Genomic DNA, 124,178 nt, shown 5'->3' with positions numbered 1-124,178 from the left:
ACTGGATTTGTCCAAGCAAGAACTGGCTCGATTTAGTCCGTTGCGTACCCATGCACGACGTGTCATGCCTGTCCTCAAACTGATACGACGTAAAGACAATCAGTGGCGACGCGTTCCAGTATAAAAAAGGCCTGTGACCAAGTCGGGGGTATCAGTGTTTTTGGTGCTCCTGAAGACTCAAAGATGTCACCCTCCAGAAAACCCAAGGAAAGAAAAGGAAAGGACTACCACCACGTTTAGTCAAACATGGGGACATGTTATCTCTCCTGTCCAAAGCTTCTCCACCTCTACGAAAAAAACTCATTCAATCGGCCTCCAAAGAGGTCATTGATACCGTGTGCGAATGTTGTTTGAACGTCTTGAAAGGCACGATCCCTTTGTCCTAACACCAGAAACAATGCTTAGGCAAACATCGTCACGTTCTTCGCCAAATGGTTCAAAAGAAAATTCCCATTCGTCAAAAGAAGAAGATGTTGGTCCAACGTGGAGGCATTTTACCCCTCTTGTTAGGCCCCATACTAAAAGGAGTCTTGGGAACCATGTTGGGAGGACTGGTGGGAGCAAGATAAAAAGGCCCTCGGAAGTCCCAAGATCTCAGAATTGACCCCTGACAACCCCATGGAAGGACGAAAACTAGCTTTAGTGCCTTACATACGATGGATGGAATACCATCGGTGGCAAGAACAACGCACCCCGCATTTACCTCCCAATCCCCATTTGAGCGAGATGTCCCAGTTACAACACGAATTGCAGTCCTTAATGGATCGCCAAATTTGTCCGAAACAGAAAAATCGCAAAAGTACGGTCAACTCTTGCAACGACTGCAACTCTTTCACCAGAAAGCTTTAGACGAAACAGCTCTACCCACTTTGAAAGATTTTAAGACCTTGTTGAAAAGTCCAGCACCATCACCAGTACCAGTACCAGTACCAGTACCATCACTACCAGTGACCAAGACAGAAAAAGGAGAAGAAGAAGAAGGGTTTCAAACTCCACCAGAAAAATTACGCAAGTTAACAACACCACCTACCTCCAGAATTGGATGGATTAAAAAGATGATGGCCACCCCTTCTTCATCACAAGAGAAAAAGAAAGTGAAGACAGAAGTGAAGACAGAAGTGAAACAAGAACCGATATCCCCCGCTCAGACATCCTCCTCTTCAACACCTATTGCTGGTCGCACACGCAAAGCATTGCAATCCAAGAAAATACCCCAAGAGAAAAAGAGTAGCATCCTCCAAGAGTGGGTGCCTTATTAACACACCAACCAACACAAAAAAATGGAAAAAGTCTTAGCCAGCATTTACTACGATCCCTCCCATCCTGCAGGTTACGCAGGAGATCAAAAATTGTATCGTGCTGCCAAAACTCGACTGAAAAGTCTCCGTTTACCTCAAGTGCAACGATGGTTACAAGAACAAGCTACCTACACTTTACACAAACCCATTCGACGCAAGTTTGCCAGAAGTCGCACCCGAGTGGAAGGCATCGATCATCAATGGCAAGCCGATTTAGCCGATGTCTCTCATTTGGCCAGCTACAATCGTGGCTACAAATATTTGTTTTGTGTCATCGACGTCTTTTCCAAATTTGCCTGGGTCGTGCCCTTGACTTCCAAATCGAGCAGCGAGTTAGTGCGAGCCCTGCAACGGGTGTTGAAACAAAGCGGTCGTCACCCTCTTCGATGGCAAACGGACAAAGGCACCGAATTTCTGAACCAAGCTTTCCAAAAAGAATTAAAGAAACGTGACATTCATTTTTTTACCACCGAGAATCCCGAAACCAAAGCCAGCATCGTGGAACGTTTTCAACGCACATTGAAAGAACGCATGTGGAAATATTTTACGCATCACCACACTCTGAAGTACATCGACATCTTACCGCACCTGGTGCAAGCGTACAACCAATCTTACCATCGAAGCATCGGACGTGCCCCGCAAGACGTGACTCCCGACAACGAAGTGTTGGTGCTTGAGCGATTGTTTGGTACGTCCCCGACGAGGGCTGTCCCCAAGAAAAGTGGAGACTTGGCCGTAGGAGACTGGGTGCGCATTGGCAAAACCAAACGCACTTTCGACAAAGGTTACTTACCCAACTGGACGACCGAATTGTTTCGTGTCACTGGACGAGTGCATGGCCGTCATCCTGCCGTCTATAAATTGGAAGACATGAACGGAGAAGTGCTCAAAGGAACGTTTTATTTGCCCGAGTTACAACGTGTCACCAAAAAAGAAGACGACGTGTACGATATCGAAAGCATTCTCGAACGCAGAACCCGTAAAGTGGGCAAACGACGTGTCAAAGAAGTCACAGTACGTTGGAAAGGATATCCACCCAGTTTTGATTCTTGGATCGACGCTTCGCAAGTCATCGACTATAAAAAGAAGTGACCATCATGCCCTTTCACACAGACGCAGCTACGTGGACCACTCCTTCACCTAGTTCTTCTGTACAAGATTTACAAAAACAACCCTTGTGGGTGTGGTGTGGAGAACGTGTGCCTAAAACGCAAATCGTCTTTTTCTGCCAAATCTTCGTAGTGTATTGTGTCATCGGGGCAGCCATTGCCAATTTGAGTTTGCAACAAAGAGACAAACAATTGTGGACCATTTTATTGTGCAGTTGCATCGGTTACCTGCTTCCCAATCCCTCCCTGAAATTCTCCTCGAACGGGAACCACGGGAACCTTGTGTCCAGTGCCAGTGTCAGTGCCAGTCACCAGTCCAACCACAACCAGAACCCCATTTTGAGCGGAGACACGCCTCTGACGTCCAGTAATAACCCCTCGGAGAGCCACAGAACTCTGGAATTATGAGTCACCAAAACCAATTTTACTTAACCTTACCCAGTGACAGTTCCATGCAAGTGTTTCCCAACAACACGTTGTGCTGTTACACGGCCAAATTACCTCAAGCCATCCCCTTAGATCACGAAGCCCATTGGGAAGTGGCTTTAGTGGAAATCATTCACCCGACCCAAGTCCTCAATGTCCTTCCCAATAAAAATACATTTGATGTGGAAGTTTATGACGAGCAAGTGCAACAGGAGTTGGATAAGAATGTCAAATATGACAATAAAACCCCTCCCACAAAAACTCAAAAGTACACCACCTATCACTTGTTCATTCCCCCAGGCTATTATTTTAGTGGTCAACATTTGGTCAGCACCATAGCCACCAGGTTTAATGCCGTGTTTTTGAGAGCTTTGGAGCTTGCCAGAAAAAGTGTCACCCTGGAATACCACAAAGCAGCTCATCGCTTCCTGCTGAAATTTTTTCCTGAGGGGGATAAAATCCTGTCTTTCTTGTTTTGTTCTGAATTGTTTGACATGTTGGGCGGAGACATGAACATGAGAATGACCATGATGAAGAAAAAGGAATTACCCATCGTTTACGACAACGAGTCTTTTGCCAAGTTATTTCGTACCCCAGTAGAACTGAACCAAGGACTGAATTTGATGTTTGTGTACTCTGATGTGGTGGAGTACAACGTGGTGGGACACACCTCCGTACCGTTACTGCGTGTCATTCCTTTCAAAGTGGATTCTGCCACGGTCGCTGACGAGGAAGGTGGAAACACTTACCACGTCCACCGCGAATTTGTCCATCCTCATTATTTACCCGTCAACAAGTCTTATTTGGACACGGTCAACATTGCTATAAAAGGAGATCTGGGACAAAATATTACATTCACCAAAGGAAAAGTCACGGTGAAACTCCATTTTCGAAAACGGTTCTCTCACGACTCGTAAGTCATGTATCCAGTGTACCGAGGGGTTGCACGACAGCGAGGACACGGTTTAGGAGATATGTTAAAATCGGCCTTTCGTTCGGTGGCCCCAGTCTTGAAACCAATGGTGACACGCGGATTGCACGCCTTGAAAGATGCGGCACTGACGCAAGGCAAAGAATTTCTCCAAAATGTCATCATCGACAAACAAAACCCTAAAGAAGCCTTCATGAGGGCAGGTAAAAATGTCTTGCTGCAAACGGGCAAAGACCTTTTGGGCCGCCGAGACACACCTATAAATGCCCTGCACGCTACCGAATCAGGCATTCAGCAAGGACAAGGCAGAAAGAGACGACGAAGAAAACACCCTTTCACCAGACTTCAAGCTAGAAAGGCCAAGAAAAGAAGAACCGTTCGAGACTTAGACGTTTTCGATTATTAAAGTATTGAGACACGGAAAAATGATGCACCGGGAGTCTTGCGCTTGTTCCAAGACCTAACTGGACCTGTTTGCCATGCCACCCACCATGATGACGATGCAAGAATCCCAATGGGTGGAATTTCATCCCGTCTTCTCTTTGACGGAATCAGCTCCCATCGAGTTTGAAATCAAAGGACAGCCCGAAGATTACATCGATCTAAATAGCAGTTACCTGTATTTGAAAGTCAAAGTGAGCAAAACGGACAACAGCAATCCTGGAGCCAATGATAGGGTAGCTCCTGTTAACAATTTCATGCATTCCTTGTTCAGTGAAGTGGACTTGTACTTGAATAACAAACTGGTCAGCAGCAGCATGGATACTTACCCATATCGTGCCTACCTGGAAAATCTCTTGACGTACGGGAAAGAAGCCAAAAATACTCATCTGGATGCTTGCGTGGTATGGAAACCTGACACGGCAGGTGTAGGCACGTTTAACGACACAGCCCTGACAGAAGATGACAATCCTCACAATGTGGGGTTTAACACACGTAGAAATAAAATTCTGCAAGGGCGAAGTTTAGAACTGATGGATCGTTTGCATTTGGACATGTGGTTACAAGAAAAGTATTTGCTGAACGGGATGGATATCCGCCTGAGACTGAATCGTAGCACTGCTGCTTTCCATTTGATGGCCCATAACAACGAATACAAAACTGTTATCCAAGAAGCCAGGCCCTACGTACGACGTGTGGAAGTGTTACCCAAAGTGGGAAACGACGTCAGTCAGACGTTGAGTAGAACGACCGCCAAGTATCCGATACGACGCGTGGAAGTGAAAACGTTCACCATTCCTGCTGGACAGCGATCCATGATCGAAGATCATCTGTTCCAAGGACAGTTATCCAAACGTTTGATCCTTGGTATCGTCAAGAATTCAGCCTTCAACGGAGCCTACAACGAAAATCCTTTTGAGTTTCAACATTTCAAAGTGTCCAAGATTGAAGTCAGTCGTGATGGCAAGACCTTGTGTACCCGACCTTTCGAGCCTAACTTTGCCCAGAACAATTACTTGAGATCGTACTTGTCCCTGTACGAAGCTACCGGACAGTTACGAACCAACACCAGTCACGGCATTACGTACGACGATTATGTAGGAGGCTATGCTTTGTGGGCTTTTGATTTCACTCCAGACCAAGGCAGCGACGAGGGACATTTCCACCCTATAAAATCCGGCCAAATTCGTGTGGAAATTCAGTTTGCGAGTGCACTGGAAGCAGGGAACACAGTGAACGTCATCCTGTATGCAGAATTTGATAATACGATAGAAATCAACAGTTTGAGAGAAGTCATTCTAGATTATTAGAAGCCATGGAAGACTGTTATCCCTCTTTACCTAGTGGAGAAACTTTAGACATGGAATGTGCGGAGATGGTGGAAGAAGTGATCATGATGAAGTCAAGATGGCCAGAACAAGAAGCCCATTTAGTCTCCTGTTTTGCCAAACACTTGGTCGAAAAAATGACGGAATTGATCAAGAAAAATTGCTATGGATGTCAAAACGATCATCCCAGTCTAATTCAACACGATAAATGCCTGATGCTGAGTCAAGAAGAAAAATTGGACGAGTATCTGGACGAAGCTTGGAGTCTCATCTCGGACGAAGACGTGTTGCACCAGTGGTATAAAGACTTGCGTGAACATTCTTGTCCACCATTAACCACTCAAGAGATCGATCGTATCGAAGCTCTCCTGAATCAGAGTGAGGAGACGAAACGAAGAAACGGTTATTCGTCAGACATTTTCAAGCAAAAAGTCAGGATCGAATAGACGACTTATTATTACCTGTGAAGAAGAAAAAAACAACACACAAATGGATACCTGGCAACTTTATTACCTTTTGAACCACAGTTCGTATTCGGCTTCTTGGAATCCTGTCGTCTGTGCTAAAGATGAACTCCCTCATCGCAAACCTCAAGACCATCTAGCTTATGTGATCAACACGGACGACAGTCATCTCCCAGGAACCCACTGGGTAGCCGTTTACTTTCCTCAAGAAGGATGTGTGGAATATTTCGATTCGTACGGATTGCCCCCTTTGGAAGACGATATCATCGACTTTATGAGAAGAAATGCTCAAACCACCCGATTCAATAATGTGAAATTACAAGGCACAGATTCCTTGGTGTGTGGACAATATTGCGTGTATTTTCTGCATCATCGCAGCCTGGGCTATTCCTTAGAACATTTAGTGACTCATTTTCATCCTCGTTCTTCTTCTAGAAACGATGTGAAAGTAGATCGATGGTTTTGTGACCATTATGCTTATCTTTTGTCTCAAGCTAGGAAACGTAGTGTCCATCAATGGCCTAATGACTTCCAACAGTGGAAATCACAATTTCATTCACAACGTTGTCAGCCCTGTTTAAGGTAGACTGTGAATTGAAAAAATGTTTGTCATTTGAAGAAAAAAATGTTTGATGTTATAATGTTGGATTATTGTTAAAAAATGTTAGAGTTGTTGTTGTTTAGTGTTAAGTGATTTTTGAATAAAAAATGTTGTGTTTTGAAAAAAATGCCTTTGTGGTTTGTTTGGCTATAAGAATGTTTGATTCATTCTCTTTAATTTCTTACTATCCCTCTCATGTCACTCACTGAACGTTGCGGCTCGAAAACCGTGTGGGGGATCTTTTCCTTCACGTCCGCACTTTGACTTTAAGAACCGGGTTGTTTCCAGTCTAACCATCCATTGTCGACTCATCCTCCTACGAAGATGTGCTCCAAACTAGCTAAGCTAAACGAAGCCTACGTGAATTTGCATAGGGTCAGACACAGTCTGATACCGAAGCCAGAAGAAATAGAGAATGTGAGAATGTTAAAAGTTACTGAAGACCTGATAGAAGAGCTCTTCAGAGAAGAGATGAACAGGGAGAAAGAAGAATGGACAGAGAAGTACAGACTTCAGAGACAGCAGCAACAGCAGCAACAGCAACAACAACAACAACAACAACAACAGCAGCAACAACCTGAACCTGACAGAGGCTTTGTCGATTGCCGTATCGACACCAAAGAGTTCTTCTTCTCTTTCCGAAGAAGCAGACCTATCGCCAGAAAGTCTATCCTCAGAGGATATCGCATACTTAGAAACTAAAAGATTGCCATAGCAAACAAAAAAACAAAAAAAACAGCCCTTTTCAGGGCTACCCCAATACTCTAGAAAAGAAATAACCATCAATTTGCCAATGTGTGTAGGTAGAGTAGTGTGAATATAAACACTAACTCTTTTTTAAATAAATGTGAGGGTATGTGTTTGTGTATAAGATTGTGTGTTTGTAAGTGCTCACGTACGTTGGTGTGGATAGTAGATTAAAATGATGTCTTTTTTGGTGTTTGAGGTGTAGATTTGGGGTTAGATTGGATTTCTTTGCGTATGTGAATAGTCTATTGAAGTAATTAATGAAACTTTTTTAGAATAGGAATGGGTAGCATAAAAAGTGAGTGAGTGTTTCTTTTAGGTCCGCGCGTTGTTGTTTTTGGTCATGATCTAGGTAAGATCAATTTTATGTTTTTAGGGGATGTTTTCCATCACGTCCGCGCTTTCAGTATAAATTGAAACTCGCTCGGCAGTCTAGCTACCCTTGTTGATTGATCAACACCACCAGAAGAATGAACACCAGAATTGTGAAACTGCTAGAACTCCAAATGCACCTGGAATAAGCCAGGCGCATAGTAAATGAACTATCCGCAGAAGCAATAGTAGAAGAGGCAAGAATAAAGAAGGAAGAGGAGGAGAGAAGAGAGATGGAAGAGGAGGAAAAGAAAATAGGAGAGAGGATGACTTAGAAGATACCAGAGACAGAGGATTGGGGCGCTGAAGCCAATCATCCCGCCTCTGCACTCCCAAGAAGAAAGGTGAAAGGAGACTGGGGAAGAAGATGCGTGTGTGGCGCCAGGCCAGGAAGGTGCCATCATTAGATAGGTGCATCTGGAGTTCAAAAAAAACCAACAGCCCTTTTCAGGGCTACCCAATACTCTAGAAAAGAAATAACTATACATTTGCCAATGTGTGTGTGTAGGTAGAATAGTGTGAATATAAACACTAACTCTTTTTTTAATAATGCGAGTGTATGTGTTTGTGTGTTAGTGATTGCATTTGTAACTGCTCACGTAAGTTTGTGTGAATAGTAGATTATGAGTTTCTTTATTGTTTCTTAGCGTATGTGGAGAGTATAGTTTGGGTTTTATTATATGAAATGAGAAAAGTGGGGATGTTTTCCTTCACGTCCGCGCGTTGTTTGGTCATGATCTAGGTAAGATCAATTTTATGTTTTAGGGGGATGTTTTCCTTCACGTCCGCGCTTTCACTATGAGAACCCACAAAGTTTGATGTTGGAACCATTCTAAGGAATAACTGAGACAAAATGACTCAAGTATCAGTTCTTTTTAATCTATTGAGAGACATCTATTTTTGGATAATGGATGTAGAATATGTTGTAGGAAGAATAGAATAGGAATAGAGGCATGGAGATATGAAAGACTTTGTAACCAGTCAAGTTCAAGGCCTAAAGACAGCAAGGGATATCATAGCAGGGATGATTGAAGAAGAAGTCAATAAGTCAAGAGGCTTCATTAACCCACCTTACTTCAGAGTGGGAAGTTTGAAGGAAGTACTGGATCATGTCATCAAAGTCCGGTGCTTCCTAGACAAAATATTGTACTGGACAGAGTGGAGGAATGTAAAATGGGGGTTGGAAAAGGTGAAGAAAGGGGAAGATATGATGAGAAAAGTAATGGAGGAAGAAGTAGAGAAGATTAAAGAGAAATGGAGGGAAGAAAGAAAAGATGTGGAAAACAAAAAGAAAAAGGAAGAGTTTGAGCGGCTTAACAACAATTGGATGAAAATCCAAGAGAAGTTCCGAGCCATGGGTCACCCGGACTGGATGCCGGAAACAGAAAAGAAGAAGAAAGGAATGATGGAAAAAATAAAAGGATGGTGGAAGAAGTTAAGGAGTTAGAAGAAGAAGAAGAAAAAAAACCAAAGGCCCTTTTCAGGGCCACCCATATTTCTCGAAAAGAGAATGACTTTCCATTGCCTACCCCCTTTTTTAAATTTAAAAAAAAAATCCCATGTTCAATTCCCCTTGAGGCTAGAGTTGCCCACGATTTTTTCCCATGTTAAATTCCCCTTGAGGCTAGGTTTGCCCACGATTTTTTCCCATGTTAAATTTCCATTGAGGCTAGGTTTGCCCAGGGGTCTCTGTAATGCTAATTTCCATTGAGGCTAGGGTGCCCCTATTCACTACTAGCGTATCCAAGTAAGTATTCCATTATATGTTGTAACTTGTGTTACAACCTGACCAATACAGCGTACCCAAGTAAGTATTTCATGGTATGTTGTAACTTGTGTTACAATCTTACAATACAGCGTATCCATGAAAGTATTCCATGATATGTTGCAATTTGTGTTACAATTTTACAATACAGCGTAACCAAGTAAGTATTCCCTGATATGTTGTAATTTTTGTTACAATCTGACCAACACAGTGTGCCCAAATATGTATTCCATGATATGCTGTAGTTTATCTTAAAATCAGCTCAACACATTATATCCTAAAATGTATTCCATCATAGATCGTAATTTGTCTAACAATTTGACAATACAATGTACCTTGAAATTTATTCAAGCATAGGTTGTAACTGAGTACTACTGTAAATACACCTTTCTTCGAATTTGCCAATAGCAAGGTTTGTGTTACATTTCATACCAGGAACATATGACTTTGCATTTCATACCGAAGTCAGTATATCCATTTCATACCCAAGTCAATATATTCATTTGATACCGGAGTCAATATATCTATTTGATACCCAAGACAATATATCCATTTCATACCGGAGTAAATATATCCATTTCATACCGAAGTCAATATATCTATCTCAAACCGGAGTCAACATATGTATTTCATACCGAAGTCAATACATCCATTTTATACAGAGTTAATGTATGCATTTCATACCGGAGTCAATATATGCATTTCATACCGAAGTCAATACATGAATTTAATATATGCCGATGTACATTTAGTGCCACTATTGCAACCATATATTTTTCCCTCTTTAATTACATAATACGTGATGTGTTTTTGTACTTTTCAATAAGGGAAGGGTTTTAGAAAATGACATTCATAGAGGAAGTGAACTTTTAATAAACATATTACTTTGATTTTGCAAATCTAAATTAGACCGTGCATACAATTAATAAGCAGATTTAGGAATAAGTAAAAGAGTGATTTAGCCAACGAGAAGTGCTTCAATTCTATTGCAGAAAATGTTAAAAAATCTTTGATAAGAATAAACAATGTCTAAATAATAAAGTAAGACAAGTATATCGAGACTGCAATTAAAAGCTGGGTAACTGTATGATGTATGTATGAAGCCTGTGGATACTGCAGTCAGAACATGGGTATTTGTATGATGTACGTGAAAAGCCTACGAAGACTGCAGTTGGAACATAGGTATTTGTATGATGTACGTGAAAAGCCTACGAAGACTGCAGTCGGAACATGGGTATTTGCATGATGTACGTGAAAGCCTACGAAGACTGCAGTCGGAACATGGGTATTTGTATGATGTACGCGAAAAGCCTCCGAAGACTGCAGTCGGAACATGGGTATTTGTATGATGTACGTGAAAAGCCTACGAAGACTGCAGTCGGAACATGTGTATTTGTATGATTTACGTGAAAAGCCTACGAAGACTGCAATCAGAACATGGGTATTTGTATTATGTATGGAACGAACTAAGCAGTATTGACTATTGGCGTTGCGTTTGAAAGACAACTGAGGGCACAGGTGTCATGTGTGGAATTTTGTTTTGTACACCTGCATCCTAAAGTTCAAATATTGTCGTTTAAATCATTGCTTTGCAGGTGCAAGTATATCTGCATCACACATGTCGGTTAGATAAAACACCTCAACATTGTATCAACACTTGTATTTACAACATGTCCTACATATCAGTCAGATAAAATAACTCAAAACTGTGTCAACACTTGTATTTACATTTTGTCCAAAGTCTGTTTAGCCCAGATTACACACACACATAAAACGTGCGTCATTTGGACCAGAATCGATTGGAGTGGAAATTACCAATTTTTTAAACAAAACAGTCTTATACCGACAAATGTATTCAGTCATTAAAATAATGAAGTGGATGTGTGTACTATGTGTGTGCGCGTACGTGTGTGTGTGTGTGTGTGTGTGTGAGAGAGAGAGAGAGAGAGAGAGAGATGATGATATTCTTTTATTCCTCCATTTTCTGAAGATTTTAAGACAAAAAAGAAATGCATTTAAATACCTAGAATCACAAAAATAGTAGATTCGTTACTTATTGAATTATTTCTAATAGCAAACGAATAAATAAATTAAAATCATTACTAATCTAGATAGAGATATATTTACGATAGAACATTTGAAAATGTATCCTCACAACAAAAATAGTTTCCTACTCGCTTTGCAATCCAGTGCAAGTATTTCTTTCCTTATATTTTGAGTGAGTTCTCTATTGAATCGAATATATAATATCCATTATCTTAATGAAATACTTGGTAGATAGTCTGATCATATTTATCCATGCCTCAAATTCTAAACGTTCTGATATATCATTTAAACCACCAAGTAGTATAATCAGTATAACATCATCGATCTGATCACAGAAATCACGGTAAATCACTGGAGACATATACGAAAATAGACTTTCCATCAAGTGGTTTCTGTCGTCTGAGGTTAAGGCACAATTCATCGAAATGTGCAAAATACGGTCATGACTCATTTTGCCACATAGGGGACACAGTCCAGGTCTTGCTTGCATTCCTCCAATACGAATTAATGTCCCATATTCCATTTTTCTGCTTGACTCAGTGTAAGCTATTTTCCATAGACGATGCATTTTTAATCCTGGATTAATTTTTAAAAATCTACCAAATCCCTCTGATGGATTTCTGATACTCATTTCATGTTTTCTCTCCTCTAATATCTGTATTCTTGTCCCAATTAAGTTTTTCCATGTTATTTTGTCTGGAAATTTTCCAGTGAAAATAAAGTCGTTGAGATAGTCTTCTAAATCATACTTTTTTTAGTACAGTATTTACATCATATATAAAAGAGTTGTAGCTATGTTGGGGGTCAAAAATAAAATTTCCAACAGCCCAGAGGAAAACCTTTTTAGCCGTTAAATTTGCTGATGTTCTACACATGCGACCAAGAAATACGAGTTTTTGCTTATCTATGCGAGCTTCCATTGATATCATCCCCAAGCACGATGTCGTAGATCCAATAGGCGATCTCTGAGGGAAACCTTGTACTCTCCGGGCGAAATATCGTTGTATTTTCTCCATTGATTCAATGCCCTGATATGACATATTAAACCAGAGTTCTGAGCCATACAAAGCAGATGGCAATATAACTCTTTTCCAGACTTTCACAGAGACTATAGGATTCATTCCATTTGCATTTAATCCAATTGAGTATAGTGAGTTTGTTACACGTTTAGCTTTATCGTAGGAATAGATTATACGATCATTAGTTTTCATTGATTGCGAAAAGGTAACTCCTGCATATTTCACTTTTTTTGCTCTAGGAATATTCTGTGATCCCAGAGTAATTCCATTTGATGAGTACACTTCCTTTCTTTTACTAAATATCATCCAATTACTCTTGTTAGAGTTATATTTCAATTTCCACTTCTGTGCATACTGATAAGCTGTATTCACGAGTATTTGCAATCCATTCAGCGTAGAGTTTAGTAGAGTAGTGTCGTCTGCCAAAAGCATGCCAGGTATGTTCATCTGATTCACTGTTATCCCGCAATTAGTCATTACTAGCTCATTCAATAGGTCATTTATGTACACGAGAAATAAAAAAGTCGACATTACACAACCTTGACCAACGCCTCTCCGTAATGGAAATGTGTTAGATATACATCCTCTACACGCTACACAGGCATTTGACTGTGTGTAGGAATGGGCGATTATTCTCCATATTTTTGCATTAATTCCTAATATTTTTAGTTTTTTAAATAGTCCACAATGCCACAGTCTATCGAATGCCTTTTTGTTATCCAGAAAAACAGTTTATACATTAGAGTTATGATTATTAAAGTACATCAAACATTCTTGAAGAGTAAAAGCAGCGGAGATAGATCCAGCCTCCTTACGAAATCCAAATTGATAAGGATGTGGAAAGCTTATTTTGTCTAAATACTTTTGAATTCTAGTCATCAATATTTTTTCAAACAATTTTCCCAGACAAGATGTCAATGTTATACCACGATAATTCACTGGATCCTTTTTATCTTTACCATTTTGTTTGTATATCGGTATAACCATCCCACATCTATATACATTAGGTAAATACTCATACTGGATCATGTAATTAAAAAGGGCAGTTAAATGTCTGATTAAATATTTTCCACCATACTTTTAGTGTTCATTCGATATGCAATCAATGCCTGGTGATTTTTTTGTTTTTAGAGACTTGATATGCTGCAACACTTCTTCCTCTGTAATATTATTACATTTTATGTTATCAGTCTCTAGTTTGCTTTGTTCGTACATATTCTTCATTCTGACACAATCATTATTGTTCCTCATTTGTTGTACCACTTAATTCAGAAAAATATAGTTTCCATAGATTGACACATTCATCCAAAGTATTAGATTCTACTCCTCGAAATGCAATATTACCAATGTCCGATTTATCTTTTCTATTTTCCCGTATGACTGCATATAATTCGTCTGTTCCCATTTCTGCACTCTTTTCTATCTCTTCAAATATGCACTCTTTATATACCTTTTTCTCTTTCCTATGTTTCTTTCTAAACTTTCTTTTCACGTCCTTGTATCTTCTTTTGATGCTACACTCTGTGCTTCTATTTTTTCCTGTTTTGATCCATTCTCCGCGCGCTTTTCTCATATTCTGATGTAAATTTTCAAGCCCACTTTTCTTCCAGTATGGTTTCAAGTGCGATTTGAATTCGGACTTTGGAATATATCGGTCTGATGCAGTTATTACACTCTTAGTTATCAATTCATTATACTTCTCTATATCTTCTACCTTTTTACACTCATAGGTGAAATTCAAGAATACACTAACATCAGATTTATACATGCTCATTTCTAATGGATTTGCCAAGTTCCATTTCATTCTTGGAGATACACGTCTTTTTATTTTCCTTCAGTATATCTTTTGCAAGTGCCACTGTAATAGGTAGGTGATCCGATATTGAGAAATCAATTTTGTCATTTACTATGTGTCTTTTTACAGCACCTCTAATTATTTCAGGTATTAATATATAATCAAGTGTGGACGTTCGTGACATGTCTTTTGATCTATACGTGATGTAATGTTCATGTGGTTTTATCACCAGCGTAGCAACTATGTTTCTCTGTTCTATTCTTTTTTTGAGAGCAAGATCTCTTCTTGATGGATTTTTACTCACAAGATCTGCATTCATGTCGCCTATAATTTTCAGCAGAATACCTATCATACACATCAAAAACATTTTCACAAAATTTGTCATATGCATCATCAGTTCTAGTTGTCGAGGGAAAGTCGGTTGCAATCAAAATTTAATGCTTCCAAGTCTCTCACTAAGATTTTCATCGCCATAATATTTGGGAACTCATTTTGTAAGGTGCTTACTTTGCATAGTGATGATCTATAAAATACAGCAACCCCGCCACTACCTCTATAGCATTGTTGTATCTCTTCAGTAGGTAGCGCAACTACTTTGAAATCATCATGTAATTTATCTAAATACGTTAGATTCTTTGTACAAAGCCAATGTTCAGTGATAACAAAAATATATCTGTGTCTGGTAACAATTCAATTAGTTTCTGCGTGCTAGACATTATACCACGTACATTCCATGTTGAAATAATGATCATAATTATAATTAAGAAGCAATTACTAGTCATATATATATGCTCATTAGGAATATATTTTGTAATTCTCATGCGTTTCATCAAGTAAGTAGCCTTCTCTCCATTTTCTGTTTGTTATCCATTCCCTACATTTTATTCCAGAACTCCAAAGTGATTCATTATTCATCATCAGTTCAAAATCTTTATCCAGTACATTTAGTCGAAATGTATATATATTTGGTCCATCCCAATGGGGTCGTTCCTTTATGAGGCGGACGAATGTTACTGTCACACCTTCCTCCTTGCACTGAGTTGAGATAGCCGTCCTTACTACATCTATATTTTTTCTCGATTTGACATTTGATAGCAGAATGCGTCTTATTTTGTTTCTTACAACTGGTTCAAACACATCCGGTTCTATATTCTTTTGATTGGGTCTGGTAATAATTGTCTCAATATGTCTATACGATGTATCTTCCTTTTTTGTCTCTCCTCGTCATTCGGAAGCATTCTTTGATCATTTGGTGATTAGTTGTGCCCTATTTGATCTTTATTTATGTTTTAATTTATATTTATGTTAGCTCTATCTTCATATCTTAATTTCTTTTGCTGATTGTAGGTTGATGTACTTGCATTGTGAGATGTTATTTCTGTGCGCTGATTATGATTCACATTTTCCGTTATGTTAGTCCGATCATTCCGTGAAAGTGGCGGGAAATCTTTCAATGTAAACATAGCGGGACCATTGCTAGGCAAATTTGCTGGAAGAGCTCTAGCAGGCTCTTTATGTATTTCTTTTTGTCCATGTACTACATTTTCTTGATCAATAGATGGAGAGATAACATGTCTACTCTCCTTGTATGCTGATAGTTCATGATTTCCATGATTTTCTTTCATTTGCAAGCCTACGTTTTTATCACTTCCTTTGTTAGACTAATTGAATAAAAGTTTGTGTCTTGTACAAATTGTTTCTAACTTTCCCTCAATACAGTTAATATTTTTCATGATCACATCTAGATGTTGATGTACATGAGAAGATAATTCTTTAATCTCATTTTCCCGGGTTGCCATTGTTGACATCTGGAAATACATTCCTCTATTATCATTGATTAGTTTTTCTTCCTTTAATTTCAGTTGTTCTATATGAGAGTTCGCCTCTTTGAGTTTCTTCGTAGTTTCCACTAAGTCTGACTTTAAGTTTAGGATCTCATTTTCTGTCAGTGTGATAATATCACCCAACTGGTTTTCCAATCTGGAGAATTTTTCTTCAAACTTATCATTCATTATCGCTATCTGCGCAAATATTGTTCTCATTCTATCAGCATCTTCATCAGTTCTTTGTAAGGCGCTATCATTGACCGGAGCTTTCGGACTTTGTGATATACAATCACTGCGAATGGAGTTTATACGCTGGGATGATCTTGTTTCAGAATTATGTTTCAATGCCCATTTAGATATACATGCTTTCATGTCACTGTAATTATTTTCTCCTTCAATGAAATGGAATATAATATAAATATCTTCGATAACTTATCCTCCACAGGAGCACTATTTGTTCGAGGTAAACGTTCTACTAATCGACCATCAGGACAATCATATCTCTTCCTTTTTGCTAGATCAAAGAGAGCTTGCCTAGAATCCCTGAGACCTTTAACATCAAGTGTTGATTTCAATCTTTTTTTGAAGTCACTTCTATTAAGAGTTCCAAATTTGGTTTTGATTGGCATGTATATGCCTTCATTAATTTCGTCTACATCTGAATCTTGTTCTGCTTGCGATGTCTGTGAAACAAATAGAGCATCATCATTAGTATCATCTTTGGTATCAGCATCAGTGACATTTTCAATGTTTCTCAGATTTCCCTTCGGTTTCCCCATATCATCCATCTCTGATAAGTTTAAATCCGGCCTTGAATTGGTGTTGTCCTCATTTTCATTATCGAACATGTCTTGAGCAACATCAAAACTATTTTGAGACTTTCTCTCAATGTCCACATCATCTATAATATCCTGCTGAGAGAGCATTTTTGTTCTTTTCTAATGAAAATCTCCCAAAACATTCAAGTATTTATTTATTTATTTATTTTGTTTTTATTTATTGTAGGTAGTATATTTTCATTTCAGCCATATTGTCAACTTTTATCTAACTTTCTCATGCAATATAGATTCTGAAAGAGCTCACACTCTTTAGATGAACATGAGTTAGCAGTTATCAAGAGAGCCTATACCAAGTCATGTGCTTAGCCCAGATTAGCTCTTACTTGCACTCACTAAACCCATTAAGGCTTAAACAAACCAAATATAGAACTGAACTATAAGTGAGCTATAAGTGACTTATAATTGTCCGTACTCCTGGTACTCCTGGTACAAATGGGTTCAATGAATATATGACTAAGAAATATTAAAAACACAAAATTAATACTTGAAAGAAAACTTCCAAAAATAGTAATTACACCACACCACAAGTGATCACTTCAAGAATATATCCACAACATGTATCAATGAATACATCACATTTTACCATCCAATTTGATGAAAAACTGGGAGCTCCAAAACACATGACTTGAAAGTGGAGTGGAAATTACCAATTTTTTAAACAAAACAGTCTTATACCGACAAATGTATTCAGTCATTAAAATAATGAAGTGGATGTGTGTACTATGTGTGTGCGCGTACGTGTGTGTGTGTGTGTGTGAGAGAGAGAGAGAGAGAGAGAGAGAGAGTGCAAAAAGGCCTAATGCATATAAAATAGAAGTTGATATTTAAGTTTATTACATACCGATTTGTTCTTACACGATTGATCTGGTAGGCCTACCATAAAGGTGTTTATTCCCCATTTCCGTATCACACACCAAGATAAGAACTGCTTGGATATTTTCTCTGACATCCGCACGTCGACGTTTTTAAATGCAGTGAATCGAACTGTCATAAATTCCAATTAGTTTCCAATTTCAGCAATACCGTAAAGCTACCAATAATTTTTTCATACTGAAAATCTAATATTACAAGTAGTATGTAAATTCGGTAATAAAGTTAAAAATAATTCATTGCGACCATAAAGTTAATATAGAGCATGCGCAACGTGACGAAGTTTCATCAGTTACTGTTCGACGATACGTACAGACAGGAGGCGTAAACGAGCAAGAGTAAGTACCTAATGAAGCATGCTACGGGAGCACACGTGGACATCATCGAAGTTAGAAAGGCGGGTAAATTATCCTTGGAAGAGGCCTACCAGTGATGAAAAGATCATGAAATCCATAAAGACAGGTTCAAATGATGCTAATGGTTGCCGCTCAAATTCTGTATCCCAACTGTATGGTGACGACGAGTCAATTGCAATTGTGGTGTCAAGCTTATCTCTAATGGTTTGTACTTTGTCACGGAAGAAATTTGCAAACATGTCCGGAAGGTCGACTGGAGAGAAGGTAGTTGGAAGTGGTGTACATTTGTTCCTTGACATTAGCTTGTTAGTAATCTCGAAGAGCTCTTTGCAGCTGGAACTTTCCATATTTTGAAATTGATATTTTCCGGGGGGGGGGGGGCGCCAGAATCTAACCTTGCCTAGGGCGCCAGATAGTCTGGCCGGGTCTGGCGCCGACCCTGATCTTAGTAGTGTAGTGGGCTGATTTCGCTGCATAGACTATATTTGTGACATTCTTCGTAGCGGCTTCATAGATTTGCTTATGAATAGTGAGTCTGGTGGAAAGCCAGAGCCTCTCAGCTTTACGGCGGTCTCTTTAAGCATTCCGAATCTGGTCCCTAACAATGCTATTCCATGGAGAACACTTTTGAATTGAAACTGTGGACTTGGTAGCTGGGGTATGTTTGTCGAGCAATGAACACAGGCGGTTGTCGAGTTGTTCTGCTGTAAGAGGTAAGCCAGTTGTTAGGTTCGCTTGGATGTCGTGCATTAGTTTGCTTCTATTTATCATACCGAGGTTTCTCTTAGTAGCAGATAAAGGTGGAGGGTTAGGGACTGATACGTCAAGATGGCATATAATGCAGAGGTGATCTGATGCAAGTTCGTGGGATACCAGGGAGGACCATAGAATGTTATCATCAAGTCTATGCAGAATCCAGTCTAAAATATGACCATGTTAATGGGTGGGTTGGTTAACTGAAAAGATTAATGGAATCTATGAGTTTTGATGTATTTCGGTTTCCGGGACAGTCAAAGTGAAAGTTGAAATCTTCAAGAATAGTCAGGTTGCCACCTATCGAATTTCCATACTCCAGGAGATTCGGAAACTGCTCCAAAAAGAGAGATTCAGTCAGCTTGTTTTTATTCTACTAGGACGAGGGCGGTATAAGCAGAAAAAAAATGGACTGACCGTTGATCCAGTGTGAGTGCGGTTTGGACTAGTTCAAACAGTGTGTGGTCCAAATTGAATGTTGTGGTGTGGTTAACACGTTTGATCATGGAGTTCTTTGTGATGACAGCAATTCCACTTCCGCGAGAGTGGCGGGGGAACGACTTGATGAAGTAACCAGTGGATGTTAGATCCGCGCACTTGGGCATATCACCTGGTGCTTTTGGCCATGTTTCTGTCAGGAAAAAGACGTCTATAATCTGGTCGTTGATAAATTTAACTATTTATGTGCGCTTTTCCGGTGGTCCTACTGATTGGGCATTGAATCATGCAATAAACAAAGGTAGCTCTTGGATAGTTGACACAAAGGTTGACGATTTAATAGGAATTTGAATTAGGTTATCTAAAGTAACGGTCGAATTTTTAAATTGTTGAGCCGGAAAGGGCATAAGGGAGATAACTAGAATTCCTCTTCCTGTTCTACTCCGGATAGCTTTGAAACAAATACTAGGAGCATCGCGTGGACAGGCCTTACTGACGAAGGGCAGCGCACGCACTTGTCTCAGGAGAGTGTGGTCAAAATCTACTATGACGAGCATCTGATTCGTCATCATTGCATGCGATGTCTTAGCGAAAAGACGTTGAAATGATTTTTAAATTATCTTCATATAGAATGAAGGATGTAGTAGAGATGGCTGAGGGTCTATCAGGCTACATGCGATACATGACCTACGTCGTAGTGGAAAATCGGGAAGATCTCGAGAAGTCCATCGTCAATGCGTTTCATCTCATCGTCGACATTAACGTAAGTCTCGCCCTGACTAAAGTCGTGGGCATATGACACGGTCTAGTCTTGCTCACGGTGGCTCACCTACGATACAGAACCCATGTTCAAGCACTGCATCTCCTGCATGCGTCAAGAACTCCTCCAGTTACTGCACAGATCCTCACACAAAAAGAATTGAAAACGTGGTTTTTGACATTTTTTGGATCTCGGATGGTTTTTATGTCCAAATTGCACAGTCAATTATCCAGGGGACTGAATAACTCATGGGAATGACTCCCCGGTGAACCTCAAACACAAAACCATGAAGGTACATCGTCGTCCTCACTCCATGGACAAACACATGAACGCTTGAATAACCGGTCATGCTAAACAAATGATTCATTTACAATCATACCCCTATCCTTCAGCGAGGATCCGACTTACCCTTACTTCAACGCATTATACACCCTACCATTCAGACAGAAGTACGAACTCATACCGCCATCCGACTGGGAGTTGCCCTCAACATTCATCTGGACAAGGAACACAAGATCATCAAGGTGTGGATCAGATGCAAATCCTTCGTCGTCAATCGCAGTGATGATTCTAGTCACATCGTCGACATCGCCTGATCGCTTATTCAGCTCCGTATCAAAGACTCTCAAACGTCAGGATCCACTTGGATCTTCGTCGGAGACAATTCCATCTCGTTTCAAACTTCCAACTTCGCACCGTTACGCGGAAGTCCCCCTCCCCAAATCTATCCTAACCACCAAAGCCTGCATCAATGTAAAAAATAACGATGACTATTGCCTCGTGTGAGCTATCCTCACCGCTCTACATCCTGCCGACAATGCCGATCGCGTCTCCAAATACAAGCCCTATTTTGGTACACTCCACATCCACCGACATCCCCTTTCTCGCAGCGGTCAAAGACGTTTCTAAACTAGAATTACTCAACGATGTACTCCCTCTCAACGTCTTTGGACTACAAGACAAAAAGGCTGAAGATAAACAGTTCGTTGTCTATCTCCTATTGATCTCCAAAACATCTTTACAATGCAGCATCAACTGACTGCATTACCAAAACCATTTCGTCTAAGTCAAGGACTTTAGCTGATTGTGTCTATCTCAGTACACCCAGCATAAAAGTCATGGGTATTTCTGCTGTCGCTGATTACAATGCTACTCTCAGTCCAAACGACTGCAAGAACATCTCTCGTAGGGATGCTGCCAAGAACTACAAGTCGTTTAGCTGCCACGTGAAGAAACACCACAGTTTGAACATCACTACAAAAAAATAAGTGCACACGTTTTACATCGTCTTTGACTCTGGAGCCATCTTTGAAAAAGTACAAGGCCTTCTTCAGATCAAGACCGTTCTTTCACTCAAGTAGAACATAAGCATATCCCCTGCGCTATCGGCTTTAAAACATGCTGCTCTGTCGATGAGCGTTTGTCATCACCCTACCAACAGCAACGAGGGGATGACTGCGTCGTCTGGCTCATTGAGCAACTCGTCACAGATTGGAAACGCATCAAAGATCTCCGAAAAATCGAACACATCTCACTCCACACACACCCCCCCAAAACAACGCCAACACTACCAACAACACAAAACAGAAAAGCAATGTACATCTGTGAGAAGTGCTTTCAACCTCATGATCCAAAAGTCAGAGATCACCCGACACTATCGAGGAGCTGCTCACGCCGATTGTAACCTACACTTCAAAGATCCAGACTTTCTTCCCGTCGTCGATCATAATCGACGAGGCTAAAATGGACACTTCATCATCGCAGCCTTCAGCCATCCACGTGTCAAAACACGTCTCTTCAAAGAAGGAACACAGATCAAACGCATTCCCAACAATTTCGAAAAGTAATTGTCGTTTTCGATTGGCTCCTTTCGTTTCATCGATCCGCTCCAGTTTATGGAGTCGTCGCTAGAATAACTTGCTCACACCTGCCCTCAATACGTGCATCTCGAAAAAGAATTTGGAGCTCGTGCTCTTCTCCTCCAAAGAAAAGGAGCTTATCTCTACGAGTACATCGACGTGTGGTCCAGATGACACCTCCTTACCCGCCATGAAGACCTTCTATTCTCACTAACATCTCTCACTTTTCACCGAGGACAAAATATGGAATGACCTCTAATGTCACACTCTGGGCGATTATCACGACCTCTACTTGAAAATGGATGTACTTATACTCATTGATCTCTTCAAACATTTTAGACACATAAGCCTCGCTCATTATCAACTCGATCCACTCGTATTTCTCATCACCTTGACTCTCCTGTGATGCCCTTCTCAAAATGAGTAAAGTACAACTTTAGGTCTTCCAAGACCCATACATGTTTATGTTCACCTAGAGCATGATTCGAGGAGTCATCAGCACCATCAGCCAAAAACACGCGTCATCAATAACAAATACACGCCCAACTAACATCCCATTCAACCTTCCACCAACATTCTCCACCGCGATACCAATAATCTATATGAATGGTCCATGTCACAGTCCCTTCTTATTGGAGATTTTCACTCGATTACTGGAGAACAATTCCTCCAAGAAAAACAAGAAGGATATCAGGATGACTCCTGGAGCTATTTTGTCGAAATCGCTCTAGACTATCCCACCCATCTCCATGAAGCTCATAACAATTATCCCTTCTGCTCATCGCACCCTCCATGCTTTCTCCCCAACAACTCCAAAAGAAAAATTTCTACAGCGGAGAGACCAAAGTAAAAAATACTAGTACCCAATCTCCATCACAAAACACACCACAAGATACACTATCGACTCATCGAACAAGCTCTTCAATATGGCCTAGTTTTTACACACATTCATCGAGCTCTCTAGTTTAAACAATCTCCATGGATGACATCCTGCGTCGACTTGAATTCACAACAACGCGCCAACACCAACAAAGACTTCGATAAAAATTTCTTTAAACTCATGAACAGCTTCTTCGGAGAAACAACAAACATGGAAAACATACGATGCAGAAAGAAACTCGAAATCGTCAATCACCCACGACGAAGAGATAAGCTCGTCGCCAATGATACCCTCGTCAGCATGAAAATCTTTGACAAGAACTCGTCGCCACCGAATCCAGAAAAACGTGTATCCCGCTCGATAAACACATCTACGTCGGTCCAGCCGTTCTCTCTCTCAAATGCTCATGCTCGAGTTTCTTTACGACTTCATCCGACAACACTATGGAGATAAAGCCAGACTACTCATGACCGATTTCGACTCATTCTCTACGAAATTCACACCGACGATGTCTGCTCAAGTCTCTATTAACATCCACATCTCTTCAATCTCAGCGATTATCCAAAAACAAGCCCACTTCACTGTCAAGACAATAAATAGACACTCTGAACGTTCAAAGATGAATCTTGTGGCATACCCATCACAGAATTCATAGAACTTCGATCCAACATGTACTGCATCACGCTCAAGGACGAGTCCATCCAGAAAAAGCCAAAGTTGTCCAAACAAACCGTCTTCAGTCACATTGCCACCGTCGATCATTATAGATAGTCCTTACTGGGACATCTCCAATACAACTCCATGAGATCGTTCCGATCACAACAACATCATCTCTCCACCCTACTCGTCAACAAAATAGGACTATGCCTTCGACGATAAACGATAATCCACCGAAGGTATTCACACACTCGCCCATGGATATTATCGCATGCAGTAAAAAATAAAGTGAGAACCAGAAACCCCTAAAGAAAAAGTGAGCCTGAAATCCCATTCCACAGAGGTAAACTTCTATGAGCCTCTAAGGAAAAGTGAGCCAGAAACCCCACAAGGAAAAAAGTGAACCAAAACCTCCACAACCCAGAAGTAGAATCCTATGAGGACCAGGCAGTCTAAGGAAAAGTGAAAAAGCAGCAGAGATTCACAAAGTGAGCCTGAACCCCTATAACACATTAGGGGAATTCTCTGAGACCATGCAGGTGTCCCAGAACCCCCAAGGAAAAAAATGAGCCAGAACCCCCATAACACAGTATTAGAATCCAACGAGAGTTCCCTCACCTAGACCACACAGTGGGCTAGGTGAGCCAGACCAACATTACCTTCTACTGCTGATAGTGTCCAACCCATATTTCTTCACAGAAATTTGTGAACTGATACGTATAAATATTAACAGTGTAAAATGATATTTGCATGTATTAGTTTATCTAGAATGTTGATAAATTGTTGCAGATATTGAACAGTACCAAAATATTGCTAATACAAGGTTTAAACTGATATTTTGGTTTGAAAACGACAATTACTGTTAACTACAATGGTCCAATAAAAGATATAGTCAGCAATATATCAATGCAAGAAAAAAATGTGACAAAGTGTTTTGATTCGAGTTCTATATTAACACTCTTATCAAACTCTGTAAACTGCTTTTTAGAAACTAAATCATTTCAGTGTAATTAATTGCAAAATTATACTTCGAATCAGCCATATTTTTGAATGTTTTGATTTTGCTTCGATTCAGACATTTAGTTGAATGCTTTGATTTTACTTCGAATCAGACGATTATTTGAATGTTTTGATTTAACTTCGATTCAGACACTTAGCTGAAGGTTTTGATTTTACTTCGAATCAGGTGCTTAGTTCAAAGTTTTGATTTTCACTAAACTGTCATTCTTTCCGTTTAAAATTCTTTTATTATAAGTTCGGTTACAAAAGCATGAAACAATATTGTTTAAAAAATCAAATATAAAATAAGACTTTTTAAAATTCGTACTACTGCTTATGTAGCCAACAGGAGTTTAAATTACTAAGTCATATTAGAACATATATGCTTATGAATGACCAAATTTATAAAAAGGTGACAAGCAAACATAAAGCAACAGAGTAAAGTAGCCTTGTTCTGACAGTAGCATTTACAGTCAATGTCAATGTGAAAATGATAAAGAAAGAAAAACCTAGACAAAATTACATCAAGCAATGATCTTTAGTCAGGTTTCTAATACCAAGTTAAGAAAGAAGACTAAATACTCTTTTATGCATGAAAAGGATTGAAAAAACATTAGTTCCTTTCAATCGTTCAATACACAAGATCCTACTTGTTTTTGTCCAAATTACCTGTTTATGTAATACTAGAAAGAAACACAACACGGACATCAGTGTTAAGGAAACATGATTTTTATTTACATAAAAACAAATTTAGTAATCACCCATTTTGGCCAAGAAATACAGCCGCAAGTGTTAAAATCTTACTTTCAAATTCACAAAAAATACATAAGCATTCAATTCTAGTCCCATTTTACTCAAAAGTACTGAACCTCTACACAAAGTGACTGCCTGAAATTGTTCATTTCTTCTGTACAATGTTTAAGGATGTGAAAAAGAAATGTAAAAAGAAATTCTTACAGATCAGGCAGAATTTATGAAAAATGACGACATTGTTCTGTATTTCTCTACATGGTCCTCTTTTCATATGGTGACAAAATGCTAGTTGTGTCTACAACAAATGAACTTAACACTTCAATTAATGCCATGACATCTGTAACATCTCTTAAAATCATAGGAAGTAAATAGGATATATATCCTGGGCTATACATGTCACACTATGACATGTGAAACATGTCTAATAAATCAGATGTATACCCTGGGTTATACATATCTCCCTATGACATATGAAACATGTCTAAATAAGTCAGATTTATACCCTGGGTTATACATGTCTCCCTATGACTTGTGTAACATCTCTAGTAAATTGGATGTATACTCTCAGTTATACATATCTCTCTCTGACATATGTGACATGTATTAAAATCATAGTATATCTGATGTATACACTAGGTTAAACATGTCTCTTTGTCATGTGTTATGCATTAAAATCATAGTATATCTGATGTATACACTGGGTTAAACATGTCTCTTTGCCATGTGTTATGTATTAAAATCATAGTAAATCTGATGAATACACTGAGTTAAACATGTCTCTTTGCCATGTGTTATGTATTAAAATCATAGTAAATCTGATGTATACACTGGGTTAAACATGTCTCTTTGCCATGTGTTATGTATTAAAATCATAGTAAATCCGATGAATACACTGGGTTAAACATGTCTCTTTGCCATGTGACATATATTCAAATCATAGTAAATCTGATGTAAAAACTGGGTTAAACATGTCTCTTTGACATGACATGTATTCAAATCATAGCAAATCTGATGCATAACCTGGGTTAAACATGTCTCCCTAAGACATAGCTAACATTTCTAGAAATTACAGGTAGTAGATATGATGTATACCTTGAGTTACTGATATGTCTGACATGTCTTAAAATCATAGTTCTTAAATCTGATTCATGACCTGTGTTACTGACATGTCTTAAAATCATAGTTCTTAAATCTGATTCATGCCCTGGGTTACTGACATGTCTTAAAATCATAGTTCTTAAATCTGATTCATGCCCTGGGTTACTGACATGTCTTAAAATCATAGTTCATAAATCCGATTCATGCCCTGGGTTACTGACATGTCTTAAAATCATAGCCCATCAATCTGATTCATGCCCTGCATTACTGACATGTCTTAAAATCATAGGCGATAAATCTGATTCATGCCCTGGGTTACTGACACGTCATAAAATCATAGGCCATAAATCGAATTCATGGCCTGCATTATAAGGTTTCCCTATGATATACCTAGCACGTCTTAAAATCATTCATCTGCAACAAGAGGTTACCGTAACCCCTATCATATACCTAGCATCTCTTAAAATCATTCCTCTGCAACAAGAGGTTACCATAATCAACTCTCAAGATGTTACAGTAGGTCAATATTTCAATGGCCCCTAAGTGGCTGCTGTAAATGTGGCCACATTTCAGTGACCCCTAAGGGATTTTACTGAATGAGTCCCAACTGAGTTACCCAAAGGAATGTTATACAAGGGGTCAACACTATTCTCATATTTTATATTCCATATGTAAGACAACAATGACTGAATTTTTTTAACAAATGCTGGTACTAATGACAACAGAGTTTACATTTACTAACCAATTATATTCATTGGGGTTGATGTAATTATACTCATTGGAGATGATTTTATTATATTCATTGGGGTTGATGCAATTATATTCATTGGGGTTGATGTAATTATATTCATTGGGGTTGATTTAATTATATATTTGTTGCAGTTGATTAATTATATTCATTGGTACTAATGTAATTATATTTATTGGAGTTATGTAATTATATTCATTGGAGTTAACTTAATTAAATCCATTGGAGTTGATTAATTATATTCATTGAAATTGATGTAATTATATTTTTTGGAGTTAATGTAATTATATTCATTGGAGTTGATTTAATGATATTCATTGGAGTTGATGTAATTATATGCATTGGAGTTGATTAATTATATTCATTGGAGTAAACATAATTATATTCATTGAAACTGATGTATTTATATTTATTGGAGTTGATTAGTTATATTCATTGGAGTTGATTTAATTATATTCACTGGAGTTGATTTAATTATATTTGTTGTAGTTGATTAATTATATTCATTGGAATTGATGTAATTATATTTGTTGTAGTTGATTAATTATATTCATTGGAATTGATGTATTTATATTCACTGGAGTTGATTTAATTATATTCATTGGAGTTGATTAATTATATTCATTTGCATTGATGTAATTATATTTATTGGAGATCTGTAATTATATTCAGTGGAATTGATTTAACTATATTCATTGAATTGTATTATATTTATTGGAGTTAATGTAATTATATTCATTTTGAGTTGATTAATTATATTCATTGGAGTTGATGTACTTATATTCATTGGAGTTGATTAATTATATTCATTGGAGTTGATGTACTTATATATATTGGAGTTGATTAATTATATTCACTGCAGTTGATTAATTATATTCATTGGAGTTGTATAATTATATTCATAGGAGTTGATTAATTATATTCATTGGAGTTGATTTAATTACCTTCGTTGAATGTGACATAAGTACCCATAAATAATAAAGTAATGATTTTGTTCAATTAAGGTTTCTCATCTATTTCAGAAGACAGAGCATCCCTGTCACATGACCAATTTGAAAGTTTGAGACACCAGAAAGAATTTGGAAGTTATGTCACTTCAAAACAACAGACAACAATTTCTGTATTCAAGATCGAATGATATAACTCATCTGATTATGAATATTTCTTGCTGAAAAATATGTAAATATTTCAAATTTGTGGACACCAATTCAAAATCCTTGGCATTTTACTTAACTAATTTCAAGCAACAAGAAGTACTGGGATATAGCTGATGATATTTACAAGACTTGAACTACAATGAAAGAATTCTGAGGTAAATTTCAGTTCAAAATATAAAATGCACTCTTTAAATGAATAGAAATATTGTGTTGTAAAATGCATACAGATCATTTTGAATTATTTATGTTGTCATTAAATACATAAAGATCATTTCGAATTATTGAGCTTGCCATTAAATGCATACAATTGATTATGAATAATTACCCTGTCATTCAATACATAAAAATCATTTTGAATTATTTACTTTGTCATAAAATGCATAAAGATAATTTTGAATTGACATAATTGTCAACTGTTAAAATCATTTGAGCAGTTTTTATTGCATCTGCTTAAGTGACCATACCTGATTAAATATTTTGCAAACTGACTTTTTAATAAAACATGTAAGATCAATGGTCAAACTTTTGAATAAAGCATGTAAGATTAACTGTCAAACTTCTGAATAAAGCATGTAAGATTAATTGTCAAACTTTTGAATAAAACATATAAGATCAATGGTCAAACATTGCACAAGACAGCCACAATGGTATAAAACAGTCACCCATGCAAGACAACCATCTGTATATCACAGCCACCTTTACAAGACATCAACCAGTATATCACAGTCACCTATACAATACAACCACAAATATATGGCAACCACCTTTAAAAGACAGTCACCTGTACAAGATAGTAGTATTTTGCAAGACCCAACCTATCATATTCAACATAAGATCAACATCTTTGAAACACCACATTGATTTATTTGTAAAAACATATACAAAACCCATTGAAATATCCCACAAACAATGATTCTTTTGTAGAAACATAAATAAAATCCATTTAAACGCTCAACAAATAATGATCTTTTTGTGGAAACAGATACAACACCCCTTTTCCAATCCACATATTTCCTTGCTACAATTGAGTGCAGTCTCCAGTCCTTGCTACAACTGAATGCTGTCTCCAGTCCTCGCTACAAGTGAGTGCTGTCTCCAGTCCTTGCCACAACTGAATGCTGTCTCCAGTCCTTGCTACAACTAAGTGCTGTATCCACAGTCCCTGCTACAACTGAGTACTGTCTCCACAGTCCTTGCTACAACTGATTACTGTCTCCACTGTCCTTGCCACAACTGAGTGCTAGTCTCTACAGTCCTTTCTACAAATGAGTGCTAGATTCTACAGTACTTTCTACAACTGAGTGTTATCTCAAACTTATGTTGTTAGATGGGGGGGTGGCACCAATGCTTGGAAAGTGGTGCTTTAGTTAACTGAATTCCCCATTCATTGTACTATTGCTAAGGCAAATGTATAGCCTACACATTTTTAGCTCTGGATTTCTTTTTTGTGTGTGTACATTTAGGAATAGTAACATGGAATGTAATTATTGCTATTTAAATGTGTTATAAATGTCTTCCTATGACACAAGTGATGTAATTACCACTATTTAAATGTGTTATACATGTCTCCCTATGACACAAGTGATGTAATTACTGCTATTTAAATGTGTTATAAATGTCTCCCTATGACACAAGTGATGTAATTACTGCTATTTAAATGTGTTATAAATGTCTCCCTATGACACAAGTGATGTAATTACTGCTATTTAAATGTGCTATAAATGTCTTCCTATGACACAAGTGATGTAATTACCACTATTTAAATGTGTTATACATGTCTTCCTATGACACAAGTGATGTAATTACTGCTATTTAAATGTGTTATAAATGTCTCCCTATGACACAAGTGATGTAATTACTGCTATTTAAATGTGTTATAAATGTCTCCCTATGACACAAGTGATGTAATTACTGCTATTTAAATGTGCTATAAATGTCTTCCTATGACACAAGTGATGTAATTACTGCTATTTAAATGTGTTATAAATGTCTCCCTATGACACAGTTAACGGCAATTAAAACCATTTCATCTGCCCTAAGAGGTTATTATAAACAGGTCCACATTTAAATAATGTACACTAGGGAAGTGTAATATCCAGCTCTTTCCATTTAGCTGATAGACAGGGAGATTTTCTTTCCCCTTTGTTATACCATTTGGGTTATACCTGACCTTTTGTTATGCCATTTGGCTTATACCTGACAGGTGACAAATATTTTGGTAATGCACCCCACACAATGACAAAATTATGCCAATGTACCCCAACAGGACAAATATCACAATAACAAATATCATGGTAATGTACCCCACAATGATAATTATGTGCGAATGCCTGATGTGAATGTGATTAATTCTCTGGTTATTTAAAAGTAATGAGGAAGGTGAATTTGATCAGTTTGTTAGACCAAACGGTGAAATATATCGAACAGAATCTCTCCATGACGAGATGAAAAATCTCGCGGATAAGTTTTCCAAGTACAAACACGCGGAAAATACTGACAAATTACTAACTAATTGCTTTACCGTTCCATCTGTTGCGGCTCATTTCGCTAGAGAAAGAAATTCATGGAAACCAACACGATTTGATTTACTCGAGGATGTACATGCAAGTTGCGTCGAATACGGACATGGCGGATTGTGGAATACCAAGTATAATTACAAAGATGTTATTTCGGTTGATATGGTTGCGTGTTATCCAGGAAGTTTTCTAGGATACGGAGATTGTAGAAACATAAATAAAATCCATTTAAACGCTCAACAAATAATGATCTTTTTGTGGAAACAGATACAACACCCCTTTTCCAATCCACATATTTCCTTGCTACAATTGAGTGCAGTCTCCAGTCCTTGCTACAACTGAGTGCTGTCTCCAGTCCTCGCTACATGTGAGTGCTGTCTCCAGTCCTTGCCACAACTGAGTGCTGTCTCCAGTCCTTGCTACAACTAAGTGCTGTATCCACAGTCCTTGCTACAACTGATTACTGTCTCCACTGTCCTTGCCACAACTGAGTGCTAGTCTCTACAGTCCTTTCTACAAGTGATGTAATTACCGCTATTTAGATGTGTTATACATGTCTCCCTATGACACAAGTGATGTAATTACTGCTATTTAAATGTGTTATAAATGTCTTCCTATGACACAAGTGATGTAATTACTGCTATTTAAATGTGTTATAAATGTCTTCCTATGACACAAGTGATGTAATTACCGCTATTTAAATGTGTTATAGATGTCTCCCTATGACACAGTTAATGGCAATTAAAACCATTTCATCTGCTCTAAGAGGTTATTATAAACAGGTCCACATTTAAATAATGTACACTAGGGAAGTGTAATATCCAGCTCTTTCCATTTAGCTGATAGACAGGGAGATTTTCTTTCCCCTTTGTTATACCATTTGGGTTATACCTGACCCTTTGTTATACCATTTGGGTCATACCTGACAGGTGACAAATATTATGGTAATGTACCCCACAATGACAAAATCATGCCAATGTACCCCAACAGGACAAATATCACAATAACAAATATCATGGTAATGTAGCCCACAAAGATAATTATCATGGCAATGTACCACACAATGACAAATGTCATAGTAATGTACCCCACAATGACAATGATGGTGATGTACCCCACAATAACCATTATTATAGTAAGGTACAACATAATAACAATTATCATGGCATTATTTATCCCACAATTACAATTATCATGGTAATGTATCCCACGATGATAATTTTCATGGTAGTATGTATCCCACAATGACAATTATCATGGTATTATGTATCCTACAATTACAATTATCATGGTATTATGTTTCCCACAATGTCAATTACCATGGTATTATGTATGTCACAATTACAATTATCATGGTAATGTATCCCACAATGCAATTATCATGGTAATGTCCTCACAATAACAAATATCATGGTTATATACCCAATAATGATATTTAGCATGGTAATGTACCCCAAAATGAAAATTATCATTGTAATGTATGCCACTATGGCAAGTATCATGTCAATGTAGCCCATAATTATATCCATAATAAAAACATTTTTTAAATAAATACCTGAGTACATCAAAAGGTATTTTTCTGAAAATCAACATCAGAAGTGAACTTGTTAAAATATAATTTCTTACAATATAATTCAGACATTTAAAGTTTAATTAATACAGAGCTTTAAAAAATGACTAATTCACCTTACAGCAAGTTCAACTATACTATAATGCAATGATGTTATCAAGAGCTAAACATTACATCAGGGAACATAATAAACTAAATTTACAAAATCGAACACATTGTTTTCTTGCTTTGAGTGATTCCTGACATTTTTTAACAAATCTGACATTACAGATAACGCTAAAACACCTATTCACAATACTGTCTATGTACACGTGGATTGCAAATTCTGCTTGTCATACACAAGCGGTTCCAAACAAAATGAGAAATAAAAATCTTTTTGCAGGAATGTAAATATTTGATACATTCAAGAAGTGGACAGTTAAAAAATCAGCAGATAAAACTTTGTGACCCTTATAAAAGAACTGATATTCTAACAAAAGTACTGAAAACACAATATTTTCCTATAAAAAGAAATATAAAAAATCATGCATAAACATATATTGCTTGACAATGTATTAACATCTACTGCTTGACAATGCATAAACATCAATCGATTGACTATGTTCAAACATCTACCACCTGACTATGCTGAAATATCTACTGCTTGACAATGCATTAATATCTACTGCTTGTCTATGCATTAACATCTATTATCTGACTATACAGAAACATTTACTTTCGTACTAAGCAGAAATATATTGCTCAATTTTACATGCAAAACGTAAAGCATGTAAAGCCAAAAACCAAAACAATACACGGAGCAAAATGATGGAAAAGAAAATGTATTTTGGTCCAAAATATATTATACTTGAAAAGCATTTAAAACTCTACATATGAAAAACGAAGAATGCCTTGTATGAAGAGATGATTACTTCAAAGTATTAAGCATGCCAATGAAAAAACAGGCTGTGTTTCATTGTTTCATCCATTCTTGTGGAGAAAATAAACCAAATATCTAGCTTCATCAGCTGGTTAAGTAAATCTGATTTGCATGCTGTTAATTGTTTACTAAAACATTTCTGGACCCATAAATAACATATTCAAATTATTGACAAGTTACTGTGAAATACAAGACCCCAAGAACAACTTACATAAAATAAAAGAAAACTCATTGTTGAAATTGCATGTAATATGATCAACTGTCAAATTTAACATCACATGCTAAGTAAATATTTTTTATAAAAAGGCGATAATTATCTCTGCAACAAAGTATAATTCAATGAACATACAAAATTACAAGACTAATTATGGTTCTTAAAAGAAAAATAAAATATGTTATGCAATAATTTACAAACCCACCTTACATACCATCCCACCTTACATACCAACCTACTTTACATCAGTCACTGAAAGTATCATACCAGCCTACCTTACATCAGCCATGGAAAGTATCACACCTACCCACTTTAGAACCAAGAAAGTGTCATACCAACCCACTTTACATCAGTCAATGAAAATGTCACAACAACCCAACCACTTTACATCAGTAACTTCAAGGAAAGTGTCATAACAACCCACTTTACATCAGTCAATGAAAGTGTCATAACATCCCACACTACATCAGTAACTTTAAGGAAAGTGTAATAACAACCCACTTTACATCAGTCAATGAAAGTGTTATATCAACACACCTTACAATAGTAACTTCAACTAATTCATTACAAGTAACAACATAACACCATCAACTCATTGTGCACTGCATAGTTATTGATTATTGTGACAAAATTAACAAGACAACACTGCATAGGGTTTAGATCTCTGTCTCAAAAGACCCAACACAGCACCATTAAACTTACTGCACATAGTTTTACATCACTGTGTCAAAAGACCCAACACAGCACTATTTTACTGCAGTTTAAGATCACTTTATCAAAAACAGAATTATTCTGAGGAAAAACTTTTCTTTTGATGACCTTAATGTTGCGTAGGTTTTCAAATGTTTTTGATTATCAACAGAAATTCAAAACTGACATATAACTAATAAACTACAATGAATTAGTCTTCTTAATTACATTGCTATTAGGACCGGATTACACTGTAACACTAGTATTAAGACTGGATTAGTTCCAATTACAATGTAACACTGGTATTAAGACTGGATTAGTTCCAATTACAATGTAACACTGGTATTAAGACTGGATTAGTTCCAATTACAATGTAACACTGGTATTAAGACTGGATTAGTTCCAATTACAATGTAACACTGGTATTCAGACTGGATTAGTTCCAATTACATTGTAACACTGGTATTCAGACTGGATTAGTTCCAATTACAATGTAACATTGCTATTCAGACTGAATTAGTTCCAATTACAATGTAACACTGGTATTCAGACTGGATTAGTTTCAATTACAATGTAACACTGGTATTCAGACTGGATTAGTTCCAATTACAATGTAACACTGGTATTCATACTAAATTAGTTCCAAAACAATGCAACATTCAAGTTGCTTCTGCTTTAAATGAAAAACATGTTGCCATTTTATTTCAAAATCATACAGGAATCAATAATTATTTCTAACAAAACATCACAGGATGTATTTGCAATGAAATAAAAATGACACCCAAAACAATAAAATACATACTGTCTTATCAATAAGCAATTAGTGTACCACCGTCAAAGTACTGGCTGATTTATCTCAAAAACTATACCATAGAAAACTGAATTCCATGCAAAACATTAACCTGCTTAGTAATTAATGTCTCTGAATAAAATCACTTGTTTTATCATTTTGAAGAATATAACCAAAATAATTCCAAAGAAAACAGATCATGTTAAATTTATGTCTTCCTCTGAATCTGATTAAGCATCTGCATCCAACAAAACAAATTCTGTTTCATCTAAGGTGCTTGTATCACTAGCAAAATTCTCTTCTGATTTTTCTCTTCCCTCTGATTTTTCCATTTCTTCAAAAATATCAGAAAGAAGCATCTCACTAGTTTGCACTTCTGCACTGTCATTCATGTCTGTGTTTGCAAAGGAATGCAGAGCTATCTGTTCTTGATCGTTGGAAGACTCTGAATTTAACTCCCCTGAATTTATCTCCCCTGAATCATGATTGGAATGCCCAACAGGCTGTCTAGCTTGATTTCCTACAGCCTCTGAATTTTCATGCAAGACAAAGAAACTTTCTTCTACAGCTGGTGGATAATTATCATTAATGAAGTTTGGATCTCTGGAACTAACAATTTTGTCTGTGTCTGTTTGCTCGTCTGTTTGTTCAACATCACTATCGAGTAAGTAATCCCTACACAACTCTAAGCCTAATCCTTTCCTCTGGGTGGGTCTCTCTGGAGGCATTGATGGATCTGACACTGAATCTTGTTTCACCCCATCCACATGCTCAAAGGATATGATAACATCAATATCTGCATCTTCAACAGGTGTGAGAACATCAATGTCTGTATTTTCAAAGGGTGTGGCAACATCAATACCTGCATGTTCAGAGCATGTGATAGAATCAATGTCTGTATTTTCAAAGGGTGTGGCAACAGTGGCAACATCAATACCTGCATGTTAAAAAGGTGTGATAACCAATATCTGTATGTTCAGAGGGTGTGATAGCATCAATGTATGCATGTTCTGAGGGTGTCATAACATCATCTGCATGTTCCATGGATGTGATAACATCAATATCTGCATGTTCCATGGGTGTGATAACATCAATGTCTGCATTTTCAAAAGGTGTAATAACATCAATATCTGCATGTTCAGAGGGTGTGATACATCAATATCTGCATTTTCAAAGGGTGTGATAACATCAATGTCTGCATGTTCAGAGGGTGTGATAACTTTAATATCTGTATTTTCAAAGGGTGTGATAATATCAATATCTGCATGTTTAAAGGGTGTGATAACATCAATGTCTGCATGTTCCATGATTGTGATAATATCAATATCTGCATGTTCAGAGGGTGTGACAACATCAATACCTGCATGTTCAGAGGGTGTGATAACATCAATATCTGCATGTTCCATGGTTGTGATAACATCAATATTTGCATGTTCAGAGGGTGTGATAACATCAATGTCTGCATGTTCAGAGGGTGTGATAACATCAATACCTGCATGTTCAAAAGGTGTGATAACATCGATATCTGCATGTTCAGAGGGTGTGATAACATCAATATCTGCATGTTCAGAGGGTGTGATAACATCAATGTATGCTTGTTCAGAGGGTGTGATAACATCAATGTCTGCATCTTCCATGGATGTGATAACATTAATATCTGCATGTTCAATGGGTGTGATAACATCAATGTCTTCATGTTCAGCAGGTGTAATAACATCAATGTCTGCATTTTCAAAGGGTGTAATAACATCCATATCTGCATGTTCAGTGGGTGTGATAACATCAATATCTGCATGTTCAGTGGTAGTGATAACATCAATACCTGCATGTTCAGAGGGTGTGATAACATCAATATATGCATGTTCCATGGGTGTGATTAGATCAATGTCTTCATGTTCAGCAGGTGTAATAACATCACTGTCTGCATTTTCAAAGGGTGTAATAACATCTATATCTGCATGTGCAGAGGGCGTGATAACATCAATATCTGCATTTCCAAAGGGTGTGATAAAATTAATATCTGCATTTTCAAAGGGTGTGATAACATCAATATCTGCATGTTCAGAGGGTGTGATAACATCAATATATGCATGTTCAGATGGTATGACAACATCAATATATGCATGTTCAGTGGGTGTAATAACATAAATGTCTTCATGTTCAAAGGGTGTGATAACATCAATGTCTGCATGTTCAAATGGTGTAATAACATCAATGTCTGCATGTTCCATGGTTGTGATAACAGCAATATCTGCATGTTCAGTGGGTGTGATAATATCAATGTCTACATGTTCAAAGGGTGTGATAACATCAATATCTGCATGTTCAGAGGGTGTGATAACATCAATGTCTGCATGTTCCATGGATGTGATAATATTAATATCTGCATGTTCCATGGGTGTGATAACATCAATGTCTTCATGTTCAGTGGGTGTGATAACGTCAATGTCTGCATGTTCAAAGGGTGTAATAACATCAATGTCTGCATGTTCAAAGTGTGTGATAGCATCAATGTCTAAATTTTCAAAGGGTGTGATAACATCAATACCTGCATGTTCAGATGGTGTGACAACATCAATATCTGCATGTCCCATGGAAGTGATAACATTGATATCTGCATGTTCCATGGGTGCAATAGCACCAATATCTGCAAAGAGAAAATTTCTTTAATGCTGACATTAAATGAGCTCACAAAACACACATATTACAACAGAGCATGAAACACAACCTAATGCAAAAGTTGACCAAGGTCTGATGGACAAACAGCTTGACAGATGGGTGGACAAATGGATGGACAGATGGAGTGACAGATGAATGGACAGATGAACAGATGGATGGACAGATAGTGAGACAGATGGGTGGACCAAATCACTGACAAATGGGTAGACTGATGGGTGGGGAGATGGTCAGATGGGATGAAAGATGGAAGGACAGATAGTGAGAGAGATGGGTGGACAAATTGACAGATGGGTAGAGAGATGGGTGGGGAGATGGACAGATGGGTGGAGTGTTGGTGTTGTGTACATTTTTCAGTACACGATAGGCTATACATGGTGGCCACTATTAATTGTGAAGGACGAAAACCCTGGAAAACCCTGGAAAGAACCACTGACCCAAAAAGAAGCTACTGGCATGCTTTCCCACATACCCACATTGGCTGAATCAAGACTCAAACCCATGCAGACAGAGGTGAGATGGCAGTGATCCATAATGGAGAGCGCTTTAGACTATTCGGCCACTCGGGGACCCCACAGATAGGTGGGGAGATGGACAGATGGAGAGACAGATGATGAAACAGATGGGTGGACAGACAGAGACAGATGGATAGACAGATGGTGAAACAGATGGGTGGACAGATGAAGACAGATGGATAGACAGATGGTGAAACAGATGGATGGACAGATGGGTGGACAGATGGTGAGATAAGAATAACACCATATGCTCCCACCGCTGTTGTAGGGCAAAAGTTTTTCAAATTAATTGTAAATCAGAATTATTTAAGTGTTTGGCATGTTAAAAAGCAAAACTAAATGGGAACAAGTGTCTTATCTAAACATTAATTTTTAAAACATGAATAACCAATGTGTTCCTGGCTGGACTCTTTAACCACTCTAATAAATGACAAATCTGTCAATAACATGTGTACTGAAGTAGAAGGTATAGTCCACTTATCTAGCCATTCAAGTACTGTCAATGCCTGAATTTACCTTCATTTATTCATTCATATCCTGTGATACTACAGTAAGAGGTACTGATAAATGTCACATGCGAGTTCTCTTATAGCTTGACTGCATACTTGGCTAAACAGCCAAATTATCAGTCAATCAAAATGCAAACTGGCTTAGCAGCCAAATTATCAGCCAATCAAAACACTAACTGGCTAATCAGCCATATTATCAGCCAATCAAAACACTAACTGGCTAATCAGCCATATTATCAGCCAATCAAAACACTAACTGGCTAATCAGCCATACTATCAGCCAATCAAAATACAAACATAAACATATTGACATAAGTGTCCTTTTAATTTACCAACTTATGAAATGACATTACATTGTCTTAAAAAATTTTATTGACTACAAACAACCACTGGAATATACAATATTGTGTTTACATCAAAACAATCCGGTCTTTGTATGCATTTAAAATGACAGAATATTTGTTATGATCACATTAGTAGACACTTGTAAACATAACTGAGCTAACCCTGTGACAATGATATCTGCTCTTTCAACTAACTATTCATGTATGAAAAACATTTAGCCCTTCAAACAGTTCTAAGCAAGTTATTCCCACCACTACCACAAAAAATTTCAAAACAAATCACCCTGTGATGTTGACCTTTGACACCTGGATCTTGCACCATGAACACTGGTGGATCTAAATACAAGTCTAATGCCTTTCAACAGCTACATGATACAAGCTTTTCAATCATTTACAAGCTGTCACTATAACCCTTTAAATTAAAAATCCTAAAATATGGAGGTACATCATCAGCTTATGGAGCTGAGGTCACATCCAAAAATATCTCAATGGATGGAAGTCAATATACTGTCCCTTGCTATAATGTGAGTATGGGTCATGGATTCCACTGGATCTTTCACAATGTGAGCATGATCTTAGATTCCATTGGGTCTTTTCACAATGTGCATAGAGTCATAGATTCCACTGGACCTTTCACAATATGTTTATGGTCATGGATTCCATTGGCTCTTTTCACAATGTGAGTTTGGACATGGATTCCATTGGGTCTTTTTACAATGTGAGTATGGACATGGATTCCATTCGGTCTTTTTACAATGTCAGTATGGGTTATGGATTCCACTGGATCTTTCACAATGTCAGTATAATCTTGGATTCCATTGGGGCTTTTCATAATGTGCATATAGTCACAGATTCCACTGGACCTTTCATAATGTGAGTAAGGTCTTGGATTCCATTGGCTCTTTTTACAATTTGTCCATGGTCATTGTTTCTAATGGGTCTTTCTACAATGTGACTATGGTCATTGTTTCCAATGGGTCTTTCCACAATGTGACTATGGGCATGGTTTCCACTGGGTCTTTTTACAATGTATATATGGTCTTTTTACAATATCATTATGACATGGATGTCATTGGCTCTTTTTACAATGAGTATATTCGTGGATTCTAACTGGTCTTTTTACAATGTGAGTATGTGTCATGGATTTCACTGGGTATTTTCACAATGTGAATATGGGTCATAGATTCCATTGGGTCTTTTCACAATGTGCATATAGTCATGGATTCCATTGGGTCTTTTCACAATATGTGTATGGTCATGGATTCCAATGGAGTTTTTCACAATGTGAGTGTGTGTCAATGGGTCTTTTCACAATGTGAGTATATTCATGGATTCTAACTGGTCTTTTTACAATGTCAGTATGTGTCATGGATTCCACTGGGTCTTTTCACAATGTGAGTATGGATCACAGATTCCACTGGGTCTTTTCACAATGTGAGTATGGGTCATAGATTCCACTGGCTCTTTTCACAATGTGTGTATGGTCATGGATTCCACTGGGTCTTTTCACAATGTGAGTATGGACATGGATTCCATTGGGTCTTTTTACAATGTCAGTATGGGTCATGGATTCCACTGGGTCTTTTCACAATGTGTGTATAGTCATGGATTCCAATGGGTCTTTTCACAATGTGCATATAATCATGGATTCTGTTGGGTCTTTTCACAATGTTAGTATGGTCATGGATTCCAATGGGTCTTTTCACAATGTGTGTATGATCAATTTTGATAATTAACTTCACTTATAAATATGTTCTTGGTTATAAGTAACAATTATGCTATGATTTCACTTTGTTAAATATTTAATGTTATATTTTTTAATACACAACCCAGATGGAACATCTCTTGGCATAAAGATACCTCCCTTAGCAAACATCACTTTTTATGGTTTTCAGTCATTGAAACATACATTATAATGAGGGAACAATACAAATGATAAAAGGTGAAATCATGATGAATAAGAAATAAATTCGCAACATCTGACACCAATACTAAATATTTATAAGATAAGAATTCTTTATTTCAGACAACACAGTCCATACAGATATAAAGTAAAAGTTTTGAAAACATAAAAGATAATTATGTTTTGTACCAAATACCAGATATTTTATATTCTTCCCTGGCAAGTTACAGGAAATTTTGAAAGTGATGGACAATTTAAATTCTAAGCCAGTGATCAAAAGTGAGACAAAAAATTCAAAATTTTAAAAGACTACTTACCTTTAGCAAAAGCAGGTCCAAAGTAAATGTATTCTGTATAATGTCCATTTTCTTCAGATATATTAGGCCCAGTAAGGATTTTTACACTTTGCTGCGATGTAAGGGGCTCAGTAAAGAGTATCATACTTTGCTGTGATGTAAGGGACCCTGTTAAAGGTATCATACTTTGTGTATCTTCACTGTAACTATGGTGACTGGTGTTGGTTGAAGTTGATGTTACAGGTGGTAAGAAACATTCCAGTGAGCTGAGACTCTGTCTGCAACCACAATATTGAAAAGAAAAGGTTTTCAGTACACTGAAACCAAGTGACTTAAAAAATAAGGAAGTGAAATATTTATATTATGGACAGAGGATTGAGTGATTTTCATTCCTGAATACTCTTTTCTATCATTCTATGCTAATTAAACTTTTCTATGAGGCTTATTGTCAGTCTGAACATGCATCATTTATTGGTGGCCATATTTAGAAAATTCTAAAAGTAACAGCATGGTCACGGAAACATTCTGCATGAAAAAGTATGTACAGTTTAAGCATCTCATGTAGTATGGCTTCATGATAAATTCCACTGATTCTAATAAGCCAGCCAGATTAAAATCAAACATACTTCCATAATTTTTGCTATTATTCCGCAAGTCCATATTTTAAGGTCACTTCCAAAAGACTTAGGTCAAATCATGAGAGCTGGCTTATCTGCCACTAAAATGAAAATTTTCTAATTAAAACCAAAATCCTCATGAACTGAAACATTTTTCTGGAATCTATTATTACCTTCTTTAATTTTAATAAACCTTATTCAATAAAGTGAAATGCCTACTGTCTGAGAAACAAAACAAACTTTCAGTCCCCAATAAAATATTTACACTAAAATGAACCCCATGAAACCAGCACATACTCCAAACATTGAAAGGTAGCAGTCATACATGCAGTGGTCAGTGGTCCACAAATATCCTGAGACCATAGGTGAAATTGACCAAAGCATGGCAAACACTGTGGATCAAATTGCAGTCTATGTAAGCAATCTGTAATCACGACATTTGACGACAGCTTTGAAAGTTAACCATAATATAATGCCAGGGGAGATTATCCTCATTTCCTGATCATCCTACTATACTCAGATTTATACATCTAAATAATACTCAATATATCTAAATAATATTCAATCAGCTTTAGAACTTAATAGTAGTGTAACTATCAACAGACAGAAGATCATATTAATTAACTTTATATAAAGCTCTAAATCAACAGAACATGTGATTAAAACTAATGGGAGATAACTCTAAAGAAAGCTCTACACAATATGCACAGATGGCAAGGTACAGTTTCATAAATTGGCCCCATGGCAAATTTCTTAACTTAAGGCTATGGTGTGACTATTTCAGCTATTATTGTTTACTATTTAAAGATATGGATATATTTGTGAACTAGGTGTTTCGTGCTTGTGTTGTTCTTGAAACTGATGTCAGGAAGGTACACCTTCCATAGCTACTCTGCAGTATGTTATTAGTAAAATACCAATAGTAGGCTAGGAAGAAGAGCTAGCCTCCCACAGCAGTAAACACATGGGTTTGGAGCAAGTAGAATATCTCAAAAACAGCTTGGATGACAACTATTTTCAACTGTATCAGCCTGTTTAGTAAACATTATTTTGCAGAAATGTCATCTAGGGTATGGGCTTGTGTTTGCACTGTGAGCATCACATGGTGTCAAAAATGACCTTCGGACATGAAAATTGCAGGTATAAATTTTGGATTGGGGTGAATAAACTTCTTCTGCTATGAACTGCTATTGACTCCTTTGGTCAAGTGGATAATATTCTTATACTTTGTTTTAATATAGGTATTTAAAAATAAGGACCTTTTTGACCTCAACTGAGTATTTAATTTGGGGTTTATACTCTCTGGTAGGAATGTTAAGAGACAATTAGATACTGTAGGGACTGGGGTTTCATACTCTCTGGTAGGAATGTTAAGAGACAATTAGGTACAGTATGGACTGGGGTTTCATACTCTGGTAGGAATGTTAAGAGACAATTAGATACTGTAGGGACTGGGGTTTCATACTCTGGTAGGAATGTTAAGAGACAATTAGGTACAGTAGGGACTGGGGTTTCATACTCTGGTAGGAATGTTAAGAGACAATTAGGTACAGTAGGGACTGGGGTTTCATACTCTGGTAGGAATGTTAAGAGACAATTAGGTACTGTAGGGACCAGGGTTTCATACTCTCTGGTAGCAATGTTATCAGACAATTATGTACTGTAGGGACTGGGGTATCATACTCTCTGGTAGGAATATTATGAGACAATTAGGTACAGTAGGGACTGGGGTATCATACTCTCTGGTAGGAATATTATGAGACAATTAGGTACAGTAGGGACTGGGGTATCATACTCTCTAGTAGGAATATTATGAGACAATTAGGTACAGTAGGGACTGGGGTATCATACTCTCTGGTAGGAATATTATGAGACAATTAGGTACAGTAGGGACTGGGGTATCATACTCTCTGGTAGGAATATTATGAGACAATTAGGTACTGTAGGGACTGGGGTATCATACTCTCTAGTAGGAATATTATGAGACAATTAGGTACAGTAGGGACTGGGGTGTCATACTCTCTAGTAGGAATATTATGAGACAATTAGGTACTGTAGGGACTGGGGTATCATACTCTCTGGTAGGAATATTGAGACAATTAGGTACTGTAGGGACTGGGGTATCATACTCTCTAGTAGGAATATTATGAGACAATTAGGTACTGTAGGGACTGGGGTATCATACTCTCCAGATCCCTCATGAATATACTTGCCCTACACCCAGTCTGACTACAGGGCAAGTAACAAATAAGTGGGTGGAGTGTCCAGCTGCTATCCTCCATGGAGGCCCATGCCCAAGCTTGACTGCTAGGACATTATGAGAAATACTGGTCGAGTGTCCAGTAGATAAGAGACAAGAAATCAATAATCTTTACTTACTGATCACTGTCCATCTGCTTGGTCATTGCTGGTGACAAAGATAGTGACCCTATACTACCAAGATCTTCCATGGGGATAACTTTTCCCTGGTCCAGTTTTCTGGGCGAGGTGAGATAATCAGGCAAATAAGTCAAACTCTCCTGCAGGTGTGCATACTTCAATTTCATGCTGGACCTGTTAAAGGACAAATAACACCATCATCAAAAAAGGAAGGACTATTCTGTCTGGGATAAAAAGATGTCCTCATATCTTTCTTTCCGTCGTCATCTTGCTAGCCTTGTAATGAAACAAACCCTTGCCTTAACCAAGTTCCAATGATTAACTCCTTAAGCAGTGGGTTAGAAGTGATTAATTCCTAAAGCAATGGTTACAAGTGATTGGTTAGAAGCGATTAACTTATTACGCATGGTAGAAGTGAACATTACCAAAATAGTTCTAATCCAGGTAATTTCATAATGATTGTAGTCTGATCATATTTATTACTATTACAAGTAATATTTAAAGTCATGTGCTCTCTCTCTCTCTCTCTCTCTCTCATTACAGGTCCTGAAATTATACATCTCCCTTGAAATTGGGCTGTTTTACATGCCTTTAGTTCAATACAACTGTTGGATATATTTCTGAAGGCCTGATGAGTGCAGCATTTAATAGTAGTAGTAGTAGCAGTAGTAGTAGTAGCAGCAGCAGCAGTAGTTGCAGCAGCAACAGTAGTAGTAGAAAAAGTCATAGTGTGTGTGTGATTTTATTTTTTTACTTAGCTTTAACAATTTTTCGATCATATCACTACGATCCCTGCAGTGTGGCAATTTATGGTGATGTCTAGCACTGGGACATCATGCTGCAGGCATGTAGCATGATGTCCCATCCAGACACATTATCCTGACACCAGGCCAACCAGTCCTAACACTAACCTCATAAAGCAGAGTGCCTAATGAGGTAGATGTTAGTACCATTTTTATAAGTCTTTGGTATGACTTGGCCTTGGTTCGAACCTGTGACCTCTGAGGCAGACACTCTAACCACTAGGCCACCAGAGTGATGCCATAGTAATAACAGTAGCAGTATTAGTAGCAACGGTAGTAGTAATAGTAGTAGCAGTAGAAGTAGGAGTAGTAGTAGCAATATTAGTAGCAGTAGCAGTAGCAATAGTAATAGTAGTAATAGTATCAATATTAGTAGCAGTAGCAGTAGCAATAGTAGTAGTAGTAATGGTAGCAGTATTAGTAGTAGCAATAATAGTAGCAACAATAGTATCAGTAGTAGTAATAGCAGTAGTAGTAGCAGTAGCAGTAGTATTAGTAGCAGTAGTAGTAGTAGTAATAGTAGTAGCATTAGTAGTAGTAGTAATAGTAGCAGTAGTAGTAGCAGTAATAATAGTAGCAGTAGTAGCATTAGTAGTAGTAATAGTAGTAGCAGTAGCAAAAGTAGTAGTAGTGTGTGTGTGTGTGTGTGTGTGTGATTTCGATTTGTAACATAGCTTTAACAATTTTTCAGTCATATTGCTACGATGTCTGTAGTGTGGCAGTTTAAAGTGATGTATAGCACTGGGGCATCATGCCACAGACATATAACATAATGTCCCACCCAGTCACATTATCCTGACACCAGGCTGATCAGTCCTAACACTAACCTCTTAATGCTGAACGCCAAGTGAGGCAGCTGTTAGTACCATTTTTGTAAGTCTTTGGTATGACTTGGAAAGGGATCGAACCCACAACCTCCCGAATCCAATGTGGATGATCTAACCACTATACCACCGGGGCAGTCTGTAGCAGAAGTAGCATTAGTAGCAACAGTAGTAGTAGTAGCAGTAGTTACAGGAGAATCAGTAGTAGTATTAGTAGCAGTAGTAGTAGCAACAGTAGTGGTAGCAGTAGTAGTAGTAGTAGTAGTAGCAGCAGCAGTAGTAGTAGTATTACAGTTGTTCTTGAAGTTCAATGATGACACCCTCCAACTCTTTGTGATCTTTCTGATTCTCCTTTTCCAACCGTCTAATGGTACACACCATATCCTGGTTCTGTTGCTGAATAGCATCAAGTTGGTTTTCTCGCAGGCGCAGCAACTCTTCCAAGTAACCCTGAAACAATGAATTTTGTGATTACTTAATTCCAAGTAACCATGTAACATTGAATTCTGTGATTACTTAATTCCAAGTAACCCTGTAACAATGAATTTTGAAATTACTAAATTCCAAGTAACCCTGTAACAATAAATTTTGTGAATACTAAATTCCATGTAACCCTGTAACATTGAATTTTGTGATTACTAAATTCCAAGTAACCCTGTAGCAATGAATTTTGAAATTACTAAATTCCAAGTAACCCTGTAACATTGAATTTTGTGATTACTTAATTCCAAGTAACCCTGTAATAATGAATTTTGAAATTACTAAATTCCTAGTAACCCTGTCATTTGTAAAAAAGAATTGTGAAATTACTAAATTCCAAGTAATCCTGTAGCAAGGAATTTTGAGATTACTAAGTTACAAGTAACTCTGTAACAATAAATTTTGAAATTACTAAATTCCATGTAACCCTGTAACATTGAATTTTGTGATTACTTAATTCCAAGTAACCCTGTAACATTGAATTTTGCGTCTACTTAATTCCAAGTAACCTTGTAACAATGAATTTTGTAATTACTTAATTCCAAGTAACCCTGTAACATAGAATTTTGCGATTACAAATTCCATGTAACCCTGTAACAATGAATTTTGTGATAACTAAACTCCAAGCAACCTTATAATAATGAATTTTATGATAAAATAATTCCACTAACCCTGAAACAATGAATTTTGAGATCATTTAATTTCAATGCTGTAATAATTAATGAATTTTTTTATTACTGAATTCCAAATAACCTTGTAAATATGACTTTTGTGATTACTTTATTCCAAGTAACTTTGTAGCAAGGAATTTGGAAATTACTAAATTCCAAGAAACCCTGTAACAATGAATTTTGTATTACTGAATTCCAAATAACCCTGTAAAAATTAATTTTGAAATTACTAAATTCCTAGTAACCCTATAACAATGAATTTTGAAATTACTAAATTCCTAGTAACCCTGTAATTTGTAAAAAAGAATTGCGAAATTACTAAATTCCAAGTAATCCTGTAGCAAGGAATTTTGAGATTACTAAGTTACAAGTAACTCTGTAACAATGACCTTTATAATAACATAATTCCATGTAACCCTGTAACAACAAATTTTGTAATTACTAAATTACAAGTAACCCTGTAAAACTGAATTCTGAGATCACAAAATGAACAATGAATTTTGTGATTACTTATTTCCAATTCACCCTGTAGCAATGAATTTTGAAATTACTAAATTCTAAATAACCCTGTAGCAATGATCCAAGTTACCCTGTAACAATGAATTTTGAAATTACTAAATTCCAAGTAACCCTGTAGCAATTAATTTTGTGATTACTAAATTCCAAGTAACCATGTAACAATGAGTTTTGAGATCACTAAATTCCAAGTAACCCTGTAGCAATGAATTTTGTGATTACTAAATTCCAAGTAACCCTGTAACAATGAATTTTGAAATTACTAAATTCCAAGTAACCCTGCTGCAATGAATTCTGTGATTACTAAATTCCAATTAACCATGTAACAATGAGTTTTGAGATCACTATATTCCAAGTAACCCTGTAACATTGAATTTGGTGATTACTAAATTCCAAGTAACCATGTTTATTACTGAATCACAATTATCCTGTAAAAATGAATCTTGGGATTACTTAACACATTAACCCCTAACGACATGTTAACATGGCAGGAGGTAGATGCCTACTACAGAGCTCTGTAGCGTCAAGGTCATGTAGGATACACTAAAGTGGGTGGTATTATAGAAAGGTAGACAGCTTTAGCTCTACCTTGAAACTAAATGATTTGGAATTTCTAGCTGCACTACAAAATACTGATGGAAAAACCTCAATTTTTGGAATCAACTTTGTGTCCAGATTTTAGACTTTTTGGTCTCAGATCTAAGGCAAACCGGTATGAACTGCAAACAGACAGATGAACCTTTGCAAAAAATAGGATAAGATGGGCATTTGGAATAAAGAGTGGTCTCGATACAAAAATAATGAGTCCATTTAGCAAAAATAAAGTTTTTAAAAAAATAAAAAAATAACTCCAACTTTACCCTTCAGCTCATGCATGAGCCAAATAGCCAATGAAAAATGATGTTTCTAACACAACTAGGCAGTATGTTATTGAAAGATCACCTGGGATTTGGTGTTTTCGGATGCATTTAGAAATAGCTTTAAAATGTGTTTCCTACTCTAATTTCAGGCAAAAATGACAAAAACCACCAGGGGTTAATGTGTTAATGGGTGCAGTTTGATGACATCACCAAATTTGAATATTCCTTGCATATTTAATCACTTGTGCATTGACATTGCAAATAAATTACAAATTTAGCCATTCCTTGACAATCTGTAAAAAAAATTCAAAAATCCTTGTTAACACGTTAACCCCTAGCGACGAGTTAACGTGGCAGGAGGTAGTAGCCAACTACTGAGCTCTGTAGCGTCATAGTCATGCATGATACACTAAAGTAGGTGGTATTATAGAAAGGTAGACATATGTAGCTCTACAATGATACCAAATAATCAGGAATTTCTGGTTGCACTACAAAATACAGATGGAAAAACCTCAATTTTTGGAATTGATTTTTTTCTGTCCAAAACTGGCCCATTGTTGGGATCTGATTTTGTGTCCAGATTTTAGACTTTTTGGTCTCAGATCTAAGGCAAATCAGTATAAACTGCAAAAAGACTGATGAACCTTTACAAAAAAATAGGATAAGATGGGCATTTGGAATAAAGAGTGGTCTCAATACAAAAATAATGGGTCTGTTTAGCATAAAAAAAAAAAAAAAATTTACCCTTCTGCTCATGCACGAGCCAAATAGCCAATGAAAAATGACATTTCTAACACAACTAGGCAATATCTTATTGAAAGATCACCTACAATTTGGTGTTTTCGGATGCATTTAGAAACAGCTTTCATAACATGTTTCCTACTCGAATTTCAGGCGAAAACGACAAAAATCTCCAGGGGTTAATGTATTAATTCCTCCAAGTAATTCAAAACAATGAATTTTGAAATTACTAAATTCCATGTAACCCTGTAACAATTAATTTTGAGATTATTAAAATTCCAAGTAACCCTGTAACAATCAATTTTAAAATTGCTAAAATTCCAAGTAACCCTGTAACAATCAATTTTAAAATTGCTAAAATTCCAAGTAACCCTGTAACAATCAATTTTAAAACTGCTAAAATTCCAAGTAACCCTGTAACAATCAATTTTAAAATTGCTAAAATTCCAAGTAACCCTGTAACAATCAATTTTGAGATTACTACAGTTGTCCCTCACAATAAATCCCCTTACTGTACTACTGTCACATCTATGGTACAGAATCAACTTATATTGGCCATATTTTGTCCTCTACCACATTTAATTCATCTGGTTTTAGTCCATGGTGGATGAAATATTATTATGCCAGCCTCACAACCAAAATGCTATTAGTCTGAATCTTACAATGACTTACTCCCAAACACCTATCAACATAACAATATTCACATGTTGCTGTCATCAAATCATTTAAACAAATCAGTTCTTGCAATTAATAATCTATAGCAATGACATGGTTACTGATCATATGTTGTTATAAATATTAGATTTAATTTATATTTGATTTAATTTAATTATCTGCTTGCTGGTTTTAATTTTCTTTTCCCATTACATGCTATTGTAATCTAACTTTATTTACTGGATTTGACATTGTCCAGAAATTTAGTTCAGTTTGACCTGTTTTTCTAAAAACAAATAATAATAGAAACTTTGTATCTAATGCTTACCTAGTTCATTACCTTGAATCAGAAATAAGTGAGGGTAAAAACCTCTTTTATATTTTTCTTTTATTCTTTCTCAGAGTAAGATTCATAAAGTGAAATTGAGGCCATATTCAGAGTATGTGACAAATAACATGCATCAATTAGGTTTTACCAGTGGATTGACCCACATCTAGACATCTGTTTTGCGTCATAGCTAGATTTACTATTGATGTTTTGAGAAAGAATAGTCATTACTTACCTTAGCACTTGAGAAGTCAAAGTGATTTATGGTGTGACCAGTTTTTGGGACTAATTATTTTGTTTTCTTCAAATTATTTGGATTCAAGAGAATATTATTCCCTGGAAATACTTGTGCTCCAAATTAATTCTTGGACAAGGAAAGTTATTGAAATTTACACAGAATTCAAACACTGGATTATTATTTTCTGTGATTCAAGAAAATATGTTGGTATGATGCTGACCACAGTATATGTCATCGCTTTCCATTTTTGATTTCATCAGGATCCTAACTCAGTTTCATTAGGACTTTTTATTACTAAGAGTTCTATTTTTTAATTCTTGGATTATTCTTGGACTTTTGGGGGGGATTTGATTCGTAAAACCGCAAGTTCTTTTTCTCATTTTTAACTTGTTTTCCTGGGAAATAAATTATTTGTTAAATTTTACAAAGCTTCTTGTCTTCACTCTTTTCTTGTTGTGTTTTGTAAGAGTCTAAACATAACAATGTATAACAATGGCATGATCATTTGTCACATTTCTATGTATAACACTGGTGATTGATCTCATTTCAAAGTATAACAATGGCATGATTATTGGTCATATTTCTATATACAACACTGGTGACTGATCTCATTTCAATGTATAACAATGGCATGATTATTGGTCACATTTCTATGTACAACACTGGTATGCTGATTAATCACATCTCTATGTACAACAATAGTTTAGTGACTGATCACATTTCTGTGTACAACACTGATATGCTGACTGATCACATTTCTATGTACAACACTGGTATGGTGACTGTTCACATTTCTATGTATAATACAGGTATGGTAACTGATCACATTTCTATGTATAACACTGGCAAGTGATTTATCCCATTTCTATGTATAACACTGGTATGGTGATTCATCTCATTTCTATGTATAACACTGTTAAGTGATTGATCTCATTTCTATGTATAACAATGGTAAGTGATTGATCACATTTCTATATACAACACTGGCATGGTGACTGATCTCATTTCTATATATAACACTGGTATGGTGATTGATCACATTTCTATGTACAACACTGGTACGGTGACTGATCACATTTCTGTGTACAGCACTGATATGGTGACTGATCACATTTCTATGCACAACACTGGTATGGTGATAATCACATTTCACTGTGCAACATTGGAATGGTGACTGATCACATTTCTGTGTACAACACTGGCATGCTGACTCATCACATTTCTATGTACAACAATGGTATGGTGATTGATCTCATTTCTGTGTACAACACTGGTATGGTGACTGATCACATTTCTATGTATAACACTGGCAAGTGATTTATCTCATTTCTATGTATAACACAGGTATGGTAACTGATCTCATTTCTATGTACAACACTGGTAAGTGATTGATCACATTTCTATGTATAACACTGGTAAGTGATTGATCACATTTCTATATACAACACTGGCATGGTGACTGATCTCATTTCTATATATAACACTGGTATGGTGATTGATCACATTTCTATGTACAACACTAGTATGGTGATTAATCACATTTCTATGTACAACACTGGTATGGTGACTGATCACATTTCTGTGTACAGAACTGGTATGGTGACTGATCACATTTCTATGCACAACACTGGTATGGTGATAATCACATTTCTCTGTGCAACATTGGTATGGTGACTGATCACATTTCTGTGTACAACAATGGCATGCTGACTCATCACATTTCTATGTATAACACTGGTATGGTGATTGATCACATTTCTGTGTACAACATGGTAATGGTGACTGATCACATTTCTATGTATAAAACTGGTATGGTGATTGACCACATTTCTATGTATAACACTGGTATGGTGATTGATCACATTTCTGTGTAAAACATGGTAATGGTGACTGATCACATTTCTATGTATAACACTGGCAAGTGATTTACCTCATTTCTATGTATAACACTGGTATGTTGATTTATCTCATTTCTATGTATAACACTGGTAAGTGATTGATCTCATTTCTATGTATAACACTGGTAAGTGATTGATCACATTTCTATATACAACACTGCCATGGTGACTGATCTCATTTCTATATATAACACTGGTATGGTGACTGATCACATTTCTGTGTACAGCACTGGAATGGTGACTGATCATGGTTCTATGCACAACACTGGTATGGTGATAATCACATTTCTCTGTGCAACACTGGTATGGTGACTGATCACATTTCTGTGTACAACAGTGGTATGCTGCCTCATCACATTTCTATGTACAACACTGGTATGGTGATTGATCTCATTTCTGTGTACAACACTGGTATGGTGACTGATCACATTTCTATGTATAACACAGGTGTGGTAACTGATCTCATTTCTATGTATAACACTGACAAGTGATTTATCTCATTTCTATGTATAACACTCGTATGGTGATTTATCTCATTTCTATGTATAACACTGGTAAATGATTGATCACATTTCTATGTATAATACTGGTAAGTGATTGATCACATTTCTATATACAACACTGGTATGGTGACTGATCTCATTTCTATATATAACACTGGTATGGTGATTGATCACATTTCTATGTACAACACTGGTATGGTGATTGATCACATTTCCATATACAACACTGTATGGTGATTGATCACATTTCTATATACAACACTGGTATGGTGATTGATCACATTTCTATGTACAACATTGGTATGGTAATTAATCACATTTCTATGTACAACACTGGTATGGTGACTGATCACATTTCTATGCATAACACTGGTATGGTGATTGATCACATTTCTGTGTACAACATGGTAATGGTGACTGATCTCATTTCTGTGTACAACACTGGTATGGTGATTGATCACATTTTTGTGTACAACATGGTAATGGTAACTGATCACATTTCTGTGCATAACACTGGTATGGAGACTGATCACATTTCTATTTACACATGTATGCTGACTGATTACATATCTATGTATAACACTGGTATGGTGACTGATTACATTTCTATGTACAACATTGGTATGGTAATTAATCACATTTCTATGTACAACACTGGTATGGTAATTAATCACATTTCTATGTACAACACTGGTATGGTGACTGATCACATTTCTGTGTACAACATGGTAATGGTGACTGATCTCATTTCTGTGTACAACACTGGTATGGTGAATTATCACATTTCTGTGTACAACACGGTAATGGTAACTGATCACATTTCTATGTATAACACTGGTATGGTGACTGATCACATTTCTATGTACAACACTGGTATGCTGACTGATTACATATCTATGTATAACACTGGTATGGTGACTGATTACATTTCTATGTAAAACACTGGTATAGTGACTGATCACATCTCTATGTAAAACACTGGTATGGTGACTGATCACATTTCTGTGTACAACAATGGTATTTTGACTGATCACATTTCTATGTATAACACTGGTATGGTGATTGATCACGTTTCTGTGTACAACATAGTAATGGGGACTGATCTCATTTCTGTGTACAACACTGGTATGGTGATTGATCACATTTCTGTGTACAACATGGTATGGTGACTGATCACATTTCTATGTACAACACTGGTATGGTGACTGATCACATTTCTGTGTACAACAATGGTATGGTGACTGATCACATTTCTATGTATAACACTGGTATGGTGATTGATCACGTTTCTGTGTACAACATGGTAATGGTGACTGATCTCATTTCTGTGTACAACAATGGTATGGTGATTGATCACATTTCTGTGTACAACATGGTATGGTGACTGATCACATTTCTATGTACAACACTGGTATGGTGACTGATCACATTTCTGTGTACAACAATGGTATGGTGACTGATCACATTTCTATGTATAACACTGGTATGGTGATTGATCACATTTCTGTGTACAACATGGTAATGGTGACTGATCACATTTCTATGTATAACACTGGTATGGTGACTGATCACATTTCTATGTACAACACTGGTATGGTGACTGATTACATATCAATGTATAACACTGGTATGGTGACTGATTACATTTCTATGTATAACATAGGTATGGTGATTTATCTCATTTCTATGTATGACACTGATAAGTGATTGATCTCATTTCTATGTATAACACTGGTATGGTGATTGATCACATTTCTATGTATAACACTGCTATGGTGATTTATCTCATTTCTATGTATGACACTGGTAAGTGATTGATCACATTTTGCATAACATTGTATTAATGACTCCACACAGTAATGCCAGTATTTAATGACTCTACACAGTAATGCCAGTATTAATGACTCCACACAGTAATGCCAGTATTAATGACTCACACAGTAATGCCAGTATTAATGACTCCACATGGTAGTGCCAGTATTATGACTCAACACAACAAAGCCAGTATTAATGACAACGCATGGTAATGCCAGTATTAATGACTCCATGTAGTAATGCCAGTATTAATGACTCCACATGGTAGTGCCAGAATTATGACTCTGCACAATAAAGCCAGTATTAATGACAACACATGGTAATGCCAGTATTAATGACTCCACACAGTAATGCCAGTATTTAATGACTCCACACAGTAATGCCATTATTAATGACTCCACATGATAATGCCAGTATCAATGACTCAAAACAATAATGCCAGTATTAATAACACAGAAATACCAATATTAATGACTCAATACAGTAATGCCATTATTAATGACTCCACACAGTAATTCCAGTAATAATGACTTAAAACAGTAATGCCAGTATTAATTACTTAACATAGAAATGCCAATATTAATGACTCAACACAGTAATGCCAGTAATAATTACTCAATACAGTAATGCCATTATTAATGACTACACATGGTAATGCCAGTATGAATGACTCAACACGACAATGCCATTATATATATAACTTAACACAGAAATGCCAATTAATGACAACACAGTAATACCAGTAATAATGATTCCACCTAGAAATGCCAGTATTGAGGACTCAACACAGTAATGCCAGTATTAGCGACTTCACACTGTAATGCCAGTATTAATTACTTCACACATTCATGCCAGTATTAATGACTCAACACAATAACTCCAGTATTAATAATTCGAAACAGTAATGCCATTACTGACTCCACACAGTAATGATAATATTAATGACTCCACACATTAATGCCAGTAATAATGACTCATACAGTAATGCCTGTATTAATGACTCCACAAGGTAATACCAGTATTAATGACTCAAAAGAGTGTGTGTGGGTGTGCATGATTTGGATTTTTAACGTAGCTTTAACAATTTTTCAGTCATATAGCTATGATGTCTGCAGTGTGGCAGTTTATAGTGATGTCTAGCACTGGGGCATCATGTCGCAGACATGTAGCATAATGTCCCACCCAGTCACATAATCCTGACACCAGGCCGACCAATCCTAACACTAACCTCTTAATGCTGAGCACCAAGCAAGGCAGCTGTTAGTATCATTTTTGTAAGTCTTTGGTATGACTCGGCCGGTGATCAAACCCATGACCTCCCACATCCAAAGTGGATGCTCTAACCACTGGGCCACTGGAGCGGTCCTCAAAAGAGCAATGCCAGTATTAATAACATAACAATGAAATGTCAGTAATAATGTCTCCAAATGGTAATGCAAGTATTAATGACTACAAACAGTAATGCCAGTATTAAAGACTCAACAAGGTAATGCCAGTATCAATAACACAGAAATACCAGTATTATTGACTCAACATAGAAATGCCAGTATTAAAAATGTAACATAGTAATGCCGGTAGTAATGACTCAAAACAGTAATGCCAGTATTAATGACTCCACATGGTAATGCCAGTATTAATGGCTCCACACAGTAGTTCCAGTATTAATGACTCCACACAGTAATTCCAGTATTAATGACTCAACAAAGTAATGCCAGTATTAATGACTCAAAACAGTAATGCCAGTATTAATGATTCCACACTGTAATGCCATTATTAATGACTCAAAACAGTAATGCCAGTATTAATGACTCCACACTGTAATGCCATTATTAATGACTCAAAACAGTAATGCCAGTATTAATGGCTCCACAGAGTAGTTACAGTATTAATGACTCCACACAGTAATTCCAGTATTAATGACTCAACAAAGTAATGCCAGTATTACTCCACACAACAATTGTAGTATTAATGACTCCACACAGTAATGCCAGCATTGATTACTCAACACAATAAACCCAGTATTAATGTCTCAACACAGTAATTCCTGTATTAATGACTCAAAACAGTAATTCCAGTATTAATGACTCAAAACAGCAATGCCATGACACAACACTGCACTACCTATACTGCACAAAATATTCTAGAGACTAAAACTTTGTAACTAATTTATCAAATTGCAAGTCTCTTTGACACATGTATATAATATATATGTTATTATCTATTTTTAATTTTAAATATGATCTGCCCATTCTGAGCAATCACTCTATAACTGATATTCACAGAAATGTCTAGCATGGGAGGTACTGTATAGCATTTCAGAAACTATTTTTTGCCAATTTTATTGTTGCACTTCTTAAATCATTACTTCCAACCAGAATAATTACCATGCAAATTTATGAACAGGTCTTTGACTAAGCACATTAAATACTATTAAGAAGCATCACAACAGCAAAGAGATGTACCACAACATCCAAACCCGACCTACACAGGCAAGATCTGAACCCACTGATTGTTAGACTGGAATGCTACACACTGAGCAAACATACCTGATAAGCCAAATACCCCTTTCTCAAGGGGCCAAATACACCATTCTTTATCGTCAGGTCATTTTGTTTTCAATGAAAGAAATACCAATTCATTTTTTTCTCACCTTTTGTTCACATGCATTTTTGTACTTCTGGTCCAAGAGCCTGTATTTCTGTACATAACCTAGCTCTTCATCTGTCATTCCAGAGCTAACTCTGCTGTCAATACTGGACTTCATACTCAGGGCACGTAACTCTTCCTCATCATGAATGAGACTCTCCCGGCTAGAAAATATAAAAATTCTTATATATCACCATAAAAATGAAACATGATAATGTATTGTTATATATTGTTGTGTCTACCTATACTGTTTACTGAACTTTTGTCCTTCATGAAAGGTTGTAAAGGGAGTTTATGCATACCTGACTGGTCAACACTGATGTAGTAAACAAGATGTTTATTAGTGTTTATGTTCAAAGCCTAACTTTATTTATGAGTTAGTGGAATTTTCCATGGAAATTATTAGTTTTCCAGAACATTCTATTGCATATTAGGTCAACTGGGCACTTGCATAATTAGGGCTTGATAAAAACTGAATTCCTGTTTCATTTCAGCATTTTGGAACTATGATCAAAGTTTGCAGCTGTATGCAGATATAGAGGAATTATTTATTTTAATTATTCACTGGAACTACAAAAGGGCTCATTGACTGGATTAACATATTATGTATAAATTATTGTGAACTCATTCAAAGACAGCACAATTTGGTGGGGTGGGGAGAATGGGAGGGTATGGAAGTAAAATGACCAAGTAAGTATTCTCAGGGAAACTTAATTTACCTAAAAATGTGCTTTCTGCTTTAAATACATTCCCCAATCAAATTAATGTTATGAGAATAGGCAATCACATCATTTGGGTTGAGTAGTGATTGATTCTGTATTTCCTTGTATCTGGTCATCACATCATTTGGGTTGAGCAATGATTGATCCCATATCTCCTTGTATTTGGTCATCACATCATTTGGGTTGTGCAGTGATTGTTTCCATATCTCCTTGTTTCAGGTCATCACATCATTTGGGTTGACCAGTGATTGATCCAATATCTCCTTGTATCTGGACATTACATCATTTGGGCTGACCAGTGATTGTCCCATATCTCCTTGTATCTGGTCATCATATTATATGGGTTGAGTAGTGATTGCTCCCATATCTCCTTGTATCTGGACATTACATCATACATCATTTGGGTTGTGCAGTGATTAATTCAATATCTCCTTGTATCTGGTCATCACATCACTTGGGTTGAGCAGTGACTGATCCCATATCTCCTTGTATCTGGACATTACATCATTTGGGTTGACCAGTGATTGATCCCATATCTCCTTGTATCTGGTCATCATATTATATGGGTTGAGTAGTGATTGATCCCATATCTCCTTGTATCTGGTCATCACATCACTTGGGTTGAGTAGTGATTGATTCATATCTCCTTGTATCTGGACATTACCTCATTTGGGTTGAGTAGAGACTGATCCTGTATCTCCTTGTATCTAGTCATCACATCATTTGGGTTGAGTAGTGATTGACCCCATATCTCCTTGTATCTGGTCATCACATCATTTGGGTTGAGTAGTGATTGATTCATATCTCCTTGTATCTGGACATTACCTCATTTGGGTTGAGTAGTGATTGATCCTGTATCTCCTTGTATCTAGTCATCACATCATTTGGGTTGAGTAGTGATTGATCCCATATCTCCTTGTATCTGGTCATCATAGTATATGGGTTGAGTAGTGATTGATCCCATATCTCCTTGTATCTAGTCATCACATCATTTGGGTTGAGTAGTAATTGATACCATATCTCCTTGTATCTGGTCATCATATTATATGGGTTGAGTAGTGATTGATCCCATATCTCCTTGTATCTGGTCATCATGTTATAAGGGTTGAGTAGTGATTGATCCCATATCTCCTTGTATCTGGTCATCACATCATTTGGGTTGAGTAGTGATTGATCCCATATCTCCTTGTATCTGGTCATCATATTATATGGGTTGATTAGTGATTGATCCCATATCTCCTTGTATCTAGTCATCACATCATTTGGGTTGCGCAGTGATTGATTCCATATCTCCTTGTTTCTGGTCATCACATCATTGAGGGTGAATTGGAAATATGTAAGGTGATCACTGCTGCACAATGAGATAGAGGGGCAGTTCTTTGAGTGCCTGATGGAGGGGCAGTTCTTGGAGTGCCTGATGGAGGGGCAGTTCTTGGAGTGCCTGATGAAGAGGCAGTTCTTGGACTGCCTGCCTCCACAATTCCTCTATCTTGCCATCAAAAAGCAAAGGTGATCCAAAGTGAGGTTCACAGGGTCAGTGGCAAAATGTGTATTGCTGGCCTTGAACATAAGTCAGGAAAAAATTGCCACAGGTGCCAAATCCAACAGTGAAGACATGACCACTATACTGCTAACAAGCTTCAAAGAGTTGTGCTGACTGTCTTTATTGAACACTGAAGCAAAGTCAGCTTAACCACAGCATAGTTCTTGTCTAATTCTGTGAGATCTCTGAAGAAGGCATCATAATGGGTATTATACCAGGGAGATTGCAAAGAACACTGGAAGATGAGTCTCATAAAGTATTTAAAAAACTTTGGAACTGTGTGGGTCACAAATCTTAGCAGATGGAGTAGGTAATAAATCTTTTTTCCCCATTGCAGGGAAAGACAGAAGGAAGGACTTCCTTGTAATCAAAACAGAGGCTTTGTCCTGTGTGCCAATGTAGAGTATGGAAGGTGGCAGACATTCTGAGTTTGGCAACACCTATAAATTATGCCACCTTAAAGCTATATTCAGTCTGCACTATGGTGGAATGAACTATCATCAGGTTTATCTCCACACTCAGTGTGCTGGCTGTCCTGGATGGGATCAAGATGTATATGAGGATAGCACATTCCCAAAGGTGTAGACAAGGAGTGACCTTTGTCTCAAAGACTGTCAAGGTACCATCCAAGAGGCTAAGTCATGAGTAGATGACCTACCATATCAACAGGATGCAGTTGTTGAATCAGTACACAAGGCTTGTCAAAATCAAAACATCCAGTATGGATAACAGGGCATAAGTCTACACAACTGTACTGCCAGAAAAATAATAATGCTAGGTGGATGCCACAGATCTACCAATCTGATTACCTGCAATGTGAATGTTCCATGGTTCTATTTGATATGTAATGGAAGCCATACGGTCAATAAATGGTATGTATCAAGAGCCAGATGGACTCGAACAGATGCAGACAGAAGAGATATGGCAATGATCAGCAAAGGTGACTAGTTTGGACCACTTCTGGCCCTTCAAAACATCAGTACTGGCAGTCCTTTCATATCCCATTTCATTCAATTTCTTGCAGTTTTAAAACTGTCGACCATGTATTCTGCAACCAAATGGTGCACATGCTGCATGTATTCTGCAACCAAATGGTGCACACGCTGCATGTAGCTGACAATGTACACATTGTATATCTGAGAAGCAAGTCATGAGACCTCTCACTAGCTTGCATTTTTGCATTTCACATACTTAGTCATCATGGTTGATTTGTAAAAAAAAATATAAGAAAGAGAAAGAAAAAAAGAAATCCATAATTAACAACATTAAAAATTCACATAATTATGGTCAAAGTTTTGAAAATTAATGTATATCACCTGTAGAACAATCCTTAAAATATCCACATGGTTTTGGGAGAAAAAGTGAACAAAGTCTTGTCAGTTAACAAGTGAATGCTTAAACTGGTGCCACCTGTAGGTGGAAAGGAGAGGCAATTGGAAATAGTTACTGCCCTTTGTCTAAATATTATAAACAGACAAGAAGAATTATTGTCTCTGGGAGGGAACGATTTGGGAGGTAGTTGAGCCTATTTTCCTAATGTTAATGTAATCAGAAACGTATTCAGAGCAGAAATTTTGGATTACCTAATTAGTACATCAGGACATGCAAGAATATTTGCATATCAGGATGTTCAAGACTATTGGCATTTCAGACAGTCAAGACTATGGTAAATCAGGACATTCAGGACTATGGTAAATCAGGGCATTCAAGACTGTTGGAATTATTTTGGAACATTCTATACTTTTTGATTTGATATTTAGGATTATTTGAGATTTCATTCACAATACTGTGTCCCTCACACTTCTGCATTGTAACTTAGACAAATAAATTATCTGTTGATTTTACTCAACCTTTTGGCTTCACTTATCTCGATTGCATAGTTTAAGTCCAAGAGTCAAAACAATATGCTGAAATTTATCATTAATGTTAATAAGAAACTCATCTTTCTTAAATTACTGGAAAAATGTAGGTTTCTGTCACAAATGTATTGTTGCTTCAGATTCATTATCTATTAATTCTATTACCTTATCTATTCATTTTATTCCTTTATTCATTTTATTACCTTATCTATTCAGTTTACTCCTTTATTCATTTTGGTACCTTATCTATTCATTTTATTACCTTATCTATTCATTTTATTCCTTTTCTTACCTTATCTATTCATTTTATTCCTTTATTCATTTTCTTACCTTACCTTATCTAATAATTATATTACCTTATCTATTCAGTTTATTCCATTATTCATTTTATTACCTTATCTATTCGTTTTACTCCTTTATTCATTTTCTTACCTTGTCTAATTATTCTATTACCTTATCTATTTTATTCCATTATTCATTTTATTCCATTATTCATTGTATTACCTTATCTAATCATTCTATTACCTTATCTATTCATTTTATTCCATTATTCATTGTACTACCTTATCTATTCATTGTATTCCTTTATTCATTTTCTTACCTTATCTAATCATTCTATTACCTTATCTATTAATTTTATTCCATTATTCATTGTATTACCTAATCTATTAATTTTTTTCCATTATTCATTGTATTACCTCATCTATTCATTTTATTCCATTATTCATTTTCTTACCTTATCTATTCATTTTATTCCATTATTCATTTTCTTACCTTATCTAATCATTATATTACCTTATCTATTCATTTTATTCCATTATTCATTGTATTACTTTATCTATTAATTTTATTCCATTATTCATTGTATTACCTTATCTATTCATTTTATTCCATTATTTTCTTACCTTATCTAATCATTTTATTCCATTATTCATTGTATTCCCTTATCTATTCATTTTATTCCATTATTCATTGTATTACCTTATCTATTCATTTTATTCCATTATTCATTTTATTACCTTATCATTTTATTCCATTAGTCATTTTATTACCTTATCTATTCATTGTATTCCATTATTCATTTTCTTAACTTATCTATTCATTATATTCCATTATTCATTTTCTTACCTTATCTAATCTTTCTATTACCTTATCTATTCATTTTATTCCATTATTCATTGTATTACCTTATCTATTCATTGTATTCCTTTATTCATTGTATTACCTTATCTAATCATTATATTACCTTATCTATTCATTTTATTCCATTATTCATTGTATTACCTTATTTATTCATTTTATTCCATTATTCATTTTCTAACCTTATCTAATCATTCTATTACCTTATCTATTCATTTTATTCCATTATTCATTGTATTACCTTATCTATTCACTGTATTCCTTTATTCATTTTCTTACCTTATCTAATCATTCTATTACCTCATCTATTCATTTTGTTTATTCATTGTATTACTGTATCTATTCATTTTATTACCGTATCTATTCATTATATTACCATATCTATTCATTTTATTACCATATCTATTTATTATATTACCATACCTATTCATTCTATTACCTTATCTATTCATTTTATTCCTTTATTCATTGTATTACCTTATCTATTCATTTTATTACCTTATATATTCATTGTATTCCTTATATATTCATTTTATTACCTTACCTATTTCTTGTATTCCTTATATATTCATTGTATTCCTTATATAGTCATTGTATTACCTTATCTATTTATTGTATTACCTTATCTATTTATTGTATTCCTTATCTGTTCATTTTATTCCCATATCTGTTCATTCTATCACTGTATCTATTCATTCTAATACCTTATATGTTCATTGTATTACCTTATCTATAAATTTTATTACCTTATATATTTATTGTATTCCTTATATATTCATTTTATTACCTTACCTATTTCTTGTATTTCTTATATATTCATTGTATTCCTTATATATTCATTGTATTACCTTATATATTCATTTTATTACCTTATCTATTTATTGTATTCCTTATATATTCATTGTATTACCTTATCTATTCATTTTATTACCTTATCTATTTATTGTATTCCTTATCTATTCATTTTATTCCCATATCTATTCATTCTATCACTGTATCTATTCATACTAATACCTTATATATTCATTGTATGATCTTATCTATTCATTGTACTATCTTATCTATTCACTGTATTACCTTATCTATTCATTTTATTACTTTAGCATCATACCTCTTCATTTTATTACCTTATCTATTCATTTTATTAATTTATTCATTCTATTACCAGAACTATTCATTTTATTTTACTTGATCTATTCATTCTATTACCTTATTTCCTTTCCAATGTTTTCATTATTTAAATATATACTTTCTTTCCTAACATTTAGTATCAAAATCTTGAGCAACAAAATTATTTTATGCTTTTGTTACGTTTTTAAATGTATATTTCTTTAACATTTAACATATGTATGGCCTCACGAAAACAAAAATGTTCCTAAGCAAACAGAGTCAAATCTAACGTTGAACTATTTCCAAAATTAGTATTTTGTGGGTAATAAGAAAAGTTAGCTTTATTTGCTATCTTTTCAATTTGCATCTAGAATACATATATATACTATAATGCTTGTATATTGTTTTCAGCTTTTGAACACACATACTCATCACGAGTCCATGTGACTGATGATAGTACAGGTAAAACCTGTTATAACACAATGATCAGTGTCCAAAGAATAATATCATGATATAAGCTGGATCGCATTAACAATTTTTTCGAAAAACTTCCCCATAGAAAATGTGCATTGAAATTTCGATGTCATCAGTTTTAACTAACCTCTTGGTCATATATTGTTTTGTTTGCCAGGTTTCATCAGACATCAAATATACTTCTGAACTGTATGCATGCCAATATGACGGTGGAAACGGTGCACGGTGAAGTTAATGCAACATTAAATGCAGTGCTGGAATTAAAAATCTGCCACGGATATGAATAATCAGCCTGACAGCATGTATGTAGGATGTTAAAGAGAGGTCATCTTAAATTAAGAAATGGGAGCCATGCTGCCATCACGTCATAAGCAGAATAGAGTTTTAACGAATAGCGTTATAATGGGTTTTACCTGTACTATAATCAAAAAATAGTCCCTAGCAATCATTCAACTATCAAATATTAACAAGTCTCAAGATTTGGAGATAGGCTTTTGCAAGTCTTATACTTTGGGACTGTCTGGTGTAAAAGTATGAAAATATAATTACCAAATAAATTAATGGAATAATTACAGCCAGCTGCTATCAAATGTCCTACATGCAAAGCTAACAACCAGTCATTTAAGTCATTATTCAAATGTCCAACATGCAAAGTTACCAATCAGTCATTTAAGTCATTATTCAAATGTCCAACAAGCAAAGCTAACAACCAGTCATTTAAGTCATTATTCAAATGTCCAACATGCAAAGCTAACAACCAGTCATTTAAGTCATTATTCAAATGTCCAACATGCAAAGTTACCAATCAGTCATTTAAGTCATTATTCAAATGTCCAACAAGCAAAGCTAACAACCAGTCATTTAAGTCATTATTCAAATGTCCAACATGCAAAGTTAACAACCAGTCATTTAAGTCATTATTCAAATGTCCAACATGCAAAGCTAACAACCATTTAAGTTCATTATTCAAATGTCCAATGTGCAAAGCTAACAACCAGTCATTTAAGTCATTATTCAAAATGTCCAACATGCAAACTAACAACCATTTAAGTTCATTATTCAAATGTCCAACATGCAAAGCTAACAACCAGTCATTTAAGTTCATTATTCAAATGTCCAACAAGCAAAGCTAACAAGCATTTAAGTTCATTATTCAAATGTCCAACATACACAGATAACAACCATTTAAGTCATTATTCAAATGTTCAACATGCAAAGTTAACAACCAGTCATTTAAGTTCATTATTCAAATGTCCAACAAGCAAAGCTAACAACCAGTCATTTAAGTTCATTATTCAAATGTCCAACATGCAAAGCTAACAACCATTTAAGTTCATTATTCAAATGTCCAACAAGCAATGCTAACAACCATTTAAGTCATTATTCAAATGTCCAACATGCAAAGTTAACAACCAGTCATTTAAGTTCATTATTCAAATGTCCAACATGCAAAGCTAACAACCATTTAAGTTCATTATTCAAATGTCCAACATGCAAAGCTAACAACCATTTGTCATTATTCAAATGTCCAACAAGCAAAGCTAACAACCAGTCATTTAAGTTCATTATTCAAATGTCTAACATGCAAAGCTAACAACCATTTAAGTTCATTATTCAAATGTCCAACATACACAGCTAACAACCATTTAAGTCATTATTCAAATGTCCAACATGCAAAGTTAACAACCAGTCATTTAAGTTCATTATTCAAATGTCCAACAAGCAAAGCTAACAACCAGTCATTTAAGTTCATTATTCAAATGTCCAACATGCAAAGCTAACAACCATTTAAGTCATTATTCAAATGTCCAACAAGCAAAGTTAACAACCAGTCATTTAAGTTCATTATTCGAATGTCCAACATGCAAAGCTAACAACCAGTCATTTAATTCATTATTCGAATGTCCAACATGCAAAGCTAACAACCAGTCATTTAAGTCATTATTCAAATGTCCAACATGCAAAGCTAACAACCAGTCATTTAAGTTCATTATTCAAATGTCCAACATGCAAAGTTAACAACCAGTCATTCAAGTTCATTATTCAAACCTATCATAAAAAACTGATTGTTTTTTGTGTATGCATGTCAAGACTGGTTAAAAATGCAAACTCATCTATATATGAAATAAAACATGCAGTGAGACAATTTAAAGTTCACTTTAAAAAATTGAACGTGTGTGTGTGTGTGTGTGTGAATTTCTCATTAATTTCTTTGTTTATGACCATAAAACCCATCTAACCTTTGTTCAAACTTCAAGTATGGGGAATAGTCAACCACCATTGGAGTGGACAGATCAACATTGTCTCCCTTTAAACAGAAGCTGTCAGTGGAATAAAAAAAGAAACATCTGAATCTGAAAGCGAATTAAATGATAACTTTACTTACAGTATACACTAGGGTAACAAAATCAGAAACTATCGTCTATTTTGAAAGCAAATTAAATGATAACATTACTTACAATATATACTAGGGTAACAAAATCTGAAACTATCATCTATTTTGAATGGTTTCTTAATCATACACACTTTATCAAGGAGCCTTGGTGACTGGTTTATCTTTTTATATCCCTCTTGTCCTTCCAGTGCTATAAAGAAACAAATTCAGAAATGACATGTCCGCATTTACAGACAATTAAAACTTGGTAGAAAAATGTTTTGAAAATAAATAGCTAAGAAATGAATCCTAGTCATAAGATATTTTAGCCAAGCTGTCATTTTCACATATATTAATGGGCTTATTATAATTCTTACTTTGTAAAAACAAAAACAGTTTGCTGAATAATACATAGCATGAAATGCATTCCATTAAAAACATCTTACATAATGGCAACTGTGAAAGGGCAAATAATTATAAATGGCATATTATATAATGGCAACTGTGAAAGGGCGAATAATTATAAATGGCATATTATATAATGGCAACTGTGATAGGGCAAATAATTATTAATGGCATATTATATAATGGCAACTGTGAAAGGGCGAATAATTATAAATGGCATATTATATAATGGCAACTGTGAAAGGGCGCATAATTATAAATAGCATATCATATAATGGCAACTGTGAAAGGGTGAATAATTATAAACAGCATATTATATAATGGCAACTGTGAAAGGGCGCATAATTATAAATGGCATATTATATAATGGCAACTGTGAAAGGGCACATAATTATAAATGGCATATTATATAATGGCAACTGTGAAAGGGCGAATAATTATAAATGGCATTTTATATAATGGCAACTGTGAAAGGGCGAATAATTATAAATGGCATATTACATAATGGCAACTGTGAAAGGGCGAATAATTATAAATTGCATATTACACAATGGCAACTGTGAAAGCATGAGTAATTATAAATTGCATATTACACAATGGCAACTGTGAAAGCATGAGTAATTATAAATTGCATATTACACAATGGCAACTGTGAAAGCATGAGTAATTATAAATTGCATATTACACAATGGCAACTGTGAAAGCATGAGTAATTATAAATTGCATATTACATAATGGCAACTGTGAAAGCATGAGTAATTATAAATGGCATATTACATAATGGCAACTGTAAAAGCATGAGTAATTATAAATGGCATATTACATAATGGCAACTGTGAAAGCATGAGTAATTATAAAATGGCAACTGTGAAAGTAAGAGTAATTATAAATGGCATATTACATAATGGCAACTGTGAAAGCATGAGTAATTATAAATGGCATATTATGTAATGGCAACCAATGGCATATTACATAACGGCAACTGTGAAAGCATGAATATGGCATCTTATGTAATGGCAACTGTGAAAGCAAGAGTAATTATATATAGTAATTGCATAATGGCAACTGTCAAAGGAAGAGTAATTATAGATGGCAATCTTACATAATGGCAACCATGAAAGCATGAGTAATTGTAAATGACACATTTCCTAATGGCAACTGTGAAAGCAAGAGTAATTACAGATGGCAATTACATAATGGCAAATGTCAAAGGAAGAGTACAACTGCTCCATGTCTAACGGTCCTTGATGATGGGACATGTAGGACATGATGGACTCTGGAGATAATTACTGGTCAATGAGTCTCAGTGAGTGGGTACTCTGGGCATGGTGCACAGCCTTCCACTAAACATACTATGCAAAAACCAGATTTTTCTTATTAAACTTACCATGACTGTCCCCTCTAGCCTCTAGACCTTAAAATATATTTTTTATTACATTAACTGTAAATCATTGATGAAACTTGGCCAAGAAACTTACTCTAAACTAAATGTTATTCTGCAAACACAATGACCTTGACCTCCAAAAACAATAGGCCTATTCTGTACCTTAAAAGCCAAGGGTTCATCTTGCCATCACAAAGTTTGATCCAGGTATCATGCTGAACCAATGTTTGGATTTTATTTTCTTTTGAAACCATTTATGTTCTTGTAGTCACAGTGACTTTGGCTATTAGCTTCCTCGTTCCAAAGTTATGGGCTTTTTCCTAACCCATGTGCAAGCTGTCTACAAAGTTTGGTATCAATATGTAACAGAACTATGCAAGCTATCTACAAAGTTTGGTACCAGTATGTGACATAGAACTATGCAAGCTGTCTACAAAGTTTGGTACCAGTATATGACAAAGAACTACGCAAGTTATCTACAAAGTTTGGTACCAGCATGCAAGATATAACCATGCAAGCTATCAAAAAGTTTTCTACCAGTATGCGAGATAGAACCATGCAAGTGATCTACAAGTTTGGTACCAGTATGTGACACAGAACTAATATTATTGTCATAGAATTGTATAAATCCGTTTTATTTATCAAACACATGTACTCGGGTTTCATTTTCTGTGTACAATGATAACCGAGGCTGAATTATGTATATTGTATATAGATTTCGAAATAATGAGTTTGGTTCACCCTATGCCACACATGCGACGTGCTTTTGATGGGAAGAACTGAATATTTCCAGCATAATGATTGTGTATTGCGGCATCATGTGTATAAATGCCTCACCGTAAATCTTTACACTACAGAACGTCTTGTCAGTGAGCGCTGTACTTTTAAGGACTTGCACATCTTAAGCTGTAGAGGTATGGGAGTTATTAATTTCTTGTGTATAAATTACAACTATTGTACTACCACACTTTGTATATTTTCTATGTAGCTTCGGCTTACATAGTATCATGCAAATATTTTCTATTCTTGTTTGTGACTTAGCAAGAGATTTATATTAGCAATATATAAAGTTGCATTTTTAAGAAATGTTTAGTACCGTAGGATTCTTGTCGGACAAGGTTAGGTTCACTTCTAAGCTTGTGTGTTGTTTTGTAATTATCAGGCCAATAATGTAATCTGTGTAGCTTACCATATATAACAACCTTACGTTTTATCATCTATGCCTATGTCATGCATAGTAAACGGTGTTATGATGTATTTTCAGCTGACCAGAGTGACCTGAGTGACCAGAGAAACCAGAGTGACCAGTGTGATCAGAGTTATCGGAGTTGACGTGGTACCAGCTGCAAAGCTAACCAGAGAAGTTGACCATAGCAGCTGTGAAGCTGAACCATAGCAGCTGTAGAGCTGAGTAAACAGTGTTGTTGATTGAGTAGCAGATGATTGGGCACTGCTAACCGAGATTGGTGGGCTTTGCTTGCTTGATTAACCAACCTGGAATGCTGACTGCTTGATTGACCAGTGTGACTGGTAGCCAAGTGTGCTGGTGATGGAGTGTGTAACTCCATACATGTAGTCTTTTAGCCGTGGACTAATCTTTGGGGTTTGTAATACCCAGTGTGTTTTTGGGACTGTAAAGATATTTTGTACATCTGTCCCTTTGTTTTCATCATTTTCACTATCTGAGTGAATAAATTTTTACCTTATGAGTAAAATACCAGTTTTACTATTTGAGTAAAATACATCATTCTTTCGTTGTGAAATCATTGTGAACCATTCACCCCTTGTCCTTGTACTGTGTAAGGTCATTTATTTGTATTTCATTATTTAGTTTGTGCGGATTATGTTAACTGATCCAATATTTGGATATTATATGCACGTATTATTCATAATTTTTTTCTCATTCAAGTCATTTGTCATTAAACATTGCATTTGTATTGCCATCAAAAGTGTTCTGTCGTAAATCCAGAATCTCACGCTTTCTCTTGTTACAATTATTGTGTGCAAACCAATTTTATTCTTATTCCAATCACACTGACTTCTACCTATGACCTCTGACCTTTGACTTGGAAATCAACAGAAACCTTTCCCAAGTGCAAGCCACACAGTTTGATAACTAGTTTGTAGAGAACTGGAGTTATTATGTGGAAATAAAATTGGTAAGAAGTGGATGTATAGATATCATAACATAATCCTGTCACACTGACATTTACCTTTGACCTATGGATGCACTGACATCATAACATAATCCTGTCACAATGACATTTACCTTTGACCTGTGGATGTAGAGACATCATAACATAATCCTGTCACACTGACATTTACCTTTGACCTATGGATGCACTGACATCATAACATAACCCTGTCACACTGACATTTACCTTTGACCTGTGGATGTAGAGACATCATAACATAATCCTGTCACACTGACATTTACCTTTGACCTATGGATGCACTGACATCATAACACAACCCTGTCAAACTGACATTTACCTTTGACCTGTGGATGCAGAGACATCATAACATAATCCTGTCACACTGACATTTACCTTTGACCTATAGATACAGACATCACAATATAATCCTGCCACACTGACATTTACCTTTTACATGTGAATGTAGATTCATCATAACATAATCCTGTCACACTGACGTTTACCTTTGACCTATGGATGTAGAGACATCATAACATAATCCTGTCACACTGACGTTTACCTCTGACCTATGGATGTAGAGATATCATAACATAATCTTGTCACAATGACATTTACCTTTGACCTATGGATGCACAGACATCATAATAGAATCCTGTCACAATGACATTTACCTTTGACCTATGGATGTAAAGACATCGTAACATATCTGCTATTCTTTAAGACAGGTGTATAAAACCTCTGAGGTTGGAAAGACAAGTGTAGAACATAAAACACTCACGTTGTTGCACCATAAAGACAGAAATAAGCTAGACAATCGTGTTCAGAACATTGTCTATCAAAATACACTATAATACAAATCAATACACTGCCCTAGTTTTTACAGCCTTCATAACAGAACATACTAACAGCATACATACCTAAAGTCAATAGCATAAAAACCTAAAGTCAACAGCATACATACCTAAAGTCAATAGCATATATACCTAAAGTCAATAGAATACAAACCTAAAGTCAATAGCATTCAGTCCCAGAAGCTCAGCAAAGAGAATTGGTACATCCTCAGACAACATTATGGCACCATCCAAATAGTACTTGCTAAAATGAAAAGAAGAGAATTATACATGCTTGTGAATTGACTATCCTAAATAATTTCACAAATGCCTAAGGTTAGCAAATTCATAAGTGCCAGGAAATACAAGTTTTATTTTCTTTGGTAAAACCTATTTATTACTTTATTACACTGCTCCAATTTTTATTGAATACCTTATGAGCGTGTGCATGTGACTTGGATTTTTAATGTAACTTCAACATTTTTTCAGTCATATCGCTACATTGTCTGCAGTGTGGCAGTTTATACTAATGTAATCATGCCACAAACATGTAACATCATGTCCCACCCAGTCACATTATCCTGACACCAGGCCGACCAGTCACAACACCAACCTCTTAATGCTGAGCACCAAGCGAGGCAGCTACTAGTACCATTTTTATAAGTCTTGGTATGACTCTGCCGCAGTTCAAACCCATGACCTCCCACATCCGAGGCAGACACTCTAACCAATTAGGCTACCTTATGAGTATTCATTAAACTGCTCTGATGTTAAAGTCTATTGTATACCTCCTGAGTAGTAATTAAACTGTTCTGATGTTACTATCTAGTGTATACCTCCTGAGTAGTAATTAAACTGTTCTGATGTTACTATCTATTGAATACCTCATGAGTAGTAATTAAATTGTTCCTATGTTACAGTCTATTGTATACCTCATGAGTATTTATTAAGCTGCTCTGATGTTAGTCTACTGAATACTTCATGAGTATCTAGTAAACTGTTCTATTTTATAGACTACTGAATACCTCATGAGTATTTATTAAACTGCTCTGATGTTATAGTCTACTGTATAGTGTAAATTTATTAAGCTGCTCTGATATCAATCTACTGAATACCTCATGAGTATTTATCAAAAGTGTTCTCTGATAATATTTTACTGTGAATCTTATGAATATTTATTAAACTGCTCTGATGGTATGTGTTGTATACCTCATGTGTATTTGTTAAACTGCTCTGATGGTATGTGCTGTATACCTCATGAGAAAGTTATTTTCATTGCTATATAGCACTGTCAACAACAAAAAAGAATTCAACTGTATAAATGATTTACAACAATAGTAAATCAAATGTGAGATTGTATTAGATGAAGCACATTAGTGTACAAACCCTGAATTGAATTTGAGAACATTCATAGGATGGTCACATTATGAAATGCATCCTCCACTAGCGAATTTACAGTAAATGAAAATGTCAAATTATTAATGACAATGACAAAACAATTTCTGTTTTACTACCCTTATAACAGAAATATAAATAATTCACGGCTATATGACTAATTTCCTTGAAAAATAAATAAATTATTTTACAAAAGATTTAATCAATTCTATGCAGAAATTTAGAAATTTACAGATTCTTTATTGGATGATCCTAAACCAATTCATAGACTCCACATGTGGCAGATTCATAAATTCCTTAATAGATTTATTCTTTAGTGGGAAATTAAGATAAATTTCACAAATGGAGTTTTCTAGACTCCCAAGTGGGAGATTTAGTTTGTTCAATTCTGAATCAGTTCTCCTGTACATTACCTTGTGTTGTGTCTAGCTGTAGTTAAGCACTCAGATTACCATATCAACCTGGTGTTGTGTCTAGCTGTAGTTAAGCACTCAGATTTCCTTGTCAATCTGGTGTTGTGTATGGATGTAGTTAACCAATCAGATTACCTTGTCAACCTGGTGTTATGTGTAGCTGTAGTTGAGCACTCACATTACCTTGTCAATCTAGTGTTATTTATATGTCTGTAGTTAAGCACTCAGATTACCTTGTCAGTCTGGTGTTGTGTATGGCTGTAATAACTCTACCTTTCAGTCTGGTGTTGTGTACAGCTGTAATTAAGCACTCAAATTACCTTGTAAGCCTGGTGTTGAGTATGGCTGTAACTAAGTACTCACATTACACTGTTAACCACATGTTATTTATATGTCTGTAGTTAAGCACTCAGATTAAATTGTCAGTCTGGTGTTGTGTATGGCTGTAATAACTCTACCTTTCAGTCTGGTGTTGTGTACAGCTGTAATTAAGCACTCAAATTACCTTGTAAGCCTGGTGTTGAGTATGGCTGTAACTAAGTACTCACATTACACTGTTAACCACATGTTATTTATATGTGCAGTTAAGTACTCAGATTACCTTGTCGATCTGGTGTTATGTGTGGCTGTACTTAAGCACTCACATTACAGTTTACCAGATGTTATATACGTGTGTAAAGTACTCTGATTACCATGTCAGTGTGGTGTTGCACATGGCTGTAGTTAAGCACTCATATTACACTGTCAATCTGGTGTAATTTATGGCTGTAGTTAAGCACTCAGATTACCTGGTCAACCTGGTGTTGTGTGTAACTGTAGTTGAGCACTCACATTACCTTTGTCAATCTAGTGTTATTTATCTATCTGTAGTTAAGCACTCAGATTACCTTGTCAGCCTGGTGTTGTGTATGGCTGTAATTAAGCAATCAAATTACCTTGTCAGCCTGGTGTTGAGTATTGCTGTAACTAAGCACTTAAATTACCTTGTCAGCCTGGTGTTGTGTGTAGCTGTAGTTAAACACTCATATTACACTGTTAACCACATGTTATTTACGTGTAGTTAAGTACTCTGATTACCATGTCAGTGTGGTGCTGTGCATGGCTATATTTAAGCACTCAGATTACTATGTCAATCTGGTGTAATTTATGGCTGTAGTTAAGTATTCAGATTACCTTGTCAATCTGGTGTCATGTGTAAGCTGTAGATGAGCACTCATACTACAGTTTACCAGATGTTATTTATGTGTGTAGTTAAGTACTCTGATTACCCTGACAATCTGGTGTTATGTATGGCTGTAGTTAAGTACTCAGATGACCTGATCAACCTGGTGTTGTGTGTAGCTGTAGATGAGCACTCATATTACCTTGTCAATCTAATGTTATTTATATGTATGTAGCTAAGTACTCAGAATACCTTGTCAGCCTAGTGTTGTGTACTGCTGTAGTTAAGTACTCAGAATACCTTGTTAGCCTAGTACTGTGTACCGCCGTAGTTAAGTACTCAGAATACCTTGTCAACCTAGTGTTGTGTACAGCTGTAGTTAAGTACTCAGATTAACTTGCCAGCCTGGTTTGTGTACAGCTGCAGTTAAGTACTCATAATACCTTGTCAGCCTAGTGTTGTGTACTGCTGTAGTTAAATACTCAGAATACCTTGTCAATCTAGTGTTGTGTACAGCCATAGTTAAGCACTCGGATTAATTTATCAACCTGTTTGTTGTTACAGCTGTAATTAAGAACTCAGAATACCTTGTCAACCTAGTGTTGTGTACAGCTGTAGTTAAGTATTCAGGATACCTTCAAAATTGTCAGCCTAGTGTTGTGTACTGCTGTAGTTAAGTACTCAGAATACCTTGTCAACATAGTGTTGTGTACAGCTGTAGTTAAGTGCTCATAATACATTGTCATTCTAGTGTTGTGAAGTTAAGCTCTCAGATTAATTTATGAACACGGTGTTGTTACAGCTGTAGTTATGCACTCAGAATACCTTGTCAGCCAGGTGTTGTATACAGCTATAGTTAAGTGCTCAGATTACCTTGTCAACCTGGTGTTGTGTACAGCTGTAATTAAGTAGTCAGATTACCTTGTCAACCTAGTGTTGTGTACAGCTGTAGTTAAGTACTCAGATAACCGCTTTTCCATCAACACACATCTCAACCAGGCTCGACCCTGAAATAAATAGATCTTAGTATTTAGTTGATATGAAATTTATTGAATAAGTTGGATAACATTATTTGCTATGAACTATTAGCAGGAAGTGAAATACTGTATTATTTAGTGTTTCACACATTTAATGTCCAAAGTGGCATATTGTATTATTCAACATATCAGACATTTAACCTCCAAAGTGGCATACTGTATTATTTAGCATTTCATACATTTAATGTCCAAAGTGGCATAATGTATTATTCAGCATATCAGACATTTAACCTCCAAAGTGGCATACTGCATTATTCAGCTTTTCATTCATTTAACATCCAAAGTGGCATACTGTATTACATTGCAAAAATAACCTACTTGTGTTGCTCTGCCACCAAACCAATTCAAACACTTTTAAGGTTTACCATATACAACTATTGTCTTTCTTCACTCCACCAAACCAATTCACACATTTTACGGTTTACCATATACAGTACAACTATTGTCATTCTTCACTCCACCAAACAACTTCCAACTCTTTGTGGTTTACCACTAACAGTATAATTATTGTCTTTCTTCACTCCACCAAACCAATTCAAACACTTTACGGCTTACCATATACAATACAACTATTGTCTTTCTTCACTTCACCAAACCAATTCACACATTTTACGGTTTACCATATACAGTACAACTATCATCTTTCTTCACTTCACCATGTGTGACTGGTTCTGTGTACACTAATTTACTAATCCAAAACTAATATTTTACAAAAAATAATCAGTGTTATGTAAGATAACAAGTCAAATTCAATATAAGAAAATACTTGAAACCTTTAACGCACCAAATATCTGACAATTACTTAAGATTCTAATGCTCCAAGTATCAATGATAATTACTGAAACTTCTAATGCTCTAAGTATCTATGATAATTACTTGAAACTTCTAATGCACCAAGTATCTCTGATGATTACATGAAACTTCAAAGGCACCAAGTATCAATGATAATTACTTGAAACTTCTAATGCTCTAAGTATCTATGATAATTACTTGAAACTTCTACAGCAACAAGTATCTATGATAATTACTTGAAACTTCTAAGGCACCACGTATCAATGATAACTACATGAAACTTCTAATGCTCCAAGTATTTATGACAATTACTTTAAACTTCTAATGCTCTAAGTATCTATGATAATTACTTGAAACTTCTAATGCACCAAGTATCTCTGATGATTACATGAAACTTCAAAGGCACCAAGTATCAATGATAATTACTTGAAACTTCTAATGCTCTAAGTATCTATGATAATTACTTGAAACTTCTACGGCAACAAGTATCTATGATAATTACTTGAAACTTCTAAGGCACCACGTATCAATGATAACTACATGAAACTTCTAATGCTCCAAGTATTTATGACAATTACTTTAAACTTCTAATGCTCTAAGTATCTATGAGAATTACTTGAAACTTCTAATGCACCAAGTATTTATGACAATTACTTTAAACTTCTAATGCTCTAAGTATCTATGATAATTACTTGAAACTTCTAATGCTCTAAGTATCTATGATAATTACTTGAAACTTCTAATGCACCAAGTATCTATGATAATTGTTTAAAACTTCTAATGCACCAAGTATTTATGACAATTACTTTAAACTTCTAATGCTCTAAGTATCTATGATAATTACTTGAAACTTCTAATGCACCAAGTATTATGATAATTACTTGAAACTTCTAATGCACCAAGTATCTATGATAATTATTTCAAACTTCTAATGCTTGAAATATCTATGATAATTATTAAAAACTTCTAATGTTGCAAGTATTAAAGATAATTATTTCAAATATGTGATGCTGCAAGTATCTATCATAATTGTTGTAAATGTATTTCTCATACAAAAATATACAGAAAAAGTCTCCATGGAAACAAACCAGCATCCAGGAGTGGAGTTTTCTAAAACAAAACAACTTTTATAACATTTTCTTAAAGTTACATCACAATTTTCTAACACACTGTTCTGTTGTAATTTTGAAATAACTGATACCGAAAACCTGAGTGGGGTAGGAATTCAATATAATTAGTGTTATAACAACCACCTTATCTTAAAAGTGGCTTGAGGGTGGCCTTCATTTTATTCATTAAGAACATAAGGCAATGAGATTGGCTCAGCCCTGATCCAGTAAAACCTGTTCTTAAAGACTTTAGGAGCAGTAGTGTATTAAGATATTAGGTCCCCCACAGCAGAAATTAATTAAATAAGGTCCCTCCAATTAATTAAAAAGGTCCCTCCAAATTAATTAAAAAAGGTCCCTTCAAATTAATTAAAAAGGTCCCTCCAAATTAATTAGAAAACAGTCCCTCCAAATTAAAAAACAGCTGTTTGATGGGAATCAATCCAATGAAAGGCTCTATAGAGACATGGTGTTGGTTCCCCTTATGAACTGATTAAATGGCTGGGATTGTTCATTAATTTTTAATTGGTAAGACTGGGTATTAACTTTTCACATCCCATATCATACTTGGAAACAATGAATTTGTGAATTATGCTAATCAAGAAGCTAACTCTGTTCATATTTAAATGACAAAATGTATATTTTGATCGATTTAGAAGTAGCTGTGTAGTTTATTTGGATAAAATACATCTCATTAAATGTTGACAAGTCTGTTAAATTTTGGGAAAAGTGAAAAGGTAAGTGGGACAAGTGAATCTCCTGAAACCACTTGTCCAGGACAAGTTTATGAAAGGGACCCCAATAAAGAAAGAAAGAAAGAAAGAAAGAAAGAAAGAAAGAAAATCAACTCTTGCATATGTTAAGCCTGTCAAGAAAATAACTACCACATTTGAGAATTTTATGCAAATGTTTAGAAGAAGATATCATATAAGATGGACAAACAGACAGACAGAAAAACAGAGTTATCATAACATACTCCATGCTAAAGTACTGTTATAATTAGATTTCAGCTAACCTTAGCAATGGCTGGCTTGACATTATCAAGTGTGGCAATACCGGAGATACAACTGTGAGGTACACTTTTACATGCATCCTGAATGAACGCCCAGAACGACCCTGGCTCCTCCATGCCATACCATGACTTCAAGGCTGAAAGAAAAGGTCAACTAGGAATCAGTAATAGGGCTCTCATAAGAGTTTCTGGATGAGCAGTCCTGTACTCTTGAATCAAGAAATCCAGGAGTCCCCAGCCTATTTCTGGGAGTCCCTGGCAAGAACTCAAAAGTCCCTCACTTTGAAAAGAGTAGAAAGGAAAATGAAAAAGGATATGTTCATTTTTCAATATTAGGACGAATTCTTAGCCATTTATATTATCACATTACAAAGGAAATATTTCTCAGTAAAAAGAATAATAAGCTTAAAAATTATGCATGTACATGTCAATTTATCCTTTGTTTACCCTACAAGACTAAACACACACCAAAAAAAATCATCAACAGTTGGTTTCAATCCCAGAATGATCACTTGGAATGATGAATAGTTTTTCTGATAAGTAAAATACCGTCTCCATTCCTACCAAAGAAACTAACATAAATAAATCCCTGACACTGCAATGTATCACATATATGCAACTTACCACCATTAAAGCAATCAAAGGAAGAATGCACAAACATGTATGTGCAAAACAACTGATTCCAAAAAAATGTCAACTACTAAACTGTAATAAATGCATAAGAGACGGTACTAAGGAATAAAGGCAAACCTGCCAACCCTAATAGGCCCTATTCATTAAGTTAGTAGGGTGGTCTAATTTTTTTTCTATTAAACTGCACCAATTTTCAGGTTGTTTTTCTTTTTGCTTTGTTTACTCTGTGATGTCAGTGTTAGGTATTCACCATGTGCACCATGTAAGTTTGGATTGCAGTACTTGTTTTGTATGACTTTATTATGGCTTGCTTTCAAGTACAGTTATTGTGTCTTATTCTTTTTAATTTGCCTATTTTAGAGGCATTTTAGCTTGTATCATGATTCTGTAATACTCCTTGAGAATCTAGGTTTTGTCCTTGGATTGTCCTTGATTTTTTTCATGTAGACCAGTATGAAACCTGTATTAAATTCAGTCAAGTTGGTCATTAAACCAGACTAACTTTACTTGATTTTTTTCGTGTAGACCAGTATGAAACCTGTATTAAATTCAGTCAAGTTGGTCATTAAACCAGACTAACTTTACTTGATTTTTTTCATGTAGACCAGTATGAAACCTGTATTAAATTCAGTCAAGTTGGTCATTAAACCAGACTAACTTTACTTGATTTTTTTCATGTAGACCAGTATGAAACCTGTATTAAATTCAGTCAAGTTGGTCATTAAACCAGACTAACTTTACTTGATAACCTCAGACATTTTAAACTGTACATATATTATGTGTAGCCTGGTTCCTGGCCCCCATATACCTACCATCCATAATTATAAGTATGACAGGGGACCAGTCTGGTATTTTGCAATGCTAATTTTTTTTAAAATGACATTCGCCAATGAATGGGAAAACATTATTATGAAGTAGACCTGTCTCATACTTACGTTTAATCCTATGGCTTAGAATCTGCTCCAAGATTGCCAAGAAATTTGTGAGTTCCTCACTTTCATCATCTACTGCAGTCAAAACAGCCTTATCAATCAATGTCTTGATGGCAAACCTGAGAAAAATCAAAATTTATGAAAGCAAGGACCCTCTGCATAATATTCTGCTACCAAATAATAAGCCATCAATAACAGTGTTTTAACATTTTAATTAATAGCTACCAAATAATAAGCCACCAATAACAGTGTTTTAACATCATAATTTATAGCTACCAAATAATAAGCCATCAATAACAACAGCATTTTAACATTCTAATTCACATTTATAAAATAATAAGCCATCAATAACAGTGTTTTAACATTCTAATTCAGTTATAAAATAACAAGCCATCAATAACAAGAGTGCTTTAACATCATAATTCACAGTTATAAAATAATAAGCCATCAATAATGAACAGTGTTTTAACATTGTAATTCATAGCTACTACTTAATGAGCCATCAATAAGTGTTTTAACATTCTAATTCAGTTATAAAAAAATAAGCCACCAATAACAACAGCATTTTAGCATTCTAATTCAGTTATAAAATAATAAGCCACCAATAACAACAGCATTTTAGCATTCTAATTCAGTTATAAAATAATAAGCCACCAATAACAACAGCATTTTAGCATTCTAATTCAGTTATAAAATAATAAGCCACCAATAACAACAGCATTTTAGCATTCTAATTCAGTTATAAAATAATAAGCCACCAATAACAACAGCATTTTAGCATTCAAATTCAGTTATAAAATAATAAGCCACCAATAACAACAGCATTTTAGCATTCAAATTCAGTTATAAAATAATAAGCCACCAATAACAACAGCATTTTAGCATTCTAATTCAGTTATAAAATAATAAGCCACCAATAACAACAGCATTTTAGCATTCAAATTCAGTTATAAAATAATAAGCCACCAATAACAACAGCATTTTAGCATTCAAATTCAGTTATAAAATAATAAGCCACCAATAACAACAGCATTTTAGCATTCTAATTCAGTTATAAAATAATAAGCCACCAATAACAACAGCATTTTAGCATTCAAATTCAGTTATAAAATAATAAGCCACCAATAACAACAGCATTTTAGCATTCTAATTCAGTTATAAAATAATAAGCCACCAATAACAACAGCATTTTAGCATTCTAATTCAGTTATAAAATAATAAGCCACCAATAACAACAGCATTTTAGCATTCTAATTCAGTTATAAAATAATAAGCCACCAATAACAACAGCATTTTAGCATTCAAATTCAGTTATAAAATAATTAGCCACCAATAACAACAGCATTTTAGCATTCAAAATTCAGTTATAAAATAATAAGCCACCAATAACAACAGCATTTTAGCATTCAAATTCAGTTATAAAATAATAAGCCACCAATAACAACAGCATTTTAGCATTCTAATTCAGTTATAAAATAATAAGCCACCAATAACAACAGCATTTTAGCATTCAAATTCAGTTATAAAATAATAAGCCACCAATAACAACAGCATTTTAGCATTCAAATTCAGTTATAAAATAATAAGCCACCAATAACAACAGCATTTTAGCATTCAAATTCAGTTATAAAATAATAAGCCACCAATAACAACAGCATTTTAGCATTCAAATTCAGTTATAAAATAATAAGCCACCAATAACAACAGCATTTTAGCATTCAAATTCAGTTATAAAATAATAAGCCACCAATAACAACAGCATTTTAGCATTCAAATTCAGTTATAAAATAATAAGCCACCAATAACAACAGCATTTTAGCATTCAAATTCAGTTATAAAATAATAAGCCACCAATAACAACAGCATTTTAGCATTCAAATTCAGTTATAAAATAATAAGCCACCAATAACAACAGCATTTTAGCATTCAAATTCAGTTATAAAATAATAAGCCACCAATAACAACAGCATTTTAGCATTCAAATTCAGTTATAAAATAATAAGCCACCAATAACAACAGCATTTTAGCATTCAAATTCAGTTATAAAATAATAAGCCACCAATAACAACAGCATTTTAGCATTCAAATTCAGTTATAAAATAATAAGCCACCAATAACAACAGCATTTTAGCATTCAAATTCAGTTATAAAATAATAAGCCACCAATAACAACAGCATTTTAGCATTCAAATTCAGTTATAAAATAATAAGCCACCAATAACAACAGCATTTTAGCATTCAAATTCAGTTATAAAATAATAAGCCACCAATAACAACAGCATTTTAGCATTCAAATTCAGTTATAAAATAATAAGCCACCAATAACAACAGCATTTTAGCATTCAAATTCAGTTATAAAATAATAAGCCACCAATAACAACAGCATTTTAGCATTCAAATTTCAGTTATAAAATAATAAGCCACCAATAACAACAGCATTTTAGCATTCAAATTTCAGTTATAAAATAATAAGCCACCAATAACAACAGCATTTTAGCATTCAAATTCAGTTATAAAATAATAAGCCACCAATAACAACAGCATTTTAGCATCCAAATTCAGTTATAAAATAATAAGCCACCAATAACAACAGCATTTTAGCATCCAAATTCAGTTATAAAATAATAAGCCACCAATAACAACAGCATTTTAGCATTCAAATTCAGTTATAAAATAATAAGCCACCAATAACAACAGCATTTTAGCATCCAAATTCAGTTATAAAATAATAAGCCACCAATAACAACAGCATTTTAGCATTCAAATTCAGTTATAAAATAATAAGCCACCAATAACAACAGCATTTTAGCATTCAAATTTCAGTTATAAAATAATAAGCCACCAATAACAACAGCATTTTAGCATTCAAATTCAGTTATAAAATAATAAGCCACCAATAACAACAGCATTTTAGCATCCAAATTCAGTTATAAAATAATAAGCCACCAATAACAACAGCATTTTAGCATCCAAATTCAGTTATAAAATAATAAGCCACCAATAACAACAGCATTTTAGCATTCAAATTCAGTTATAAAATAATAAGCCACCAATAACAACAGCATTTTAGCATTCAAATTCAGTTATAAAATAATAAGCCACCAATAACAACAGCATTTTAGCATTCAAATTCAGTTATAAAATAATAAGCCACCAACAACAGCATTTTAGCATCCAAATTCAGTTATAAAATAATAAGCCACCAATAACAACAGCATTTTAGCATTCAAATTCAGTTATAAAATAATAAGCCACCAATAACAACAGCATTTTAGCATCCAAATTCAGTTATAAAATAATAAGCCACCAATAACAACAGCATTTTAGCATTCAAATTCAGTTATAAAATAATAAGCCACCAATAACAACAGCATTTTTGCATTCAAATTCAGTTATAAAATAATAAGCCACCAATAACAACAGCATTTTAGCATTCAAATTCAGTTATAAAATAATAAGCCACCAATAACAACAGCATTTTAGCATTCAAATTCAGTTATAAAATAATAAGCCACCAATAACAACAGCATTTTAGCATTCAAATTCAGTTATAAAATAATAAGCCACCAATAATGAACAGTGTTTTAAAATTGTAATTCATAGCTACTATTTAATAAGCCATCAATAACAGTGTTTTAACATCATAATATTCTGCTAAAAAATAATAAGCCATCAATAACACTGTTTTAACATCATAACTCAAAGCTAATGAGCCATCAATGACAGTGTTTTAACATTGTAATTCACACCTATAAAATAATAAGCCATCAATAATTAACAGTGTTTTAACATTGTAATTCACACGTATAAAATAATAAGCCATCAATAATGAACAGTGTTTTAACATTGTAATTCATAGCTACTACTTAATGAGCCATCAATAACAGTGTTTTAACATTGCAAGTCTGAGCTACAACATACTGAGCCAACAATAATGAACAGTTTAAATATTCAAACATTAACAACGAATAGTGTTTCAACATTGTAATTCATAGCTACAACATGAGCCACCATTAATGAACAGTGTTTTAACATTGTAATTCATTGTTACAACATAACAATCAATAATAAATTGTGTTTTGGCACAGTAATTCATATTAAAACATAACAAGCCATAATAAATAATGGCATATTAACATACAGCTTCAAATATAAATATTTTAGTCTGTACATTCTTATTCATAAGACAAGCTTAGAAAACATGTGAATTATCTGTAAAGTCAGCTGGAACTTTGCAGATAACAGTGATGTTTCCTTCTACTGCCAGAAAAATCAAAATGTTTTGATTGTGAGGAGATTAAAATGGAGTTTATCTGCCTACCACCCACTTCTATTTCTGCATTCTCTAAAAAATCTTTTACTTCCCCTTTGTTGCTCTCCAAACAGGAAATAAATAGTAGCTCTTCCTGTAGTGACCCTAGGAAGCACAAGACTTCTTCATAACGACTAAATAATGATTCTATATATACTAAATATGATGTCCTGTCTTTCTCAGTGTTATAAGCACGAGTTTCAACTTTTGCTTGCACGAAAGATTTGAATGGATTACGATAACAGACAATACTATGCTTGCTATGTCTTGGTTTTTCCTTTTTAAAAATCAAAATTTCTCTGGAACAAACAAAACAAACAAGGAACAACATATGGAAAGCATGAAGTGCCATGATAAATTAAGTTTAATAATACAAAAACCATGCAAATTTTCACAACTTATATCATGTTGTCAAAACAAAATGTTTTAATATTATTTAGCCAGTTGTTTTTTTAAAAGCCAATGTATTTCATAAATTGGAGAAATAATGCTTGTTCACATTAAGTCTGTAATTAGTCCACCAGAGTCAGAGGCCCAAATGAGGACTGGAGTACCATGCTATGTAGTGCCTGATAACTTCATGACATACATAAATCAAGAGGATATGCAGTACTCTCAAAAATCAGTACTCCCAAAAATCAAGAGGATATGCAGTACTCAAAATCCAGTACTCCCATAAATAAAGAGGATATGCAGTACTCTCAAAATTCAATACTCCCATATATCAAGAGTATACGCAGTACTCTCAAAATTCAATACTCCCATAAATCAAGAGTATACGCAGTACTCTCAAAATTCAATACTCCCATAAATCAAGAGGATACGCAGTACTCTTAAAATTCAGTACTCCCATAAATCAAGGGGATATGCAGTACTCTCAAAATTCAGTAGGCCTACTCCCATAAATCAAGAGGATACGCAGTACTCTCAAAATAATGTACTCCCATAAATGCAGTCAGGGATCGTCCTGGGCTTCGCCAATATCGCAAACTGCGAAATAAAATCCTTACTGGCGACACAATATACCATCTGGCGAATTTTTGGGCGAGAGCCTTTTTGGTAGTTTAATTTGTAGTACATAGTCATGGATTCGGAGTGAAGAAATTCAAAGGGACAACGAAAGGAAGCCAGAATCTTGGCTAAACAATACACTGGAATGTGTTACATAAACAAATCCCTTGTTCGTATTGACAAACCCATCTTTACAGTGCAGTTACATCATAATCCGCTTATGTTCATATACTCAATCATGCTACCGGACTATACCTACAATCGACCGACCTCTGAAGACGCGAACAGAAACAGCTACAATTAATTGAACAGCTAATCCTTGTGTTGTGTTTTTTTTTTTCTTTTTTTTAAAATATACCAATAAAATAGTTTTGCAGAAACTTCAGAGAAAACTGATTACCTTTGAAGTACCGATTGCTGTGTATAAATACAAAGTAAATGGGGACAAATCTCAATCACAATTATAATACTGTTGACAGTGCAACATTATCATGGGTATTTCAAGTTAGACGTTGCATGTTCGTCGTCTCATCCTAAGAATAAGTTTTAACAAAATTAACAGCATTTGGATTTAGTGCAAATTCATCTGACAACAGTCACTAAACCTGATACTAAACCTGGCAGCCCAACATCATCTACATGTAGTGATGTTTTGAGGTTGGGGGTTTTTTTTGTGTTTTTTTAGTGCAACACCACATCATGATGAACGGGTCAAGCGTTTCCCGAAAAATCCTCGACAGCTGGAAACTTGGGCGTCCATGGCTGAGATATGATACAAAGTTAAAGCAAACGTTCTGTGATATATGTATCAAGGTACAAGTCGTCAGTTCATTTACAACTGGCTGTCATATTTTGAAGGAGTGTCACCAAACATGAATCCAGGCGGGGTAAGTAATACATGCTAATTTTGCTCATTGATCTTTTCCTTCTGCCATCAATCCGGTGTTACGATTTCAGGGAATTAAATTACGCAACAGGAAATAACAAAACAAACAAGTATTGCATAATTAAAAATAATTTATTTCTCAAAATACAGGAGTGGAATAATTAAATTAACTTACAGCATGTGAATGAATTCCTAGTTCCTAAAAGTCATATCAGTTCAAATATTTGCAAAAATCCGAATATGTTCCAACTAACGAAAAAATGTCCCTTCTGTGTTGAAGTTTCAAATGTACATAAAGAATTAATTAATTTCCAAAGAATTCAAATAATCGTTGAAAAATTTAGTTAATACCGTACAGTACAGTTAATCTAGCGTGTCATGCAAAAAATAAATCTTTTCAAAAGCCAAGTCGGGAGATTGAATCCCAAAACAGGCAGATTGGGACCTACCAGCGGGAAGTTTTTGCGGCATATTTAAGAATCATTTTCATAAAATATTCTCCGATCTTTCCAATACACTTGAAATTTTCAAAAAGGACACACTATTTCTCCCTTTGGAGTGTCTTATTCCCCCTCACCCCCAAACGTGCCCCCATTCATATTCTATACAGTAGCTGAAGGTTAGACTTAAGCCTCTTCGACATACTTTTAAAAAAACGCCTGTTTTTCGGTGAGTGAAAGCACATGCAATTGATTGACAAATAAACCATGCCTTTTTTTATATCTAAAAATCCCTAAAATGGGAAATTTATGCTTATATATACGGTACAGTAATGACGTGTTGACTCGTCCAGAAAAATTCTACAGCATTCAGCGATCCTTCTTGGGATTTATGAAGCATTTCACTACAAGTAAAGAAGTATAAAGCGCGGCAGAAATAAATTTCAGAAACTTCTGATTGACGGAGATGTACTTTGTGAAGCTAGCCATAAATGGGGGGGGGGGAAGCATTTAATTACTGAATACATGAAATCGACAGTCGCATTATATGTCACTTGTCTAACATTGCAAAGTACGATCACAAGTTTTTTATAATTGACATGTCATTAACTAAAGTTCCTTACAAAACTATTACTTGGAAAATAACATACACAATATAGATTTGCTTAATATCCGCTGTCTATTGAAAAACTAAGTGAGATACTGTAGATGTCAGAAAAGTAGATATTTTATATTTGATAATGCATTTTTTTCAGGTGACTAACAGGGATGCAAAGACCATGGAAGTAGCGAAGATCGCTGCCAATAGTAAAAGTGTGTGTGTGTGTGTATGTATGATTTGGATTTTTAACGTAGCTTTAACAATTTTTCAGTCATAGCGCTACGATGTTTGCAGTGTGACAGTTTATAGTGATCTCTAGCCCTGGGGCATCATGCCGCAGGCATGTAGCATGATGTCCCACCCATTCACATTATCCTGACACCAGGCCGACCAGTCCTAACACTAACCTCTTAATGATAAGCGCCAAGCGAGGGAGGTGTTAGTATCATTTTTGTAAGTCTTTGGACTGACTCGGTTGGGTTTTGAGCCCACAACCTCCCGCATCCGAGGTGGACGCTCTAACCACCAGGCCACCGGAGAGGTAAAATAGTAAAAGTAACAATGCCATTATCAGTGCCATGAGGAACACTTTCTTTGCGGCTTACTACAACCTGGCCAAAACAATGGTTCCAAAGCTGCACCAGTTGTGCATCACACAGGTATTGAGTATGTTATATTACAGCTTGTTAACTGTAATATTCTATGGATTTAAATGACAGTAACATGGGGGAAAATATGTGTACAACCTTAAAATATTTATTGTGATGTTACATCTGTAGTACACTGTGATTGCTGCATTAATGCCAACTTCTTGCTATATATATATATATATATATATATATATATATATATATATATATATATATATATATATATATATATATATATATATATATATATGTAATAAACGTAATCAGAACATGTATAATTATAAATGTAATATTTATGGCATTAAAAATTGATGATTATTTCCATTTCAGGGCACAGCCGAACTCTCAGACCTTAAAGAAGATATGCACACATCGTATGCATTCAACACGTGGGCAGCCCTAAAATCGCGACGGATCATCATGTGACATTCTATAACATTTAATAGTGCAAAACAGTCATATAATGGTTTATTTTGTAATATTATAGCTGTATTGCTTGTTGTTAGAAAAAGTAATGACTATCCTACCCTTTGCAGTTTTCATTGCCTATTACATTAATTTTCATTACCTATTACATTAATTTTCATTGCATATTACATTAATTGCCTATTACATTAATTTTCATTGCCTATTACATTAATAGACATTTCATTGCCTATTAATAGACTTGGAAAAATATTCACTACTTGTTCTGGCGCAATTTTTTTAAAAATTGGCGACAAAATGTTGAGGTTAGCGATTTTTTGAACGACAACTTTTTAAAAGCCAGGAACATTCCTGTGCAGTACTCCCAAAATTGCAACCATTCCAGTGGCCTAATTCATAAAAGTATCCACCTCAGATGCAGGAGGTTGCAAGTTCAAACCTGGCCGGGTCATATCAAAGACTTATAAGAATGGTACTAACAGATACCTCACTTGGCGCTCAACATTAAGAGGTTATTATTACAACTGGTTGGCCTGGTATCAGAATAATGTGACTGGGTGGGACATGATGCTACATGTCTGAAGCATGATGCCCCAGTGCTAGACATCACTATAAACTGCCACAATGCAGACATCATAGCGATATGACTGAAAAATTGTTAAAGCTATGCAAAAAATCCAAATCGCACACGTACAAACATTGCGTATCAGTAATGTTTGAGTTGCCTCTCAGTATCCACTGAAAGCAATTTACACTAAAGCTTCAAAGCTAGGAATTACAACTATGCATAAATTTGTACTGGGTAGTTCCTCGAAACAACGTTTCTAAATGTGGTTGATGCTAATAAACAATCATCACATACATGTATATACACCCACCCACCTACTGGACCCTGATGCTTCTCAAACTATTGTCCACTCTTCATGAATAGCAGGATTCTATTTATACTGTCCATTTACTCTTTTGTACACTATGTCAATAGTGCCAAGTGTGTCGTGGGCCCTGGGTGGCCAATTGGTCTAATGCTGGGTAGCCAAGTGGTCTAAGGCTGGGTGGCCAATTGGTCTAAGGCTGGGTGGCCAAGTGGTCTAAGGCTGGGTGGCTAATTGGTCTAAGGCTGGGTGGCCAAGTGGTCTAAGGCTGGGTGGCCAAGTGGTCTAAGGCTGGGTGGCTAATTGGTCTAAGGCTGGGTGGCCAAGTGGTCTAAGGCTGGGTGGCCAAGTGGTCTAAGGCTTGGTGGCCAATTGGTCTAAGGCTGGGTGGCCAACTGGTCTAAGGTGGTTGCCTTTACAGATCAAGACCTTTTGCCTTTACATTCGCATCTCACCTCTTTTCACGTGGGTTTGAGTTGGGCTCAACCAACATATGTCTGAGACAGCTTGGCAGTGGATTTTTCCAGGGCCTTCCTAGGTTCTTCCTCGACCAAATGTACTATATATAACCTATCATGTTCTGAAATATGGCATTAGAACCAAATAATCAAAGCAAACCAGGCATGTGTCTCTACTGAAACATATGAATGCACCACCCGTCGCATGCACTGACAAGGAACAATCAATCCTATGTTTGGATTGGAAATGAGCATGATAAAGTCAACAGTTAAAGGGTCATTTCCACACCTATTTATACTCCACAGATGTCTATCAGTAGTTTCCCCAAATTCTAATCCATATGTTAACAATCAGTCCATAATTTGCCACACCATCACTGACAGCTGCTTTTAACAATTAGTCCATAATTTTCCACATCAACACTGACAGCTGCTTTTAAAAATTAGTCCATAATTTGCCACACCAACACTGACAGCTGCTTTTAACAATTAGTCCATAATTTTCCATACCAATACTGCTTTTAACAATTAGTCCATAATTTTCCAGATCAACACTGACAGCTGCTTTTAACAATTAGTCCATAATTTTTCACACCAATACTGCTTTAACAATTAGTCCATAATTTTCCACATCAACACTGACAGCTGCTTTTAACAATTAGTCCATAATTTGCAAAATATAAGTGAGTCCTTCACAAAATCAAAGTCTCAGAATGTATGCAACTTAGTCCATATCTTAGAAACTTATGCAACTTAGTCCATATCTCAGAAACTTATGCTAAACTTTTGAAACTATATATTCAATACATTAATATGATGTATGCATGTGATGAAAAGTTTGGAGTACGTTAATCTTGCTCAATTGTTCGTTTTTACTAATATATTTTCATATAATCCAGGCATATTCGTTGTATGGTTATAATCAAGCTTGACAGAGAGGCTACGGTTAACTTCATTTTGTTTCCCATAAAGTGGCATTTTGTTTCCTATAAAGTGGCATTTTGTTTCCTATAAAGTGGCACTCTAACAAAGATTCTAGAGTTGAGCCATAAAAGTCATGTCATATTTAAAATTCGTCAAGAAATTACCATTTGAAGTTCAATTTTTTTTCTCGCAAAATTGATATTCATATGCTAATATTCTTCTAAAAACAAAACTGAGCACAGACATACAATATTTTCTTCCTGATACTACTTTTGCGGAAGTAGACCAAAAACAATTAACCGTGTTATGCAAAAACTGATTTAAAAAATAGAGGACCTAGACATGCGGGAGAAGGGGGGGGGGCTACAAATGGAAATCGGGATTATGAAAACTCACTATGAAACTTTTTAAAAATCTCAGAAGTTTACGAGCAACAGGCAGGAGGATCAAACAAAAGAACCAGCAAGGATGATCAAAAAGCCTGAAACGTAATGACCAAAAAAAAAACCACATATATACTAACACTTGAAAACCAGTCACAATATAACGTCATTTATACACAGGTCGGAAATATGAGAGATAATTTATTTCCGAGTATAATCGAAACTGAAAAGGAGGATTCCAACAGCAAGGAAGTGCCGATGGATTTTATAAGACAAGAGCTGCAAACTGACCCCAAATTACTGAATTTGAACGAGTAACAAGCGGGTGGGGGCTACCAAGGATATATTACCAGGGCCCAAGCCAGTAAGTGGGCCCGGGCCGAACAACACTTTTTAATTTTATAAAAGAAAATCTTGTTTGAACAAGAACTAGGAGAAGCTCGGGTGTTTCTTACCCCAGGGCCCGTGATTGCTCTCTACTAATTAGGGTCTATGCATCGGACATGAGAAAATATGATATAACCAGTCTGATTAAAATCAAATCTCCGCTGTTGACATGTATGACATGAGAGATTTGATTTTAATCAGAAACGTATATACCCTATGAAGGAATGGTCCCAAGCTGCTAAATTCTAACAAAGATCGCGCAAAATTACGATTAATAAGACAAACAGCAGCTGCGTTCATCAAGGGGAAATCATATGGCATAATGAACAGTTTCCAAATGATGCTGCAGAGCGATGAAAACTGTTTTTGCCAGTGTTTAGGAATGCAAAGAAATAAAAAAATAAAACTGAGTAAATCGTATCGTGGATATACTTCACATCATTGGCAAACTAACGAACGAACAGCAGGAAGCAGTACATGTGAACGGACACCATATTTTTCCATGCCGAACATTTCCTAGCCAACAGCTGATGTCAATACCTACGTTGTTTGTACTTAAGATTAATATCCCGCATGAGGCCCCTTCTGGATCATCAAAAATGTACAGGAGAAGTGACAGTACAGTTCACCCACAAAAGGTCAGGATAACCTGAATACGGACAATGGCTATTACATATTAAAGACCCATAATTTAACTCTATAAACGCATTAACGGGGTCCTGAGAGTAGATGTCAAATAAATACGAACCCGTGCAAAATGATCTTGTACAACCTTGATATATCAAAGTGTGTGTGTGTGTGTGTGTCAGAGAAATAGAGCAAACGGCAAATATGTATACATATATATCAAATGAAACAATATATTACTTATAAGAACATTTAAGATTAATTTTTGTAGGAATATATAATCATCAAATAACTAAAATTAATTCGACTGAACAAAGGCCGGTCCTCACAAAGAAAACAAGGAAACACCACTATATAATATACATGTAGCATAAGCTGTATGTGAGGAAGATCGATGGCCACTATCACTGAGAAATAGGGACTGTGTCATGCAAACCAGCCAGGATCGGTATGTCGATGTGGGTGGAGGAGTACATGTCATATAACAACTTATCATTTATTGGCATAAGGAAGAAAACATGATCCCGGGAATACGACCCATCAAAAAAAAAAAAGGAAAAGATTAACAATATAGAGAAACCTTTGCAACAAAAAGCTACGTAAATAATGTTTTACTTCAATATTCTTTTTGATCCCTTTACTGAAAAAGAATACAGTGGGGTACATGAAAACAAAACAGCCATTAAATGTTTTGGAAAAGCAATGTAGGGACACATCCGACGCAAAACAGCTTGTCATAGTAAAAGGTCAAAAGGCGTGCTCGCAAATAAAATTGCTTTTGTAAATGTTTGTGGTTTGAAACAAAAACTCGTATTACCTGTATTTTATGAATTTATTCATTCTTATGATGATATTGTTGAAGCAAAGCTTAAGGACAAAGATGAAATTTGTGTCAGAGGTTATTAGATAATTACAACCAAAACAAACAGACGTTGATGTGCCCAACATTCCGGGTCTCTCTCTCTCTCTCTCTCTCTCTCTCTGGATGTCGAAGAATCGGAATCAGAATATAATTTTTGGATCAAAGTTAGAAATATAGAAATAACTGTTAGTGATTTGTCATTGTTGGATCATTATACATGATATAGTCAAGACGCAATTACGGAAACAGAAAATGAAATAACTAGTTATATTTTTCTACTTGGTGACTTTAATGCCAGAGCTGCTGATGTATCTGATATTTGCAATAACTTTCTTAATGGAAAATAATATCAAATATTAAGTCTCGATAATGATACAATGAATTTCAATGAGGGGACCGAGCGTTCAGACAAATATGGTATACCCCGACGTCCAGACAAGATATACCCCGACGTCCAGACAAATATGGTATACCCCAACGTCCTGACAAATATGGTATACCCCGACGTCCTGACGAATATGGTATACCAAGACGTCCTGAGAAATATGGTATACCCCAACGTCCTGACAAATATGGTATACCCCGACGTCCTGACGAATATGGTATACCAAGACGTCCTGAGAAATATGGTATACCCCTACGTCCTGAGAAATATGGTATACCCCGACGTCCTGACAAATATGGCATACCGCAGGTACAAAACTCACAACACATACATAGAAATAGTCACAGTATGCATTTATTTACTTTTGTAGAAACAAAACAAAAACTATAAAATGTACTTAACGCAAGGGTGGATGCGTACAGAGAAAATGGAAAATGTGGTGATAAAAGCCAAACTGGTTACCTAATAACGACTTCCAACTGTTGCAAAATTTTCAAGTGCCGGATTTTAATCCTTTGTTTTCAGACATTCAATGTGCTTTAACATACAAACGTAGAAGTAACAGCATGCATGTACACGATTATAATCCTTTGTTTTCAGACATTCACTGTGCTTTAACATACAAATTTAGAATAGCATGCATGATTTTAATCATTTGCTTTCAGATATTCACTGTGCTTTAACATACAAACTTAGAATAGCATGCATGATTTTAATCATTTGCTTTTAGATATTCGCTGTGCTTTAACATACAAATTTAGAATAGCATGCATGATTTTAATCATTTGCTTTCAGACATTCACTGTGCTTTAACATACAAATTTATAATAGCATGCATGATTTTAATCATTTGCTTCCAGATATTCAACGTGCTTTAACATCACAAATTAAAAGTACATGCACTGGATTATTCTATGACAGAAAAACAGAACTAGAAAAAGATTATGGGCTTCGAGAAGAAAAAATGAGTAAATGGCGAAATTAAATGTTCAAAAATCTGAATAATATCGACTCAGAATCGCAGGAACTTGTCAAGAAAGATATAATAACACTAGACGATGTAAACACCAACCACATGAGCAATATTTGTATTAGTTCTGCTAAACTGACATTTCGCCATTAAGGAGAAAAAAATTGAATGTTCTGCAAATGCAAGCAAAAAAGAAAAGCGGACTCTAAGCCATGGTTTGGTAATGAAACCTTGAAAATAATATTATTTGTATTTGTTCACGAAATTAGAAAAACTGCAATGTTAATTTGTCAACAGATATTAGACAGTACACGCAAACTCTTGTGTTTCATTACCCTCGTTTAACAAAAAATAACCACCAAATACAACATTGCAAGGAAAATATGCACTTTACAATCCAAAGATCCAAAAAGAGACATGAATAAGATATGATAAATAATGGCAACAACATACGACCTGTTGATAAATAATGGCAACAACATACGACCTGTTGATAAATAATGGCAACAACATACGACCTGTTGATAAATAATGGCAACAAGACACGATCTGTTAGAAGTATCATATTATTTGGATTAGGGCACTCACTGATCGTGACGACCGACTAATCCCAGAAATGATGTCGGTAACTCTTGTCTGAATGACCCAATTACAGCTGAATAAATAGTACAAGTTTTAAACAGTCTGAACAATAATCAAGCATGTTCAATATATATATATATATATATATATATATATATATATATATATATATATATATATATATATATATATAATCGATTAAAGGCGCTATTGTGCCAATCAATTAAAGAGTTTACAAAACATATATATCTAATTACAGACCCATTAAAGTACTTAGCTGTTTTGATGAGGTTTTATCGCTTTATTAACTTTAAGACATTCTAAATTCCTTAATGACAGTAAAATACTTTCTAAGAGTCAACCTTGATTCAGGAATGACTATTCCACAATACGGTTCTTTAGTACAGCCTTACTGAACTTATTTGCCATTGCAAAAATAAAATTTTGCTCTTTTGTTGATTTTAAAAAGTTCCTTTGACAACGTATGGAAAGTTCAATTACAGCATAAGCAGTATTCAGCAGACACAAGGAAATGGTGTTTTTATGTTATATTAAGTATTTATAATGATATCAGATTATACGTCTATGTAAAATTCAGTCTTTCCCTTTACCCTCATTTGTGCATCAGAAATACGCAGATTCTTTAATTTGACCCCCAGTTTTCTTTTTACTCAATCTGACCCCAGGTTCTGATACCAAGAGTATTTCTGGCTCTTAATCTGTCACCCCTAGGGGATAAAATGGTAAATATTTTTTTTGGGGGGTCTAGTGAAAAAATATGTAAGACGACAGGAAAATTTATATCCTTATTCCTCAATAGTCTCTAATCTATTTTTACTAGTAAATGGATGTAGAGGTTGTGCTCTTTCGTGCGAACCTTCACTGTACTGACTTTGTAAACATGTTGAATGTTATGTTGTTTTTATACGCTGATGACACCATACTTGTCGCAGATAAATCTGATGACACCATACTTGTCGCAGATAAATCTGATGACACCATACTTGTCGCAGATAAATCTGATGATACTCTACTAGTCGCAGATAAATCTGATGATAATACTTGTCGCAGATAAATCTCATGATACTCTACTAGTCGCAGATAAATCTGATGACACAATACTTGTCGCAGATAAATCTGATGACACTATACTTGTCGCAGATAAATCTGATGACACTCAACTAGTCGCAGATAAATCTGATGACACAATACTTGTCGCAGATAAATCTGATGACACTATACTTGTCGCAGACGAATCTGCTGGCATGCATATTCCCTTGATATGTTCGGTAGATAACGGCATATTTACAGTTAGAACAGAGACAACAAACAGGGCTCTCAACAGACTTACAGGATGAGGAATCCTGAACTCCTCACTCATGAAACTCAATGAGTTTCCAGCCTATTTTGGAGAGTCCCTGGCATGAACTCGGCAGTCCCTAACTTCCAAAAAAGGATAGAAAGAAAAACTAAAAGGTGCGTGCTCGTTATTTTAATAATACCAGGATTGCATTCTTAAGACATTTATAACATAGTACTAAAATGAAAATATGTATCAGCAAATAGAATGTTAAGTTTAAAATATACTAAAAGTCAAAAGGTAAAGAACAACAATAAAATCAAGTTTCTACCCTCCAACTGGTTTTTAAAACAAAAGGTATTAAGGATATTTTTTAAGAAATTGTACAAAACATAGTAATTTCATTCGTCATTTTATAACCAACAACCAAAAAAGGACAGCGAGCAGATCACTCGGTGGCGTGTGTGATTATAGTGCGTCTGTCTAGTATGCGGCAGATCGCGGGTTCGAACCCGGCAGCCATACCAAAGACTTATATAGTACTAACAGCTGCATCGCTTGGAGGTCAGCATTAATAGGTTAGTCAGGATAATGTGACTAGACGTGATTCCACATCTCTGCGGCATGATACGCCAGTGTTAAATATCCTTAGAACTGCCAGTGCAGAGACATCGTAGCGATATGACTGAATTATTTTTTAAAGCTACGTTACAAATCTAAATTGTGAGAGCGGGAGGTCAGTCTGTCTACTCGTTTATATCAAGAGTTTCCATGTGATTTGAAACGCCAATAAGTCGAAAGTGTTACGAGTCCCCAGGCAACAGGTTACTAACACATCGGTGAATGAATTGACCTAGTTCTGTGCACTTTTATATCGTGGATGTTTGTTATGTGAGTGTCTGTGAATTAGAAAGATCGGTTTTATGCGCTGTGTATTTAAAAAAAAATAAACTAACGTAAAGGAAACAAAGAAAGAATGATGAAAAAATATACAAAGCAGCATATGTGCCCCCCCCCCAAAAAAAAAAAAAGAATGTTAATTACTAAACAGTATTAAACGTCTTAAGAGTTGACCCTATAGGCGGAATATAACGTGGGCTCTGTAGAAAAGATGAATTAATCTTGGTGCATGTTAGCTACCTAAATACATGATGTCTGAGACTGTAGATCTGAACTGTTGTCAACATCAATTCACAAATGCTTTAATATATGATACTCGTATATCACCCGTCAGATGGAATTTTCTACTATTATTTAAACTGGTTTGTCATTTTCACTGTTAAGTCCGTTCCCCCCCCCCCCCAAAAAAAAAAAAAATAATAAATGGAAATGCATTTAGGATTTGTAGCAGTCTCATTTTCATTAGCCAGAGTACTTTTCTGCGCTATTTTAAAGTCTCCACTGACACTCTGACATAACATTTGTTCTTTTATAATTATTAGTATGACATATCGTTGGCAATATTGTTTAAATCATAAAAATAATAATAATGAGGACTTTGTATAGCGCCTAATCTTTAGAAGCTCTAACCGCTTTACAACATTAGACAACACCTATAAGATAAAATAACATATAACGATATGATTACAAAAACAAAGGGGCCCCGAGTGGCCGAGTGGTCTAAAGCGCTCTCTGTTACGGATCACTGCCATCTCACCTCTGTCTGTGTGGGTTCGATTCTCGGATTCAGCCAATGTGGGTATGTGAGAAAGCTTGCCAATAGCTTCTCGTGGGTCGGTGGTTCATTCCGGGGTTTTCCCGGGTTCTTCCTCCACCATTAATACTGGCCGCCATGTATAGCCTATCGTGTGCTGAAAAATGGCGTTAAACCCTACAACAACAACAAACACCATGAAATTAGAAAGCGTAAAAAACATGCTGAGAATATTTAAGGTATAAAACATGTCTTTAAGTTTGTTCTTGCAGTCGAAATAACTGAGTTTTGAGAGCACTCTTGAATGGTATCACTGTGTATTTAAGTTCAGTGGGCAATTCATTCCACGTTGATGGGCCCTGGTTTGCAAAAGAACGCTGTCCATTTGACTTTGTTTTCATAGTGGGAATAATGAGTATACTCGGGGAAAGCTTTGATTACGTTCATGATTTTATATTCACGTTGTCACCAATTCAATTTGCACACCGTTACAACACAATAGGGCAGCGTTTATTTGCCAATTAATAACACGTATATTACAAATCTACCCTTTAGCTATTCTGCCGATTGACAATTGCCGTAAAATCCAAACGGAGGAACATCCTAGGGAAATGAGGCGCATCACGGGGGAAAACAGTGCACCATTCGACCTGGAGACTATGGTCCCTTATAGAACAAGAGATTGTTCTCCGCCTTCTTAGGCTTTATACTTCACCAGAATAAAACGCTCCCCAATGGCCTGAAGTAACTAATAAAGGTGTCCAGATATTACACACACAAAAAAGTCTATGTACTTTATTGCCCATTGTCAGCAGAACTTTGATCAGGCCATTGTACAGATTTGCACATATCAAGCCATTGTACCAATTTGAACATATCAGACAATCGTACCGAATTTAATATATCAGGCCAATGTACCGATTTTAACATATCAGACAATCGTACCGATTTTAACATATCAGACAATCGTACCGAATTTAATATATCAGGCTATTGTACCGATTTTAACATATCAGGCCATTGTACCGAATTTAATATAACAGGCCATTGTACCGATTTTAACATATCAGGCCATTGTACCGAATTTAATATATCAGGCCATTGTACCGATCTGAACATATCAAGCCATTGTACCGATTTGAACATATCAAACAATCGTACCGATTTTAACATATCAGGCCATTGTACCGAACTTAATATATCAGGCCATTGTACCGATTTTAACATATCAGGCCATTGTACCGACTTTAATATATCGGGCCATTGTACTGATTTAAGCATATCAGACCATTGTACCGAATTTAATATATCAGGCTATTGTACCGATTTTAACATAGCAGGCCATTGTACCGACTTTAATATATCAGGCCATTGTACTGATTTAAACATATCAGGCCACTGTACCGAATTTAATATATCAGGACATTGTACCGATTTTAACATATCAGGCTATTGTACCGAATTTAATATATCAGGCCATTGTACCGATTTTAACATATCAGGCCATTGTACCGATTATTAACATATCAGATCATTGTACCGAATTTAATATATCAGGTCACTGTACCGATTTTAACATATCAAGCCATTGTACCGATTTGAACATATCAGGCCACTGTACCGATTTTAACCTATCAAGTCATTGTACGGATTTTAACATATGCTGGCGAACGCTGAGGATTTGTAAAATCTCTCATAATTTAAAAAAAAAAAAAAAAACTTCATCTTTCCTTCCTTAGACGTATAATGAATGTCATAATGTACCCTTTATAATGCGTATACGGTGAACCTGGTCAGTTGCCTTTAATTATTAACACTAAAAGTCGCATGACAAACTATGGGACTAGATAAGTGGTTATGCAGGGACTAGATCAATGGTTACAAAGGAACTAGATCAGTTGTTATGAAGCGACTAGATCAGTGGTTATGTCTTATATTTGTATTTACTATTATACCAAAATCTTTGAGATAATTGTTATGACAATAAATGGATACTACAAGTAAAATCTGTTTGAGATGATGTTGGGCTTAGCTATGCACGAAGAAATCAAAGTTTTGTGTTAGTTACATAGTTAACAAAAATCGGCAAAATAATGACCAAGAAAGATCAACAAAGACATGTTTGGGCAGCTAACTCGAATACGTTATCTAAAGGTCTTAATTAAAATTCATTTAAGACTAGTCTGGATGTCGACAAGATCTATTTCTCATTACCAAAAATATATCTAAAATCTTCATTAAATTCAGAACTAGAAAAGACCCATCTCTCGTGGCCAACAAATATATCTGACAGCTTCAAAAGCTTAGATCTGCTAGTAATGGGTTTCCTGTCGGAAGATGGCCTGTTTCATGCAACGATAGTTATTGCACACGGACAATCGCAAGAAACAGGTGGCGAATATTAATACTTTCTGTCGTGTTCTATTTTTTTCATGATGAAATACAAAACCATACACCTCTTTTTTAAATTTTGATGACAAATCGTTTGTAAATGTAATCAATTAATACCCAAACACAGGTGACATACATCTCTTGAAAAATAATTGCAGGTTATTAGACTGTTTTCCCATATAAGCATTATGTGAAGATATCACACGCTATATTCAAATAATAGGAACCACCTACCTTTTTTTAAGAACACCCACAAATTCTACAACCCATCATCAATGAAAATGCAATTATTTCCATAACCAATGTAAAAATTTCACCAACGAATTCACCATTTGTTAGATATGATTCTTTACATTTTTGCATAACTTTTCTATGATCGAAATGGTCCATGCAAACTGGGCAACCACTAAACTTGTATCCAAATTGCAAACCGAAAAGAAACTAGATATACATTATGGAGATATCTGGCACATTAAAATATGTCAGTTGGAAAGAAAAGCAAAAGTGTATCCTTGGCGAGAACCATTTTTCATGATGGCAGGCACCAAACCATATGTGCTACCAACTTTTGTTACTGAAACGTACAAGCTGCACACACACACAAACATATATATATATATATATATATATATATATATATATATATATATATATATATATATATATATATATATATAAATCGTCTATGCAAATCATTTAAATAGTATATCTTATATTTATAGAGCTATCTTCCATTTGGAAAATTAAACATACACCTTTCCTGTGCAGCAGACACAATACATATGTTATAGTCCATTTGCTGACAATCCTTTCAGGGGTTGCACTAATTTGCCTAAACCAGTCAAGGATTTCCTATGCATCATTTTGAAATTCATAGCTTAAATAACGGAATTCCCAGAATAAGCAGTCATATTATCATTATAAATTTCTTTTGGTGCAAGCATTAACACACTGTACATTGTACTTATGACAATAACAACAACATAAGCCAGAAATGCTCTTTGAGATTAGCAGACGACAATTCATTTTCATTTACTGTGAAGTGAAGAGATAGAAAGATAGATTTAGCCAATTCCAGAAATTTAATCTTGGAATGATCATGAGTGAGAGGGAGGGGAGGGAGACAGTTTTATTAGACATAGTTATGTATAAAAGGTACACTATTACGTACAGACATAGTTAACTATAAAAGGTACACTATTACGTACAGACATAGTTAACTATAAAAGGTACACTATTACGTACAGACATAGTTAACTATAAAAGGTACACTATTACGTACAGACATAGTTAACTATAAAAGGTACACTATTACGTACAGACATAGTTAACTATAAAAGGTACACTATTACGTACAGACATAGTTAACTATAAAAGGTACACTATTACGTACAGACATAGTTAACTATAAAAGGTACACTATTACGTACAGACATAGTTAACTATAAAAGGTACACTATTATGTACAGATATAGTTAACTATAAATGGTACACTATTACGTACAGACATAGTTAACTATAAATGGTACACTATTATGTACAGTACATTATTGGTCCTTCTTCCGAAAACACAATCACCAAATTCTCCATACCAAGTTCACTTGACAAGCATCAAATTCTCCATACCAAGTTCAATTGACAAGCATCAAATTCTCCATAGCAAGTTCAATTGACAAGCATCAAATTCTCCATAGCAAGTTCACCTGACAAGCATCAAATTCTTCATACCAAGGTCACCTGACAAGCATCAAATTCTTCATACCAAGTTCACTTGACAAGCATCAAATTCTCCATACCAAGTTCACCCGACAAGCATCAAATTATCCATACCAAGTTCACCTGACAAGCATCAAATTCTTCATACCAAGGTCACCTGACAAGCATCAAATTCTTCATACCAAGTTCACTTGACAAGCATCAAATTCTCCATACCAAGTTCACCCGACCAGCATTAAATTATCCATACCAAGTTCACCTGACAAGAATCAAATTCTTCATACCAAGTTCACCCGACAAGAATCAAATTCTCCATACCAAGTTCACCCGACAAGCATCGAATTCTCCACACCATATTCACCCGACAAGCATCAAATTCTCCACACCAAGGTCACCTGACAAGCACTAAATTCTCCATACCATATACACCCGACAAGCATCAAATTCTCCATACCAAGTTCACCTGACAAGCATTAAATTCTCCATACCAAGTTCACCTGACAAAAATCAAATTCTCCATACCCAGTTCACCTGACAATCTTGGCACATTTGAAGCTCCCAATCTACCCAAGGCTAGGTCAGGATTTGAAAGTTGGAGATACCTGTATATGTACAGAATTACAAGAAAATGATCAATTAAAATACCTAGTTTCCCTACTAATCCAAACGTGCTTGAAATAGTACAGATTCACATTATCATTCTATTCAAAGGTTATACAAGACTGACCTTGACCTTGACAATATGGATCTACATACTCTTACATTATATCATACAAAACAATAAATCAATACATGAAGGAAACCATGTGTAGTTATGTAATTAATTAATATGGTGATGGAAACCATGTGTAATTACATGAGATAACATGGTAAATATGAGAAATAAAGGGGTTGATACATGTACTGTGGTAAGATTATTATGTAAAAGTCTTGCAGAACATAGAGCATTATGAAGTGAACGTGACCTTTTTAATTTTTGGACTTGCCTATAGGCAAGTACCTTGTGAACTTGAGTTTGTCCATCTGACTCTATGCTTGCCCCCGGGCATCAGGCAAGTGGTTCTATAGAGCCCTGTTGGACATGAGTAGCCATGTTCAAGTACCCATACTTGCAATTGGCCATTATAATGCATTTACAGCACAGACAATTGAGTGCCAAGTGTTACCAGCTATTAAATTAAACGAGTAACTAATCTTGCTAATTGGAAGGCAAACAAGTTTTACCATTAGGTCCACATTTAAAGGAATGTCTGACTGATCATGTGGGCATAAAGGCAGCATATTTGGACGTCTCCTGGAAATCTGTCTTCAAATATTGGCACATAATATGCGGAGACATCCAGAATCTCTGTCATTGTCTCTCTTCCAAAGTAACATACATTTCTTTTAATGATTTTAAGAAAAAAATTAAATTTGGAATTGCTTTAAGTTCAAATAGTTTCTTTTTCACCTTGTTAATATATACACTTAGCAAGCTTCACACACACAATAATAAAAAACAACACAAATGGCAATAAATCTGTGTTAAGTCCCATCATTATAAATTAAATGAACAATTTCAACATGCAATGATACTAAGAATTATGTACATAAGAATCTGACACTTTCCACGCAAAATATATAAGCCTCAGTTGTACATGTTACCCAAATCTCATAAGAATCTCGGCCATAGTTTACCTTTAAACTGTTCATGATGACCCATTATATCAGCTTTTAATTCATATACTGAAAACTTATCCAAATTTACTGATAATGTTTTACAACTCTCCACAGCTGTCTGATAACTCCATCATGGTATCCAGATGTAACATCATTATATACCAACATACATGTATCACATACAGATGGTATTGAGGCATCTAAATATCTTCTTGATAACAATCCTAGCAATAACGCATTAATGAGTGAAGATATTTGCAAAATTAAAAACGTATGTTGGAAGTTTGATAGTACAAAATACAGCCAAATACTGGTTACAGTCTAATGGCTCTTCCCTTTCCATGGGTAAACTGGAAAAAGATTTTCTTCGAAATGAGAAGTTTAATCCAACTTTCTGGTTAAGATTTTTAGACAACATTTTTCTGATCTGGAACCATTCATCAAAAGAAATGCACAAATTTACTTATCGCCTAAATCATTTTCACCCAGTGATTAAATGTACTTATACTTAATCTGGTATGCATATATCATTTTTTGATCTTAAAAAATTGATAATACTACAGTATCTCTACATGTCAAAGAAACTAATATCCACCAATATGTGCAATATTTGTGTCATCCCAGGTCATATAAAAATGGTTGACCATATAGGCAGTTCAAAAGTCACATTTTCAAAATAAAAATGATTTTATTATATGATATAATGATATGTTGGTGTATAATGATGTTACATCTATGAATACCATGATGGAGTTATCTTATTTTATCATATAATGATATGTTGGTGTATAATGATGTTACATCTATGAATACCATGATGGAGTTATCTTATTTTATCATATAATGATATGCTGGTGTATAATGATGTTACATCTATGAATACCATGACGGAGTTATCTTATTTTATCATATAATGATATGTTGGTGTATAATGATGTTACATCTATGAATACCATGATGGAGTTATCTTATTTTATCATATAATGATATGCTGGTGTATAATGATGTTACATCTATGAATACCATGACGGAGTTATCTTATTTTATTATATAATGATATGTTGGTGTATAATGATGTTACATCTATGAATACCATGATGGAGTTATCTTATATCATATAATGATATGCTGGTGTATAATGATGTTACATCTATGAATACCATGATGGAGTTATCTTATATTATATAATGATATGCTGGTGTATAATGATGTTACATCTATGAATACCATGATGGAGTTATCTTATATTATATAATGATATGCTGGTGTATAATGATGTTACATCTATGAATACCATGATGGAGTTATCTTATTTTATCATATAATGATACGTTGGTGTATAACAATGTTACATCTATGAATACCATGATGGAGTTATCTTATATCATATAATGATATGTTGGTGTATAATGATGTTACATCTATGAATACCATGATGGAGTTACCTTATTATATCATATAATGATATGCTGGTGTATAATGATGTTACATCTATGAATACCATGATGGAGTTATCTTATATTATATAATGATATGCTGGTGTATAATGATGTTACATCTATGAATACCATGATGGAGTTATCTTATTTTATCATATAATGATATGCTGGTGTATAATGATGTTACATCTATGAATACCATGATGGAGTTATCTTATATTATATAATGATATGCTGGTGTATAATGATGTTACATCTATGAATACCATGATGGAGTTACCTTATTATATCATATAATGATACATTGGTGTATAATGATGTTACATCTATGAATACCATGATGGAGTTATCTTATTTTATCATATAATGATACGTTGGTGTATAATGATGTTACATCTATGAATACCATGATGGAGTTATCTTATATTATATAATGATATGCTGGTGTATAATGATGTTACATCTATGAATACCATGATGGAGTTATCTTATTATATCATATAATGATACGTTGGTGTATAATGATGTTACATCTATGAATACCATGATGGAGTTATCTTATATCATATAATGATATGTTGGTGTATAATGATGTTACATCTATGAATACCATGATGGAGTTATCTTATATCATATAATGATACGTTGGTGTATAATGATGTTACATCTATGAATACCATGATGGAGTTATCTTATATAATGATATGCTGGTGTATAATGATGTTACAGCTATGAATACCATGATGGAGTTACCTTATTATATCATATAATGATACGTTGGTGTATAATGATGTTACATCTATGAATACCATGATGGAGTTACCTTATTATATCATATAATGATACGTTGGTGTATAACAATGTTACATCTATGAATACTATGATGGAGTTATCTTATATCATATAATGTATTCTGTGTTAAGCAGAGCCGGTAATCTTCCTCAACATGAAGCTTTAAACTCAGCAAAATGTACGATAGAGAAACATATAAATCCTTTCACAATACTGTATGTTCCTTCACTATTTAATGTAGGCAATGCAATTAATAAATACTGGAGTCTCCTAATTTATATAATAATAACATCGTAAAAACACTTTACAAATGCAAACCAATTCTTGCTTACAGAAGACATATGAATTTGCAAGATTTTTTTTATTTATTAAAAGTAAGAAAAAAAGAAAATATAAAAAGATATTTTTCATCATCTAAATGTAACACACTTTTTGGTGCTCTCAATGTGGAAATATATGAGAAAGTACTTATTTTAGTCTGTAGATCAAAATACAGTAAAAACTGTTTGAAAGACCACCCATTCTGCCAAAAACAAATTCAGTATCTCTAGGCCCTGAAAATATTTGACTACCTGGAACTTGGAAATGTCCTGTACCAGCTTTACACTGTACACAATACTGTATCTACTTAAATTACACTCATCCAACACTGTACACAATACTGTATCGTCTTAAATTACACTCATCCAACACTATAGACAATACTGTATCTACTTAAATTACACTCATCCAACACGGTACACATTACTGTATCTACTTAAATTACACTCATCCAATACTGTACACAATACTGTATCTGCTTAAACTGTACCAGCTTTACACTGTACACAATACTGTATCTACTTAAATTGTACCAGCTTTACACTGTACACAATACTGTATCTACTTAAATTACACTCATCCAACACTGTACACAATACTGTATCTACTTAAATTACACTCATTCCACACTGTAGACAATACTGTATGTGTTTAATATCACTCGTCTTAATGCTGTACATAACAGTGAATCTGCTTAAAACATCACTCATCCTACTGTTTCAACACTATGGTCTTAAACAAAGCAATTATGACTCTATGGTCTTAAAACAAAGTAATTATGACTCTATGGTCTTGAATTAATTAATAAAACAAAGTAAAACCAGCAACTTTAGTAAAATTCAACAAATAATTTATTTCCCTACAATATATATTTAAATGTTAAAAGGAACTTACTAACAATGTGAAATAAATCCCAAGTAGTCCTAAAAGTTCTATTACAAGTCAACAAATACAGAGCATTCCAAATGAATTCCAATCTAGAATGTGCTAAAAGTCTTGATGCATCACAATGAGGTAATTCAGAATGACTTTGAATGAATTCACAATAATCCCAAAATTTAGTCCAAAGGTCAATGAGTACTTTGTAATTCCAATGAACAAATTAAATAAAATGATTCCTCTTAAATTATAACTGAACACAACTAGATGACCAATTCAACTATAGAGACATTAAAATAGGAACATATAATTGCACTGAATACAATCTTTATATAAAAGCATAAGACAGAATTAGATGACCCGGATGAGAGTCATTTTCCCATCAAATCTGCAAACAGGGTCAGGTCTGTCAACTTAATTTTGGCCAACCAAAGATCTGGCAGAGCATGGTTTTCAAAGGGGAAAACCAATGTCCTGAACTAAAATCCAAATAAACATGTTAGCAAATATTATCTTGATGTTTAGTCTACAATCATGGACATAAGTTAGCTATGTATTCTTTTTGTGTACCAAATGACCCTTACAGTTGACAATCATGGACAAAACTAAGCATGTGACAGACCTAACACTACACTGTACAAAAATAATGAAACAGCATCCTAAACTGTACATAATATTCAATCTGCTTAAAATATCACCAATCATACACTGTAGATAATAATGACTCTGCTGTAAATGTCCGATCAGATTAGAATCTTTAAAACATAGCGTGCCTTTCTCAGCCACTACTCTTACATAGAAGTAGACAACTTGAATTTATAAGCCTTGGTCTCTCATGGCAGGTCATAAGACTGCATAATCAATTAATCAGAAACATGTCTCTCAAGACTGGCAGTCCATCATAGCAGTGGTCTTGCATGTCAGGCTGTACAGTATCATGTAAACCTGTGTAAATTTATTTGAAACTGTACTGTGGTATATGTACATGATTCAGTATGCACACACACACACACACACATATATATATATATATATATATATATATATATATATATATATATATATATATATATATATATATGTGTGTGTGTGTGTGTGTTAGAAATACATGCTAGATCAATGACCACTAAAAGCAAAACTTGTTTCTGTGTATGCACATATGTACCTTGTTAAGCTATATCCAACCCCTTATACTAACGCGTTGATACGCATGAATGCAAGTAATCTGTGTGTCTACATTAAACTAAGAGTAAATTATGTACTATACTGTTCCCACTGACAATTTGTAAGAATGATGATGCACCATGCTGTTTTATTCGCAGGCATAGGAATTATTTTTTAAATGCCAAGTGTTATTCATATCCCATCTTGTCTCTTTTTTTCTAACAATTTGCCCTTATATCAGTAACAAAATGCACCTTTCTGTGTCCCAGTAACAAAAATGGTTACATAAGTGCCTATATGGTTAGAGCATCCATCTCAGATTCGTGAGATAATAGGTTCAAAACCTGACTTTGTCATACCAAAGACTTATAAGAATGGTACTAACAACTGCCTTGCTTGGCACTCACCATTAACAGCTTAGTGTTAGGACTGATCGGCCTGGTGTTTAATGTGACTAGGTGGGACATGAATGATGCTACAGGTCTACAAAATGATGCTAGAAATCACCATAAACTGCCCTACTGTAGACATTGTAGCGATATGACTAAAATTGTTAAAGCTACAATAAAAATTCAAAAAAGGATAAACACACTGATATAATCTCAATGGTCATGAGTGTTACAGGTATATAGTGAATCATATACAACTGCCAATGGCAGAGCGTCCATTCCCTTTAAACACATCGTTTGTGGTATACATGATAAAAAAGGATTAATGGCATAAATGACAATGTACACCAAAAGCTTATTGTCAGAAAATACCCTTTCATGATAGTAAGCCGAGGTACTTGATACAAAAGAAATCAGAATGTTGTATGCTTGTCTGAAACAATTGCATTTTGTATTTTATAGCCCAGTGCTCAAAAAATCGGATAGCCCGATGTACGGGACTCCTCTAATGTTCGGATTAGGCCAATCATGTAATTTCAGTGTGATGCCTGTCGGGCTTGTCAAAACAAATTATAATTTACCTGAGGAAACTTTGATCATGCTGATGAAATATTTAATGTCATGATAAAAATATGATTTTGTACTTCCAAACACTCTGACAAGGTCATGTTTCAAGAAAACACAATTTTGAGCAATCTTCTAAAATAGAAAAAAAAACATGTAGCATGTATAAAAGGTAAATAGTCATGATTCTGAGGTCTCACTAGAATTTTAAAACTAGAAGTCCAGTACTCCCATTTTGGTAAAAAAAAAAAAATAACAAGAGTCCCACCATCAAAAGTTGTAGCTCCTTCTTTCCTACAAAATCAACACAGACGTGAGTGCATCTACTGTTAGATGGATAGGTTTTCGTAATCTAATCACTCACTATAATATAGCGTCATTACAACAGTCCATCGACAGGATCGCAAATTTATGGTTTATTTATTTGTATACTTACTTGTAATAATTTTAGGCAAATAAATAGTATCTGATTTGCTGTTTTTTCCTGTATTTTCGCAAATAGGTCTCAAGTCAGAAAACAGCTTACACCTTAAAGCACATCTCGCGAATTCCACAACATAGCATTGTCCCATAAGTTTCTGACCCAAATAATTTGCATTTTCAAGTTAAATCTTTAATAAAATAATACCTAAGCTTTGGTTTCAATTATTTGTATATTTTTTCTGAATATATTTACCCAATGATTTAAGTAAACAATCTAGTGAGATGTGTTTGAAGGCTGCAGTGGGTGTGCCCATTGTGCTAACTTCTATAAGTAGGATCAGGAAGTGGAACAACCCACTATAGATAAATCAAAGAAATGCTACATGTGTGTACAAGAACATAACTTATTACATACCATTGCCTTGAATAAGTCTGTGAACAGTAATGTTTCTTTGAGTCTGATTTTTACTACATATATATAGAAAATAAGGCATGATCATTTCAGATGATGGAATGGTGTTCAAGTGTAATTCATTCTGAACTTTTGTTTGACGAAGCATGGCAGCAAAAAAACAAAAAAGGGGGGACTATTAATTATTTGCACCTACTGCAAACAACATATAGACATACATCAACTCGGTTCTGACCAAGATTCAGTCAGAGAATCCAGCAGAAGTTTGAATACCAGAACCATCCAGTTCTTGGCAAGTGTAGTGGGAACACTAATGACACTTACATTATCTTCAAACCACTGTGAACCCTATTGAATTTATGTTCAAATTGTAGCTATATGCCATAATAAGTGACTTCAGAATTTTAAGTGGCGGTCGACACTTGCAGTTGCATTTGGGTTACCCCCCTCCATGTGTACATACTAAATGGACGGCCCCCCTATCCAACTAGTCTGAGTGCTATTGACTCTTAATATGTCTTTTTCAAAGGCAAATGCAAAACATACACGTGTAGTTGCTAATCAGATGTAGAGTACATAACAATGTCAAAGCCAGTGAAAATCAAAGAAAATCAGATGCATCCACCAATTAGACAGTACATAAAAACAAAGATATAAGTCAATGCAGGCTGATAGATGATTTAGATCCCTGTCAAATACCAAAGTCAGAGGAGTACTACGGAGGTCCTATTCCCATGCATTCAGTACCCAGATATAGTAAATTCTGATTTATGCTAAGAGCTCCTCTAACTGAGAGGAAATGAAAGCCCTAAAAGCCTTGATGCATATAATCAATCTACTTCTGGATGGGATAGAGAAGTTGCTACGTGTGCGAACAATGGATAACATATTGTCGACACATAATCCCCACCATTTTCTCTCTCTCTCTCATTTCCACTACCCATTCTCTTCCTTTTATCTTTCATCTTTTCACCATCCCTCCTCTCTCCTCCCCCCCCCCCACCAACCATTCTGGCATGACATTTCAGTTTATGCAGATAGATAGCTCACAAGTGCATGTACATATATTACACCATCTACAAGAATAACTTAGTAAAATATGTAGTCTAGATGCCAGTTTTCATGAATGATGAGCTGTCAGAAACTTTGGTTCATATGCAAGCAGTCGTGTAATATTCAAAATACACTCCAGAATTTCCAATTTTAGTTATTAACCTTGTGGATTAAAATAAAAATTGGTATTTTATCATTTGGCTTTGCCACTTGGGAGAACACTTTTTTTTAACCCCCTGGATGAAATGTATCATTTATGTATTCCATGCAATCAAATATCACATCCCCATTTAATTTTGAATTTACGTTGAACCTGAATGGGGAAAAATCAACTTCTCATTTTGTCATCATTTTTTTAATTTTAGGTATTAAGAACGTCCAATATTTGAAAGCCACATGTGTCATGTCATGTTTGTTCTCCGTATTTCTGCCGCATTGTGGGAAGTCTGAAGTAGCACAAAAGTTTACCATTGTTGCATAATCAAACTTACAATATGAATCATGGTGTAATCCAATATGGCACATGCCAAAACTGATGATGTCACATGAATGCAGTCAATTGCAAAGTTGTGTGACAATATTAAAAAAGGGGAAATTAAATATATGTGATGTTGACAAAGGTTTGTTAGGAAGCAAAATGGCAGAGCTAGGTGCACATGTGTTGCATTATGGATATTTGCTTACACAATCATGACATCTGCAAAAACATGGATAATTAATTTCCCCCCAATGGCAGGTTCAGTTTCATTACATAACTGAACATACAGTTGTTGTGCTATATTTATCTATAAGTTACAGAATCCTTTCTATGATAAAATGGCAGATACATCAAAATACAAAACACAAATTCATATTGATGCCTCCCAACGTTTTCTTTCTGAACCCCTGATGGGGACTCTCAGAACAAAGGTTAAACTTAGGAAAGGATAACGAAAAGAAAGAACAGAAAGAAATGAACAAATAGTTTGAAAACTCGGACCTGCCGTTTTTCTTCATATTTATGAGTATAGAACGTGTACGAATAAAACAGCACACTGCAAACAATGCAGTTTTATTTCTTAAAACAAAACGCAGTGGTTCCATTGATACCGAAGTAGCGGCTGCAACAAAGATAACATGCTAACGTTATTATGTTGACAATAAAAACATTTAATTCTTGTTCCCCAAGAATATCCTCGACAATTTGCCAATCTTGAGAGATCATAGAATATGCAATCTCAACATAAAATTCAAACAAATGCAACATTTAAATACTACTAAATGAATGAGGTGGTGCGTGGTGTATAATGTAATATACTGCTACCTATGTTGTTGTTTTTAAAAATACCTGCAGACAATGATTAGATTTCTCCTCTGTGCTGATATTTGCCTGGATAAAATCTTCTGTTTTGAATCTGATACTTCTATAATTGGCATTTTCATTTCGGTCTTTCTTTCTTTTTATTTTAATTCCTTCAGCACCACAACGTCCACGGTAAACGAAGAGCACAATCAACACCACTATGTCAGTCTGACCACCATTTTATCCAAATCTACAAGATCATGTGACCAATCATATGACCAAGAGCGTTCTTGATTGGTTAGGACCTCAAAATTGAACAAACTCTTCTCTATATTCCACCTTTTTCCTAAAATGTTTCCTTACAAGCAAAGGGAAATGGCCTGAATCTCCACATTCATACATTTTTAATTCCTAAAGAGATACAATACACACAACACAAGCGTTATGCAAACAAACGCTGACACAAAGACAGATTTTTTCTTCAATTTATTTACGTATTTTTTGGGAGAGTAATACAAGAATCTCTCATGATCTAAACAAAAAAGGAAAATAGAAAAGAAGAGAAATGAAATAGGATAAAAGAAAAAGAGTAAAAGAAAACAATTGAAAAGAGAAAGGGAAGGAGGAAGGAGGGAAGCCCAACCCCCTTTGTTTTAAATATAGATGTAAATCAGTAGACAGCTAAAATCAATACGGCTTTAACAGCGTCCTCACTACCGCTCCAGTGGCCTAATGGTTAGAGCGTCAGCCCCGGATGGGGGAGGCCATGGGTTCAAATCCCGAACGAGTCATACCAAAGACTTACAAAAATGGTACGTACAGCTGCCTCGCTAGACGCTCAGCATTAAGAGGTTAGTGTTAGGACTGGTCGGCCTGGTGTCATGATAATGTAACTGGGTGGGACATCATGCTACATGTCTGCAGCATGATGCCCCAGTGCTAGACATCACTATAAACTGCCACACTGCAGACATCGTAGCGATATGACTGGGAAATTGTTAAAGCTACATTACAGATCTAAATCACACACGCACACCTGTCCTTACATGAATACAAAAACATTCACATATTATAGCATAAATACATAGCATACACAGGACAGCATGAGAACTTTGGGCAATAGATCACAAATAGGAAACGGGGGAAGGAAACCGGCATTAGACGTTTGTCTCTGACAGGAAGTACGATCCACAAAATCTCAATTTAAAGTGTTGGGAACGTTGAGGACCCAGACCGGGTACCTCGACAAGTACCAGGTTAGGAAAGATCAACCCCGAATCTCGATTAGGAATATAGATTGTCTAACCGTGTTCGTACCCAAATGAGCATGCCCATATTTTCAGCGCGACTCAATGACTTACAATTAATACGGCTTAAACCACCAGAAGAGCTCCAAAATACGAAACAAGTATGTGATCTCTTTAGAAGCTGACTTGCTTAAAACAATACACTTTTCTATTCAATAAGTAACGGTTTCGTAAAATGCTTAAAAGACTTTTATGGTTTAGACAAACTGGACCAAAATTAATTGAATTGTCTTAAACAAGAAAAACAATTCTCGAAACGCTATTAGATCTGACGGGATTTTTTCTTAAATTTGTGTCAATGGTTTGGTCCAATTGGAACGCTCTCCGCTTTTCTAGTTACAAGCTAGAAGAAGAAAAAGAAGAAAAACAAATGCCCCCATGCCTTGGAATCTTATGACGTAGTAATAGCTTCACTAGCGTCACAAATGATTAGATGACATTTTGTATTCGGCTACCTCTCCGTAGCTTGCAACACTCCACCCCGATTTTGAAAACGAGAAGTCGCAAGGTTTTAACAAAAGAACAAAACTTACTTATTTCATTCATTAAATTAAATTTATAATTTTCGCTCTTAAGTTCGATAGCATACATGCAATCTTATATACAAAGTGATTTTAGTGTAGAATGTAAAGATTTTGCAAAATACGTAGAAGGAAAAGGCAATTAATTATTTTCTCTTTATCTACAAGAAAAAGGAAACTCCAAATGACGAGAGTATTAATTGTCTCCAAAATGGAAAGAAAAAAAAATCTTTTTCTTTGAGGGGTGGGGTCGTAAAAAGTAAGTACTACAACTAGTATGTGATCCAGACACGTAATATTGTATTTTGTCTGACAAAAGATATAAGATGTATTTAAACCAATCAACTCTCACAATGTAATTTACAGCAGCATTTAAATTAGCTTTCAGTTAAATTTTAGTTAACATGCTCTACATTGATCCTTTAACACCGCGACCTTCATTAGAATCTTCATGTACACCTATTTACATGGACGACGAGAAACAAAAATGAAGAATGTTTGGAGAAGAAGAAAAAAAGTACATCTTATCTGTATTCTGTTTTGTTCTACAATTATAACCAACACTAAGGGTATTGTAAATAATTAATCACAGTAGAAGAGGATTTACGTTCATTTTATTTCAGCTCTACAACTAACGTTAGCTGAAACTATGTATTGCATGCCTCATCAATAGCATTCGCTTGATGAAAGCGCGGATAAGTACGATTGGCATCCCCAGTACTGGTAAGAAATATTTTTACCGATCGACATTGTAAACCAGAAGTTAGAGCTAACCGTTCCAGATCATTCCAGGTTCTGTACGAAGCAATTTCAAATTAGAACCAAACATCCCGGGGGATGCGTATCTTGTACGAAATGACCCAGAGCTACACTGTTAAGGGCCACACGTTCGATATTCAGTCTCAGCATCAGTAGAGTATGTGCTTTTAACTAAACACAGCATATTTACCTTCTAAACTGTACAGTTTTAAAACATCATTTAATACAAATCTCTGAAATGCTGGAAATAAAAAATACAATAAAGTCAACATTTTTTATACATGATTTCGTCTAGAAACGTGTTTCAAAGTTCATGCCATTATTTTTAGAAGATCAGTTAGACCGCTCCGGTGGCCCAATGGTTAGAGCGGGGCGGATGCGAGAGGTCGCTGGTTCGTAACCCGGCCAAGTCATACCAAAGACTTGTAGTTATATTTTAAAAAAGGGATACTAGCAGCTGCTTCGCTTGGCGATCAGCATTAGAGGTTAGTGTTATGACTGGTCGGTCTGGTGTCAGGATAATGTGACGGGGGCATGATGCACCAGTGCTGGACATCACTATAAACTGCCACACTGCAGACATTGTAGCGATAAGACTGATTTTTTTTCTTCAAACTTGAATTAAAAATTCAAAAATCACACAAACACATAAGATCTGTTATTATCAACCTTAATGTTTTTCATTGGACCACATGACTAACTGATTATTATCGCAAGGTTTAGGGTCGCCTTTCATAAGAGATGACCTTCCTAAAAAAAAAGAATAAATTTATTTGCTGCTTCGAGAAAAGTTAAGTATTTCTGTTCCACATCTAATATTATTTATCGAAACGAATAGTTTACAATGAGGTGAATTTAAATAGGTCATAGAGTTCAACAAAGATGTTTAAAAAGCTTCTGTAAGTTCATTGGCTGTGACATACTGAGACTTTCCTTGCCGACACGATTTTTAATTGTGGCGCCTGTCACACCACAGAAAACGTACTTGTTTTATTTCTTGAATAATATTGTTGTGGACGAGGTAACAATAGTAAAAGGATACTAAAGAATTCAGTTGTACGATGACAGTAATATTACCGTTTACACAAAGATCAACGTTCATTCCTTCTTATTTGTTTCATCACACACACACAGTTGTTCTGTTTTATTTGTTTGTCTTGTCTATGTTTTGTATTTACCTTTGAAAAAGACTCATTAAGAATCGAAAGCGCTCGGGCTAATTAGATACTAGTTTTGCAATGTTCGTTGTCAGTTTATATATATATATATATATATATATATATATATATATATATATATATATATATATATATATATATATATATATATATATATATATATATATATATATATGTGTGTGTGTGTATATATATGTGTGTGTGTATATATGTGTGTGTGTGTATATATATGTGTGTGTATGTGTGTGTGTGTGTGTGGAATTTTACCTAATTGTGACTGCATATTGTACTATGAATTTGTCTGTATGGAAAGCATCATATATTCATGTTATATGTAATGTCGGTCACATATAAAAGAAAATTCCATTTAAGATTACGCTAGGCTTATTCAGGCTGACTGTAAAGAAATCCTATCATTACGTAATTGGTTTACATTGCTCACGGCAATACTGACAAAGGGCCTAATGGGAGTTCGAGATTTGCCAGTTGTTCCGATGTAAATAACCTACATATATAACAGCGGATTACATAACGATTGTAACGTTGCCCAGGACGAGAATGGCTAATGACCTAGTGAAGCTTGGGAATTTTCCACTTATTCAGATACTAGTATACTAGTAAACTATGATAATACAAATAACATATTGTTATCTATATTTAATTTGTATTATTTCTTGGCTTTTCCTAATGACTACATACATACATACATACATACATACGACTGGGCATATCTCATCTCATGTTTCCGGTGTTTTAAATTCCACAGAGATTTTCCTCCAATGTTAAGTTTTTACTTTGCTAAATACAAGGCTGTCGTGATATAAATGGTTTTCTTGCCTCATGCTTTACTGAAAAATTAGGGATTTTATTAAAATCTATTTTATGTCTCCGCTCAATATTACAAATTATTTTTTCTGTATTTGATTAAAAAAAATTATATTGATGTCATTCTTTTGTTTTGATCATAACATTCATATTTAAAATTTATCAAAAAGTCAGTTTTAAACGCATATTGGCAATAGTCTCTTATCAAATTCAACAGGTTTAATTTGTCTCCTGAAACATACATTTAAAATATTTTACTTTCTAATCTACCTTTTTCATGCATAAACGGAGGCCCCGAGTGGCCGAGTGGTCAAAGCGCTCACCGTTACGGATCACGGCTATCTCACCTGCGTGGGTTCGAGTCTCGGGCTCGGATAATGTGGGTACGTGAAAGCTTGCCAGTACCATTTAAGACTGGCCGCCATGTATAGCCTATCTTGTGCTGAAAATGACATTAAACCCTACAAAAACATCATGCATAAACGAATATTTGGTACAGTAAGGCTGTAGCAACCAAAGCCAGAAATCCAAGAATCTTTGGTACAGTACGGCTGTAGCAACCAAAACCAGAAATCGAAGAATCTTTGGTACAGTAAGGCTGCAGCAACCAAAACCAGAAATCCAAGAATCTTTGGTACAGTAATGATGAAGCAACCAAAGCCAGCACGACAAAACAATCAGGGTCACAACTTTTTTAAATAATTACATGGAATGCAGGAAATAATTTCATTTATGTTATCATGAATATGAAGTATAGTTCCAAATATGGTGACATTTACATATCATTGACAGAGTAATGACCTGGACACGAAATTCTGGGGAACAAACAATGTGAGGGTGGGGACAACTTTTAAAGTCAAGAGGGCATACAATGTTGGGGTGGGTGGGGTGTAGAGATAACTCCTTTATTTGTCTTGAAATCAAACTAAATCAACAACTTATTAATGTAAGGTTCATGTCAAAATTGGTTTATATTTACAAATCTTTAGTTAAGTTCGCTCAGGTTCCATAACTCTTCTAAATGATGATACAGTGTCTTGAAGATCAAGCTTATTAAAAAGTAACGCCAGTTAAAAAAAATATGAATGCCAAATTTGGTTGAATCTAATAATCCTTGATAAAGTTATTCTGCAGATAGCAAAGTCCGGAAGATAAGCAAACCAGGGGCCATTAGTCTTTAAATGATGTCATGGAATGCTTGAAATTTAATTTGTCATGGAATGCTGGAAATTTAAATTGTCAAGGAGTGCTATAAATCTAGCAGGTCATGGAATGCTTGAATTCTAACTTATCATGGAGTGCTGGAAATCTAACTTGTTATTGAATTCTGTATATCTAACTTTTCATGGAATGCTGCAAATCTAACTTGTTATGGAATGCTAGGAGTCTAACTTGTCATGGAATACTTGAAATCTAACTCATGGAGTGCTGGAAATTTAAAATGTCAAGGAGTGCTGGAAATCTAATTGGTCATGGAATGCTGGAAATCTAAATTGTCATGGAATGCTGGAAATCTAACTTGTCATGGAATACTGGAAATCTAATTTGTCACTGAATGTTGGAAATTTAATATATCATGGAGTGCTGGAAATCTAATTAGTCATGGAATGCTGCAAATCTAACTTGTCATGGAATACTGGAAATCTAACTGGTCATGGAATACTGGAAATCTAATTTGTCATGGAATGCTGGAAATCTAGCTTGTTATTGAATTCTGTATATCTAACTTTTCATGGAATGCTGCAAATCTAACTTGTTATGGAATGCTAGGACTCTAACTTGTCATGGAATACTTGAAATCTAACTCATGGAGTGCTGGAAATTTAAAATGTCAAGGAGTGTTGGAAATCTAAATGGTCATGGAATGCTGGAAATCTAAACTGTCATGGAATGATGAAACTCTAACTTGTCATGGAATGCTGGAAATCTAACTTGTCATGGAATACTTGAAATCTAATTTGTCATTGAATGTTGGAAATTTAAATTGTCATGGAGTGCTGGAAATCTAATCGGTCATGGAATACTGTAAATTTAAATTGTCATGGAATGCTGGAAATCTAACTTGTCATATAATTCTGGAATTCTAACTTAGCATGGAATGCTTGAAATTTAACTTAGCATGGAATGCTGCAACTCTAACTTAGCACGGAATGCTGCAAATCTAATTTAACATGAAGTGGTAGAAATTTAAATTGTCAAGGAGTGCTGGAAATCTAATTGGTCATGGAATGCTGGAAATCTAACTTATTCGTGGTTTTATCAATATACATTTGCATAAGAAATGCAGTTTAAATCCAATAATCGTTGGGAAAGTTAAGCTGCTGAAACGATATCTTGGAGAAAAGGCAAACAGGGGCCATAACTACTGTTAGTAGGTAGGACACAACTCTTGAGACTTATCAATATTAAATACGTATGTGTGTTGTTACATTGAAAATATTAATGCTCTATAAATGTACAAGTTGCAGTTAAGAGTTATTATTATTATTATTATTATTATTATTATTATTATCAATACTGCTAGTTAAAACTTATTTGGTTCTAGAGCGAATTCTTAGACATTGAAGCAGCGTAGGGGATTTCAACATATGGGAATGCAGTTTTATCATGAAACAGTGATGCCTGTTGCAGTTTTTATATATATGTAATGGACTTCGAATAGCATTTACAAACAACAACACTTTCACTTTCTTTCTGTGAAACAAGTGTAAATTTAGGAAAAAGTGAATTACCAAGGAACAAAAGCTTGTCATTCATTTAATATTAGCAGAGAGTGGTGGTGGCTGTGATTTTTTTTTAAAACCCAGACTATTATGGTTTTAACTAAAGATAATGTTTTAAAATACAACATGACGGATAGAAATTGTTCATTCTCTTCTATCAGAACATGGGAACTCGTATCAAGTTATTCGTGAGAGTTTTGTTTATCAAATACATTCTAGCACCCCATCAATAATTTAATGATCACAGGTCACGCCCTCCCCTCGTAATGGCATTGTAATTTCCAACACTAACGTGGATAGGCAATTAGAGTTTGACGTGCATGCCGTATCTATGTTACGTATTGTGTTTATGTCAGATTTTAGACATTGCTGGCAAAGAAGTCGTCCAATTTTGTATGTGTACTACGTCATGACCCTACATTCAGTAATGTTCGAGACAATCGCCTAAACAAACACGTAACCCCAGTGTTGATGCCATGCAGATGGATGTACGTACAGACAAATAAAAGACATTATCAATCCATCAGGTGAAAATTGTTTTCCAAATAACCCCAAATTAATAACATTTTGTAAAAGATGCACCAGGCTATTGAAATAATCCGAATCTTCATGGACTGAATTTATCCCATACATTTCTTAAGACGGATGACCCAAAAGACTCTGGACAAAGATTGCAAGGATAGTTTGTACTTTTGATACTGGACAATGATTGCAAGGATAGTTTGTACTTTTGATACTGGACAATGATTGCAAGGATAGTTTGTACTTTTGATACTGGACAATGATTGCAAGGATAGTTTGTACTTTTGATACTGGACAATGATTGCAAGGATAGTTTGTACTTTTGATACTGGACAAAGATTGCAAGGGTAGTTTGTACTTTTGATACTGGACAATGATTGCAAGGGGAATAATGTTCATGACTGCCATAAGAAGAAACTCAGGATACAGAAAATATGTCTCACGCGGATTTAAAACGTATGGCGTATAAGTATGAAAACATCGTTAATCTGTGGTGCATAAGTACGAAAACAACATTAATTTGAAACGGCTCCCTGCAGGCATTCCACTACTAAAGAATTATTGTTCTGCTGGTGGACATGGATTACAAGAGAAGTCCTTTTGAATAACGGGGTTTGGCAACATGGATTGCAAGCGATGGGTGATTGTCGATTTTACGGTGCACCAGCGTAAAGGGCTATATTGCAATAATGTTGATGATAGACTGCGATTGCCTGGGAGGTGATTTTCCTGGTGGACAAAGATAGCAGGGGAAGTAATAATTTGACGCACGTTTGTAAAAATTATGATCAGTGCTACGTCATGCCTGCTTTGCGTAAGTCCATGAATGATGAAATGTAGGTCACTATATCCTCCACAGTGAATAAACCAGTCAAGTTTCACCATCATACATATATCAAGGTTTATGACCGTACGCACATCAGCTATAGAAAAACCGAATTAACATACATGCCTGATATGTCAAAAAAGGAAGAAGAACAACAACAATACTGTCTGTAAATGAAAAACAAAATAAATGAATAAATAAATAAATAAATAAAATTTCACATTCTTGAATTTTTACGATCATGTTTTATAGAGTAGAATTCTGATGGATAGTGTCTTTCACGCTGATGACTAATATCTCTCATGCTGAAGTTAATGTCTTTCAAGCTCATGTTAATGTATTTCATGCTGATGACATTGTCTTTTACACTGATGACATTGTCTTTCACGCTTATGACAATGTCTTTTACGCTGACAACAATATCTTTCACGCTGATAACAATGTATTTTATGTTGATGACAATATATTTCATGATGACAACGTCTTGCACACTGATGACAATGTCTTTCATGATGACGTCTTGCACACTGATGACAATGTCTTTCATGATGACAATGTCTTGCACACTGATGACAATGTCTCTCATGATGACAATGTCTTGCACACTGATGACAATGTCTTTCATGATGACAGCTTCTTGCACTGATGACAATATCTTTCATGATGACAATGTCTTGCAAACTGATGACAATGTCATGATGACAATGTCTTGCACACTGATGAAAATGTTTTTCATGATGACGTCTTGCACACTGATGACAATGTCTTTCATGATGACAAGGTCTTGCACACTGATGACAATGTCTCTCATGATGACAATGTCTTGCACATTGATGACAATGTCTTTCATGATGACAATCTCTTGCACACTGATGACAATGTCTTTCATGATGGCAATGTCTTGCACACTGATGACAATGTCTTTCACGCTGGTAATATCTTTCACGCTGATGATAATGTTTTTCATGATGACACTGTCTTTCACGCCGATAATCTCTTTACGCTGACGACAATGTCTTTTATGCTGATGACAATGTCTTTCACTCTGATGACAATGTACTTCACTCTGATGACAATGTCTTTCACTCTGATACAATGTCTTTCAGGCTGATAACAATGTCTTCCACGGTGATGGCAATGTCTTTCACTGATGACTTTTTCTTTCACTCTGATGACATTGTTTTCCACGCTGATGGATAGTATCTCTCATTCTGATGGAGAATATCATTTTGATGGCCGCATCACCACTTTGATTTGCTTGTATGTCGTCATCATACAAATGATACCATAACTATCTGCTATTATTTAATCACTTTAATTTCAGCAGTTATTTTATTCATGTTTTAACTGAATTATGATGTAAAAGCAAGCATTCTACACTCGTTAAATATATGGAAAAACCAAATACCCTAATGCCTGAGCTTTACAGCCTAGGTGTAATGGGCAAGCACTCCCACCCCCATAGGCTGAACATAATTACTGTAGCTTTTAGGGGTAAAATAAATTAAAGAAATCACTAAACTGTACATTTATTTCATCAATAAAAGTAAATATTTTTTTCTACCAAATAAAACAACAACCAGTAAAATACTTTTAAAGTACACAATATCAAACAATTTAAATTCATTTTATTAAAATGTACTAAAGAAATATTAAAGACTGAATACACTTGTTGAACTTTACAAATTCTTTTGCTCATTTCTATTATTTAGTTTTTGACCATAATGCAATAATGTGTTGAAAAGTGCCATCAAAAATCAACAACTTACACATTAAATTCTGCACAATATAATGCCATTAGAAACCAAGAACTACCCACCCATCTCTGTATGATATAGCCAGTAACCAACAACCTAACCATCCATCTGTGTATGATATAACCAGTAACCAATAACCTAACCATCCGTGTATGATATAGCCAGTAACCAACAACCTAACCATCCATCGTAGGCTTGACACTATTCATTGTCACCCTTGTTTTCATTGTAACTGAATCACAATTATCAACCTGGCAAAACAATCCAACCAACAGAGGTGGTTTTTTCATTCCCTGTTATAGGTTCCTTACTAAAATTATCACATTAATTTAAGCATTTGTTCACTTACATATAACAGCCATATTTACTTTCATTATCAGAAACTATTCTTTAGTTGATAAAAGCTGTTGTAAGAACATTTCCACCAATCCTAACACAGCATCATTTACAGCCAATCTTAACACAGCATCATTTACAGCTAATCCTAAAACAGCATCATTTACAGCTAATCCTAAAACAGCATCCTTTACAGTAAATCCTAAAACAGCATCATTTACAGACAATCCAAACACAATATCATTTACAGCCAATCTTAACACACCATTCATAGCCAATCTTAACAAAGCAACATTTACGGCTAATCCAAACACAGCATCACTTACAGCCAATCCTAACATATCATCATTTACAGCCATATCCTAACATATCATCATTTACAGCCATATCCTAACATATCATTTTACAGCCATATCATAACACAGCCTCATTTACAGCTAATCCTAACACAGCATCATTTACAGCCAGTCTTAACACATCATCATTTACAGCCAGTCTTAACACATCATCATTTACAGCCAATCTTAACACAGCATTGTTTACAGACAATCCAAATACAGCGTTTTTTTTATGGCCAATCTTAATACAGCATCATTTGCAATAAAATGTGTTTCAACCAAATTTTGCATTTTTTAACAATAAAACAAAACAGCCAATGTAATAACTGCAATGCTATATGTATTATTTCTTTTAGATAAAAAAAAGCATGATCAAGGTAACCATTGTACGGTTTTTATTTTTTATGGAGAAAAAAGCAATGTTATCTATATTATCTTCTGCAGATAACAAGTGTAATGTTATCTGTATTATTTTTTGGAGATAATAGAATGTTAACTGTATTACTTTCCTGACAAAACAGTAAGTGTTATCTGCATAATTTTCTTGAGATATTTTACAGCAATATTTTCTGTATTATTTTATTGGGGTAAAGATTGCCATGTTCTCTGTTTTCATTTTCTTTAGATAATATAAGTAATGTTATCTGCATTATTCTCGAGATAAAGCAAACAACCAATCTACCACTGAATATTTTTGTAAGAAAAGTGGTTTACTTTCATGGTTAAAATAAACACGAGAAATGAGAAAACATACTCAGAAAGGATTCAAACTCATTACCTCTGAAATATTGCTTATTCACTCTATCCACTCAGTTTATCCAAACTATAATTAATCTTGTATGCATAGAGCACAGTCAAAGTACAACTGTACTTAATCTTTTATGCACAGAGCACAGTCAAATAACTGTTATCACTTATATGTACAGACCATATTCATATACCTCTGCTAGATAATGCATAGAGCACATTCAAGTACTTCTGAAATTCATCTTTGATTTATAGATCATAGACCAGTAACTCGGCAATTTGTCTTTCATTAATAGATTCCAGTAAAATGTCTCTGTAATTTGTCTTTCATTAATATATTCCAGTCAAATTTCTGTCATTTGTCTTTCATTAATAGATTCCAGCCAAATGCCT

At 35.2% G+C, this 124,178-nt stretch overlaps 1 protein-coding gene across 1 annotated transcript; it reads right to left on the bottom strand.

Annotated features, from left to right (window-relative positions):
- Positions 1-35,264: 35,264 nt before the first annotated feature.
- Positions 35,265-112,182, bottom strand: LOC149792135 (uncharacterized). The gene is made up of 12 exons (XM_089969530.1): positions 111,992-112,182; positions 79,736-79,851; positions 78,171-78,304; positions 75,139-75,224; positions 71,423-71,512; positions 66,339-66,419; positions 57,255-57,414; positions 46,193-46,350; positions 44,274-44,447; positions 41,299-41,555; positions 36,395-37,681; positions 35,265-35,971 (listed from the first exon to the last, which is right to left on the bottom strand). Exons 1-12 carry the CDS (start codon positions 112,084-112,086, stop codon positions 35,265-35,267), a joined length of 3,345 nt encoding a protein of 1,114 aa, XP_089825656.1. The 5' UTR covers positions 112,087-112,182.
- Positions 112,183-124,178: the final 11,996 nt, after the last annotated feature.

This window comes from Sinohyriopsis cumingii, chromosome 9 (genome assembly GCF_028554795.1).
Source record: "Sinohyriopsis cumingii isolate HCF-2022 chromosome 9, ASM2855479v2, whole genome shotgun sequence".
NCBI classification, from domain to species: Eukaryota; Metazoa; Mollusca; class Bivalvia; order Unionida; family Unionidae; genus Sinohyriopsis; species Sinohyriopsis cumingii.
Note: the sequence above shows the minus strand (reverse complement) of the source record. Positions and strands in the feature narration are given on the sequence as shown.

Coding starts and splice junctions, on each gene's coding strand:
- LOC149792135 (XM_089969530.1), bottom strand. CDS start 112,086: ATGAAAATGCCAATTATAGAAGTATCAGATTCAAAACAGAAGATTTTA. Junction 78,305..79,735: donor TCTAAGCCATAGGATTAAAC/GTAAGTATGAGA, acceptor CTTTTCTTTCAG/CCTTGAAGTCATGGTATGGC. Junction 57,415..66,338: donor TACTTGAAGTTTGAACAAAG/GTTAGATGGGTT, acceptor TATATTTTCTAG/CCGGGAGAGTCTCATTCATG.